Below are 144,179 nucleotides of genomic sequence, written 5' to 3'. Positions count from 1 at the left end.
CTCTGCCCCGGGCATGCGGTCCCAGGGACTTGCTGGGTTTCCCTTATTGGTCAGAGTTCATAGAGCTGGTCCACCCTCCGCAAGGGGAAATGAAAGGTATCTACCTCTCACCAGTGGTTGTCTTGCACCTGACATATAGGATGGTCAGCTCAACTAGCAGACTTGGAGCCAAAGGACCTGGGTGTGGTCATGGATAAAATAAACTCACTGTGGGGCTTGGGACACATGCTACCATAACACACCCACATGAGATACACACATGCGCACACACGCACACAAAACTACAAATATGATAATTCAGCTGAATTATATTGGTGGTTTCTTGATACCCAAATTCGAATGCCGGCTTCATTTTGGAGTAGCAACTTTACCACCTCCCTGCATCCCATCCACTTCAGTGTTGCACCAGGACACCCTCTCATACCTCAACTCCTGCCGGGCCAACAACAAATATTCATGACTCAAGTCCTACCTCTCAAGCTTTATTCATTACCTCCTAAATCTGGTAATCCCACCCTCATTTTCTTTCCCCCCAAAACCCACCACTTCCTGGAAACCTTCCAGATGTTTCTCACCCCTACAAACAATTGGTGCCAATTTGTCACACTGCCTAAGCTACATAATAGCCTGTTCTACAATTTTAACAACCAGGGCTTTGACTTGTAGCAAAAGCCTTCAAAGCTCCACTGCCTGTAATAGTTTGTAAGTAGCTGGAGATGGATTTTAATCAGTCTATTGTGCAACTATCTGAAGCAATAAGACATCTGACCAGTGAGTGACAGGGTAACTGAGACACTACAACAAAAAGTTTCACCAAAATACAACCTTCCAGCAAACAGAAAATGGGGTCTCTGCTTCCATCTGTGAGTATGGGTACAAATGCCAATGATTATCACACTAGCGGGGAACAGGGAGCCCCCAGCTGGCCACTAGGCTACAAATACTGCCCTTCTCTCATTAAAAAAAAAAAAAAAATTAGGGCCAGACACGGTGGTTCACTGTGGGATTACAGTGCCTGGAATCCGAACATTTTCAGAAGCCCAGGTAGCAGAATCACTTGAGCCAGGAGTTGAAGACCAGCCTGGTCAACAAAGCCAGACCCCATTTCCACAAAAAAAATTTAAAAATTAGCTAAGTGTAGGGGCACATGCCTGTAGTCCCAACTACTTGGGAGGCTGAGGTGGGAAGATCCCTTGAGACCAGGAGTTTGAGGCTGCAGTGAGCTATGATTATGCCACTGCGCTTCAACCTGGGTGACAGAGTGAGACCCTGTCTCTTAAAATAAAAAACAAACAAATTGGCCGGGCGCAGTGGCTCACGCCTGTAATCCCAGCACTTTGGGAGGCCAAGGCGGGTGGATCACCTGAGGTCAGGAGTTTGAGACCAGCCTGGCCAACACGGTGAAATCCCATCTCCAATAAAAATACAAAAATTAGCCAGGGATGGTGGCAGGCGCCTGTAATCTCAGCTACTCAGGAGGCTGAAACAGGAGAATCGCTTGAACCCAGGAGGCAGAGGTTGCAGTGAGCCAAGATCACGCCATTGAACTCCAGCCCGGGCCGACAACAGTGAGACTCCATCTCAAAAAGAAAAAAAAAAAATGTAATTAAATCCTGTAGCACCCACCTCTCTTTGCACACACTTGGGGGAGGGGCAAATCTGTGCAAAGAGTGGAAAACAGGCTAACAAGGAATCTCAGGTACAGAAATGGGACATAACCAGTCACAAACATTTGAGGAAAACCACAAGCGGAAAGAATAACCTTATATATTTTTCTTTCTTTTTTCTTTTCTTTTTTTTTTTTTTTAACAGAGTTTCACTCTTGTTGCCCAGGCTGAAGTGCAATGGCACTGTCTTGGCTCACCGCAACCTCCGCCTCTCAGGTTCAAGCAATTATCCTGCCTCAGCCTCCTGAGTAGCTGGGATTACAGGCATGCACCACCACACCCAGCTAATTTTGTATTTTTAGATGGGGTTTCTCCGTGTTGGTCATGCTGGTCTCGAACTCCCGACCTCAGGTGATCTGCCGGCCTCGGCCTCCCAAAGTGCTGGGATTACAGGTGTGAGCCACCACACCCGGCCTCATTTTTTTTCTAAAGGAGAACCTGCACTTGGAAAAAACAGTTTAAAAGAGTGAAAATCAGTGTAACTAAAATATGTATAGGGATAAGCAAGAATATCACAGCATGAAATGAGAGCAGGCAGTTATGAAAAGAAAGCCAGGCTGGGCCAGGTGGCTCACGCCTGTAATCCCAGCACTGTGGGAGGCTGAAGCAGGCCTCACCTGAGGTCAGGAGTTCGAGACCAGCCTGGCTAACACGGTGAAACCCTGTCTCTACTAAAAACACAAAAATTAGCCAGGTATGACGACGCGTGCCTGTAATCTCAGCTACTCTGGAGGTTGAGGCAGGAGAATCGCTTGAACCCAGGAGGTGGAGGTTGCAGTGAGCCAAGATCTCACCACTGCATTCCAGCCTGGGCAACAGAGCAAGACTCCATCTAAAAATAATAATAATAATAATAATAATAATTAACCAGAGATCTTGGACACACAAACAGCTACTGAAAGAAAAAGAAACCTTCAAGAGGTGGGCAAAACAGCAGAGCAGGCACTGCTGAAAAGCAAACCAGAGAGCTGGAATAAATACGAAGCCAAGGAATTCTCCCAGAAGGTAACTTAAGGGATAAAATGATCAAAGCTTTATGAAAGACAGACAAAGAATTATGGAGGACAGATTTAAACGCCGCAGCATAATCCACAGACATTCATCCCATTGATTTGGCTGTAGTCTTTCCTGCCATCTTCTTAGCCAAAATTAAAGCACCTTAGCGGCTCTGCTTTTTCCCAATTACAATCGGCTTCCGCCCCGTGGTGCTGGTTTGGGCTTGGGGGTCCTGGGTGGGGACCCCCGGGGTTGCCCCATGGTTCCCCTCTTAGCACTGTAACTTCCTGGGCGCCAAACAGGCTGCCCAGGCAGCCCGGAGGAGCAGCAGCTTCAACGCAACCCAGTCCCCAGCCCTGCGACTCCCCAGCCACTCTGGAACATGCTGCCTGTCGAGCAGTGGTCCGAGGTGACCTTCGGGGCGGTGAGAGAGTCCAGAGGTCAGAGGAGGAGAAGGAACCCGTCGGGCGGTGAGAAAGCTTTACCCCGCCCCCTGGAAGCCCACCGAGGGCACGCAGATGCCGGGCGCGGCGACTTCGTTTGCGTCTCTGCAACGCCCACCCTGCAGTGCCACGCCCCCGAGCGCGAAGCCTTCTGGGAGTTCTGATCCCGGACGACCGTAAGGTAGGGCCCTACAGACTGACTGGGGAGCCAGTTGGGGAAACTCGTGAACAGCAACTGCGGTGGCGGCTCCGCCTCCTTGGGGCTGGAGCTCCCCGACGGCCAATGAGGCGGGACACGTGGGCCTCCAAAACACCCTGAGGTGCCGGCCGGGCTGCTGGGCGCGCTCTTCTTGGCCCAGCCGGCCGTCGCCGCGCCCCTTCCTGGGTCCTCCCACATCTCTGGTTACAGCCTGTAAATGTAGCATTTGCGCCCTCACCCTGCACAGCCTTGATTTTCCAAAGATAGGCCTGGACTTTTGCAAACAGGGGGCTCTCCTCCTTCATGAGTCTTTCTGTAGCCTCATACCTACAGGCTATGTTAGAAATAACACCAGTGACTTGTAGGATCCTGGAGTAAACAGAAGCTGCTTTCGGAAATCTGGTACCCTGCTCGGTCCGCAGGTGCAAACTCAAAGACCTACTTCCAAGCTGCCGTCCATGTGCTGCCCAATGAAGCTGCACCACGTGAACGTCTGTGGAAGGCTCCCACCTTTTCTCCAGTCCTTCTCTCACTGAGTGCCCTATCAAAATGGAAGAATCCCTGAATGAACCCATTTCAAGTTTGAATTGTGGTAAAACATTGCAATCCCAAGTGTTGGTTGCCTACAGCTTCCTACTGATTTTGGCTGGTGTCTGAAAAGAAGGTACCCCCAAAATAAAATAAAAATAAAAACAAGGCCCAGAAATGTCTCCTGTGTTAGCCCAGTAAATAGTTGATTTTCTTTTCTTTCCTTTTTTTTTTAGAGACAGGGTCTTGCTATATTGCCCAGACTAGATTCAAACTCCTGGGCTCAAGTGATCCTCCTGCCTCAGCCTCCCAAGGAGCTGGGACTACAGGCAGGCACCATGGTGTACTCAAATTTTTTTTTTGAGAGGGAGTTTGCTCTGTCACCCAGGCTGGACTGTAGTGATGGGATCTTGGCTCACTGCAACTCCACCTCCCGGGTTCAAAGCGATTCTCCTGCCTCAGCCGCCCCAGTAGCTGGGACTACAGGCATGTTGCCAAAAAGAGTCAAACTCTGTAAAATATTTTAAGAGATTTATTCTCTTAAATATGAGACGGCCAAATATGAGTGGCCATGTCACGTGACATGTGCCCAAGGTGATCAGAGTACAGCTTGGTTTTATATATTTTAGGGAGGTATGAGACATCAATCAAATACATTTAAGAAATACATTGGTTTGGTTCAGAAAGGCGGGACAACTCAAAGCGGGGTGGCGGGGGTGGGGGTGCTTGCAGGCTATAGGTAAATTTAAACATTTTCTGGTTGACAATTGGTTGAATTTATCCTGGAATCAAGAGAAAGGAAATGTTCAGGTTAAGATAAAGGATTGTGGAGACCAGGTTTTATTGTGTAGAGGAAGTTCTCCGATAGCAGACTTCAGAGACAGCAGGTTGTAAAATGTTTCTTATCGGACCTCAAAGGGTGTCTGGCTCTTAGTTGATTATCTCCTGGATCTGGAAAGGAAGGAAGGAAAAAAAAAGGGCAGTGGTGGGGGAGGGTGGTGGCAGGCGCGGTGGCTCACGCCTGTATTCCCAGCATTTTGGAAGATTGAGGCAGGCAGGTCGCCTGAGGTCAGGAGTTCAAGACCAGCCTGGCCAACATGGCAAAACCATGTCTCTACTAAAAATACAAAAACTAGCCGGGTGAGTTGGTGCACACCTGTAGTCCCAGCTACTCAGGAGGCTGAGGCAGGAGGATTGCTTGAACCCAGGAGGCAGAGGTTGCAGTGAGTCGTGCCACTGCACTCTAGCCTGGCGACAGAGTGAGACCCTGTCTCAAAAAAACAAAAACAAAAAAGAACAATGAAGAAAAGGGGGAAAGAGGATTCTCTGTAGATGTGGATTTTTCCCACAAGGGATGGCTTTGCAGGCCCATTTCAAGATGTGGCAGAGAAACACGTTTTGGGGTAAAATATTTTGATTTTCTTCCTTGTTATGCCAGGGTCAGATTGGAAAGTAAGTCATGATATATAGGGTCAAATAAAACCCATGTGATGAGAATTTATGGTTTGTAGGCCATATCCCTTAGATAGGAATTTGGGCAAGATTAAAACAAAAAATCAGGGCTTAGTCCTCAGGTGTGTGCCACCACACCCAGCTAATTTTTTATTTTATTTTTTGTATTTTTAGTAGAGACAGGTTTTCACCAAGTTTGCCAGGCTGGTCTCGCACTCCTGACCTCAGGTCATCCTCCTGCCTCGGCCTCCCAAAGTGCTGGGATTATAGGCGTGAGCCACCAGGCTGGGACAGAATGAGTGTTCTGTTGAGCTGAGCAGAGGCGGTTGGCTTGGTAGACAGAAAAAGGCTGAGGAAAGTATTAGTAGAAGCTGAGAACAAAAAGCAGATTGGTCCTTTCAAAGTTATTTTCCTCCTACAGCTTTGAGAGAAGAAAAATAGCTCCAAGCATTCTGAGCTCTGTAAAGTACTCGGGACCAGAGAGACAGGAGTGTGAGACTTCAGTCATGCCTGCCTCCAGCCCTCCCCTGCCCCATACCTGGGGTCAATTGTTTAAGGTAATTTTGTTCCTGACTAGCTGCCTCACCCAGTGTCTTCCTGTTCCTGGAATTTGTGATACAAAGAATAATGTATAGCCAATCAATAGCTTATATTATTTTAATGTGAAATCTTGGTAAACAATTTAGGAGCTGCCTCTTCTTTTCCTTTAAAATCTCAAGGTAGTAAGTCCCTGCATTCCCAAGTACTTGGGAGGCGGAGGCAGGAGGATTGCTGGAGCCCAGGAATTGAAGGCTGTGGTGAGCCATGATTACACCACTGCACTCCAGCCTAGGTGACAGTGAGACCCCATCTCTAAACAAAACAAAATTTTAAAACCCTACTTGTAATTGTTGCTAGTCCCAGTGAATATTCACTGGGCAGATTGAATCTATGCTCTCGGGAAGCAATCTCAAGCTTGGCCCAAATAAACTATTTACATTAATTTTGCCTCAGCCTCTTCCTTTTAGGTAGACAGGTTAAAGCAGAGGGGGCTTCCTTATCATGTTGATACCGGTGGGCCAGAGGAGGTCTCCAAATACCAGTGGGACCTTGACCCTGGCCGGTGTCCAGGCTCTTGACACCCTCTCAATAAGGAATTCAAGGATGAATGAGGAGGCTGGGCGCGGTGGCTCATGCCTATAATCCCAGCACTTTGGGAGGCCAAGGCAGGCAGATCAAGAGATAGAGACCATCCTGGCCAACATGGTGAAAACCCATCTCTTCTAAAAATACAAAAATTAGCCGGGCATGGTGGCGCATGCCTGTAATCCCAGCTACTCGGGAGGCTGAGGCAGGAGAATCGCTTGAACCCAGGAGGCAGAGGTTGCAGTGAGCCGAGATCACCCCACTGCACACTAGCCTGGCAATAGAGCGAGACTCTGTCTCAAAAAAAAAAAAAAAAGAATGAGTGAGGAAATAGTGAAAACAGGGAGATTTATTGCAGAGTGAAAAGTATACACTCAAGAAAAGGGAATGTATGTGTACTCACTAGAGAGTCACACACAAGGGGGTTTGGGGGTGCTACCTTTATGGGTTTTTTTAATCAAGGGGCTGAATATTCATGAGAATTCCTGGAAAAAGGTGGAGTTTCTCGGAACTGTGGTGCCACTCATTTTTACACCAAATATGGATGTTCCCAGAACTGTCATGGCGCTGGGGGGTGTGTGTTTGGTATGTTAATGAGTGTATAATGAGGTCCCAGGTGAAACCTAGGTCACTCCAGTGCCATGTTGGGTCCAGTCAGTCTTAGCCAGCTTGGTCCACACCCTGGTTTTTTCAGGGTCTTATCAGCCCATAGCTTCTGTAGCTATTTACAGTTTCCTTTGGCTGCTCATGTGAAACTGCCGCCTAGAATATTCTATTCTCCTATGACCACCCTGTATTATTTCCGTCTCAATGCCCACTAAAACTGGCCTTTTAGTTATTGGTTAGGTTATTATCTCTGTCTCTCCTGATTTCTTGGAAGATCAGATAAACAACTTAGGTTTGGCTTGGTGGTGTGGAACTTCAGCATGAATGGCTCCATTTTAGTTTGGTCTGTTGAGCCAAGTGCAGGAGCTCAGTCTAAACCAATAGCCTCCCGTAAATTTTATCTAATAGACTGGGTTCAGTGGCTCGTGCCTGTAATCCCAGCATTTTGGGAGGTCTAGGCAGGAGGATCATTTGAAGCCAAGAGTTCAAGATCAGCCTGGGCAACAAAGCAAGAACCCCATATCTACAAGAAATAAAATAAATTAGCCAGGGCCAGGTGTGGTGGCTTATGCCTGTAATCCCAGCACTTTGGGAGGCCGAGGCGGGTGGATCACTCGAGGTCAGGAGTTCAAGACCAGCCTGGCCAACATGGTGAAACCCTGTCTCTACTAAAAATACAAAAATTAGCCGGGCGTGGTGGTGGGCACCTGTAATCCCAGCTACAGGGGAGGCTGAGGCAGGAGAATCGCTTGAACCTGGAAGGTGGAGGTTGCAGTGAGGCGAGATTGTGCCACTGTACTCCAGCCTGGGCGACAGAGTAAAACTCCATCTCATAAATAAATAAATAAGCCAGGTGCAGTGGTGTGTGCATGTAGTGCCAGCTACTCGGGAGGCTGAGGCAGAAGGATCACTTGAGTCCAGGAGTTCAAGGCTGCAGTGAGCTATGACCATGCCATGGCACTTGAGCCTGGGCAACAGAGGAAGACTCTGTCTCTAAAAAAAAAAAACAACAACAAATTATCTAACAGTAATAATGGTACTAACAGTAGTGAATTTAGGGCAAGCACACCACATGCCTCATGGCTCATCCTTTCTTGGGATTGTCACAGGACTCCAGCCTTGAACTGAGGCAGCCTCACTTCACAGGCCAGGGTTGTTACCTCTCAGCCCCCACAGACCTGGGATTTGTTTCAGCTCTGCAGGAGAGAACTGTGTGACCTTGGGCAAACTCTTCCCCTCCTGGTCTCCCTTATCTGTATCTGCACACAGCTATGATAAGTGGTGGTAAAAGTCGTTCTAGCTCTGAGTTTGTAGGATTATTGGATACCCACTGTGCATGAGGTGACTGCTTACACAAGGAGATGTTACATTAAGATATTGGACAGCCAGACGCGGTGGCTCACACCTGTAATCCCAGCACTTTGGGAGGCCAGGGCAGGTGGATGACAAGGTCAGGAGTTCAAGACCAGCCTGGCCAACATGGTGAAACCCTGTCTCTACTAAAATACAAAAATTAGCCGGGCGTGGTGGTGGGTGCCTGTAATCCCAGCTACTCAGGAGGCTGAGGCAGATAATTACTTGAACCCGGGAGGCGGAGGTTGCAGTGAGCCAAGATTGCACAACTGCACTTCAGCCTGGGCAACAGAGCGAGACTCCAACTCAAAAAAAAAAAAAAGGTATTGGACTAAGGTTGGTGTTCAAATGGACCCTATTTGGTAGTTACTCGACTGTGTGTAATATTTTAGTTGTTAAATGAGGTGGCATCTTTTCATCATTTGGCTTTTCTGCCTTTTACCCAGAGCAGGCACCAGATAATCAGCTTCTGGTGTTGCTTAGCAAAATGACAGCTCTTTCCTTAAAAAAAAAGGGTTTTTTTGCAAGAGAAAAGACAGATTTGTATTCATGTATGTATGGGAGTTCAGGGGAAAATGTGACTCTAGCTCTTTCATTTAAAGCTCGTTAGTTCTCTTGTAGCTGGAGACATGTTTTCTCTTCTGCTCTTCGGGTTGCGAGGCTTAGGGATTCTAAGACACTAAGCCTTGCCTTTGTAATCCTGTTTTATAAGGCTATTTTCTCCTTTGAAGATGAACTCTCAATCATTTAGATACTTAAAAGCCTAGACACAGCACAATTTATTCCTATAATGTACTGACCTCAAATACCAAGTAGGTATTGCAGCGCCTACCCAGGAAACAAACCTTGGCTTGTGCACAAATGACTTACACACATGAAAGTGCCAGGATAAACCCAGGGGTTTTCAGAGAAAATATCAGAATGAGGGAAAAGGCTAGAATATAGAATGTCAGATATACTTGGGTTCGAATCCAGCATTCTCCCTTCTTGGCTCTGTGACCTTGGACAAATTAATTAAACTCTCTGAGCCTCAGGTTCCCCAGCCATAAGATGATGTAACATCTGTGATCTGGGAGAGCCAAGTTGGCATCCCTTTATCAACTAAGACAAACCTTTAGGTTACAGAAACAAAAGTAACCAACGAATCAAGGGTTCAGGGCTCAGCTGGCATGGCAATTTCCTAAATTCCTGTGGCTACAAGAAAAACCACACGCTTGCTAAACTCCCTAACAGTAGGAATTATCAGGCAAATTGTCAGACACTTCCTAAGTCTGATGTACAACCCAGACCACTACAGCCCTGATTGGACAGAGACCTGGCCTTAGAAACACTTTCCTGATAAGTAACTGCCAACCTCAAGCCAGTTTCAGCAAATTGTAGAGACTGCACACACAAACTATCTCTGTGTCCTGTAGGTCACCTTTAATGTAAAGAGCCAAATTCCATCTCAGTTTAAAGCCAAAACCCTTCCCCAAAGTGAACATGGGATGGATATTACATATATGTGTAGCCATTGTGCATGCATTTTGGCTCCCCTCATAAATATGTATAGCTTTCCTCCAAAACCTGAATATATATGACTATTGTGTAATACAGACCCAGTGAGGCACAAAAACCATCCTGCCCTTTCCCTCTTTGGAGAGAAAGCACCTTTATTACATGCCAAAACTGTCTCTTCCTGGTTTGCAAACCGATATCACAAAGCTCTCCTTTCTACTGTTAAGCCATCCTGGTGGTCTTTTGGACCATACATCTCATAGATTAGTTTTAAAGACTAAGTGAGAAACAATACAATATGAAATACATTCAGTGTATCTGAATTGAGCGAAGTAGATGGCCCATATTTACTGCTAAGTTGCTGTTATGATTGTTATTTTCTTCCTCTTGTTGTCATCCACTTGTGTATTTTTCAAAGTACTTTCACTCATTCCATCACTTCTTTTTCTGTCACTCTTTTATCCTAGATTAAGACATGCTCAAACCATGACTAGCTTCAAAATGTATTTGTGTGTTAGACTGTTAGCCCTCTCTAATCTCTCTTTGATGTTTTGCTAATGCATCCTGTGCATGCTCTGTGCTTATTCTTACATTTCCCATCCACTCATTCTCTTCTGCTTCTTCTTCTTCTTTTTTTTTTTTTTTTTTTTTTTTTGAGACAGAGTTTCGCTCTTGTCACCCAGGCTGGAGTGCAGTGGCACGATCTCGGCTCACTGCAACCTCAGTCTCCCGGGTTCAGGTGATTCTTGTGACTCAGCCTCCCAAGTAGCTGAGATTACAGGTGCACACCATCATGCCTGGCTAATTTTTGTATTTTTAGTAGAGACAAGGTTTCACCATGTTGGCCAGGCTGGTCTCGAACTCCTGACCTCAGGTGATCCACCCACCTCAGCCTCCCAAAGTGCTGGGATTACAGGCATGAGCCACCACTCCTGGCTCACTCATTCTCTTCTGGACCTCACAGCTGATTGCTCCTGTCTTCATCACACCAAACCCATGACCGGTTCTAAGGCTCCTGTCAGTGGATATTTGTCAGGCTAAACTCTTAAAAACATGGGGTACATGTTCCCAGGACCTCCTGAGGGCTGTATCACAGGCAAAAATATATATATATATATATATTTTAAAAATAGAGTTTATTTTATGCGGATAAAAAACTCATCAGTGTCTGCCTGCAGCATCTTATCAGACTCCTGAGACTGGATTTCAGATCTTCCAAAATTTGGGAAGATTGCTTGACAGGCCAGCAGAGAGTAGGGCAGAGAGGAAAAACTTAGCAGTTGTTTTATGGCTTTCAGGGCTCAGTGACTTCATCTCAGGATACCAGCAGTAGCCTCTCCCTAGTCCTTCAACCCAGAGCTCTGACATGAATTCTGGATGAAGGTTATGGAGCAGGGGAGGAAGGGAGGAGATGAATATTTCTGGAAACAGTAGAGATTCTCAATGAGCAATCAAAGTAGCCTCCTATCAGAGGAGATGCACTGATAAGAACAAGACAGCCCTTTATGCCATTTTCTGGAGCAATTATGTTTACCGGGCACTCTGGCTTAGCCCGGAGAACAATGATTCTCCCCCAGGGATCCCCAGACCCCAGTTTGAGTATCAGTGTTCTTGCAGCTAGGCCAGAGGACCTTTCTGCAAGGGGCCTGTGAGGTCAAAGCTATTTTCATAGTATACCATGATATTCTTTGTCTTTTTAACTGTGCTAACGTTTGCACAGTTAAAAACAATAGTGGGTAAAATGGTAAAATTGATAAAATGGCAAAATAAATTAAATGATATGTAAATGGTGGGCTATATAGCAAGAATCAAGGCTGTGGCTTCAAACAGTACGAATAATCATAGTCTCTACTACCGTGTACTTACAGCCCCTTTAAAACAAAACAAAACAAAAAAAACCACACCAATTTGGCTTAAGCATGTTCTTGATGAGGCCAGGGGTGGTGGCTCACACCTGTAATCCCAGCACTTTGGGAGGCCGAGGTGGGCAGATCACCTGAGGTCAGGAGTTCGAGACCAGCCTGGACAACATGGAGAAAACACGTCTCTAATAAAAATACAAAAATTAGCCGGGCATGGTGGTGCATGCCTGTAATCCCAGCTACTATGGAGGCTGAGGCACTAGAATTGCTTGAACCCAGGAGGGGGAGATGGCAGTGAGCCAAGATTGCGCCACTGCACTCCAGCCTGGGCAACAAGAGTGAGGCTCTGTCTCAAATAAAAAATAAAAAAAAAAAGTCTTTGATGGAGCAATAAAAATGATTGATTTCATTAAATCTTAATCTTTGAGTACATATCTTTCTAATATTCTGTGTGACAAAATAGGAAGAATGCAGAAAGCACTTCTGCTGCAAATCCAAGTACAATGGTTATCTTAAAGAAAACAGTCATCTGGTTCAGCTGTGAGCTGAATCAGCAGGCTTTTTCACAAAATACTGCGTTAGTCTGTTTGTGTTTCTATAAAGGAATGCCTGAGGCTGGGTAAGTTATGAAGAAAAAAGGTTTATTTGGCTCAGTTCTGCGGGCTATACAAGAAACATGAGAACCAGTCAGTTATCTTTCAATTGTTCTGTCTCCCTGTCCTTGCCTGTATTAGGCCATTCTTGCATTACTATAAAGAAATACCTGAGACTGGGTAATTTATAAGAAAAGAGGTTCTTCCAGCTTTACAAGCGTGGCACCAGCATCTGCTTGGCTTCTGGGGAGGCCTCAGGGAGCTTTTACTCATGGTAGAAGGTGAAGCAGGAGAAGGCACTTAACGTGAGGAAAGCAGGAGCAAGAATGAGTGCAGCAAGAGGTGCCACAGACTTCACAAACCAGATCTCCCGAGACCTCACTCGCCAGTGTGAGAACAGCACCGAGACATGAGGGATCTGCCCCAGTGACCTAAATACCTTCCACCAGGTCCCACCTCCAACATGGGGATTACAGTTCAACATGAGATGTGGCGGGGATGTATATTCAAACTATATCACCACCTTACAAGGAAAGTAACTTTATTTTATTTAATTTTTTTTTTTTTGAGATGGAGTTTCGCTCTTTTGCCCAGGCTGGAGCGAAATGGCATGACCTCGGCTCACTGCAACCTCTGCCCCTTAGGTTCAACCGATTCTCCTGCCTCAGCCTCCCGAATAACAGGGATTATAGGTGCTGCCACCACACCTGGCTAATTTTGTATTTTTAGAAGAGATGGGGTTTTGCCATGTTGGCCAGGCTGGTCTCAAACTCCTGATCTCAGGTGTTCCACCCGACTTCACCTCCCAAAGTGTTAGGATTACAGGCACTAGCCACTGCACCTGGCCACAAGGAAAGTAACTTTAAAATGACCAATCTGCTTTTTGTTCTTTGTTTCTGATTTATTCAGCCCTTTCTGTTTATAAAGACAATCCCCTTTGCTCAACTCATTGGAATACTTATTCTATTTTATGGAATGAACTGTTGCCCAATTCTACAATCACAATAAAGCCAACTGAGATCTTTAACTAAATTCATTATGAGTTTGTCTTTTGACAATATGCAAAGAATTTTAAAAATATTTTTGGTTATTTCTTGTCTTCTGCTAGCTTTAGCATTTGTTTGCTCTTGGTTCTCTGGTTCTTTTAGTTGTGATGTTAAGGGGTCGATTTGATGTGGGCATTTAGTGCTATAAATTTCCCTCTTAACACAGCTTTAGCTGCATCCCAGGGATTCTGGTACATTGTCTCTTTGTTCTCATTGGTTTCAAAGAACTTCTTGATTTCTATCTTAATTTCATTATTTACCCAAGAATCATTCAGGAGCAGGTTGTTCAATTTCCATGTAGTTGTGTGGTTTTGAGTGAGTTTCTTAATCTTGAGTTCTAATTTGATTGTGCTGTGGTCTGAGAGACTGTTATGATTTCAGTTATTTTGCATTTGCTGAGGAGTGATTTACTTCCAATTATGTGATCAATTTTAGAGTAAGTGCCATATGGCACCAAGGAGAATGTATATTCTGTTGTTTTTGGGTGGAGAGTTCTGTAGATATCTATCAGGTCCACTTGATCCAGAGCTGAGTTCATGTCCTGAATACCTTTGTTAATTTTCTGTCTTGATGATCTATCTAATATTGATAGTTGGGTGTTAAAGTCTCCCAATATTATTGTGTGGGAGTCTAAGTCTCTTTGTAGGTCTCTAAGAACTTGTTTTATGAATCTGAGTGCTCCTGTATGAATTAGTAGATGGTCCTAAGCACAGTTGTAAAAGAGGTAAACTTGATCTTCAAATTCTCCACATCTTTTTGGAACCTTTTTGTCCTACTAGGATCCCTTTCCTGATGTCATCTCACCCTCACTCTCTAGATATTTAGTCCCCTATTGGCTGCACACTGTCCTTTTTAACCACTGCTGTGGTCTGAATGTATCCCGCAAATTCCTATATTAAAAATGTAATTCCCAATGCAACAATCTTAGGAATTGGAATGTTTAGGGAGGTCATGAGGGCTCTTCCCTCATTAATAGATTCATTCCATTATAAAAGGGCTTGATTGAAGGGAGTTTGAGCTCTTTTGGCCTTCAACCTTCCGCCATGTAAGGACATAGTGTTTAAGGTGCCATCTTGGGAGCAGAGATCTGATCTTCATCAGACAGCCAACCCTGGTGGCACTTTGATCTTGAACTTCCCAGCTGTATTAGTCCATTTTTACGCTACTGATAAAGGTATAACCTAGACTGGGCAATTTACAAAAGAAAGAGGTTTAAGGGACTTACAGTTCCCAGTGGCTGGGGAAGCCTCACAGTCATGGCAGAAGGCAAGGAGAAGCAAGTCACGTCTTACGTGGATGGCAGTAGACAAATAGAGACAGCTCGTGCAGGGGAACTCCTCTTTTTAAAACCATCAGATCTCATGAGACTTATTCACTATCATGAGAACAGCATGGGAAAGACTTGCCCCCATGATTCAGTTACCTCCTACAGGGTCCCTCCCACAACACATGGGAATTCAAGATGAGATCTGGGTGGGGGCACAGCCAAACCATATCACCAGCCTCCTGTTAGAAATAAATTTCTGTTCTTTATAAATTACCTAGTCTGTGATATTTTGTTATAGCAACACAAGTGGGCTAAGACAACTACTAAAATCTTCCCCTAAATAGATATCTATTTCTCTAGAAAACCAACAAAGCATGACATTAAGACTGCGGGGCCAGGTGTGGTGGCTCACTCCTGTAATTCCACCACTTTGGGAGGCTGAGGCAGGAGGATGGCTTGAGGCCAGGAGTTCAAGACAAGTCTGGTCAACATAGCAAGAGCTTGTCTCTAAAAAAGAAAAATTAAAAAAAAAATTAGTTAGATGTGGTGGTGTACACCTGTAGTTCCAGGTACTTGGGAAGCCAAGGCAAGGGTGAATTGAGCTCAGGAGGTCAAGGCTTTAGTTAGCCATGATTGAGCCATTGCACTCCAGCCTGGACAACAGAGCTAGATCCTGTCTTAAAAAAAAAAAAAGAAGAAGAAGAAGTGGGGATTTCAGGTACTTAGGAGACTAGAAGGAGAAAACAGGTAGCCTTATGACATCCATCCAAGGTCACACAGAGATTCATCTACTGGCCTGGATAAATTATTACTGTGTGGTGACCAAATATATCAGACAGGATCTATCAGGTAAATAGAAGCAACCTCAAATATTCAGGACAGAGGGATTTTAATTCACGGATTTTTTTTTTTTTTTTTTTTTTTGAGACAGAGTCTTGCTCTGTCACCCAGGCTGGAGTGCAGTGGTGCCATCTTGGTTCACTGCAACCTCCACCTCCCAGGCTCAAGTGCCCCTTCCACCTCAGCCTCTCAAGCAGCTGGGACCACAGGTGTGAGCCACTGTGCCCAGCTAATTTTTGTATTTTTTTGTAGAGACAGGGTTTTTCCATGTTGCCCAGGGTGGTCTCAAACTCCTGAGCTCAAGTGATTTGCCCACCTTGGCCTCCCAAAGTGCTGGGATTAGAAGTGTGAGCCACCACACCCAGCCAGGGGTACTTTTTTTACACTAGTGATGAAGGAATTGGGAAGCCAAACTGGATAGTGAGGTGAATCAGAGATCAGCCAGAGCAGGAAGGCAGCCAACATTAAGGACACAAGGAAAGAGGCAGCATTGCCAGGGCCTGGAAACAGGTGTTGGAGTGACACCCAAAATAGTCTCATTTTAAGGTTTTTGTAAAAAACAAAAACAAAAACAAATGACCCTGCTGTATTGACATACAGTTGACACACAACAAAGTGCACATATCTAAAGTATAAAACTTGATAAATGTTGATGTATGTGTACATCTGTGGAAACATTACCATATTCAAGACAGTGAACAAGTCTATCATCTCCAATGGTTTCCTCATAACCCTGTGTAATCCCTTTCCCCTACGCCACCAGTCCTTAAGCAACAATGATCTACTTTATACCACTGTCGATTCCTTGGTTTTGTTTTATATTTTATCTTATTTTATTTTATTTTATATTTAATTTTATTGAGATGGAATCTTGCTCTGTCACCCAGGCTGGAGTGCAGTGGCGCGATCTCGGCTCACTGCAACCTCCACCTCCGGGTTCAAGTGATTCTCCTTCCTCAGCCTCTCCTTCCTCAGCCTCCCGAGTAACTGGAATTACAGGTGCCCACCACCACACCCAGCTAATTTTTGTATTTTTAGTAGAGACAGGGTTTTGCCATGTTGGCCAGGCTGGTCTCAAACTCCTGACCTTCAGTGATCTGCCCACCTCGGCCTCCCAAAGTGCTAGGATTACAGACGTGAGCCACCACGCACAGCCAAATTATATATATATATATTCCTTCGTACCATAGGTATTCTACTTTTGTCTAGCTTCTTGCATTCAGAATAATTATTTTCAGATTCATCTATGTTGTTAGTATCAGTGGTCCCTTTTTATTGTTCCATAATACTATGGCTTTTGTGTGGCTATACCACAATTTGTTTATTCATTCACCTACTGTTGGTCATTTGAGTTGTTTCCAGTTTGGGGCTATTACAAATACTTTTCTGAACATCCGTGTACAAGTTTTTTTATAATTATATGCTTTCTTTTATCTTAGGGAAATATTTAGGCATGGAATGCCTGGATTATATGGTAGACGTATGTTTAACATTTTAAGAAATTGTCTAATGGTTTTCTAAAGGGGCTTTGTCACTTTACAGTCTCACAAGCAGAATAGGAGAGTCCCAGTTGCTCCAATATTTACCCGCAACTGGTATTGTCATCTGTTTCTTTTTTGAGACAGGATTTCGCTTTGTCATCCAGGCTGGAGTGCAGTGCTACAATCATAGTTCACTGTAACCTCAAACTCCTGGGCTCAGTGATGCTCGCACCTTGGCCTCCCAAAGTATTGGGATTACTTGTCATCTTTTTAAATCTCTGCCATCTAAAGAGTCTGCAGTGGCATCTTGTCGTGGCTTTAATTTGCATGTATGGAACAACCGATGACGTTGAACGTCTATTTGTGTGCCTCTTTGCCACCCATATATCTTTCTGGTGAATTGCCTGCCTAGATCTTTAGCCTAGTTTTAATTGTGCTGTTTGTTTTCTTATTGTCAAGTTTTGCGAGATATTTATTTATGATGGATACAAATCCTTTATCAGGTAGATGCTTTGCAAAACACTTCCCCAGCCTGTGGCTTGTCTTTCTGTTCTTTCAGCAGTGTCTTTTGTAGAGCAGAAGTTTTAATTTTGATGAAGTCCAAGTTTTCCTTTGATGTTATTATTTTATGGATTCCACTTTTGGTGTTGTACCTAAGAAATGCCTAACCCAACGTCACCAAGGGTTTTCTCCTTTGCTTCTTCTAGAAGTTTTATAGTTTTAGGATTTATTAGATCTAGAATCAATTTTGAGTTAATTTTTGTATATTGTGAAGTATTCAAATTCTTTTTTTATTCCTAATCAATATCCAGTTATTCCAGCAACATCTGTTGTAAAGGCCATCTTATCTCCGCTGCCTTGCCTTGTGCCCTTACCAAAAACCTATTGTCGATTTATGTGTGGATCTACTTCTTAAAATTATTTGTGGGCTGGTTGCAGTGGCTCATGCCTGTAATCCCAGCATTTTGGGAAGTTGAGGTCGGAGAATCGCTTGAGCCCAGGAGTTCAAGACTCTGTCTTCTTTTTTTAAGAAAAAAAAAAAAAAAATATATATATATATATATAATTTGTGTACAGACAGAGTCTTGCTATGTTGCCATGTTGTCTAGACTGCTCTCAAACTCCTGGCCTCAAGTGATCTCCTGCCTTGGCCTCCCAAAGTGCTGGGATTACAGGCATGAACCACTACACCTGGCCCAGATCTATTTCTGACATCTCTACTCTCTTTCATTGATCCATATGTCAATTTTTGTTTGTTTGTTTTATCATCTGATATGGTTTGGATCTGTGTCCCCACCCAAATCTCATGTCAAGTAGTAATCCCAATGTAGGGGGTGAGGCCTGGTGGGAGTGATTGGATCATAGGGGCGGATTTCCCTCTTGGTGCTGTTCTGGTAGTGAGTTCTTCTGAGATCTGGTTGTTGAAAAGTGTGTCACATCCCCCACATGTTCCTTCTCCAGCCCTGGTTCATGCCTGTAATCCCAGCACTTTGGGAGGCCAAGGCAGGAGGATCACTTGAGGCCGGGAGTTTGAGACCAGCCTGGACAACATAGCAAGATTCTGTCTCTACACAAATGATTTATATTTATTTATTTATTTATTTTTACTTAAAAAAAATAAGATGGGGTCTTGAACTCCTGGGCTCAAGCGCTTTTCCTACCTCAGCTTCCCAAAGTACTGGGATTACAGGCATGAGCCACCACAACCAGCCCACAAATACTTTTTAAAAAGAAGTAGATCCAGCTCCCCTTTTGCCTTCTGCCATGGTTGTTTCCTGAGGCCTCCCCAGAAGCCCAGCAGATGCCAGCATTGTGTTTCCTATACAGCCTGTGGAACCATGAGCCAAGTGAACCTCTTTTCTTTATAAATTACCCAGTCTTGGCCAGGCTTAGTGGCTCACACCCGCAATCCCAGCACTTCGGGAGGCCAAGGTGGGCAGATCACTTGAGGTCAGGAGTTCGAGACCAGCCTGGACAACATAGCAAGACTGTCTCTACAACAAATTAGCTGGGTGTGGTGACATGCACCTGTAATTCCAGTTACTCAGGAGGCTGAGGCAGGAGAATCACTTGAACCCAGGAGGTGGAGGTTGCAGTGAGCCAAGATTGCACCACTGCCCATCTCAAAAAAATAAAAAATAAAAAAATAAATTCCCCAGTCTTGATAGTATTTATAATATTTAACTTAATTACTATAGTTAAAGGAATTAACAACAGTTTTCATTTTATAGCAATGCGAGAATGAACTAATATATTATCCCAGATATATGTCTATCTTACTGCTAATATGAAGCTATTTGGTCTGTCATAGCCTTGTCTTGAAATCAGGTGGTGTCAGCCCTCCACCTTTGTCCTTTGGCAGAGTTGTTTGCCCACTCTATAAACTCTGCATTGCCACCCCACTTTTTAAATAGCTTCTCAATTTCCACAAAAAAAACTAGCTGGGATTTTGATTATAATTACTTTGAATAGATAGATCAACTTGGAGGAAACTGACATCTTAACAGTATTGAGTCTTCTAACCCATGAACAAGGTATACTTCACCATTTATTCATATCTTCTTTAATATAGCTCAGCAATGTTTTTAGTTACCAGCATACAGGTCTTTCACATCCTCAGATTAATCCTTAAGTATTTCATCATCTTTTAGAATTCTATTGTAAATTGCAGTTCTTAATTTCCATTTCTGATTGTTTGTTGCTGGTAAACAGAAATATAATTCATTTGAGTATGTTGATTTTGTGCTCTGCAAACTTGCTAAACTCACTTATTAGTTCTAATAGCTCTTTTGTAGAATCTATCACATTTTCTACATAGATATCATGACATCTATGAATAACAGTTTTAATTTCTTTCCAATCTGATGCTTTTTATTTCTTTTTCTTGGCTTGATTCCACTGGCAAGAACCTCTAGTGGAATACTGAATAGAATTGGTGAAAGCAGACATCCTTGTATTGTTCCTGATCTTAGGAGGAAAATATTCATTTTTCACCACTGAGTATAATGTTAGATGTAGTTTTTTGGATTTTCTATATCGGTTTGAGGAAATTCCCTTTTATTCCAAGTTTACTGAGACTATCAGGAATTGGTGTTGGATTTGGTCAAAAGTTTTTCTGCATGTATTGAGGTGATCACATAGGTTTTCTTTTCTTTTTTTTTTTTTTTCTTTCTCTCTCTCTCTCTCTTTGAGACAGGGTCTTTCTCTGTCACTCATGCTGGAATGCAGTGGCACAATCAGGGCTCGATGCAGCCTTAACCTCCCAGGCTCAAGTGATCCTCCCACCTCAGCCTCCCAAGTAGCTGGGACCACAGGCACGTGCCACCACACCTGGCTAATTTTATCTTTTGTAGAAACAAGGTCTCACTATGTTGCCCAGGATGATCTCAAACTCCTAGGCTTAAGCAGTCCTCCAGCCTTGGCTTCCCAAAGTTCTAGCATTACAGGCATGAACCACTGCACCCAACCAATTTTTAAATTTTTTATACTTTGTAGAGACAGAGTTGCTCTCGCTATGTTGCCCAGGCTGGTCTTGAACTCCTGGCCTCAAGCAATCCTCCCACCTTGGCCTCCCAAAGTGCTGAGATTATAGGAATGAGCCACCGTGCCTGCTTGGTTTACTTTACTTCATGAATCTTGGGTCTGATTTCTTAGATTTGTAGGTGCATAGTTTTAATCAAGTTTCGAAAACTTGTCTGTTCTTCCTCCAAATACATTTTTCAGTTGGCCTCCCTCCTTTGGAGACTCCTTTTATCTATATGCTAAGCAGCTCTAAGTTGTCCCACAGTTAACTAGGGCTCTTATCATCCTTTGTTATTCTTATTTTTCTCACAGTATGTCATTTGGTTTAGTGTCCACTGCTATGTCTTCAAATTCACTAACCTTTTTTCTGCAATGTTTAATCTGCCTTTAATTCCATCCAGTGTATTTGTCTTCTCATAATTTGTCATTTCTTCTCTAGAACTTTGATTTAGGTATTTTAAAAATACATCCCATATTTCTACTTTAACTTCTTGAACACATGAAATGCAATTTTGATAGCATCTAAACATAATTCTAAATGTAACAGATATAACGCTAACATCGGTGTCAGTTCTGGGACAGTTACGATTGATTACTCTCTCATTATGGGTTATATTTTTCTGCCTCTTCGCATGCCTGGAAATCTTTGGTTGGCTGCCAGACATTGTGACTTTATCATGCTGGGTGCTGGATATTTTTATATTCCTATAAATCTTCTTGGGCTTTGTTTTTTGAAAACAGTTGGATCTTCTCGTGTCTTGCTTTTAAGATTTGTTAGGTGGGTGTGGAGCAGTGCTCTGACAGAAGCTAATGACTCCCTACCACTGAGCTGAGACCTTTTTGAGCATGCTACTCAATGCCCTGTGAATTATGAGTTTTTCCAGTCAGCCTGGTGGGGACAGGCACTGTGTCCTTTGTCCTCTGTGTACACTGGGCACCTCTAATCTTTTCTGATAGTTCCGTCCTTGGCCTTGTGTAGATTCTCTCCACACTTGTGGATTAGCACTCCACTGAGTACTGAAGGAAACCCTCCACGGATCTTTGTGCAGCCCTTTCCTGTCTGGTGTTCTGACCTATGAACACTAACTGCTTCGGTCTCCCTAAACTCTTAGCTCTATTTCTTCAATGCAGGAAGTTGGCCAGATTTGGCCTCAGTTCTTCTTTCCTGCATCTTGGCCTGGAAGCTTTCTCAAGGCAGTAACCTGGGTCAGAGAGCTCATCTCTCTCTTTTTTTTTTTTTTGTCTCTCAGGGATCATTTTTCACCTTTGCTTAATGTAGAGTGTCTGGCCAGGCGCGGTGGCTCATGCCTGTAAATCCAGCACTTTGGGAGCCTGAGGTGGGCGGATCACCTGAGGTCAGGAGTCCGAGACCAGCCTGGCCAACATGGTGAAACCCCATCACTACTAAAAATACAAAAATTAGCCGGGCATGGTGGCACGCACCAGTAGTCCCAGCTACTCAGGACGCTGATGCAGGAGGCAGGAGAATTGCTTGAACTCAGGAGACGGAGGTTGCAGTGAGCCGAGATTGTACCACTGCGCTCCAGCCTGGGCGACAGAGTGAGACTCCATCGCCAAAAAAAAAAAAAAAAAAAAAAGTAGAGTGTCTTGAAAACTACATTTTCACAGATCTTCCCTGTTTTTTGGGTTGTTTCAGACTAGGCAATACCTCCAGTTCCTGTTATCTCATCTTGGCTTGAAGCAGAAACTAAGGGTTTTATTTATTTTATTTTATTTTATTTTATTTTAGACGGAGTCTCGCTCTGTCACCCAGGCTGAAGTGCAGTGGCATGATCTTGGCTCACTGAGACCTCCGCCTCCCAGGTTCAATTGATTCCCCTGCCTCAGCCTCTCCAGTAGCTGAGATTACAGGCACCTGCCACCACGCCCATCTATTTTTTCTGTTTTTACTAGAGACGGGTTTCACCAAATTGGCCAGGCTGGTCTCAAACTCCTGACCTCAGGTGATCCGCCCACCTCAGCCTCCCAAACTGCTGGGATTACAGGCATGGGCCACCACACCCAGCCCATTTTATTTCATTTTTGTAGAGACAAGGTCTCACTATGTTGCTCAGGCTGGTCTCAAACTTGTGGGCTCAAGCGATCCTCCAGCCTTGGCCTCCCAAAGTTCTGGGATCATAGGTGTGAGTCACCATGCCCAGCCACAATATTTTTCAAACCCTAAAATGAGACATTTGGGCTAAGATGTTTTGGCTTATTTATTTATAAAAAGGGACCTACTCAGACACAGGCTACTGTTGATATACATTTCATAACTGACTCTAATGAAAAATAAAGAGGAAAAGCATAATCGGAGTATACTCTTGATTGGGCATTGTGGCTCATGCCTGTAATTCTAGCACTTTGGGAGGCAGATGCTGGAGGATCACTTGAGCCCAGAAATTCGAGACCAGCCTGGGCAACACAGCGAGACCTAGTCTCTACAAAAGATTAAAAAATTATTCATTTGTGGTGGTGTACACCTGTAGTGCCAGCTACTCGGGAGGCTGAAGCAGGAGGATCACTTGAGCCCAAGAGTTTGAGACCAGCCTGGGCAACATAGTGAGACACTGCATTGCAGCCTGGGTGACAGAGTGAGACCCTGTCTCAAATAAAAAGAAAAAATCCAATCCCAATAAGTAATATAAAATATTGGGAATCCAGTCAAAATTAAGTTCTATACCTCCAAAAAGTCATAAAACTTTCATCAGATAACTCATAATATTTGCCACCATCAGCATCACAAGGAAGCCTCTGGCTGGCATTTAAGGTCTTCAGTCGGGCTTTTCCACCTCTTTCCAACCTTATGTCCCGTAGAAATCTTTACTTCAGCCAAGTGTTATTTAGCTATTGTTCGATTTCTCATTGTATAACCATTCACATTATTCTCTTGTCTTCATAATCTTTGTTCTCTCACCCCAGCCCCAATCCAGTCTTTTCTTTTCTTTTCTTTTTTTTTTTTGACAGAGTTTCACTCTTGTTGCCAAGGCTGGAGTGCAGTGGCGCTATCTCAGCTCACTGCAACCTCTGCCTCCCGGGTTCAAGCGATTCTCCTGCCTCAGCCTCCCCAGCAGCTGGGATTACAGGCAGGCGCCACCACACCTGGCTAATTTTGTATTTTTAGTAGGGAAAGGGTTTCTCCATGTTGGTCAGGCTGGTCTCGAACTCCTGACCTCAGGTGATCCATCCACCTCGGCCTCCCAGAGTGCTTGGATTACAGGCGTGAGCCACCGCACGCGGCTTCTATCCAGTCATTCTTACAACACTTTTACCTCTTGTTAGTCTTGTGAACTTTACAACTCTAAAAAATCTTTCTCTTATGTTTCTATTTCTTTTAAGCTTTATAGTACTCACTTTCTGTATCAATCATTTGACAATCCATGATCCAGCTATGTATTTTTCTTTTACTATCTGTGTATGTCTTCCCAAGAATATGTAAATTTTTGAGGTAAGGAATATGCCTTTTTAAAACAAATTTTTAGAGACAGAGTCTTGCTATGTTGTCCAGGCTGGTCTTGAACTCCTGAGCCAAGTGATCTGCCTGCCTCAGCCTCCCAAAGTGCTGGGATTACAGGTGTGAGCCACTGTGCCCAGCCTATAGCTAGCTTTATAGTAAGTCTTGAAGCAAGGTATTGTCAATCCTCCAAATTTGCTATTCTTCTTCAATATTGAATTGGCTCTACTAGGTCTTTTGACCCTTCACATACATTTTAACATCAGTTTGTTGATATCCACAAAGTAACTTGCTGGGACTTTGACTGAAGTTGCATTAAATCTATAGATCCAGGTGGGAAGAGCTGTCACCTTGATGATATTGAGTCTCCTTACCCATGAGCATGAAATATCTTTTCATTTATTTAGTTCTTCTTCGAGTTCTTTCATCTTTTCTTTTATTGTTTTCCTTATACAGATTGCAGAGGCCAAAGCAACTTCATTTGGATCCTCATCTGCCATTTTGGCTTCTGATTAACCCCTGTTCCAGGAAGCCGTCTAAGATTTCCAGTTTATCCATTGTTTTTTGTATAAGAGCTGGTACTTATCATAAAATTGTTATCATACATCGGCCGGGTGCGGTGGCTCATGCCTGTAATCCCAGCACTTTGGGGGGCCGAGGCAGGTGGATCACCTGAGGTCAGGAGTTCGAGACCAGCCTCAACATGGAGAGACCCCGTCTCTACTAAAAATACAAAATTAGCTGGGCATGGTGGTGCATGCCTGTAATCCCAGCTACTTGGGAGGCTGAGGCAGGAGAACTGCTTGAACCTGGGAGGTGGAGTTTCGGTGAGCCGAGATTGCACCATTGCACTCCAGCCTGGGCAACAAGAGCAAAACTCTGTCTCAAAAAAAAACCAAAAAAGCAAAAAAAAAATTGTTATCATATTTCAGCTATCCTTGATGTTATCATACTTCAATTGTCCTACACATCCCTTCTGAACCACCACTTCTCTTTGGTATGTAAGTGCTGGGTCTAAGGGATAAGGTTGCAGGGATCCACCATCTTGTCTCACTGCCACCCAAGACACAGTCATGGTTTCTGTTCAGAAGTCCCTATTAACTATTTCTTTCTAAGAAACATGTAACCACCCAAAGGGTTCATCTTGCCCACTGCCTAGACAGAGCCGATTCATCAAGACGGGGGAATTGGCCAGGCACGGTGGCTCACACCTGTAATCCTAGAACTTTGGGAGGTGCAGGCGGGCAGATTGCCTGAGCTCAGGAGTTCAAGACCAGCCTGGACAACATGGTGAAACCCCCTCTCTACTAAAATACAAAAAATCAGCCAGGTTTGGTGGTGTGTGCCTGTAGTCCCAACTACTCAGGAGGCTGAGGCATGAGAATTGCTTGAACCCGGGAGGCAGAGGTTGCGGTGAGCCAAGATCATGCCACTGCACTCCAGCCTGGGTGACAAAGCAAAACTCTGTCTCCAAAAAAAAGGCAGGGGAATTGCAGTAGAGAAAGAGTAATTCACACAGAGCTGGCTGTGTGGGAGACCAGAATTTTGTTATTTCTCAAATCAGTCTCCCCCAGCATTTGGGGAACAGAGTTTTTAAGGATGACTTGGTGGGTAGGGGGAGGCCAGTGAGCCAGGAGTGCTGATCAGTCGGAGATGAAATCGTAAGGACTCAAAGCTGTCTTCTTGCACTGAGTCAGTTCCTGAGTGGGAGGTCACAAGATCAGATGAGCCAGTTTATTGATCAGGGTGGTGCCAGCTGATCCATCAAGTACAGGGTCGGAAAAATATCCCAAGCACACTGATCTTAGGAGCAGTTTAGGGAGTGTCAGAAGCTTGTAGCCTCCAGCTGCATGACTCCTAAACCATAATTTATAATCTTGTGGCTAATATTACTCCTACAAAGGCAATCTAGTCCCCAGGCAAGAAGGAGGTCTTTGTTTAAACTGTAAACTATAAACTAAGTTTCTTTCAAAGTTAGTTCAGCCTACACCCAGGAATAAACAAGGACAGCTTGGAGGTTAGAAGCAAGATGGAGTCGGTTAACTTAGACGTCTTTCACTGTCTCAGTCATAATTTTGCAAAGGCAGTTTCAATCCGAGTTTGTCAGCCTCTTTCTTCAGCCTCTCAGCTTCCTTGGACTTTAGGGGTAGGTTTGCATAGTACCCCCCAAGAAACATAGATCTTGTACATATTTTGTTAGATTTATACCTAAGTATTGCATTTTTAGAGGAGCTAATATAAATGGTACTGTGTTTTTAATTTCAAATTCTACTTTTTCATTGCTGGCATATGAAAAAGTGATTGGCTTTTATATATTAATGTTGGATTCTGCAACCTTGCTGTAATTGTTTATTCGTTTCAGGAGGTTTTTTTGCTGTTGTCATTGAATATTTCAGATTTTCTACATAGACCATCATGTTATCTGCAAAGACAGTGTTAATTTTTCCTTCCCAATCAATATATTTTATTTCCTTTTTTTGTCTTATTGCCTTAGCTTGGACTTCCAGTATGATGTTGAAAAGGAGTGGCAAGAGAAGACATCCTTGACTTGTTATTGATCGTATCAGAAAACTTCTAGTTTCTCACTATTAATGGATGTTGGCTGTAGGTTTTATTAAGATTTTTTTTTTTTTTGAGATGGAGTTTTGCTCTTGTCGCTCAGACTGCAGTGCAGTGGCACTATCTCGGCTCACTGCAACCTCTGCCTCCTGGGTTCAAGCCATTCTCCTGCCTCAGCCTCCCAAGTAGCTGGGATTACAGGAGCCTGCCACCATGCCCAGCTAATTTTTTTGTATTTTTAGTAGAGACGGGGTTTCTTCATGTTGAGCAGGCTGGTCTCGAACTCCTGACCTCAGGTGATCTGCCCGCCTTGGCCTCCCAAAGTGCTGGGATTACAGGCATGAGCCACCGGGCCCAGTCGTAGATGTTCTTTATGAAGTTGAGGAAAGTTTTGCTCGATTCCTACCTTGCTAAGAGTGGTTTGTTGTTTTTTTAATTTTTATTTATTTATTTATTTTTTTGAGATGGAGTCTCGCTCTGTCTCTCCCAGGCTTTAGTGCAGTGGTGCGATCTCGGCTCACTGCAGCCTCTGACTCCTGGGTTCAAGCAATTCTGTTGTCTCAGCTTCCTGAGTAGCTGGGACTACAGGTGTGTGCCATCACACCTGGCTAATTTTGTATTTTTAGTAGAGAAGGGGTCTCACCATGTTGGCCAGGCTGGTCTCAAACTCCTGACCTCAGGTGGTCCACCAGCCTGGGCCTCCCAAAGTCCTGGGATTACAGATATGAGCCACCATGCCCAGCCCCATTTTTTTCTTTTTTATCATGAAAGGCTGTTGGATTTTGTCAAATGCTTTTTCTGTATCTATTGATATGATTACTGATGTTTCATATTTAACCTCATGTTGCAATAGGTTACATTAATTGATTTTTGGGTGTTAAATCAGTCTTGCATATCTGGGCTAAATCTGCTCAGTCATGGTGTATAATTCTTTATATACATTGTTAAATTCAATTTGCTAATATTTTGTTGAGTATTTTTGAATCTATGTTCACAGAGATATTGGTTTGTAGTTTCTCTTCTTGTAACACTTTTGTCTGGTTTTGGTATTAGGCTAATGCTGGCATCATAGAATGAGTTAGGTTCCCTCCACTGCTATCTTCTGGAAGAGAGAATTGGTATAATTTTCTTCATTAAATGTTTGGTAAAACTCACCAGTAAATCCATCTGGGCCTGGTGCTTTCTGTTTTGGAAGGTTATTAATTATTGATTCAATTTCTTTAATTAATAGATAATAGGCTTATTCAAATTGTTTCTCCTTATGTGAATTTTGATATAGTATTTATTTAAAGGAATTGGCTCATTTCATCTAGGTTATTAAATTTATGGGCATAGAGTTGTTCATAATATTCCTTTATTACGTTTTTAATGCCCATGGGATCATTGTGATGTCTCTTCTTACTTTTTTTTTTTTTTTTTTTTTTGAGACAGAGTCGCTCTCTGTTACCCAGGCTGGAGTGCAGTGGTGCGATCTCGGCTCACTGCAAGCTCCGCCAACCGGGTTCATGCCATTCTCCTGCCTCAGCCTCCCGATTAGCTGGGACTACAGGCGCTTGCCACCACACCTGGCTAATTTTTTGTATTTTTAGTAGAGATGGGGTTTCACCATGTTAGCCAGCATGGTCTCGATCTCCTGACCTTGTGATCGCCCGCCTTGGCTTCCCAAAGTGCTGGGATTACAGGCGTGAGCCACCATGCCCAGCCTTCTTTTTTGAGACAGAGTCTCCCTCTGTTGCCCAGGCTGGAGTGCAGTGGTGCCATCTTGGCTCACTGCAACCTCCGCCTCCCTGGTTCAAGCGATTCTCCTGCCTCAGCCTCCTGAGTAGCTGGGATTATAGGCATGCTTCACCATGCCCAGCCAATCTTTGTATTTTTAGTAGAGACGGGGTTTCACCATGCTAGCCAGGCTGGTCTTGAACTCCTGACCTCAAATGAATCACCTGCCTTGGCCTCCCGAATTGCTGGGATTACAGGCATGAGCCACTGTGCCCAGCTCCTTCTTACATTTCTGATATTAGTAATTTATGTCTTCTTTCTTTTTCTAGGTTAGCTTTTCTAGACACTTATTGATTTTACTGATCTTTTTAAAGAACCAGCTTTCGGTTTTGTTGATTTTTTTCTATTGATTTTCTGTTTCCAGTTTTATTGTCTTGGGCTCTAATTTTTATTCTTTCTTCTCTTCTCCTTTCTTTGGATTTAATTTGTTCTCCTTTTTCTGTTTTCCTAAAGTGGAAGCATAGACTATTGATTTAAAATCTTACTTATTTTCTAATATATACATTCAAACTATAAATTTCCTTCTAAGTACTGCTTTTGCTGAATCCCACAAATTTTGATAAGTTGTACTTTCATTTTCATTTAGTTCAAAGTATTTTTAAAATTTATCTTTTGATTTCTTCCTTGATCCATGTGTTACTCAAAAGTATGTTGTTTGATCTACAAGTACAATATTTTGAGATTTTCCAGATATCTTTTTATTATTGGTTTCTAGTTTAATTCCACTGTGGTCTAAGAGCAGATACTGTGTAATTTCTATTCTTTTAAATTTGTTGTGGTGTGTTTATGACCAAGTCTGTTTGCTATCTTGGTGAATGTTCATGTGAGCTTGGAAAGAGTGTGTGTTCTACAGTTGTTAGATGAAGTAGTCAATAGATATCAATAATATCAAGTTGATTGATGGTGCTATTGAATTCCACTATGTTCTGTTCCTACTCATTTTCTGCCTGCTAGATCTGTTCCCTCCCTCCCTCCCTCCCTCCCTCCCTCCCTCCCTCCCTCCCTCCCTCCCTCCCTCCCTCCCTCCCTCCCTTCCTCCCTTCCTCCCTTCCTCCCTTCCTTCCTTCCCTCCTTCCCTCCTTCTTTGAGACAGGGTCTTGCTCTGTTTCCCAGGCTGGAGTGCAGTGACATGAATCTCCTGGGCTCAAGTGATCTTCCCCACCTCAGCCTCCCAAGTAATTACAGGTATGCATCACCATGCCTGGCTAATTTTTTTATTTTTAGTAAAAGTCTTGCCATGTTGCCCAGGCTAGTCTCAAACTCCTGGGCTCGAGCTATTTCCAACCACAATAGTAGATTCATTTAGTTCTCCTTGCACTTCTGTCTGTTTTTGCCTTGTGCATTTTGATGCTTTGTTGTTAGGTGCATACACATTAAGGATTGTTATGTCTTCTTGAATAATTGACCCCTTTATTATTATGTAATACCCCTCTTTAGCTCTGATAACCTTCCTTGCTCTGAAGTCTGCTCTTTCAATATTAATATAGCTATTTTCACTTTCTTTTGATTAGTGTTATCATGGTATGTATCTCTCTAATTTTTACATTTAATGTATATGTGCCTTTATATTTAAAGTGGGTCTCTTGTGAACAACATCTAGTTGGGTCTTTTTTTGATCCACTCTAACAATCTCTTTTAATTGGTGTATTTAGATCATTGATGTTTAGAGTGATTATTGATATAATTGGTATCTACCATATTTGTTACTGTTTTCTATTCATTGCCTTTATTCTTTTTCCTATTTTTGTCTTCTACAGTTTTTCTGCTTTTTGTGATTTTAATGAAGTATTTCATATAATTCCATTTTCTCTTCTTTCTTAGTATATCTGTTATACTACTTTTTTAAAACTTACTTTTTCTTTAGTTGTTGTCCTACAGTTTGCAATATACATTTACAGCTAATACAAATCCACTTTCAAGCAGCATTATACCATTACACAGGCAGTGCAGGTACCTATAATAACAAAATAATCCTTATTCTTCCCTCCTATTTCTTAAATCATTATTGTAATTCATTTCACAGATACATAAGCATACATAAATATAAGCATACATAATTGAGTACATTGTGGTGTTATTATTTTGAACAAACAGTTATTGTTAGTTAAATTAACAATAAGAAAAATAACCAGGCCAGGCGCAGTGGCTCACGCCTGTAATCCCAGCACTTTGGGAGGCCAAGGTAGGTGAATCACCTGAGGTTAGGAATTTGAGACCAGCCTGGCCAACATGGTGAAACCCCATCTCTACTAAAAATACAAATATTAGCCAGGTGTGGTGGCTCATGCCTGTAATACCAGCTACTTGGGAGGCTGAGGCAGGAGAATCGCTTGAACCCGGGAGGTGGAGGTTGAAATTTGCTGAGATCATGCCACTGCACTCCAGCCTGGGGAACAGAGTGAGACTTGGCCTCAAAAAAAAAAAAAAAAAAAAAGATAAAAAAAAAATAACCAGCCTGGGCAACATTGCAAGACCTTGTTTCTACAAAAAATTTAAAAATTAGCTGAGATTAGTGTTGCATGCCTGTAGTCCCAGCTACTTGGGAGGCTGAGGCAGTAGGATTTTTTGAGTCCAGGAGGTCAGGGCTACAGTGATATATGACTGTGCCACTGCATTCCAGCCTAAGTAACAGATTGAGCCCCTGTCTCTAAAAAGAAAGAAAGAAAAAAAAAAAGAATGTTTTTATTTTACTTGCACCTTTTTTTTTTTTTTTTTTTTTTTTTGAGACAGAGTCTCACTCTTACCCAGGCTGGAGTGCACTGGTGCGATCTTGGCTCACTACCACCTCTGCCTCTGAGGTTCGAGCGATTCTCCTTCCTCAGCCTCCCAAGTGACTGGGATTACAGGCATGCACCACCATGCCCAGCTAATTTTTGTATTTTTAGTAGAGACGGGGTTTCACCATGTTGGTCAGTCTGGTTTTGAACTCCTGACCAAAGGTGATCCAGCTGCCTTGGCCTCCCAAAGTGCTGGGATTATGGGAATGAGCCACCATGCCCGGCCTACTTTCACTTTTTTCGAAAGATCTTCCTTTCTTTATGTAATCTGAGTTTCTGACCTATGTCATTTTCTTTTCCTTTAAAGAACTTCTTTTAGCATTTCTTCCAAGCGTGACTACTGGCAAGAAATTCTCTTAATTTTTGTTTATCCGAGAAGCTTTTTATCTCTCCTTCATTTGTGCAGGATAATTTTGCAGGATATAGAATTTCAGATTGGTGCCATTTTTTCTCTTTCAATAACACTTAAAAAAGTTTCACTTCACTTTCATCTTGCTTACATGATTTCTGAAGAGAAGTTGGGTGTCATTCTTACTTTTGGTCCTCTGTAAATAAGGTGTTTTTTCTGTCTGTCTTTTTTCAAACTCTTTTCTCTGTATTTGATTTCCTACAGTTTGAACATAATATGCCTACATGTAATTTTTTGGCATTTATCCTGCTTTGCATATTCTGAGCTTCCTGGATACGTGGTTTGGTGTCTGACATTATTAATATGGGGGGAAATACACAGTCATTATTCTAATAGTTTTTCTGTTCCTTCCTGTCTTTTCCTTCTGATATTCTCATTATGGGTATGTTAAACCTTTAGTAGTTGTCTTACAGTTCTTAGATATTCATTCCAGTTTTTTCCAATCTTTTTTCTCTTTGCTTTTCCATCTTGGAAGTTTCTATTAACATATCCTCAAGCTCAGAGGAGATTTTTTCCTCAGCCATGTCCAGTCTACTAATGAGTCCATGAAAGACATTCCTTCATTTCTGTTACAGTATTTTTATCTCTAGCATTTTTTTGATTTTTTCTTAGAATTTCCATCTCTCTGTTTACATTGCCCATTTGCTCTTTCATGCTACCTACTCTATCCATTACAGCCCTTAACATATATATATTATATATATATATGTTATATATTTTGTTTATTTATTTATTTATTTTGAGACAGAGTCTTGCTCTGTCACCCAGGCTGGAGTACAGTGGCATGATCTCGGTTCACTGCAACCTCCACCTCCTGGGTTCGTGCCATTCTCCTGCCTCAGCCCCCCGAGTAGTTGGGAGTACAGGGGCATGCCACCACACCCAGCTAATTTTTCTATTTTTAGTAGAGATGGGTTTTTGCCATGTCGGCCAGGCTGGTCTCAAACTCCTGACCTCAAGCTATCTGCCCATCTTGGCCTCCCAAAGTGCTGGGATTACAGGCGTGAGCCACCACGCCCAGCCCAGCCCTTAACAAATTAATAATAGTTATTTTAAATTCCCAGTCTGATAATTCCAACATTCCTGCCATATATATATGAGTCTGATTCTGATGCTTGCCCGGTCTCTTCAAACTGTATTTTTTTGGCTGAGCGTGGTGGCTCACCCCTGTAATCCCAGCACTTTGGGAGGCCGAGGTGGGCAGATCATGAGGTCAAGAAATCGAGACCATCCTGGCCAACATGGTGAAACCCCGTCTCTACTAAAAATACAAAAATTAGCTGGGCATGGTGGCACATGTCTGTAGTCCCAGCTACTCGGGAGGCTGAGGCAGGAGAATCGCTTGAACCCGGGAGGCAGAGGTTGCAGTGAGCCAAGATCGTGCCACTGCACTCCAGCCTCATGACAGAGTGAGACTTCATTAAAAAAAAAACAAAAACAGTAAACAAAAAGCAAACAACTTTTTCCCTTTTAGTATGTCTTATAATTTTTTCTTAACCTGCTGGACATGATATACTGGGTAAAAGGAACTGATATTCATAGGTCTTCAGCAATGTGCTGTTAAGGTGTCGGGGGAGAGAAGCTTTCCCTAGTGCTATGGTTACATCTCAGTCTTTTTGTCAGCCTATGACTCTGAACTGTGAACTTCACAAGTGTTTCTCAGTCCCACCCACCCCCCTTTAGGTGGGATCTGATGGTTAGAGTGGGTTGGAGTTGGGTATTTTCCTTCCTCCAGGCCAGTTAATTTCTCATAAAATAGTTTCTTCTAAGATCAGGCCTTGTTAAGAAGAATAGAATGCTCTGGTATATTTCAAAATGGTTCTTTCCCCTCCCTCTTCTACAAACACAAGGGGATTTTTCTCCAGGAGTCACTGTGTGAACCTGGGGGACTTCTAAGGTGAATACAAAAGTGTGGTGAGGGAGCCTGAAGTTTTTATTGCTCAGAGAATTGCTAGCAACTCAGCAATTCTTCAGTTACAGTTCAGGTTTTCCTACCCCAGAGCTGGTTCCTGGGGAGGTTTCTACTCCCATCAGTTGTGGGTCTCTATATCCACCTGTCTGTGTCTCCAATTCTGGGGGCAGGAATTTGCCCTATGACCTTACTTCTCTGACAAATGTAAGAAGAGTGTTAGATTTTTCAGTGTGTGGAGCTTTGTACTTGTTAGGACAGAGTGATGACTTCCAAGCTCCCTGTGTGCTGGCCATTATAAAGTTTTAAGTATTTGAGAGCAAAATAACTATTTTATTGTTGAATTGATATATTTTGCAATCTTCATTAATGCAGCATGATTCAACCACTCTACAACTTCAACCACCTACTGAAGTTTTAGATACACTTTTTCCTTATTTATCTCTGAAGTATTTATACTTCAGCTAAAATGATCATCTTGTGTACTTAAAATTCTTCTTTTTTGGATTATTTTCTTTTTATATTCAAAATTTAGATCCATAATCCTCAATCCCAAACTCCATTTTTTAAAAAAGACTACAGTGTTTGTAATTGATTAGATCACTAGATGCAGAGAGGGGATGAGGAGAGAGGGATAAAAATTATTCTTTCCAGAGCTACAAGTCTCTGACTGATGGAAGTAAAAAAAAATCTGAGGAAAACTCAGCATTATTGGAAGTTGCCCGTTTAAACAACTAAAGTCAGTCGGGCGCGGTGGCTCACACCTGTAATCCCAGCACTTTGAGAGGCCAAGGCGGGAGGATCACCTGAGGTCAGGAGTTCGAGACCAGCCTGGCCAACATGGTGAAACCCTGTCTCTACTAAAAATACAAAAATCAGCTGGGTGTGCTGGCGCATGTCTGTAATCCCAGCTACTTGGGAGACTGAGGCAGGAGAATCGCTTGAACCTGGGAGGCGGAGGTTGCAGTGAGCCCAGATCATGCCACTGCACTCCAGCCTGGGTGCCAGAGCGAGACTCCATCTCAAAAATAAATAAATAAATAAACAACTAAAGTCACAATCCCTGCCTTCTCAACAAAACAGATACCCTTGAAACTGAGAAAGCTTCTATTTAAATACTGGTGATAGGCAGTTCTAAAATTCAGGGTCAGGGCCGGGTGCAATGGCTCACGCTTGTAATCCCAGCACTTTGGGAGGCCGAGGCGGGCAGATCACCTCAGGTCAAGAGTTCGACACCAGCCTGGCCAACATGGCGAAACACCATCTCTACTAAAAATACAAAAATTACCCAGATGTGGTGGCGGGCACCTGTAATCCCAGCTACTTGGGAGGCTGAGGCAGGAGAATCACTTGAACCCCGGGGGGTGGAGGCTGCAGTGAGCCGAGATGGTGCCACTGCACTCCAGCCTGGGCGACAGAGTGAGACTCCATCTCAAAAAAACAATGAGTAAAATTAAAAAATTAAAAATTGAATGCAAATTCTTAATGATCACAAGAGAAACGTAAATTAATTTGTTAACCTATGATAAATTATATTCCAAATACAATTGAACTAAATTTATCTCTGTGCTAAAGGTACCAGGTATAACTTGCTTATTTTAAGTAGGCGTTTCTGCCACTAAAATTGCTGTGTTACAGCTATTAATAACACAACAGCAGTGCTGGTTGGAGGTTGCTGATGTGCAGGTCCTCTGAACTGCTGTTTGCCTTTGGTGCCCCTACCTGCCTCTCAGTGTACTTCCATTTCCTTGTTGCTTTCATTATTTCCTTCCTTCATAACGCTCCCATGCCTCCTAGAGAAAACCTGATTGGATAAAACTTATTGATAATAGCATAAGACTATTTGCGTCTTGAAAAGGATTAAAATAGTGTGACACAAAGGAATAAAGTGCTAAAGGTGTAAGTTGAGATAGGAAAAAGTCTGAAGTCACTTCACATATGCTAACCACAACTCTGTAAAATGGAGGAAAAATCCATTTTACTTTCATTTTTTTTAAAGGAAGCAAGTGTAAATTAATATTACTTTCGTTTTTATTTGAACAATTCATAGTCTGGAAAATAAGAAGACTGAAGGGAAATTTTTTAGGTGACTAAATATTTGGAACAGATTACTGTGTGAAACATGGTTTGTTGGGGGACAGGGAAGGTCAAGACTTATTTTGCTAAGCAGGTGCCTTTGTAAAAAATCATTTCTAAATTTGCTATTAAAATTTTTTAATTACATAAAAATACATAAATAAGTTATTTCTTTTAAATGAAAGAACATTACAGACAAAGCTAAAGTCCCCTTTAAGCATTACTTTCTCCCAACCCTAGTCCTTTCCTAATTGCCCAGAAATAGCCATTATTAGCTATTGTTATGAGCTTGGCATGTATCTGTTTGTTTGTTGTAGAAATGGGGTTTAGCTATGTTGCCTAGGCTGAATGCAGTGGCTATTCACAGGTGCCATCATAGTGCACTGCAGCCTTGAACTCCTGGCCTCAAGTGATCTTCTCGACTCAGCCTCCCCAGTATCTGGGACCACAGGCTTGTGCCATCAGTGCCTGGCTATTTATTTAAAGTAGCTTTATTGGGGTATAATTGCCATAGAATCAACTGCACATATGTCAAGTGCACAACTTGATCAGTTTTGACATACATATAGGCCCATGAAACTATCATCATGAGCAAAAGAATGAACATGTCCATTAGCCCCCAAAGTTTACTCATCTGCCTTTGTAATCCATCCTTCCCACCCCACCCTCAATCCTGGGCACCCATTAATCAGCTTTCTGTTATTATAAATTAGTTTGTGTTGCAATAGATTTATTGTCAGTGGAGTCATACAATACGCATGCTTTTGTTTTTTTCTGGCCTCTTTCACTCAGCATAACTATTTTGAGATTCATTTGTGTTGTTATGTGTATCAATAGTTTGTTCCTTTTATTGGTAAGTAGTATTCCATTCTAAAGATACAGCATTCATTTTTATTTTATTTTATTATTTTTATTTACTTTTTTATTATTATCATACTTTAAGTTCTAGGGTACATGTGCACAACGTGCAGGCTTGTTACATATAAGCTTGTGCTATTTTAGTGTTTACTTTAGCGTTTATCATATACATCTTTAACATGTCAGAGTGTATTTTTAAGTGATATTACAACAATTCATGCATAAAAATCCTTAGCTTCCATATCTCCCTTCTAGGCTTTTGAACAATTGTTGTCATTAGTTTTATCTCTACATATATCATAAGCCCTAAATACATTGTTACTATTTTGATTTAAAATATATTTTTTAAGCTGGGCATGGTGGCTCATACCTGTAATCCCAGACATATTTTTCTGTCAATTTTTTAAAAAAATAGCTCCACTGCCTCCTGCCTTACATGGTTTCTGATGAAAAATCTGCTGTCATCCTTGTTTTTATGCCTCTGTAATATGTCTTTTTTTTTTTTTCTTCCTGTGGTTGCTTTTTGTTTTTTTTTCAGAGTTGGATGGGATCTTATGTTGCTCAGGCTGGCCTGAAACTCTTGGGCTCAAGCCATCCTACAGTCACAGCCTCCAGAGTAACTGGGACTACAGGCACATGCCACCGTACCTGGCTTAGTCTGTTAAAATTTTATCTTATCCATGGCTTTGAGCAATATGATTATGTTGGGTTTTGGTGATTTTTTTTTCATATGTCTTGTGCTTGGTGTTCATTGAGCTTCTGGTCTGTGAGTTTAAGGTTTTCCTCAAATTTAAAAAATTTTTGGCCATTATTTCTTCAAACATTTTTGTCCTTCCTCTTTACATTTCTGGGATTCCAATTACATGTATATTTAGAGATTTGAAGTTACTCCTAGTCCTTTTCATTTTCTAAAGTTACTTTTTCCCTTCAATTTCTATGTCTCCAAGTCACTAATATTTTCTTCTGCAATATCTTATCTGCCATTAATTCCATCCAGAGTATCTTTACTCTCAGGTATTATAGTTTTAATTTCTAAAAGTTGTAGTTTGGACCTTTTTATGTTTTGTGTGTCTCTACTTAGCTTGTTGAACCCATGGAATACAGTTACAATAAAAGTTTTAATGTCCTTCTTACTAACTGTATCATCTGTGTCCATTCTGGGTCTGTTTCAATTGACCAGTTTTTCTCCTTATTGTAAGCTATGTTTTTCTGCTTCCTCCAAGTCTGGTAATCATTGTATTCCAGATGTTATGAATTCACTTCATTGGATACTGGATATTTTTGTATTCCTATACCTCTTCTTGAGCTTTGTCCTGGGTGCAGTTAAGTTGGTTGGAAAGAATTTGAAACTTCCAGGTCTCACTTTTAAGGTTTGTTAGGTGGAACTGGGGCAGGGTATGCTCAGTCTGGACTAATTATTCTCCACTATTCAGGCAAGACCCTTTTGTGTACTCTACCAAATGCTCGTGAATTATAAGGTTGTTTTCCAGTCTGGTTGGCAGGAACAGGCACTATTACTAGCCCTGAGTGAGCACCAGGCACAGTTCCCTCTAAAGTTCCCGCATGGTTCTTTCCCCAGCCTTGGATAATTTCCAGGATGCATGCGCTGATCAATAAGTGTTCTGCTGGGTCCTCAAGGGGGACATTCTATAGATCTCTTAGGATCTCTCTGGGAAGTCTTTACCCTACAGTATTCGGTCCTGAGACTTCTAGATGTTTTGATTTCCTCAGACTCTCAGTTCTAGCTCCTCAAACCAGGGAGTCCAGCAGTCTCTGTCTGAGTGTCCTTTCTCTGCACTGCAACTTAGAAGTCTCTCAAGGAAGGCCGGGCGCAGTGGCTCACACCTGTAATTTCAGCACTTTAGGAGGCCAAGATGGACATATCACCTGAGGTCAGGAGTTTGAGACCAGCCTGGCCAACATAGAGAAACCCTGTCTCCACTAAAAATATAAAAATTAGCCAGGCATGGTGGTGCATGCCTGTAGTCCCAGCTACTCGAGAGGCTGAGGCGAGAGAATCACTTGAACCTAGGAGGTGGAGGTTGCAGTGAGCCAAAATTACACCACTGCACTACAGCCTGGGCAAGACTCCGTCTCAAAAAAAAAAAAAAAAAAAAAAAATCTCTCAAGGCAGTAAGCTGAGTGCAATCATAGGAATCCCCTTGTTTGTATTCCAGCTCCCAGAGAGCACCATCCTTCTTCACCTGGTGTGCTGTGTCTTAAAACCTGTTGTTTTATATATTTTGTCTGGGTTTTTTGTTGTATTGTTTCAGGCAGAAGGGAAAATCTTGTTCCTGTTACTCTATCTTGGTTGCAAGACAAAGTTGACATGTATCCATTTACAAAGGAATTACATGTAGTTATAGAAAATATACAGACTGGATTTTATTTCTACCTCTGATATTAATCTGCAACTTATTTGGTCATTTAAAAATGTTTTGGCTGAGAATAGTGGCTCATACCTGTAATCCCAGAACTCTGGGAGGCTGAGGTGGGAGGGTCATTTGGGGTCAAAAGCTGGAGACCAGCCTGGGCAACGTAGTGATACCATATCTGTACAAAAAGTTTAAGAACTAGCCAGGCAGTGGCACATGTTTGTGGTCCCAGCTACTCAGGAGGCTGAGATGGGAGGATCACTTGAGCCCCAGTAGGTCGAGGCTGCAGTGATCTTTGATTGTGCCACTGCACTCTAGCCTGGGTGACAGAGTAACACCTTGTCTCAAAAAAATAAAATAAAATAAAATAATATTTTTGAGTTTATATCGTGTAACTTCTGTAAAATATTCTATTACATGAATGTGTTGTATCATATTTACCCATACCCCATTGATGAATGCTTAGGTTATTTCCAATCTTTGTTATTACAAACAATGCTGCAACCAGTGTTCTTATGCATGTCTCCTTGTACCCACATGTAAGAGTTTGCTTAGGGAAAATACATCAGTCAAATTCCTCTACAGTGTAATCATATCAATTTATATTCCTACAATGTATGAGGGTCTATGTCTCTGCAATCTTGCCAATATTTGATATGAACAAGCTTTAAAAATTTGCCGATCGGTTAACTCATTAGTATTTTAATTTGCATTTATCTTATTTTTAGTGGGTTAAGTACCTTTTTCAATTTTTTTGTTTTTAAAAGATGGGGTCTTGCTCTGGAGTGCAGTAGTGCAATCATAGGTCACTGCAGTCTCAAACTCTTGAGCTCAAGGGATCTGCCCACCTCAGCCTCCCAATTAGCCTGACTACAGGTGCATGCCACCATACTTGGCTAATTTTTAAATTTTTTTGTAGAGACAGGATCTTGTGTATTGCCTAGGCTGGTCTCAAACTCCTGGGCTCAAGTGATCCTCCCACCTCAGCCTCCTGAGTAGCTAGATTACAGGTCTGTGCCACTGCATCTGGCTAATTATTATTATTATTATTTTTTGTAGAGACAGGGTCTCACTATGCTGCCAAGGCTGGGCTAATCTCAAACTCCTGGCCTCAAGCAATTCCTGGACCTTCCAAAGCTCCTGGCCCATTTTCAGACAATAATTTTATTGCCTATTTTTATTTCTTCTAGAAATTTTCTGTTTAGTCTTTGTTTACACTTATATTGAATTATTTTTATTATATTTTAACTTACTTGAAAAAATGCTTTAAAATTTGGATACTCACCTTTGTTATATAGCAAAGATTAATAATTAATATAAATTAATTTATCCAAGTCTATTCCCTGCTTTAGAACTTCTCTTGTCTTGCTGCAGATAATTTAAATTTGTATCTGGTTGGGTTTATCAGATTTTTATTCTATGCCTTTTGATTTTTTTTTTTTTTTTTTTTTTTTTTTTTGCCTTAAGAAAGCTCTTCCTGGCCAGGCGCAGTAGCTCACGCCTGTAATCCCAGCACTTTGGGAGGCCGAGGTGGGCAGATCACAAGGTCAGGAGATCAAGACCATCCTGGCCAACACGGTGAAACCCCGTCTGTACCAAGAATCCAAAAAAATTAGCCAGGCGTGGTGGTGGGTGCCTGTAGTCCCAGCTACTCGGGAGGCTGAGGCAGGAGAATGGCATGAAGCCGGGAGGTGGAGCTTGCAGTGAGCCGAGATTGCACCACTGCACTCCAGCCTGGGCGACAGAGCGAGACTCCATCTCAAAAAAAAAAAAAAAAAAAAAAAAAATGCTCTTCCAGGCTGGGCATAGTGGCTCACGCCTGTAATCCCAGCACTTTGGGAGGCTGAGGTGGGCAGATCATCTGAGGTAAAGGGTTCCAGACCAGCCTGGCCAACATGCTGAAACCCCGTCTCTACTAAAAATACAAAAATTAGTTGGGTGTGGTGACAGGTGCCTGTAATCCCAGCTACTTGGGAGGCTGAGGCAGGAGAATTACTTGAGCCCAGGAGACGGAGGTTTCAGTGAGCTGAGATTGTGCCATTGCACTCCAGCTTGGGCGACAAGAGCGAAACTCCATCTCAAAAAAAAAAGAAAGCTCTTCCTTTTACCAAATTGTTAAGAGATTCTCTTGTATTCTCTCTTAATAATTTGAAAGTTAATGTTTTACAATTAGATCTTTAATCTATCCAAAGCTTACTTTTGTGTATAGGGTGAGACAGAAATATAAATTGCATTGTGTATGTGTGTGTGTGTGTGTGTGTGTGTATCCTCCCAACACCATTTGAACTGTCTTTTGACCATTTAAATGTGTCTATCATTTATCATATTCCAAACACATACATGAGTCTGTGTCTTACATTTTTGCTCTGTTCCATTAATCTTTTTTTCACTTTTCTTGTACCAATATTCAGTGTTTTAACTACTGTTGTTTTATCATATCTTGCTATATTGTAAGACAAATCCTTGTTATTCTTTCTCAAAGTGATCTTGAATTTACTCTCCCATATGAATTTTGCAATCAGTTTTATGTTCCAAGAAAGTCTTGTTAATTTGGTTGAGTTAGCATTGAATCTGTAGATTAATTAAGGAATCATGACTATCTTTACAATATTGAGACATTTTATCCATTAACATGGTATAGCTTGCTATTTAGTCAGATTTCTTTTTATGTTTTTCACTAAAGCTGTGTAGTATTTGCAATAATGCTCTCACACAGTTTTATTGAATTTATTTCTAGTTACTTTATAGTTTTACTTGTTGATTTAAATGGGACCTTCCCCCGCACCCAGTTGGGTATTGTTGTCATATAAGAAAGCTCTTGGTGTTTGATAACTCCCCACCAAGCTATATTCACTTATTAGTTCTAATAGTTTCTCAGGTGACTCACTTGGATCCAAGTCCACCTTCTTGTCTTAGCTCAGAATAAGTTCTAAATGACAATTTGTTAAATGAATTTTTAAAGTGATTGATCATTTTGTAGATTCCTGAGTTACCAGCCTGAGCCTGTGTTCTCCATTCTGGGAGTAGAAAGCTACTGAACGCTAGCTATGGTCACTGATAACACTAGATTGTTTTTCCATTTGTCCTTTTCTTGCAACAGCAATAACCAAAGCAAACATCCCTCAAAAAAACTTCTCTAGCTGAATTTCATTACTTGGGTTTCAGGTTTTAATATATGAAGTTCATCTTTTGGAACAGATTTTATCTCAAAATCTGAAGCAAGAAATAAATTGCTATGTATGAAGGCATTCACTAAAAAAGCAGCTGGAAATGGTGCTGGGTGTGGGAGCACCCATGATCAAGGCACCAGGAACACCTGCAAGGTTGTGAGTGAGGATCCCGAGGCTGCAGGAGGATATGTAGAATAAAAGTGCCCTCTGCACAGCCACACTTTTTCACCCCATGCTGTCCCTCCTCTCTGCTCTCCACCTACCACTCCCCACCCAGGGCATTCTAAGTGTGTTTAGCAATACACCATACTAAGAATCACCCACACTTTGCCATTCTGTTTGTGGGAAACCAAACATTGCTCATGCTTCTAGTGAGTAAACAATTCAAAGTAAACTACAAGTAGACAAGAGAGATTTAATCTCCTGTGTGAGGAAGGGTATTGCATAAGTGAAGAGAGGAACTTAAGATTCATGCTTAAATACACGCACTGGAATGCTGTGCCTCTGACAAACAGAAATCAAATCAGCACAAAGGTAATATTTTACTTAAGCTTCTGTCCCTCTGTTGACATTTTGGAATAAAACTTTCCAGATAACTTTATGTATGTATGCAAAATCTACAAGGCAATTGACTCCTGTATAATAATGAATGCTTAAGAAGGTAACAAGACTAGGCATGGTGGCCCACACATGTAATCCCAGTACTTTAGAGGCCAAGGCAGGTGGATCCCCTGAGCCCAGGAGTTCGAGACCTGCCTAGGTAATGTAGTGAGACTCCTGTCTCTACAAAAAATAAAAATAAAAAAATTGGCCAGGCGTGGTGGGGTACATCTGTAGTCCCAGACACTCAAGAGGCTGAGGTGGCGGGACTGCTTGAACCTCAGGACGACGACGCTGCAGTGAGCTGTGATCATGCCACTACACTTTGCACTCCAGCCTCAGAGACAGAGCAAGACCCTGTCTCAAAAACAAGAAGGTAGCAAAAGAAGATTTAATATTTTCTGATAGGAATGGAAAACCAAACATCATGTGTTCTCACTGATGTGTAGGAGCTAAGCTATGAGGACGCAAAGGCATAAGAATGATACAGTGAACTTTGGGGACTTGAGGGAAGAGTGGGAGGGGGCAAGGGATAAAAGACTACCAATATGGTGCACTGTATTCTCCTCGGGTGATGGGTGCACCAAAATCTCACAAACCACCACTAAAGAACTTACTCATGGCCGGGCGTGGTGGCTCATGCCTGTAATCCCAGCACTTTGGGAGGCCGAGGCGGGCGGATCACGAGGTCAGGAGATCAAGACCATCCTGGCTAACACGGTGAAACCCCATCTCTACTAAAAATACAAAAAATTAGCTGGGCGTGGCGGCGGGCGCCTGTAATCCCAGCTACAGGAGGCTGAGGCAGGAGAATGGCGTGAACCTGGTAGGCGGAGCTTGCAGTGAGCTGAGATCCAGCCACTGCACTCCAGCCTGGGGGACAGAGCAAGACTCCGTCTCAAAAAAAAAAAAAGAACTTACTCATTAACCAAATACCACCTGTACCCCAATAACGTATGGAAAAAAAATTCTGATATGTTTCTCCTGCATTTGGATGAGGATGTAAATTCAACTCTAATAAATTACAGTGTATCAAAAGGATTAAAGGGTCTCTCCCTGCATTCTCTCCTAGCTCTGTTCCATCCTACACACAGCTGCTGGATTAATCTTCCAAAACACCAATTTTCTCATGCCACTTTTCAAAAACTAGCTTCCTGGCTTCCTGTTGTCTAAAAACTAGTTTCAGATGCTTTTGTCTGGCATTCAAGAAGGTCAGTAGTCTAGAGCCTCCTAAATGTTTCACTCCTGCTCCTTCCTTCTACCACATACCACCTGTGTGCTCTTGGGTTAGTTGTTATTATTATTATTATTTTTTGAGATGGAGTCTCACTCTGTCGCCAGGCTGGAGTACAATGGTGTGATCTCAACTCACTGCAACCTCCCCCTCCTGGGTTTAAGTGATTCTCCCACCTCAGCCTCCTAAGTAGCTGAGAGTACAGGTGCCTGCCACCACGCCCAGCTTGGGCTAATTATTTTAAGACCAGTCCCCCTGTCCCTGTAAAGATCCCACGCACCTCCTCCACTCAGTGGCTCACTGTAGCAATGCCCTGAAAGGCTGTAATTGAGTCATATTCCAGCCCCTGAACTCAGGAGTCAGGGGCGATGTCGCCACCACCTAATTGCTTGGATTGAGGATGGGAACAGTGATTCTCAAGAAGAAAACTTGGACACTATTACCAGAAGTTAGTACAACTGCCTTAAAGCACTCTGGGCAAAATTTAACAACTGTCTGTTCCAAAAATGCAGAGACATGGAAACTTAGTAACTCTTGTTGGGGCATCTTCCATCACATATGATTCACTAAGGGTATATCAAGCAAATTCAACTGTAGGAACTGGCACATTCTGAGGCATAGGGTCTCTTATGTTCCTAAATTTATATTTTACCATCGTGGTTCTAGCCACTTTTCTGTAGATCAGTCCCACTTGAGCAGCCCAGTTTGCTGGGTTTTATCTGTATGGAATGTACATATCCTTTGAAGTAAGATGCATGTGGTTCAATAATGTAACTTTTTAGATTGCAGAAATTTCACTGTAACACTTACCTCAAATGGCATAAAATAAGCAAAAACATGCATTCTATGATGAATCAAACAAAATATATTTTGAGTTGTTGTTTCCCCCATTTAAAACAGCACATTTCTGATCATTGTCATCTGTTTGTGAAAAGACATGAGACCAACAGTCCTTTCCACACTTACGGCTGCAGCCTTGTGCCCATGAGTTAAAGCCTCGGAATTTGCCTGAAACTTTCCCTGTCAATCTGAGATGGTCATGACCAAGCCACTTTGCTTCCATACATCTTCAGTGCCTCCTTCCACACACACATCTTTCCTGGTTTAAACTTTCATTTCTCCAGTTCTATAGCAAAACAGTATTTGCAAATCTCTTTTGACCACAAACTCCTAACAGTCAGGGACTTCTCATTTGGATTTCCCCAGGGCTTGGAATTTTGTTTCGTTCATGGGGAGGGGGTGAGATTTTTTAAATTGCATTAATGAATGAAACCAATCAATCCATTGCTCCATGCTGTGTACAAACACTGTAATAAATATTGGTTGACTTCTTATAACTAAGGCAATAGGAGCTTCTCTCAAAAAACTAAATTCCAAGGAAAGAATGAAGGTAGGAAAGTAGCTGGTTTATTTGCACCTACTATATGACAGGCCTTAGTTTAGGTTGGTTTGTTTGCTTGCCTGGAGACAGGGTCTCATTCTGTCACCCAGTGGTGTGGTCTGATCATAGCTCCCTGAGGTCTGTAACTCCTTGGCTCAAGTGACCCTCGTGCTTCACCCTCCGAGAGTAGCAGGGACTACAGGCATGTACCACCATGCTCAGCTAATTTTTTTTTTTTTTTTTTTGGCAGAGTCTTGCTCCATCACCCAGGCTGGAGTGCAGTGGCACAATCTCAGCTCACTGCAGCTCTGCCTCCCAGGTTTAAGCGATTCTCCTGCCTCAGCCTCCCAAGTAGTTGGGTGCCTGCCACCACACCTGGCTAATTTTTGTATTTGTATTTGTATTTATTTATTTATTTATTTATTTATTTATTTATTTATTTATTTTGAGATGGAGTCTCACTCTGTCACCCAGGCTGGAGTGCAGTGGCATGATCTCAGCTCACTGATCCTCCACCTCCTGGATTCAAGTGATTCTCCTGCCTCAGCCTCCCAAGTAGCTGGGATTACAGGTGCCTGTCACCACGCCCAGCTAATTTTTGTATTTAAAGTAGAGACGGGGTTTCACCATGTTGGGCAGTCTGATCTCGAACTTCTGACTTCAAGCGATCCACCCACCTTGGCCTCCCAAAGTGCTAGGATCCAGCTAATATTTAAATTATTTTGTAGAGACTGGGTCTCAAAATGTTGCATAGGCTGGTCTTGAACTCCTTGCCTCAAGCAATCCTGCCACCTTGGCCTCCGAAAGTGCTGAAATTGCATGTGTGAGCCACCATGCCCAGCCAGTATTTTCACATAAACATTATTTCAGTGAATTCTCACAATCCTGCAGACACTTGCAGACTCAGTTTTGGTTTCTTACTTAATGTAACACAACCTTAGAGTGACAGGTCCATCAGCGAAATCCAGCATATTTGACTCCATGATTACCAAATGCACTATCTCCATTTATTGGAAAAGGAAAATTGGAGGTCACTCAAAGAGCAGTGAAGTTATGGAAATATGAAATTTTTCACATGACTCTGAGATCGAGTGTTTGGGTACTATCGGGAAATGTTAAAAATGTCCATTTTCTTTTCTTTCTTTCTTTCTTTTTTTTTTTTGAGACAGAGTCTCACTCTGTCGCCCAGGCTGGAGTGCCGTGGTGCAATCTCAGCTCACTGCAACCTCCACCTCCTGGGTTCAAGCGATTCTTTTGCCTCAGCTTCCTGAGTGGCTGGGAGTACAGGCATATGCCACCAATCCAGCTAAGTTTTTTGTATTTTTAGTAGCGGCAGGGTTTCATCACATTGGCCAGGCTGGCCTCGAACTCCTGACCTCAAATAATCCACCTGCCTTGGGCTCCCAAAGTGCTGGGGTTACAGGTGTGAGCCACTGCACCCAGCCCAAAAATGTCTATTTTCAATAGTGGTTTAAAACACTCTTGGACAGCAAAAGAAATAAAAGTTGAAGGACATTGTGACAGCAAATTGATTGTATGGGAACTCTGGTGAATGCGAATCATTTTTAAATTACTTTTTTTGTAAAGTGCAAAACAACAATAGCACCCATTTGCGTCATACTTTATAGTTCGCAAAGCACATGGGAAAAATAAAGGTAATGATGGGGATCGTTGCAATTCATAGGAAAGGAGGCACGAGGAAATGAAAATGAAAGGGAGTAATAACTACGTAACTAGTCAATCTTCCTTAAAAAAAAAACACCCCTTAAAATATACCACCATCTTCTCTTTGATATAATGCAGAATGGGAATGATAAAAACATGAATTACATTTCAGAGTTTCAAAAAGCAAACCAGCTTTAGAGCAATGCTTGAGGTTGGGCTGCTAACAAGCTCACTCAACTAGTGTTTCCTGACGGCCAACGTCAGAATAATTCCATCTCCATGAGAAGTACAGAAAGAACCACAAACCAAACCTCCAAATTGATTCTAAGATAAAATACCCTTAAAAAAAATTTCCCTTCCTATCAGAAGGCAGACCAAGAGGAAGTTTATCCTCCCACCTACAAATTCCCCAGAGAGCTTTCATCTAGAAGGTTTGACTCTGGCCAGACAACCAGCGAGCATCTTCTCGCAATCTGTTGCTTCTTCCATGGCAAACTCCAGAGAATTAAGAAGCCAGACTCAACATCGCCATGGGCCTCAGGACGACTAAACAGATGGGGAGAGGCACTAAAGCTCCTGGTCACCAAGAGGGTATGTAGGCATTTGCTGTCTTCCTGGATTTCTCAGAGCTGAGTTTTTAGCCAGAGGTTGCTTATTTACGATAATTCTTGGATATATTATACACTAAATACTATTATTATCTTTTTCGACCCGACTTTTATCTTTCTGTTCTTATGTGTGAAGGCAGAGAAAGATTATTTAGAGCTCTTCAAAGATTCCTATTTAATTTAAAATGCCTGTCGCCTTCCTATAATAGACTTATGATGGATGATAGCTTTAGTTAAAATGTAGCAATCTTAAATATATTCTTCATAACCAATTCCAATGTGTTCTCACTTAAGTAATGGGTATAAAACCCCACTTAAACGTAATATTTTAAATATTTGAAGCCATCTTTTCTGAGAGAACCCGAAGCTGTTTTTTCTAGAGAAGCTGTTCTGCAGCACTCACCCTGGAGGTCATGTAGTAACTAATGCCAAAGAAAAATCAAAATAGAAAGTACCAGCGTGTGCCATCATGCAGCGGCAGAGCCTGCTTAAAGATCAGGAAATTTGTCTAAATATCAGATCGCCGGCGGGCATCTCAGCCCAGGCCTGTGTAAGGGGAGTTCTGGTGTCTCAGCTGAGGGCGTGAGTAGGGAGCCAGGAAAGCGACCCGCGACTGCAGCCGTTTCTTAAGGCCAGTCCTTCGCTCGCAGTCTGTCCCGGGCGGCAGTCGTGTCAGCCCCCCGCTAGGACCCGCCCAGGGGGACGTGGGTACCGGGCAGGACGCGCGCTCTGGGCGCTGGGGACGCCCGGGACACTCGGGGCCCCGCCTTGCGTCCCAGCCCCGGGTCGCGGCACCCCGGCTCCCGCCCCGCGCCTCTGGAGGGAGGTACCGAGGGACGCGCAGCGAAGGGGCTTTGCTAATTGCCAAAGCAGGAAGTGAGCTCGTGGAAGAAGCGAAGGAGGAGAAGAAGAAGGGAGGGGAAGGCGGAGGAGGGCAGGGGCGCGCAGAGCCACGGTTTGCTCCAGGCGCGTCGGAACCGCAGGACTTTTCATCCCCGTGGTCCCACGGTCCTCCCGCGCCCCGGAGGCCTGCCAGCCCCGCTCGGACGCTCGTTTGCCCCTAACCCGCCCCCATGGCTTCACCGGACGACCCTCTGCGCGCAGGTAAAGGGACACAGCGCCGCGCCCGCTCCTGGAGCGGGCACCGCGGGGCGGGAGCTCGGGAGGCGCTCGCAGCAGCCGCAGGGCTATCGAGGCCGGGCCTCGGCGACCCCCGAGGGAGGCCCGGGAACCACCCCCGACCCAGGCGCCAGACCCGGAGTCGCACGAGGCTCCCAGTCCAGCCCCGCGAGCGGCTGCTGACCGCCCCTCCCGCGCTCGCCAGGGCCCCTGCCCCGCGTCACCCACCGCGCGCCTTCCCCCTGCCCATGCCGCAGCCCCCGTGGCTTTTGTTCTGGACTCGGGATGCCAGGTTGAGACACGTCCTGCAAACCTCTGGCAGAAATGGGCGCAAGGGGGTGGATTTCGTTTTCGCCTCCCGGGCTTTTTCTTTCTCTCCGCTCACATGCCTTCTCATTACTCCTCTTCCTCTCTCCCATTGCACTTTGATGAAATGGTTTTGTCTGTCTAAACATTGGCCCTCGGAGCTATTTCATCAGGTAGTATCCGCAGAATCGAGAGGCGGATCCCACCTGTGGGATCCCATCTGTGATTAGAATGGCCTCTAGTTCTGTCTTTATTTTAAAATATTGTGTGTTGGTACCCGAGGTCGGAGTGGAGATTTTTCTCTATTCTCTCACGTGAATCTAAAATCCGTCCCAGACCTCGCTTTCCTGGAGTTCTCTCTCTCCGCTGTCCTATAACCTAGACGGTGACCTCCGTGGGTGTTTCTTGAACACACGAATGAATGATCTATCCCTCAGAGTACACTGGGGCTTTACTTGGTTTTGTTGAGTTTGGAAACACTGAAGAGAGTTACACAGAACCTGATATAACCGTTTAGATAAACGCGTTTCCTATTTCATTTCTTGAGCTTGGGCAGGGGCCGAGTTTGAATGTTCCATCCTTAAATTGTGGCTTCAGCAGTCAAAAGGAGACAGTGTGTCTGCAGGTGGTCAGAAGACTACACCCAACAACTAAGTTGGCATTGTGATGGCTGGGTTTGGGGGCGTTTCTTGGAAACTTCAAAGAAAGATCTACCTTTTTTTTTTAAGTGGGGATTGGTAAACATTTTATCAATTGGATGCGGAAAATAAATACATTGTCTAGATATTCTTCCCCATCCCCATACCTATTGTTTGAAAAAACAGAAGGGGAAACAAAGGGAGAAACCCTCCTACTGCCCCATCCCACTCCACTCCTACCCTAGCATCCACCTCCTTTTCTGAGAACTGAATTGACAAGGTGCCAAGGGGTGTTTTAGGCTGGATTTTACTACTAGTGGCCTCAGATCTCATTAAATGATGATTGCAGGGGTGGGGGGTGGGGGAATTCAAAAAGATCTTGAGAGAGATACACTGCATGGAGATAAAATGTAAAATCTACTTGGGCTCCCCTAAATCGACAGTACCAGGCAAGATGGGGGCTGGGAAACAGCTCAGCAGTGACCACAGTGTATAAAAAGCTCAGTGGCTGGGTGCAGTGGCTCAGGCCTGTAATGCCAGGACTTTGGGAGGCTGAGGCAAGAGGATTGCTTCAGGCCAGGAGTTTGAGATCAGCCTTGGCAACATAGTGAGACCCTGACTCTACAAAAAATAGAAAAATTAGCCAAATGTGGCAGTGCATACCTATAGTCCCAGCTACTCGGGAGGCTGAGGCAGGAGGATTGCTTGAGTCCAGGAGGTCGAGGCTGCAGTAAGCCACTGCACTCCAGCCTGGGTGACAGAGCAAAAACCTGTATCTCAAAATAAATAAATAAATAAATAAAAAGCTACAGGTTCCAGATTTCCCAAGATGGTGTTCTTAGTCTGCCCAGCCCAGCCAGAATGGATGTGCACAACCTGGAACAAATGGGCAACATGGAACAAAGGGATTTCGAAATCCCAGAACATGTGGAGGAGTGAGAGGACAGAGGATACGATGATAAGAGGGCGTCATGTGGAAAGAATCTGTCCCTTTGACTTCAAGAGGTAGAACCCAAACCTGTCGGTGAAAACTTTAGAGAGAGATGGATTTGGGCTTCCTACAAAGAGAAAGGAGGCCTCCTAAGGGTGAGGGCTCCCCACCAGTTGGCAGAGGATGCTGAAGAACATACTTGACCATCTGAAAGACGATCCAAATGTCCATTCCCGCTCTGGGACTCTATTCTGTCTATAAAATGAGCGCTCCTCCATTTAAACACAGGCGCACACACACACCCCAATTTCCCCTTCCTAACATATTGTTTCGTTTCTGCAACCCACAGGAGACACCCCCTTACTTCTATTTCTGTAATGAAACCATAGATGGTGCCCATATCTTGAGCTCGCTTTACCCCAGACCAAGTGACCATACTCTCTCGCCTGATTTCCCACACTCTTCTTCCGTCTGGTGTTCTCACACCATTCCAACGTAGGTTTTCACACCCACTCTTGCCTTCTGGTAACCTATTCTGCAAAAGGTTGCCAGGGCCATCTTTTATTTTATTTTTATTATTATTATTTTTCAAGATGGAGTCTCACTCTGTCACCCAGGCTGGAGTGCAGTGGCGTGATCCCCACTCACTGCAACCTCCGCCTCCAGGGTTCAAGAGATTCTCCTGTCTCAGCCTCCCAAGTAACTGGTATTACAGGTGCACACTACCACACCTGGCTAATTTTTTGTATTTTTAGGCTGGTCTCGAACTCCTGACCTCAAGTGATCCACCCACCTCGGCCTCCCAGAGTGCTGGGATTACTGGTGTGAACCACTGTGCCCAGCCAGTCGTCTTTTAAAAACAAATCGGATTCTGCCATTTGTCTGTGCTGGCTTTGAATCCGGTGCTGGCTTTCCAACACAGATCCTCAGTCCTTGAGGCTTACACACTCTGTGCAATCAATCCCTACCTATTCCTTCACTTGCCTCACCTGACACCTAGCTTGACCCCTGCTCTCTGCACGCAGCCGTGCTGCCTCCTTTCATTTCCTTGAAGCCTCTTGCACCCTCATGCCTCCTGGCCTTTGCAAACTTTGTTCCTGCGGCCTGGAAGGCCCCCTGCATTCCAGCCCTCACCCCATCCTCCACCCACCTGTTTCCTTCTACTTAACCTCCAGATTTCAGCTCATAGGTCACCGGGATCCAGCCCGATGTTATACATGCTCAGCAAACCCTGTACCTTTCCTTTCTGGCACCTGTCACAATTTCTAGCTGTGATTATTTGGCCACCATGCCTATTTCCAGTAGGAAATAAACTCGTGGACAGAGGTCATGTCCGTGTGGTAGCTCTCCCTAACACTCAGCATAGTACTCCGCACATAGTAAGCCCTGGGCAAATACCGCCTCAGTGAATGAAGGAAGGTTATAAAATTTAACCACAGGCCCTTTAAAGAGTTGGGGGGAAAAAAAGCTCTTCCCATATTGGCATTTTAGGAACTTACTCATCGAGTTAGCCGTATTAACTAAGTTTTCTTTGTAAAGTTAAAGTAAGATGTTTGTATACCCACGTGCATATAACAAAAGTATGTATATGATTATAGTATATTATGAGTTAATTGTATTTATTTATTTATTAATTTTTTTGAGACAGAGTCTCACTCTGTTGCCCAGGCTGGAGTGCAATGATGCGATCTTGGCTCACTGTGACCTCCACCTCCTGGGTTCAAGCAATTCTCCTGCCTTAGCCTCCCAAGTAACTCGGATTACAGGGGTGTGCCACCACACCTGGCTAATTTTTGTATTTCTTTTTTAGTAGAGACGGGGTTTCACCATGTTGGCCAGGCTGGCCTGGAACCCCTGACCTCAAGTGACCTGACTGCTTCAGCTTCCCAAAGTGCTGGGATTACAGGCGTGAGCCACCACGCCCTGGCCACACCCTGGCCATGAGTTAATTTTAAGTGACTTTTTACATTGAGAAAATTCACAAGACTGTCACAGTCACATGGAAGGAAAACAATGATGGTGGTTATAGTGTAGCTATCACCCTGTGTCTCTCCCACTGAGAAACAGTCTCACAATGGAGGAGCCAGATTTGTCTGTCAAATGTTTGTAAAATCTGTTTGTTCATGATTGTTCATACAGATAGATTTTACAGACAGAAACAAACAACCGGGCTTTGAAGGTCTGGGTCAAAGGTGGCACAATTCCTTGCTTCGTTACAGTAAGGCAAGTGCCGATGGCCACAGAGCATTGCAAAAGAGCACATTCTCCCTTTGTTCTGAGACTCCACACCGCAGGGCTGTTTCCTGGGGGAACCCTGGGCCTGGGCCACCAACTCAGGACAGCCCCAGTGGTGGCATTCACCTCCCACTGCCCCTCCTGTGGGCTTCAATGGGTCCAAGGTGGCAACCTACCCTCCTGTGGCATTGGGGGCAGTACCCAGGACTAAAGGATAAACCACTTCCTGGAGCACTCATATGTGCAAAGCTGGACCAGCCAATTCTTTCTGCAGATACACCAAAGAGAGGGATGGCAATCTGTGGTTTTCCCTTCTCTGCTCCTTCTGCCCTTTCTCTTTCTCCTCCACGTGGGTTTTCCCAATGCTCACTTCATTTCTCTTCCTTTCTTACAACGCCTCTGCTTTGTGAGTTTCCTTCTCTCTACCCAAGCATTTTCCCTGAGCTTTATCTCTTTGTTTGCTGTCTTCCCTCATCCTCCCCTGCCCTCTTCAGTTTGATCCCCCATCAGTAGCCTGGCTGACACACTTAATGCTCGGCTGCCCTCCAGAGAAGTTGCTGTAGGGATGTACTTCTGTGATCCTTGCACCTTTCCCAGCTTGTTCAGCCCCTGCTGCGGGGTCTGAGGTTGACAGAGTAGCCGAGGTCAGGGTGGGGTGCTGAAAAGACAGAGGAAGCTCAATGCAACAGTGTCAGCACCACCACGCAGCAGCACCCCTGCAGCTCTGAGAGCTTCTGGAATCCTGAATATGTCTCAGGACTCCAGAAAAACTTCCTTTTGTTTTTTCTGTCTCGCTCTGCACTCAGGCTGGAGTGCAGTGACACGATCTTGGCTCATTGCAACTTCCATCTCCTGGGCTCAAGCAATCCTCCCACCTCAGCCTCCTGAGTAGCTGGGGCCACAGGCTTGTACCACCACACCCGGCTATTTTTTTTTTTTTTTTTTTTGTATTTTTAGTAGAGATGGGGTCTCGCCATATTGCCCAAGTAATCTCCTGAGCTCAAGCAATCTGCCCTCCTTGGCCTCCCAAAGTGCTGGGATTATAGGAGTGAGCCACCACACCCCACCTCCAAGCCTTTTTTATATCCAATAATGACAATAGCAGTCAAAAGAAAAGTTATGGGCCGGGAGTGGTGGCTCACGCCTATAATCCCCAGCACTTTAGGAGGCCGAGGGAGGTGGATCACCTGAGGTCAGGAGTTCAAGAACCAGGCTGGCCAACATGGCGAAACCCCATGTCTAATAAAAATACAAAAATTAGCTGGGCACCTGTGATCTCAGCTATATGGGAGGCTGAGGTGGGAGAATCACTTGAACCCAGAAGGCAGAGGTTGCAGTGAGCTGAGATCACACTGCTGCACTACAGCCTGGGTGACAGAACAAGACTGTCTCAAATAAAAAAAAAAAAAGCTATGGTACAAAACAACACACAAATAACAAATGAGAAAGAAATTAATCCTGCAATCACACATTCAAATAATTGCCTGTAATTCTTCACTAGAAAGCACAGTGACTGCACTTTTCTGGCTCAGGATGCTTGGGAAGGCCAGGAAGTCCTGACATACTTCCTTGTTTTCTCTGAAAGGACATCTTTAGAGATGTTTGAACTTCCTTTGAGAAACCGTCTAGGAAGCATTCACCGCGATCTGATGTCAGAATGCGGCAGTGCAGTCCTCGGCCGCCCCACCAGTGTCTGTTTCGGGTTATGTGCTGAGGATTCTTTCTGGAGAGGCTGTTGCATACAGTACGTGTTTCCCAGCATTCCTGAAGAGGCTCTGATTTGGTAGATGATGGGATTTGAGTCTTTGAGTTGAAGAAGAGTAGATGAGATTTAGGATTTAGAGTGGATGCTGGAATGATTAACGCTTTTGGGGATGTCGGGAGGAGGCAAATAGATTCTGCATGTGGAAAGGATGGGCAGGGGGCAGAGTGTGAACTGTTACGGGTTGAATTGTGCCCCTCTAAAAAGATATGTTGAAGTTGGAATTCCTAGTACCTCAGAATGTAACTTTCTTCGGAAACAGAGTCTTTCCAGAGGTAACCAATTCAAAATGAAATCATCAGAGTGGGCTCTAAACCAATATGATTGGTGCCCATATAAAAAGGGGAAATGGGACACACAGACACTCACCTTCTCAAGAGAGTCTGTCGGGTGGTCAGTGTATGAACCACTTCTATTTTATTTTGAGACCAAGTTTCGCTCTTGTTGCCCAGGCTGGAGTGCAGTGGTGCTGTCTCGGCTCACCGCAACCTCCGCCTCCCGGGTTCAAGCGATTCTCCTGCTTCAGCTTCCTGAGTAGCTGAGATTACAGGCATCCATCACCGTGCCCAGTTAATTTTTTTATTTTTAATAGAGACGGGGTTTTCCCATATTGGTCAGGCTGGTCTCAAACTCCTGACCTCAGGTGATCTGCCCGCCTCGGCCTCCCAAAATACTGGGATTACAGATGTGAGCCACTGTGCCCAGCCCACTTCTATTTTAAATTTTATTTTATTGGCCAGGCGTGGTGGCTTGTGCCTGTAATCCCAGCACTTTGGGAAGCCAAGGTGGGTTCAGGAGTTTGAAACCAGCCTGGGTAACATAGTGAGACCCCCATCTCTACAAAAATAAAAATAAATTAGCCAGATGTGACAGCACATGTCTTTAGTCCTAGCTACTCAAGAGGAGGTGGAAGGATTGCTTGAGCCCAGGAGGTGGAGGCTGCAGTGAGCTGTGATTAAGCCACTGCACTTCAGCCTGGGTGAGAGAGTGAAACCCTGTCTCAAAATTTTTATTTTATTTTTTATTATTTTAAATAAGTAGAAATGAGGTCTCACTATGTTGCCCAGGCTGTTCTCAAACATCCTGAACTCAAGCAATCCTCCCACCTTGGCTTCCCAAAGTGCTGGGACTACAGATGTCAGCCACCACACCTGGCCATGAGGCACTTCTAGAACCTGATTATACTGGAAAACAGGCAGATTATGAAGCCAGAAAGTCCCAGATACAAGTTCTGGCTTTTCCACTTACCTCTTACCCTGTGATCTTGGGTACTCAATGTGTGAAAAAGGGGATGCCTAATGCCTTCCTCAGGGTTACTGGAAGGCTTAGCTGAGACTGTGTGTAAGCCCTGCCATGCAGAGCAGACGCTAGGGAAGCTTTCAAACTTTTCAAACTTGTCTTTTCTTTTCTTTTTTTTTGAGACAGAGTCTTGCTCTGTTTACCAGGCTGGAGTGCAGTGTTGAGATCTTGGCTCACCGAAATCTCCGCCTCCTGGGTTCAAGTGATTCTCCTGCCTCAGTGTCCCCAGTAGCTGGGATTACAAGCATGTGCCACCACGCCTGGCTAATTTTTGTATTTTTAGTAGAGATGGGGTTTCACCATGTTGGCCAGGCTGGTCTCGAACTTCTGACTTCAAGTGATCCACCCGCCTTGGCCTCCCAAAGTGCTGGGATTACGGGCGTTAGCCACCTTTTCGAACTTTTCAAAGTGAGAGCTTTGAAAGCTTTTTTCTTTTCTTTTTTCTTTTTTTGAGAAGGAGTCTCGCTCTGTCACCCAGGCTGGAGTGCAGTGGCGCGATCTCGACTCACTGCAACCTCCGCCTTCCGGGCTCACACCATTCTCCTGCCTCAGCCTCCTGAGTAGCTGGGACTACAGGCGCCCGCCACCATGCCCGGCTAATTTTTTGTATTTTTAGTAGAGACGGGGTTTCACCATGTGAGCCAGGATGGTCTCGATCTCCTGACCTCGTGATCCGCCTGCCTCGGCCTCCCAAAGTGCTGGGATTACAGGCGTGAGCCACCGCGCCCAGCCTAGAGCTTTGAAAGTTTAATTGTGAACTTTCAGCTTGGAGGTGCTCTTTGACCCATATGGATACTACTACTCACCACTCATGGACTTTTAAAGCAGGAAGGGGATGCAGAGGTGCTCTGTTCACCTCCTGAGATTTAAGTTAGGGATTTAGGACCCACAGAAAGAAAATGAGGGTGCAGCCCGCCCTGCCTGCTCTCACCCGCAGCCTCTGTGAGCCAGGCCAGGTGCCCTCGCCAGCCCTGATGCATCAGTTCACCAGGTTTCTCTCATGCCTTTTGAGGAACTTTCCAGAATATGCTTGAGGGAGTTACACCTCATTCTCACTGCCGGCAGAGATATCCCCAGCAGTCAGTTACCAGCTAATTTGAGGTGATCTGAGCCTTGTGCAGAGTCACCGACCTGGGGGAGCCCAGGCAGCTTTGGCAGAAAAGCACAGCCTGGCATAAGATGGCAGCCATGAGCAGAGGACAGATCCCGCACCGGCCCTGGCGAAACCACTGGCCTCGTCTCCGCTGGGCTCACGTGGCCCCGCTTCTCCTCTGCTCCTCTGCCCGTCCTATCAGATATCAGAGCCTTGCCTGAAGGCTCAGCCTGCTGTTAGGCGGGGGCTGGGAAAAACAAACATTTTAAAGCTTCTAGATAAACGATTTGATTTTACACTTAATAGTATTGTAAACATGCAACTCCAAGGCCCTAAGAAAGACCTTAGGGCAGCTTTCCACTTCTGAATCAGTCTCAAATAACCAGGATCTGCTCTCCGCCAAATAACTTCCCTGGTACACACTCACATCTGGACCTGTGAGAACAAAAGGAGTCTGCCAGGATCTAAAATAAAGGCCAGGGAGAAGGTGCAGTTTCAGATACAGTGCATGGGCGCCACCGTGGGCCTGGGTCAATGAGTGTATTTGGCAGTAACATGTATGTAAGAACTTAATCCACAGCTTGATATAAGGCAAAGGCTGATAAAGTCAGAACCGCAATCAGAAAAATCATAAAAGACCTGACTAGCCTGGGCAATATAGCGAGACCCCGTCTCTACAAAAAACAGAAACAAAATCCCCCATACATTAGCTGGGCATGGTGACGCATGCCTGTGGTCCCAGCTACTTGGGAGGCTGAGGTGGGAGGATCGCTTGTGCTTGGGAGGTTGAGGCTGCAGTAAGCGGTGATCACATCGCAGCACTCCAGCCTGGGTGACACTGTGAGACGCCGTCTCAAAAAAAAGTCTGGTGCGGTGGCTCACACCTGTAATCCCAGCACTTTGGGAGGCTGAGGTGGGTGGATCATCTGAAGTCAGGAGTTTGAGACCATCCTGGTCCAACATGGGGAAACCCCATCTCTACTAAAAATGCAAAAACAAATCGGGCATAGTGGTGGGCACCTGTAATCCCAGCTACTCAGGAGGCTGAGGCAGGAGAATCGCTTGAACTCAGGAGGCGGAGATTGGAGTGAGCCGAGATCACGCCACTGCACTCCAGCCTGGGCGACAGAGTGAGACTCCATCTCAAAAAAAAATTAAGTAATTAATTTTTTAAAAAAGACCTGAAAATGCCTCTAATACCTGTTCTAAAAGTAGTGCCTTTCCCAGTTCCCCTCTCACTTCATTGTTGTGCTTCAGAAAACAAAAAAACCTAAATTCTCTGTGTCTTTCTCATCTTAAGTTCCATTTATTCTGAGATGTCAGACCGAAGCAAGAGACTTTGTGCCTATAAGCCTGTGATGTCTTCTGTCTCTATCTTTTTGGCCTCATAACCCTCCAACACAAGCCCTGGGATCTCACAGAACTCGGTCAGAGTCTGAGGGGTGTTGATTGAAATTCACCCACCCAGGTGGTTCCCAAATCCAGAATAATGGTAGTAAGCTGAGTGTGGGATCCGGAGACCTGGGACTCCTCATGGCGCAGAGGAAGAGCCCGAGGCTTAGAAAGCTTACATGACTTCTCCAAGGTCACACCTCTAGGCTTGTCCAAGGCCACAGCTCTAGACTTGTTTAAGGCCAGACTGCTAGCTCTTAGTGATGTGCCACTGAGGACCGGTCCTTCCTTGCTTTTAACTGTCCTGTGTGTGTCCTCAATGATGCTTTTTTTGTGGCTCTGCCTTTCCCAGTGATCTACTGCATTTTCCTCTCCTTCCTTCCTTTCTTTCTTTCTTTCTTTCTTTCTTTCTTTCTTTCTTTCTTTCTTTCTTTCCTTTTTTTTTCTGCTCATTCTAATTTTCCTGTAGGAAATAGGATTAACTTGTCCTGGACACAGCGGGCATTGTTTGCAGAGGATGGTGTCAGAGCATTTAAAAGCCCCCAGCCTCACCCCACCCCTGGCTCCACACTCCAAACCCATTTATCTGAAATTTCACTGTGTTGATGCTATTAACAAGCCACACTCCTGGCAGGGTGGCATTTTTAAGCCGTATCCTCCAGGTACCCTGTAGTGAAGACGAAATATGTGAGACTAGGCTGTGATAGGAGGAGGGAGAAGGGACTTCGGGCTATTTTGTGGTGGCTTCTACCACCCCCTCCCCAGCTAGGAACCAGCGTGTGAGAAGGATGGGAAGGAAAAACTGGAAAACCGAATGCACGTGTGTCCGGCTGTAAGGACTCATCTGAAGCATCGTCATATGTCACTTAACAACAGGGATACACTGTGAGACATGCATCACTACATGGTTTCGTAGTTGGTGAGCGTCACAGAGTTCACTTACACAAACCTAGATGGTGTAACCTACAACACTCCTGGGCTGTTTGGTACAGCCCATTGCTCCAGGGCTACACACCTGCACAGCATGGGACCACCCTGAATACAGCAGGCGGCTGTAACACAGTGCTATTTGTGTGTCTAAACATATCTCAACATGGAAAAGGTATGGTGAGAAGATGGTGGTCTAATCTTTATGGGACCACCATCATATACATGGTCTGTCCTGTGACTGTACATTAATGTGTCATGTTCTCTCTCTTCTCTATGGCTGTGCTATTCCCTCTGCCTAGAATGCTTTTCCCTCGCTACCGTGTCAACGCATCCTTCCAGACTCAGCCCTCAGGCCCTCTGCAGGCATTAGGTCCTGACTGAAGTCTGTGCCTTTTTCTGTATTTCCCCTTTAAATTCCTTCAATGCATCAAGTGATAAAGTATCAGAAACAAAATATTGAGAAATCAAGATTATTTTTGATAAAAAACTATGTTTTTTTTATTAGTCCATATAAACAACATTCAGAAGATTAAGAAAAATGAGTTGCAGCAAAATAGGAAATCAGGAAAGAAGTAGATTCAGAATGGAGTCATTCCTGCCGAAGGTAGTGTCAAATTCAGTAGGCAAGAGAGTCATTAACGTGATGCCTGCATAGTCTGTGGTTGTTTGTAACTCTGGGTATTTGAAGATATTTATAGGTAACCTGTTCCAAAATATGGTGGGGTTTTTTATGTAGTTACTTTTTATATTTTTAATCAATTTATTTATTTTTTTGAGATGGAGTTTTGCTCTGTCACCCAGGCTGGAGGGTAGTGGTGTGATCTCAGCTCACTGCAACCTCCACCTCCCAGGTTCAAGCAATTCTTCTGCCTCAGCCTCCCGAGTAGCTGGGACTACAGGTGTGCACCACTATGCGAGGCTAATTTTTGTATTTTTAGTAGAGATGGGGTTTCCCTATGTTGGACCAGGCTGATCTTGAACTCCTGACCTCAGGTGATCCGCCCGGCTTGGCCTCCCAAAGTGCTGGGATTACAGGCGTGAGCCACTGCGTCTGGCCTATAGTTTCTTTTTATTAATCTCTTTCTTGATGCAATCTGAATCTGTTCCTCTTTATTTTGTCTCAACTAATAATTGGAAGTAAGACTTTCAGGCCGGGCGCGGTGTCTCATGCCTGTAATCCCAGTGCTTTGGGAGGCTGAGGTGGGAGGATCGCTTGAGGCCGGAAGCTCAAGGTTGTAGTGAGCTATGATTGTGCCACTGAGTGTACTCCAGCCTGGGCTACAGAGCAAACCCTATTTCTTTTTTCTTTCTTTCTTTCTTTTTTTGAGATGGAGTCTCACTCTGTCTCCCAGGCTGGAGTGCAGTGGCACTGTGTTGGCTCACTGCAACCTCCGACTCCTGGGCTCAAGCGATTCTCCTGCCTCAGCCTCCTGGGTAGCTGGGATTACAGGCGCCCACCTAATTTTTATTTTTATTTTATTTTATTTTTTAGTAGAGACAGGGTTTTACCATGTTGACCAGGCTGGTCTCGAACTCCTGACCTCAAGTGATCCACCCGCCTTGGCCTTCCAAAGTGCTGGGATTACAGCATGAGCTACCTCACCCAGCCAATCCTATTTCTTAAAAAAAAAAAAAAAAAGAAGTAAGGTTTTCTTCAGCCTAAGTAAAATTACTTGCCTCTGTATAGAGACAGTTATCAAAGGACTCATTTGTGGTTTTAAATGAAAGCAAACCCGCTCTATTTGTTTGTTTTTGTTCTTTTTACAGATCATATGGCAAAGGAACCAGTGGAAGACACAGACCCTAGCACTTTATCCTTTAACATGGTAGGTGACAAATTTTACACTAATGGTGATAATTATTGTTTTGCTTTTTTCTCTGTTATTTCTTTACGTTTTTATTACTCAGTATTTACATGTGCATCAGAAACCCCAAAGTAAGATTTTTCTAAGAAAAACTGCTTTATCTTGGTATTCTATGTGATAATAATAAACTTTGGGTTTCTCCAGGCTAAAAATGGCGTTAGATTCTTTTCTTCTTTTGCTCGTGTTGGAGGTGATAGTACATTATGTGAGGGCTTTGTCCACTTCCCTGGTTTTTTTAATTTCATTTTTTATTTTTATTTTTTTTTAGACGGAGTCTCGCACTCTCACCCAGGCTGGAGTGCAGTGGCGCGATCTCAGCTCACTGCAATCTCTGCCTCCCAGGTTCAAGCGATTCTCCTGCCTCAGCCTCCCAAGTAGCTGGGACCACAGGCATGCGCCACCATGCCTGGCTAATTTTTTTTTTTTTTTTGGTAGAGTGGGGGTTTCACCATGTTGGCCAGGCTGGTCTTGAACTCCTAACCTCAGGTGATCTGCCACCCTCGGCCTCCCAAAGTGCTGGGATTACAGATGTGAGCCACCGTGCCTGGCCTACTTGCCTGTTTTTAATACTACTGGTCTGGTAATGGAGCAGCCTGGATGCCAGATGGACACACGCTATTGGATTTACCTCAGTTACAGCGTTTAATTCTAGCAGCTGCCTTCTGAGCCTCATCCTCTCCCCACCCTCCCGTAACCATTCTGAGGCTATTGCTTTAAGGGTATCCAAAGATTTCACATATATTGGTTTTTTAAAATTCATTTTATGGTTTTATTATTATTATCATTTTAATTTCAGATTCCATGGGTACATACGCAGCTTTGTTACGTGGATGTATAGCATAATGGTTAGGTTTGGGCTTCTCATAAATCCATCACCCACATAGTGAACGCTGTACCTAATAGGTAATTTTTCAACCCTGAGCCCTCCTCCCAACCTCCCCCCTTTTGGAGTCCCTAGTGTCTGTTATTTCCATCTTTATGTCCGTGTGTACCCATTCTTTAGCTCCCACTTATAAGTGAGAACATGCAGTATTTGATTTTCTGTTTCTGAGTTATTTCACTTGGGATGATGGCTTCCAGCTGCATCCATGTTGCTGCAAAGGAGAGAATTTTGTTCTTTTTTATGGCTGCCATCATTATTTTTCAACCTCCCAAGATCCTCCCAACCATCCCTTGAGATGGTGGGGCACGTACCCCCATCCTACAGATGCAGAAAGGACAGTTAATGGAAGTGTGCCGCCACCTAGACCGGAGCCCTGTGCTCCTGCCCAGCACTGCTTCTTGCTGAGGGCCAAAGCGGTGCTCTCTGTCAGGCAGTATGTGTGATGGGCATATTGTGTAGGACACATTCCTTCTGTTCCAGATCCTCAGAGGATGGGATCTACCAACTCATGAAAAGTTTTGGTTAACTAATTTAGTTACAGCGACACAAAATACACTTCATATAATTCAACTAAATGTCTTTAAATCTTAGGTGTCTTGCGGACCTGAGGTGTTTGTTTTCCTGTCCTTTAATTACCCCTGGCTTGGTAAATTGTAGACAGCGTAGGGGGTCAAGCTTTGATACCCACTGGAAATTCCTATGAAAAATTCTCAGTCTCTTCACTCTGATTAAAATGGAACGAAGAACAACCCTGTGGCCATGGCTTATACGTCTCTGGAGTAGCTTGTTACTAAAGCCTTTGGTTTCTATAAAGTGTTATTCAGTTTGCCTTCTTTCCCTTCCCACTGCCCCCACCTGTGACTCTCCAGTTCTCCCTGGTATCCTGCTTACTTCCTGATACCAGGTTTTCTTTCCCTCCCTTGGAGCCATGTCCTTATGCTCACCTTGGGGCTCGGCTACCTCTAATTACTTCTCCATGCTGGGGGCAAAGTGATCTTTCCAAAGTGTCCCTCTTACTAGTTTCTTAGGGCTGTCGCAACAAAATACCACAGACTGGGCAGCTTTCACAATAGAAATGTATTTGCTCCTGGTTCTGGAGGCTGGAAGCTTGAAATCAAGGTGTCCTCAGGGCCATTCTCCCTCTGAGACCCGTAGGGAAGAATCTTTCCTTGTCTCTTCTAGCTTGTAGTGGTTGCCAGCCATCGTGGAAGCTCCTCAGCTTATAGAGGCATCACTCCGTTCTCTCACTCGTTAGCACATGACCATCTTCTCCCAGGGTGTTTGTGTCTTGTCTCTCCTTCTCCTTCTCATTCTTCTTTCTTCTTCTTCTTCCTTTTCTTCCTCTTCTTCTTCTTCTTTTTTTTTTTGAGATGGGGTTTCACTCTTGTCGCCCAGGCTGGAGTGCAATGTGCAATGGCGTGATCTCGGCTCACTGCAACCTCTGCCTCCCAGGTTCAAGTGATTCTCCTGCCTCAGCCTCCCAAGTAGCTGGGATTACAGGTGCCCACCAACAGGCCTGGCTAATTTTTTTGTATTTTTAGTAGAGACGGGGTTTCACCATGTTAGTCAGGCTGGTCTCGCACTCCTGATCTCAGGTGATCCGCCTGCCTTGGCCTCCCAAAGTGCTGGGATTACAGGCGTGAGCCACCGTGCCTGGCCCTCGTCTCTTCTTTTAAAGATACCAATCATATTGGGTCAAGGGCCTACCCTCCTCATAACTTAACTAATTACCTCTACAACTACCCTATTTCCAAATAAAGTCATATTCTGAGGGACTGGGGGTTAGGACTTCAACACATCTGGTTTGGGAGACAGAATTCAACCCACAGTATTCCCGCTGGGTACAGGATTTAGTATATACCCCTTGACATGGGAGATGAGGTCCTCCATGGCCTTACCTCAGCATCCACTGCTCACCTGCTGACCCAGCCCTGTGTAGCTATGTGGTGCTTCTTAATACGCCATGCCTCTCACCCTCCCAGGGTAGCAATAATGCTGTTCCCTCTGGCAAGGAAAATCTCCCTGCATCTTTACCTAATGAACTCCTGTGCTTCTTCCCATCTCAATTCAAGTGTTCCCCTGATCTACGAAGCCTTACTTGCCTTGGGACCTTCAGGTGCTCCCTTCTCCGTAGCCCAATCCCTATTTGCCATCTCAGAGAATTGTCATTGCCTGCTTGTCTGACTTCTTGCAAGACTGTGTTGACCATCTTCCCTCAGGCAAAGTCAGTGCAAGGCAGGTAGCAAGTTTCCCGAGAACCTAGAAGGGCATCCCACCTAAATCCCTTTGCTTATCTTTCTTGGTCTTACTTAGAAACTGGGTCCATCATTTCTCATCTAATCCCGCCTTCCTCTGTCCACCTCCAACAGACTCTCTGTTTCAGTTCTATACCCTCCGCTCTTCCAGCCACCTGTTCCCTGCTCCTGCCATGCCTGCCACCTGCAACTACTTTGCTGCTTCTTCTGAGTTCATCCAATTCTCAGCCATTCTCTAGGGCTAGCTCCAGCATCGTCTTTCTAGGAGCCCTGCACTTGCTCTGGCTTCTGTGTTCTTCCATGCAGACTTTCAGTGGATGTTTACTTAAAACTATGTTACAATCTGGGAATGCACAGATTGTAATTCCATCTCTGGGAAAACTCAGTCTATCTGAGGAAATAGACAAGTACTGTTTATTTTTATTTATTTATTTATTTTGAGACCAACTCTTGCTCTGTTGCTCAGGCTGGAGTGCGATGGCACGATCTCAGCTCACTGCAACCTCCGCCTCCCGGGGCAATTCTCGTAACTCAGCCTCCTGAGCAGCTGGGATTACAGGCACGGGCCACCATGCCCAGCTAATTTTTGTATTTTTAGTAGAGATGGGGTTTCACCATGTTGGCCAGGCTGGTCTCGAACTTCTGATCTCAGGTGATCTGCCTGCCTCAGCCTCCCAAAGTGCTGGGATTACAGGCGTGAGCCACCGCACCCAGCCTCTTTTTGAAACAGAGTGATAAATGTTCTAGTACAGGTTTGTGTTCCATGGTCTTGGGAGTAGAATGATGAGAACTAATTTGATCTGGGGTAGAACTGTAGGACTATTCTGTGTGATTAATTTTTATTTACTAATTTATTTTTGTTGGGAGAGGTTGGAGGCTTCTAGAAGTTTTAAAACTTTACTGCCCAGCTCCAAAGAAACTCCCAGGAAAGGCATTTAAAACAAAACCCTCGATTCTCCATTTCTTTCTTTCTCTCCTCTCTCAGAGGAAGACATGGGTGGAGAGCTACAGGAAATTGTTGAGGTGTAATTTTGTTCAGGCTGAAGGACAGGGCTGAGTGGAGTTGGGAGCCGAGCAGGGGTTAGGGGACAGGGTTGGGAAATTAGGCTCCTTTTCATTCCTCTCATGGACGTTTTCAGAAATGGCTACATTGTTTAGTCTGAAATAAGTTTCTGGAACTTTAGATATCGGCATGTAAGTATGAATAAATGAAAAGAAATATATGTGATTGTGAGAACATTTGCTATTTTGAATTCCTGTAACAGTATTACTCTCAACTGATGCATTGAGGAACTGTGCTGAATTCTGCATAATTACTGATTTTTAGATCTTTGTGCAGTCAGTAGGGAAGGGATCTTTTGAATCATCCTGTCTCAGTCGACCCAGGCCAGAGCTCTGCAATAGTGAGTACTGCCCAGAACACATGCTTATTGACCCCAGTGACTATTGCAGAAACGGTGAGAAGAAATGCATCTGTCCTCATAATTCATGACAACAAATGCTCCTCAATTGTAAACTGCAGGAGGCTAGCACTGCAGAAAAGAGAGGAAGTGTAGTTTCGTGGTCCAAGCTGTGGAAATTTGGAAGGCTTATTCTGTTTCATGTTCCAGCATTAACCTCTTGTCAACCTTGATTTCATTCCTGTCGACTGAGAATAAACACAATCAATGGATAAGGCCAGTTGATAAGTTTGAGGTTAAACATTTTCAAGTTTTTAATTGAAGTCATAACTTTCCCAAGACAAAGCTTTCTTTTCACTTTGATCTTACATGGCATTTAAAAATAACTCTCCTCTTTTATTGGTTTCTACAGTCAGACAAATATCCCATTCAAGATACGGAACTCCCTAAAGGTATGTACAGTTAAAATAACTACTTGAATGTGTGATTATTTTAATATTGTGAACAAAGCACTAGTCGACCTAATTTTTCATTATTTAAAATTGTAAAGCAGAAACATGCCCATAGATTAGCTCGTGACTTGTGACATAATTGTCTCAGAAATTAATTTTTTTCTTTTTTTAAATAGTATCTTTTAACCTTGCAAAAGAAATGAATTTTCTTATTAAAAACTGTAAATTATTCCATAACAAATTATGCGTTAAATTCCTGTGGTGTTTTTAACAGGCATAAAATGAAGACAGCTGGGACTTTGGTTTGCAAAGGGAGAGAAATCTAACACTAATTTGTTTAAAAAGCGGGAACTGGCCAGGCGCGGTGGCTCGCACCTGTAATCCCTGCACTTTGGGAGGCCGAGGCAGGTGGATAGCCTGAGGTGTGGTGTGGGCGTGGTGGCAGGCACCTGTAATCCCAGCTACTAAGGAGGCTGAGGCAGGAGAATCGCTTGAACCTGGGAGGCAGAGGTTGCAGTGAGCCAAGATCGCACCACTGCACTCCAGCCTGGGCAACAAACTCCATCTCAAAAAAAAAAAAAAAAAGTGGGAACTTGCTGACTTTGGGGTCTTTGGGCCCTGCTGCATCCAAGCATCTAAGTGAGGCTGTCAGGCTGAGTCCATCTCATGGCTCTGTCTTCTTCCATGTTGGCTCCATTCTTGGGCAGGATTTCCCCCCGTGGAGGGAAAGATGATTACTAGCGCCTCCTGCTTTAGATGGCGTTCTCAAGGTGGTGGAGGAAGAGGGAGCCTTTCCACCAGCACGGATAGCACAATTTTAGAGATGATTGTGATTGTGGCAGTTCAGGTCATGTGGCCATCCTTAAATCAGCTATTGTCATCAGGAGGATGGAGGGCATTGGCCAGGTCTGAGCCTTGAGATCGGGTCGGGGAGGAGGGTCATGGAGTGGATTTTGCCCAAACCACTGTTCTGTGGCTAGACAAAGGGGTGAGGGATGCTTGTTAGGCCCAAAAGCAAACTAAAAAAGCTACCTTTGATAACCCATACACTTATGCTTTAGGCATGGTGCAGACCATAGGGGTGGCTAGACCCTAGCCTTCCATAACCTCTCCTGCTGGGTGGTCAGCAGGGCTATGTTCCTTTTTTTTAATTATTATTTTTTGAGACAGAGTTTCACTCTTGTTGCCCAAGCTGGAGTGCAATGGCTCAATCTTGGCTCACTGCAACCTCTGCCTCCCGGGTTCAAGCGATTCTCCTCCCTCAGCCTTCCAAGTAGCTGGGATTACAGGTGCCTGCCACCGCACCCGGCTAATTTTGTATTTTTAGTAGAGACGGGGTTTCACCATGTTGGTCAGGCTGGTCTTGAACTCCTGACCTCAGATGATCCACCTGCCTTGCCCTCCCAAAGAGCTGGGATTACAGGCATGAGCCACCCACTGCACCTGGGCCCTGTGTTCCTTTATGGAGGCCAAGTTGCAGGTTGTCACAGTGGGGCCTCTACCTTGTAGTCTGCTGACAATCCAGAGATGAGGGGTGGGATGGGGTGGAGTGGGGGACAATCAGATCTGACTAGTTTCAGAGATGGCAGGGGCACCTGGCATCCTGGTCACCATGGAGGGGTAGGCCTGCCCAGCACGCACTAACGTGAGTCTCCCCAGCAGTTCTCATGGTAGTGGATAATCGTAGAGAGATCCCCAGGGCCAACCTGTCCAGAGTTTGGCCAAAGCTCCCCTCCTCTTCTCCCCCTACTATCCCAGACCCTTCTCCCTGCTCCCTGAAATGACACCATTAGAGTGTCCTTTCTTTTCTGTCCAAAAAGGCTGTGAGTGGCCTCAGCAAGTGGCTTCAGGTCTCAGGGTCTCTGTTTCCTCCTCAGCACAGCGGGGAGGACAAGGTTACCGTCCACCTCCCAGGGTGCTGGTGAGAATTCAATGAAATAAATCGAGAATGGTGCCTGGCACTTGTGAACACCAGACAGGGGTGCAGGGAAATCCAGCCGAAGAAGTATGAAAAATCAAGCTTAAAATCAAGCCTTCAGTCAGAATGGCAAAGTGAAACTGTCTTAGAAAAAGACGGAGCTGTAATGGCCCTAGCATTGAATGTCGTGGTGCCATCAGGCTCAATATCTTTTTTTGTCACTCTTAAGTGTGATTTCCTGTTTTGAAAGAAAAAGATTGTTGCTTAGCAACCTGATACTACAGTAATTGTATTATCAGATTTCTCCTAGAATTTGAGTTCTACAAAAATCTTAATGAATTTATAAGTAACGTGAATGCGAAAACCATACCCTAGGTCTTCTCTTTGTCCTTATTCATGCTGAATAGTATTTTTTTCTTAGATCAAGGAACAGATTGGAGTGAACATTATTATTAAGTGCATAATTTCCTATCTCCAAATGAATACATCATTTTATATGTAAATGAACCAAGTCTAGAAGTTTAAAAACTTACTCCTACATTTGCCCTCAACAATATAACAACTTGATGTCTGCTAGCATTTTTCTTTGATGTCACTAGTGGGACCGATACTATCATTAGACATTGTGGTAATTTTCTCATTAAAGTTGTTTATGGCTGGGTGCCATGGCTCACACTTGACTCCAGGAGTTCAAGACCAGCCTGGGCAACATGGCGAAACCCCGTCTCTACAAAAATATATAAAAAATTAGCTGGGCGTGGTGACATGTGCCTGTAATCCCAGCTACCAGGGAAGCTGGGGTGGGAGGATCACCTGAGCCTGGGAGGTTGAGGCTGCAGTGAGGCATGAACTTCCTGGGCTACACCCCAGCCTGGGTAACAGAATGAGACCCTGTCTCAAAAATAAATAAATAAATAAATAAAAGTTGTTTTCAGGGAAAGAAAAATCCACGTGAATTAACGAAGAGACTGATTTATAGACTTAAAAGCAATTGTAATTTAATTCTGTAAAGGAAAGACTAGGACACCAACGTTTAAGTGAGTTTTAAGGAGGCCAGCTTTATTTACTAGAAGCATCATTTGTAATTAGCGTTAACGGTTTCACAAAATCTCTTACATACTGCTAACATATTCCTACTTCATTCACAGAGAGTATAAACCTTTAACAGTGGCCAGAATAGATTGGTTTTGAATAATGTGGTTTTAATAATCAGCTGTGGAAATCTAGTGTAATTTCATTTGTCAGCATCTGTTTTTGAGGTGAAATGTGTTGATATAAATTATATCTGTTTTCTCATTGGGCATAAATGCAGAACTTCCACCTCAAGCAGCCACCCCCCTGATTTTACAGTTTTTGGGGGTTCATTTGGTTTGGGGCTCTTTTCTGATGGCTGTTCTGTGAGTCTGCGGGTACTAAGAACTGGTGAGATTGAGGTTTATTTTCCATCCCGTGATTCCCAGTATCTCGCAGAAGCTGCTGCTTGATTGTTCTGAAGAAAATGTGACTGTTCACATTTTCGAGAGAAAAATGTGTTTGGAAAAGGAATTTTGATTTTTGAGCCACTATTTGTAATGGAAGAAAATTACACTTAAATACACGAATCTAACAAGATTTTATCATCTTCATTTTCTCTCGTGTCCCTGCTCTTTTCTTTGATTGTTCAAAAAAATGTTATAGTGTATTTAGAAGTTAAAGAGAAGTAAGGTAGACTTTTTTTTCTCTCTTTCTTTTTTTCTTTTTTTTTTTGAGACGGATTCTCGCTCTGTCGCCCAGGCTGGAGTGCAGTGGTGCGATCTCGGCTCACTGCAAGCTCTGCCTCCCAAGTTCACGCCATTCTCCTGCCTCAGCCTCCCGAATAGCTGGGACTATAGGCGCCCACCACCACGCCCAGCTAATTTTTTGTATTTTTAGTAAAGACGGGGTTTCACCGTGTTAGCCAGGATGGTCTCGATCTCCTGACTTCATGATCCACCTGCCTCGGCCTCCCAAAGTGCTGGGATTACAGGCGTGAGCCACCGCGCCCGGCCTCTTTTCTTTTTTTCTGAGTCTTGCTCTGTCACCCAGGCTAGAGTGCAGTGGCATGATCTCGACTCACTGCAACCTTTGCCTCCCAGGCTCAAGCAATTCTCTCACTTCAGCCTCCTGAGTAGCTGGGACTACAGGCGCCCACCACCACACCCAGCTAATTTTTGTATTTTTAGTAGAAATGGGGTTTCACCATGTTGGCCAGGCTGGTCTCGAACTCCTGACCTCAAGCGATCCATCCACCTCGGCCTCCTAAAGTGTTGGGATTACAGGCGTGAGCCACCGCACTCAGCCAAAGTAAGGTAGACTAATGCTACCCTTAAGAAGTCTGAGGAACTTGAACTTAAATATAGATGCTGTTTGGGGGTGCCTTTTAGAACAACGTGTTAATTAAATGTAGAAGTAGTTCAGTTTGAACACGTGAAGAGGAAACAAACAAGTACTAGGAAATCACTAAATAATTCAAAAGTAGAAAGGTCTGTCCTAAAACTAGGAAGCCAATATGTTGTATTTGATATGATTTCCTACCTCACGGATCGATAATGATGCCATGTGAAGAGTTGTCCCTGTTCTCACGGGAAACTCCTCATCCTCCCACCTGTGTGGTTTGCTCTGTGTTCTCATCCTGCTTGTTCAATAAATACACTCCCCGCCCCCGCTCCCCAAGCCTTGACAGAGACCCTCTTGGGAATCTTCTGTTACAGTAAACTAAAAACCAACCTGCCCTCCCCTCCCAGTCATGGCAAGAATACAATGGTAACAACTCTCCAAAACATTTTTTAATCTTTTGTGCATAAGAGGATAGAGGGGAGGGAGAGGACTATGACCATGGGAGCATTTGGAAAGCCACCTGAGAAAAGTCGCTGTTAAATTCAAGTTCTTTGCCAGTGTTTCAAGAGGCCGAGGCAGGAGGACCACTTGAGACTAGGAGTTTCAGACCAGCCTGAGCAACATAGTGAGACTCCTATCTCTCCAAAAAAAAAAAAAAAAAGTTAATTAGCTGAGTGTAGTGGTGCACACCTGTAGTCCCAGCTACGTGGGAGGCTTAGGCTGGAGGATCGTTTGAGCCTGGGAGTTCGAGGCTGCAGTGAGCTATAGCTATAATTGCACCACTGCACTACAGCTTGGGCAACAGTGAGCCCCCATCTCAACAAAAACAAAACTAAAACAAAACAAAAAACTCAACTTCTCGTATTGGGAAAAAAGCACTTTAAAGAAATCTGGGTTAATAATTTTGACATTGTGGGGATGACTGTGATTGAAATCACACGCCTATTACGTTGGGCTGTGACGAATGACACTTCAGTGTGCATCAGAATGTGGGGATGCTTGTCAACAACGCAGACTTCTGGGCCCCTGGAGATTCCAACTAAGGCGGTCTGGGGGAGAGCTCAGCACTCTGACTGACAGGCAGGAGAGCTGAGAGCGAGGCAAGCCTGGGTCAGATGGCGACCGCTCTAGCTGTAAAAAGATAACATACACAGCCTCAGGCAAAGACCACACTTTTAGCTTGGGTTTCCCAGATAATACTATTATGAAAAGAAAGTCTTTTATTCCAGTCAGAATTGTGTGTGAGACAATGAATATACATGGTCCCTTATTTGAACCAATCTAGCAGCTCAGCGCATAATAGGTGAATGAATGCTAATGCATGGACGGTGACTCACGCCTGTAATCCCAGCACTTTGGGTGGCCAAGGCGGGTGGATTACTTGAGGCCAGGAGTTCCAGACCAGCCTGGTCAACATGGCGATACCCCGTCTCTACTAAAAATACAAAAATAAAATTAGTCAGGTGTGGTGGTGGCACGCACCTGTAATCCCAGATACTGGAGTGGCTGAGGCACGAGAATCGCTTGAACCTGGGAGGCAGAGATTGCAGAGAGCTGAGATCATGCCACTGCACTCCACCCTGGACAACAAAGTGAGACTTTGTTTCAAAATAAATAAATACATAAAATAAAAAGACTGCTAATGAAGGTAAAAATCAAATGGCTTAATCAATCAATCCCTCACTTCATCCTGACTTTTCAACCCTGAGTTAAATGGTTCTGTATTTAAGGCTAAATAACTTTAAACATTTACGTGGTGCTAAAATTTCTGTTATAATATATTTCTGCCAACCTTAAAGTTTAGAGTATGGCCTTGAATTCTGTGACTAAAGATTAGAATCTGATGGAACAAAATCAGTTTTTAAGCTATTTTGTACCATCTTCACCACAGGTGGGAAAACTGTGAAGTTAACACAACTTTGGAATGGAAGTTGCTTCCTAGCAATTCATATGGAAAGATGTTAAATGTTTAACATGAATTTCAAGTTCCTTTGCTTTTCACTGGCAACCTGAACTTGAACAAGAGAACCAAAATGGTTTAGGTTTGACCTTTAGGAGGGTGAGCTGTTGGGACAAGTATAATCCCACTCTCTACTGTCTGAAAGGCTTAGTAAAATGACAGACGAATGAACACACTGGAATTTGATATCACGTTGTTAATCAGGGGAGAATTTTTTTTTTGAGATGGAGTCTAGCTCTGTCACCTAGGCTGGAGTACAGTGGCACGGTCTTGGCTCACTGCACTCCTGAGTTCAAGCAATTCTCCTGCCTCAGCCTCCTGAGTAGCTGAGATTACAGGCACCCGCCACCACACCAAGTTAATTTTTGTATTTTTAGTAGAGATGTGGTTTCACCATGTTGGCCAGGCTGGTCTCGAAGTCCTGACCTCAGGTGATCCACCTGCCTCGGCCTCCCAAAGTGCTGGGATTACAGGTGTGAGCCACCGTGCCCTGCCAGGGGAGAATGTGTTTTGATTGTCTCCTCTTCACCCTGTTGGTGAGGGAGGGATTCCATCTTAGGGTTACAGGGATGGCCAAACACATGACACTCAACACTTAACAGATGAGATCGACAGGAATTTATGAGTCATGTATACTCAGTCCAGGAGGGGAGGACACTGCGTGTCATGCAGGGCCACATGGGGGTTGCACTTAGGAGCAGAGCAAACAACAAGGGGCTGTCAGACAGGCTTTATGGTATTAAGCAAGTGGGGTGCCTCCTGGTTGTCAGGATGTGATTGGCTTGTTTGAGTTAAGTCCATGGAATCAGGGGAAATGAAGCCCATTACAAAAAGAGAACAAGGACTGTGCGTGGTCCCCTTGGTAAGGGGCGTTGTTTGGCTAGGGGACTTTGGCCATGGGAGCAGAGTGGGAAGGAGACTTGTGGTTAGGCCATTCAAGACCTTCCCAGTTCTTTTTTTTTTTTTTTTTTTTGAGACAGAGTCTCACTCTGTCGCCCAGGCTGGGGTGCAGTGGCTCAATCTCGGCTCACTGCAACCTCTGCCTCCCAAGTTCAAGCCATTCTCCTGCCGCAGCCTCCTGTGTAGTTGGGATTACAGATGCCCGCCACCACGCCTGGCTAAGTTTTGTATTTTTAGTAAAGATGGGGTTTCACCATGTTAACCTAACCTCTAACTGGTCTCTAACTCCTGACCTCAGGTGATCCACCCACATTGGCCTCCCAAAGTGCTGGAATTACAGGTGTGAGCCCTTCCCAGTTCTACCAATGTCAAGGCAGCACATAAATTGAGTCTCAATGTTAGGTCTTATACAACAGTTCACCCCTAGATGCCATGGCATAAATTTAAACCTTGATGATGGCTGAGACTTCTAGGGAATAGAAATGCCCCACTAAGAAGCAAGGAAGGCACTTGACCAGGAGGGAGAGGGCCACATGGTGAGATGGTCATCAAAAACAGGAACTTTAGAGGTGTCCCCCTGATGGCCAGTAAAGGCAGTTGAGGAACCCGTGTGGCATTGGTGTAGGGAGTACATGTCCCCAGAGGTTGTGGATTTAGATTCATTAAGGCCTGTGGCAATAGTGACACCCAGTAACTTACATAGGAGTTTCTTGAAGATTTCATTATGCCTCTCAATCGAACCTGCTGCCTGATACGAGAGGGGAGGTGGAAGTTTCATTGAATGGCTTAAGAGCCTGGCATTGTATGTTCTTAGAAGAGAAATGAGTGTCTTGCTCACTGTCAGTAATAAGTGGGACTCCAAAGGAGACTGGAAATGTTCTGCTGAAGCCTTGTATGGTGGCCTTGCTGTACATAGAGACATCTGTTTCTTTATTTATAGTTTGGGTGTATTTGAGGCAAGAGATTCTGAGAGTTCTTTACCACAAAGGGTGCAACTCTTAGGCAATGGTCCAAAAATTTATAAAAACTGTGCAGATGGGGCGATTTGTTGGCCAGGACATCCAGCAATAAGATGACTGCCTGAAGTTTGGCCAGTTTTGCTAATCTTGGGTCCTTCCTTTATCAGGGATATCCTGGTTAAGGGATGGAAAGCAGCAACTGTCTGCTGAGCTTCATCGTGTATGATGGGGGTGATGTCATCTGTAAAGTCTACAAATTCCCATTGCTCTTCACTCAGTTGCTTTGAAGGGGCTCCCCAGATAACCTAGGAGTCTGCAAGAGGGGTGACTTTTTCCAGCACTATGGGCTCTGGTGAGGGATGGGGGAAGCCACCCCTTCCTGCAGATGGAATATTCCAGAGTGCCCGGGTTTAGCTCCATCCTGTATCAAGGAGGCCTTGGTAACCATGCAGAGCTTCCAGGATTTTGCTTCCATGACCCAAGGCATAATGGACAGCGCAGTATGGAGGGTCACAGCTAGTGTTTAATGACAGCCTCTATTTCCAAGAGAGCCCAGTATGCAGCTAGCAGTTGCTGCTCTAATAATGTATAGAACAGGGCCTGGGAGGGCAGTTTCTTGCATCAAAAGCCTATGGACAACTTTCAGCTATCGTGGGTGGTCCAGAGACTTCAGGAGGAATGAGAGGAGGTTGCTGAAGCTCCAGAAATCTCTGGGGGTCCTAATGGGACTGCCTGTTGTAGACTTTTATTGGAGGGGCCCAAATTTACATTGAGCTGACTTGCAAGTACTGGCATCAATGAGATTAAATTTGTAAATGAGAAATATGTTGCCACCAGAACCCAAAAAAGAGCTAAAAATATACTAGACTTGTATTCACATTGTGGGTGCAGAGAGGGTCAATAGCTATTTATTGACAGTGTTTGGGTGGGAGCAGCCCTTAGTTTACCAAGTAATTTTTAGGAATTTCACCAAGGTGGCAGGGCCTTGCGCTATGTGTGGGGCAGTGGCCCATCTCTTTCCGTGAGCATTGTTGTGAGTACTGTATTCTGTGGCCTGCATGAAAATGTCAAGTGAGAATGTCCTCAGAGGAGGATCTCATCCATGTAATGTCATCACACTCATGAGACTGAGAAAGTAGGATGCAGTTAGATCTTGCCTGCAAAGCCTGTGTGTGATGACCAGGCTCTTGAAATGCCCCATGGGTGCCTTGTAAAGATGTATCATGTCTGTTTGCAGATGAAGGCAAACTTTGATTGAGAGACTATTGAGATAGTCACTGAACAGAACATATTAGGCAAATCTGTAATAGCAAAATATTTTCTAGTCACTAATTGGATGGAGTCAGTGTTTTCCAATCATATTAGGCATGGGGTATGGAAGCCTTAAGGGATGAGACCACAGCAGTAAAAGTGTAGTAATCTGGCTAGATGCGGTGGCTCACACCTGTAATCCCAGCACTTTGCGAGGCCGAGGTGGGCAGATCACTTGAGGTCAGGAGCTCAAAACCAGCCTGGACAACATGGTGAAACCCTGTCTCTACTAAAAATACAAAAATTAGCCGGGCGTGGTGGTGGGCACCTGTAATCCTAGCTTCTTGGGAATCTGGGGTAGGAGAATCACTCAAACCTGGGAAATGGAGGTTGCAGTGAGCTGAGATCGCACCACTGCACTCCAGCCTGGGTGACAGAACAAGACTCCGTCTCGAAAAATAAATAAATAAAATAAAATTGTAGTAATCCACTGTGAAGCATCTTTTTTTTTGGAACAGGACGTTGCTCTGTCACTCAGGGCTGGGGTGCGGTGGTGTGATCAGGGAGCCAAGTGATCCTCCCACCTCAGCCTCCCAAATAGCTGGGACGATAGGCATGTGACACCATGCCCAGCTAATTTTTAAACTTTTTGTAGAAATAGGGTCTTACTGTGTTGCCTGGGCTGATTTTGAACTCTGGGCCCTCAAGCAACCCTCCCATCTTGGCCTCCCAAAGTGCTGGGATTACAGGTGTGAGCCACCACACCCAACCTGTCTTCTCCTTTGTGTCCAGGTTTCTTTTTATCTCTCTTTCATTCCCTTTTTATGGTCACTGGATATATTTTTGGCAGGGGCAGTCTTCTCTACTCTGCTCATATTGATAAATTTCTTCCCCCAGAGAACCTCAAATCAGTATCATCAGGGGTGGGGCCTTCCCTGTGGCAGTGGTTGCTCTCATATAGTTTAAAAACTGTGGGCTTGTGTCAGGGTGAATTAACCCTTTTACTGTGCCCCGGGGCTACCAGGAGGTTTCCCTACAACTCTGAGGATCAGGATCTTTGCTGCAACAGGGGCATAAGCTGCAGCGTGGTCCAGCCCAATGGAAGAGTGCTGGCCTGTAACCCAGAGGTGGAGGGACTCTGCTACAACTTTGTCTTTTCTGCCATGAGGGTTTTCCTTAATTAATTAACTGATTTGTTTATGGATTTTTTCCTGTCTTGTACAAATGCCCTCAGAATATTTTGGATTTCTAGCCACATAAAGTTGTGGCTTGCAGTTTTTGTCTCCATATGTCCCAAGGGACCTTCTGGGAGGTTATGAGCAAAGTGTTGGGAGCCAGGTGGCCCCCGTCGCAGGCAGCCACCTCTTCCTCCAGGGAATGCCAGTCGGTCTCCCTGGGGATGGGGTCCTCATCCAGCCAGGTGGTTTTGTCTGTGGCCCAAGTGGGGACATTAAACCCACTATGGCAAGATGAGCTCTTTGGCGTGTTGGAAGCAGCAGCGCTAAGCACAGCTGGGTGCGCTCGCCAGGGGCTCTGTGCCGAGAGAGCAGTTGAGTACCAAATGCTTTTTCCCGTTTTCTTTCTTCATTAGCACCTGGGCCACAGACTGCCATAGCTGTGTACCTCGATGCCCCTGGGGGTCAGGAGAACACATGGGCAGCAGCAAGGGAAGCAGCAGCTGAGGGGATGGGCAGGGTCACTGCCCTTGCCTTAGCAGCAACCAGGGCACCAGGGAAACTCCCCTGGAGAACTCCCTGGTCTCTCTCCTTCCTTTCTGCAAACCTCTGTCTGCAAAGGACCACCCCCATGGCTGACCTGGGGATGCACTTCACAAACAGTGTCTGTACAGCTGCCCCAAGTGGCCAGTGATGGTCACCAAGCTAGTTGTATTGCTAAGAGAGCTTGCACCTGTCCCTTGATAAGTGGGACTTAAGCAGCAACCGGTTAGGGGGATGTGCTACCACCGTCTTTACAGATGGGAGCCTCAAGAGACCACCTGCCAAACACAGGCCCAAACTGACAGCTCTGGGGTCCAGTCAGTTCACAACAGTTTTCATCTTGGGATGAGATAGCAAACAATCAACAAAGACAACACAGCATTGCATAGGCCAGAGTGCAAATCTTCCAGTAATTGTCAATTCTATCCCAGGCAGCCTGCGTGGTATTAGTGAAGTTGGTTAGCCAAGAGCAGTTAATGAAATCTGACCAAATGTCCTTGATTGTGGTTGGGTCATCCTGTTCATTATGCCAGTTGTTTCTTTTCTTTTATTTTTCTTGTCTTTTTTTTTTTATTTTTTTATTTTTGGAGACAGGGTCTCACTCTGTCCCCCAGGCTGGAGTGCAGTGGCATGATCGATCAGAGCTCACTGCAGCCTTGAACTCCTGGGCTCAAGTGATCCTCCTCTCTCAGCCTTCCAAGTAGCTGGGACTACAGGCACACACCACCATACCTGGCTAATTTTTAAGTTTTTTGAGACTGGGTCTCACTGGGTTGCCCAGGCTGCTCTTAAACTCCTGCCTCAAGTGCTCCTCCTGCCTCAGCCTCCTGAATAGCTGTCATTACAGGCGTGAGCCACCACTCCTGGCTATCATGCCAGTTGTTTTGATCACCTTCTCCTCACCCCTGCTCTAGGATTATGGGGATGGACAAACACACACATCCAACACTGGAGAGACAAGATCAGCAGCAGTTTATGAGTCACATATATGCACAGCCCAGGGGAGGAGGACACTGCCCATCACACAGAGCCACGCAGGGGGACACAGATGTTGTACTTGAGAGCAGAGCAAAAAACCATGGGCTGTGTGAGACAAACATTGTGGCATCAAAAGGGTGGGCTGCCTTCTGGTTCCCATGTGAGTTCGTGATCAGCCTGTTTGAATAATTCCACATGTTGGTAGGAAACTGAAACCCACTACCCAAAAATAAGCAGGGGGCAGTCACAGTGGCTCACACTAGTAATCCCAACACTTTGGGAGGCCAAGGCAGGAGAATCACTTGAGGCCAGGAGTTCAAAACCAGCATGGACAACACAGTGAGGCCCTATATCTTACTTAGCTTGGTGTGGTGGCACATGCCTATCTTCCCAGATACTTGGGAGGCTGAGGTGGGAGGATCACATGAGCCTAGGAGTTCCAAGTTACTGTGAGATGCACTCCAGCCTGGATGACAGAGTGAGACCCTCTGTCTCTTATTTTTATTTTTTTGAGACGGAGTTTTGCTCTTGTTCTCCAGGCTGGAGTGCAATGGCGTGGTCTCAGCTCACTGCAAACTTTGTCTCCTGAGTTCAAGTGATTCTCCTGCCTCAGCCTCCAGAGTAGCTAGGATTACAGGCATGCGCTACCACTCTTGGCTAATTTTGTATTTTTAGTAGAGACGGGGGTTTCTCCATGTTGGTCAGGCTGGTCCCAAGCTCCCAACCTCAGGTGATCCGCCTGCCCCTGTCTCTTATTTAAAAAATAAAATAAAAAATAAGCAGGAATTGTGCCTAATCTCTTGATAAGGAGCATTGTTTAGCTGGGGGATCTTATCCTTAAGAGCAGAGTTTGGAGAGGAATTTGTAGTCCAGCCCTTCTGATTTTACCAGATGCCAAGGCAGCATGTGACACTGAACCTTAATTTTAGGTCTTACACCACGGAGTGTGTGCTTTTTAAAATCACACTTTGTTTCTTTCTTTCTTTTTTTTTTTCCTAGCTGAAGAATGTGATACAATTACTTTGAACTGCCCACGAAATTCAGATATGAAAAATCAGGTAAGAATAATTTCAACTATATTTTACCCTTAGGTACATGATAATCCACCTAAAATTTTTTGAGAGTTATAGAGTTTTACAAATAAAAAATGAAAAACAGGATTTCTAGATCATAAACAGGGTTTGCAAATGGTCCCTAAGCATCCCAGTAAGGTAGCATATCTTTATAACTTTTTTACTTCTAATAAATATTGTAGCTTTCATTCATTCTTTGAAATACTCTTCTACATGCCAACAACAGAAAATCAATGCTGGTGAGTTAGAAAGGGGAGTTGTTTTCTTTCTAATGCAGTTGGCACTCTGTGGATGAGCAAATTCTTTAAGGCACAACAAAACTAGATACTCTAATATAATACTTGTAATGCTTTATAAAACTTTAATTTTTTTAGATATCAGATGTCAAACTTTAACATATTATTTCTATTATCTTTTTCCAAAAAGGAAATATGTTTATTGTGTTATGATTATAAAAGAATTCATATTTTTTAATTGTAAATTTTTTTGTTTATTTTATTTTATTTTATTTTTTTAGTATTTATTGATCATTCTTGGGTGTTTCACAGAGAGGGGGATTTGGCAGGGTCATAGGACAATAGTGGAGGGAAGGTCAGCAGATAAACATGTGAACAAAGGTCTCTGGTTTTCCTAGGCAGAGGGCCCTGCCGCCTTCAGCAGTGTTTGTGTCCCTGGGTACTTGAGATTAGGGAGTGGTGATGACTCTTAACGAGCATGCTGCCTTCAAGCATGTGTTTAACAAAGCACATCTTGCACCGCCCTTAATCCAATTAACCCTGAGTGGACACAGCACATGTTTCAGAGAGCACGGGGTTGGGGGCAAAGTTATAGATTAACAGCATCCCAAGGCAGAAGAATTTTTCTTAGTACAGAACAAAATGGAGTCTCCTATGTCTGCTTCTTTCCACAAAGACACAGTAACAATCTGATCTCTCTTTCTTTTCCCCACACTTCACCCCTTTCTATTCGACAAAACCGCCATCGTCATCATGGCCTGTTCTCAATGAGCTGTTGGGTACACCTCCCAGACGGGGTGGCGGCCGGGCAGAGGGGCTCCTCACTTCTCAGACGGGGCGGCCAGTCAGAGACACTCCTCAGTTCCCAGAAGGGGTTGCTGCTGGGTAGAGGCGCTCCTCATTTCCTAGACAGGATGGCGGCCGGGAAGAGGCGCTCCTCACTTCCCAGACTGGGCTGCCGGGCAGAGGGGCTCCTCACATCCCAGACGATGGGTGGCCGGGCAGAGATGCTCCTCACTTCCCAGACGGGGTGGCGGCCGGGCAGAGGCTGCAATCTGGGCACTTTGGGAGGCCAAGGCAGGTGGCTGGGAGGTGGAGGTTGTAGCGAGCCGAGATCACGCCACTGCACTCCAGCCTGGGCAACATTGAGCACTGAGTGAGCGAGACTCCGTCTGCAATCCCGGCGCCTCGAGAGGCCGAGGCTGGCAGATCACTCGCGGTCAGGAGCTGGAGACACGCCCGGCCAACACGGCGAAACCCCATCTCCACCAAAAAATACAAAAGCCAGTCAGGGGTTGCGACGCGCGCCTGCAATCCCAGGCACTCGGCAGGCTGAGGCAGGAGAATCAGGCAGGGAGGTTGCAGTGAGCCGAGATGGCGTCGGTACAGTCCAGCCTCCGCTCGGCATCAGAGGGAGACCGTGCAAAGGGGAGAGGCGGCAGTACAGTCCAGCCTCGGCTCGGCATCAGAGGTAGACTGTGCAGAGGGTGAGGGAGCGGGAGCGGGAGAGGGAGAGGGAGAGGGAGAGATTTTTTTTTTTTTTTGAGGCAGTCTCACTCTGGAGTGCAGTGGTGCGATCTCGGCTCACTGTAACCTCTGCCTCCTGGGTTCAAGAGATTCTCGTGCCTCAGCCTCCTGAGTAGCTGAGATCACAGGTGTGCGCCACCATGCCCGGCTACTTTATTTATTTATTTTTTTAGACGGAGTCTCGCTCTGTCACCCAGGCTGGAGTGCAGTGGTGCGATCTCGGCTCACTGCAAGCTCCACCTCCCAGGTTCATGCCATTCTCCTGCCTCAGTCTCCCGAGTAGCTGGGACTACAGGCGCCCGCCACCATGACCCGCTAATTTTTTTTTTTTAATTTTTAGTAGAGATGGGGTTTTGCCATGTTGGCCAGGCTAGTCTCGAACTCTTGGCCTCAAGTGATCTGTCCACCTAGGCCTCCCAAAGTGCTGGTATTACAGGCTTGAGCCACTGCACCTGGCCAGAATGTTCATTATTTTAAAGTTCAAGTTGTGCAAAAAAGTACACACAGAAAGTTAAGAATTGCCTGTCATTCCACTGTTCCACCTTTGGATATACATCTTTCTGGGGACTTCCTTGGTCAGTTACTTCTTGTACTGTCCAAGCCACCTCTGTTCTCTCTCCCAAAGCTCGTTAGCAGAGTTGCTTAACTATATTTACAGCATTCAGTATCTCAAAGGCATGTCTTGCCTCAAATAGGCTGATTCAGTTCTGCTCCTTCTATATATAACATCAAGTTAATTTGTAACAAGTTTTGCCTAGTCTTGCTTTAAAACATCACTATGTAATAAAGTCTTTAATAGTAACATTGTTGCCTAGTCAAATCACCTCTGTAATAAAGAGAAGTTACACAATAGTTGATAAAATAAGCAGTTTAAATTAAAACACATAACTGTCTTGAAAATGGTCAGTGGTGCTACTTTTAACTTTGTTTTGGGGAATTTTCAACCATTAATTGTGAATATCAGACTTCACTCTTTACTCCTGATACTCAACATTTTCCTTGAAATTACAATCTAATAATGGGCTTCTGTGCTTACTGAATTTAAACTAGTTTAGTAAACTGAAAGTATAAATTTGTTCTTCTCATAATCCTAATTTTTAAACAAAATTTTGCTCCTCAAATTTTTTTGGTAACATGTAGACTTCCTTGAAGATAAAAGAATGCTAAGTTTTTCATGTAGTTTACTTTTAGGGATTTTCCAAAACCACTTAAGATGAGGTACAGAATATATGTTAGCACACTGTTCAGCATTTTTCCTAATTTCAGTGTTATAATTTTGGCTATATCAAGTAAATACTATCCTAAAAGGTGAAAATATATTTATCAACTAAAAAAATAGGGGAAATACCTCTTTGAGATTTTTAAAGTTCTATTTTAAAACAAAATGTCTTCTTCTCCTATAAAAAGTAGTACTATAAGCAGCTGGCTGCTTCCATTGACTATTTCTTTGTATAATCTATAGGATTTGTTTTAACTGCTAGATACTCAGAAGGATTCTTTGAAATGAACTTGGCAGTTAGAACAAAGAAAATTCACCAGGGAGAAACGTTTAAAAGAAGAAAACAACACGCACTCCATTCTATAGTTCAGACATTAAAAGCAAGCTGGAGGCCGAGCTCGGTGGCTCACGCCTATAATCCCAACACTTTGTGGGGCTGAGGCAGGTGGATCACGAGGTCAGGAGTTTAAGACCAGCCTGGCCAAGATGGTGAAACCCCATCTCTACTAAAACTACAATAATTAGCAGGGTGCAGTGGCAGGCGCCTGTAATCCCAACTACTTGGGAGGCTGAGGCAGGAGAATTGCTTGAACCAGCAGGTGGAGGTTGCAGTGAGCTGAGATTGTGCCACTGCACTCCAGCCTAGGTGACAGAGTGAGACTCTGTCTTAAAATAAATAAATAAATAAAATAAAATAAAAGCAAGCTGGAAGTATGTTCTTTAGAATAATTATTATCTGCCTTTTTAGTGATTTTTATAATTTAAGAACTAAAATCTGCTTCTACTAAGGATTAATTTGAGCTTCCTTTTTCGAGTGATGCCAAGGAAAAACATCATAGTGTCCTAGTGTCAAAAATTAAAGTCTAAGCCAGGCATGCCTGTGGTCCCAGCTACTCAGGAGGCTGAGGTGGGAGGATCGCTTGAGAACTGGAGTTTGAGGCTAGTCTGGCAACATAGCAAGACCTGTCTCTTAAACAAAACAAAACATTAAGGTCTGACATTTCAAGTGCAATTTCAGAAAGAACCCTTTACGTTTAGTTATTTAAAATCAATACCCCATCTACTAGAACTATTCAACTTCTACAGCTTATTACAACTGGTATTTATTGAGGATATACTCTAAGACCAATCTGAACTGGGTATTCTTGGACATAAAAAATACAGGAGGAGGAGGTGGAAGATAAGACCCCAGGCAGACCTTATAGACTTGTTGGAGAGGCAGTGCACACAGTTTGATTCTCGGATGTGTGTAAGGCTCAGATGTGTAAACAATTTCCATGATACTTTAAGGAAAACATTTCCTAGGACCTTTATCAATCAATAAAGTTTTAATTACTTTAACGACATGCACAAGCATATGGCAAATGAAGGTAAAGCAAAAATTTGTTCCAGCTGGGTACGGAGGCTCACACCTGTAATCCCAGCACTTTGGGAGGCCAAGGTCGGCAAAACCTGAACTCTACAAAAAATACAAAAATTAACCACACCTGTGGTCCCATGGTCCCAGCTGCTCAGGAGGCTGAGGTGAGAGGATCGCTTAAACCTGGGAAGCAGAGGTTGCAGGGAATGGAAATCGTGCCACTGCACTCCAGCCTGGGAGACAGAGCCAGACCCTGCCACCAAAAAAAAAAAAAAAATTAGGTTCCAGTTTGTAGCCAAGAATCCATGCCAAGAGGAGTCTAAGGTAATACAATAAAAATAAGAAAAATAATAAATATTAGGATACTAAGTTGGAGTTAGAAGTTATGAAAATAATGACATTGTCTTCTATGTTGTTTATTTGGATTACAAAACAAGTTTTTTTAGTTTTAGAAACTACATTAAGAAACTACAGACCAACTCGGTGGCTCATGCCTGTAATCCCAGCACTTTGGGAGGCCGAAGTGGGCAGATCACCTGAGATCAGGAATTCTAGACCAGCCTGGCTAACACGGTGAAACCCCGTCCCTACCAAAAATACAAAAATTAGCTGGGCATGGTGGTGGGTGCCTGTAATCCCAGCTATCTGGGAGGCTAAGGCAGGAGAATTGCTTGAACTCAGGAGGGGAAGGTTCCAGTGAGCCGAGATCGTGCTCGGCTTGAGCCTGGGAGGCTGTGGCTGCAGTGAGCTGTGACTGTGCTACTGCACTCCAGCATGAATGACAGAGCAAGACTCTCTCTCAAAAAAAATAAAAAAGAAAGAAACTACAATACCATTAAGTTATTGGCTCATTTACTTGCGACAAATGTATCCCACTAATGTAAGATGTTCATAATAAGAGAAACTGCGGATAGGATATATATATAGGAATTCTTTACACTGTCTTCTCAAATTTTCTGTAAATCTAAAATGATTCTAAAATAAAAGCGTTACTTTAAAAAGCATACTAAATAAAATTTAGATTCTAGATCAATGAAAGGCGCATCGCCCATTCCACCACTCGAATACAATTATTTTTGTCACTTCGTTGTATTCCTTTGTACATTTTTGTATGCATAATTACAAAAACTGCAAATAAGCCTGGGCGCGGTGGCTCATGCCTGTAATCCCAGCACTTTGCGGGGCCGAGGCGGGTGGACCACCTGAGGTTAGGAGTTTGAGATCAGCCTGGCCGACATGGGGAAACAGAAACCCTGTCTCTACTAAAAATACAAGCGATTATCCTGCCTCAGCCCCAGAGTAGCTGGGATAACAGGCACCCACCACCACACCCAGATAATTTTTGTACTTTTAGTAGAGACGGGGTTTCACCATGTTGGCCAGGCTGGTCTCAAACTCCTGACCTCAGGTGATCCACCCACCTCAGTCTCCCAAAGTGTTGGGATTACAGGCGTGAGTCACCGCATCCAGCCTAACTCATATAGTTTTCAAAATGACCTTATGCAGGATGTACCATTATTATGCTCACTTTACACATCGAGATCCAGAGTGGTTAAAAAATAAAATAAAATAAATATAAAACTTAGCCGGGCGTGGTGGTGGGTGCCTGTTATCCCAGCTACTCTGGAGGCTGAGGCAGGATAATTGCTTGAACCCAGGAGGCGGAGGTTGTGGTAAGCCGATATCACACCACTGCACTCCAGCCTAGGCAACAGAGTGAGACTCCGTCTCAAAAATCAAAAACAAACCAAAAACAAACAAACAAAAAAAAAAAACCCTGCAAATAATTTGATATTGTTCTATATCCTGCTTTTGTTGTTTAATAATTCAGAAACATTTTATCCAGTTTGCTCCATGGTTTTGCCATCCTGTTGCTCCATGATCATGATGATGTCACGGTCAATGGCAGCATGGTATGCCCATCTGACACAGAAATAGATTCTAGGATGTGAGTCTGAGGGCCAGAGCCAGAGCCCTCCCAGTAGATAGAATGGTATAGCCCAAGCTTGTCCAACCCATGGCCTGCAGGCCTTATGTGGCCCAGGACAGCTTAGAACACAGCCCAACACAAATCTGTAAATGTTCTTAAAACACTATGAATTTTTTTGCAATTTTTTTTTTTTTTTGAGATGGAATCTTGCTCTGTCTCCCAGGTTGGAGTGCGGTGGTGTGATCTCAGCTCACTGCAACTTCTGCCACCTGGGTTCAAGCAATTTTCCTGGCTCGGCCTCCCTGGTAGCTGGGATTATAGGTGCACGCCACCACACCCAGCTAAACTTTTTGGATTTTTAGTAGAGACAGGGTTTTGCCATGTTGGCCAGGCTGATCTTGAACTCCTGACCTCAAGTGATCCACCTGCCTCAGCCTCCCAAAGTGTTAGGATTATAGGCGTGAGCCACTGTGCCTGGCCTTTTTGCGATTTTTTAAAAGCTCTTCAGCTATGATTAGCATTAGTATATTTTACATGTGGCCCAAGACAATTCTTCTTCTTCCAATGTGGCTCAGGGAAGCCCAAATATTGGACACCCCTGGTATAGACAGAGGATCTGAGGGGAGATTCTGTGACAGAGTGAACTTGGCCTGAGAGATCTTAGGTGATGAGGCTGGAAGGTAAGTTGAGACCAGGGCCCCAGAGCCTTGAATGCCGGAGAGGGGTGGGTGGTGGAAGGTATTGGGGATTTTCAGTGATTTTCTCATGACCTTATCTGGGATCCTAAGGGGACTTGAAAGAAGATGAGACAGGCTTAAAAGCCTGTGCCTGGGAGATGGATGCTATTGACAAGATCAATAGAGAATTCAGGAAGAAGACCATCAGATGTGTGTGTGTTGTTAGGATTGAGTTTTCTTTGTTGGTTGGTTCAGAAAGAGGAGATAAAGGTGTGTGGAGTTTGGGGTATGTGAGATTTGTTGTGCCAGTGAGACTGCTTGTGTAGATGACACAGCACTAGGTACTGTGCTTAGGATTCATGCATTGGGAGGTTATAGTTGAAGCCCTAGGCATGGATGAGACTGTCAAGGAAAATCGTCCTTATAGGAAAGCGGAGAGGTTAACCAAGATGAAACCTTGAGGAACACTTACTCTTGGAGGTCAGAGGAAGAAAGGAGCTCAGAGGTAACTAGAGGAATAGCCAGAGAAGAAAACCATCTGTGGTCAAGGCAACGATCCTTTCCTTCATAGCACTGATCCTAGTTCATAGTCACATGTTTGCTGACTATTTCATTGTCTTCACCCATTGATTAGGCTATGCCCCTTGAGGGCAGGGACTCCTGTGTCTTTTTGCTCATAATTGTATCTTCAATGCCTACTACATAGTAGGTCCCAATAACTGTGTATTGAATAAAGAAAGGGAAAAGCCAGGGGAGGGCATCGCTTCACGTGTCGAGGAAGGAATGGTCACCATCCTCAGGAGGCACAGCGTGGTCAAGAGGGAGACCTACCAAGACGTCATTGGATTTACTTGCAAGAGTTAAGAAGTGAGTATGAGAGTGTTTATGCAGTTCTACCCAGAAATTCATTAAGGTAGCAAAGAAAAATATTAAAATGTTATTTGAAGGTATTGGAAAGTACAGAAAAGGCTTCCTTTTTACTTTTCAGGATGAGAGACTTCAGGATTTTAGAAAGAAAAAGGATCAGCAGGAGTGGAGGATTAAAAATAATAGAGGGAAGGGGGGTAATACATGGGATGTTTTCCTATAGAAGGTAGAGGGGATTCATTTTCTTAGCAAATATTTATTGATAACATATGTTTGGTAGAAAACACACAGCACTAGATTTTCCTCAAGGAATCTGTAAGCTGGCAAGGAACTCAAGATATATGCACACATAATTTTGATAAATAAGAGTCGTCAAAGGCATAGAGAGATGAATTTGCATTTTAAAAGTAAAAACCTCAGCCAGGCATGGTGACTCAGGCCTGTAATCCCAGCACCTTGGGAGGCCGAGGCAGGAGAATTGCTTGAGACCAGGAGTTCAAGACCATCCTGGGCAATAAAGTGAGACCCCATCTCTATTAAAAAAAAAAATGTCTTTCTTTCCTTTTTTTTTTTAGATGGAGTCTCACTCTGTCGCCCAGGCTGGAGTGCAGTGGTGTGATCTCAGCTCACTGCAACTTCCACCTCCTGGGTTCAAGCGATTTACCTACCTCAGCCCCCGAGTAGCTCAGACTACAGGCGTGCACCACTGCACCTGGCTAATTTTTGCATTTTTAGTAGAGACCACCATAGGTCTCACCATATCGGCCAGACTGGTCTCTAACTCCTGGCCTCAGGTGATCTGCTCTCCTCGGCCTCCCAAAGTGCTGAGATTACAGGCGTGAGCCACTGCACCCAGCCAAAACTTTCTTTTTAATTAGCTAGGTGTGGTGGTGCACACTTGTAGTCCCAGCTGCTTGGGAGGCTGAGGCAGGAGAATCACTTGAGCCTGGGAGGTTGAGGCTGCAGTGAGCCGTGATTGTGCTACTGCACTCCAGCATGGGTGACAGAGCAAGATCTTGTCAAAAAAAAAAAAAAAAAGTAAGAACCTTAACTCTTTTTCAGAGGCAGGACTCAAAGAAGGTTGGATGGGGAAAGATAGAAATATACTTTTTAGATGCAAAGTCAAGAAGTTGAGTTAGTTGATGTGAAACTGGTGTTGTGCCTTGAATCATGGCATTTGGTTGGGACAGGAGGGAGGAAATGGAGCAGAGTTATTAGGGGGCTAAAGAGTTTGCTCTGTTCATACAGCAGGGAGGCAGAGACCTGCGTGAAATAGGCAATGCTATGACAGTATTTGATAAATGTGAAATAGATTGCCAGATGGTAGATGGTGAAACATCCATTCATCCCTCCATCTTTCAAGTATTTCAGTGCCAAGAATGTATTACCAGCACTCCCTTAGGGTCTCCGGATACAGTGGTGAATACCTAGAGCTTACAGTCAAGTTTGGCATTGAAAATCTCCTACTGGGAAGGGTGAGTGGAAGTGTTTGTGGATGCTCCAATCACAGAAGCGCCGTAGGCAAGTACACTAAGAAAATCCCCCTTAGAGAAGCTCAGCACATATCCCTAAAGGCAAAAGATAGAGAGGACACCTGATCGACAGGTAAGCTTAGTTGAACAGAGAAATACTTGTTTTTCCCACCCCTGGGGCATACCTGTTAAATGTCCCCTGCATCTCATGTTTCCTGTAAACACTACTTTGGGAAGAGTTGTTCAAATGGAAGTCTTGAATGCCAGGATGGAAGAGTGTGAACTTGATGTCCCACACCCTGGAAAGTTCCCGAAAGAGTCTGATGGTGGAATGATGGGGTAAAAAGGCAGAGTTCTAGAAAGGTCATCCTAGCAGGGGATGGTCTAGGGGTTAGATAGGAAGAAAGACTGAGGCCAGGAGAGCCTGAGGGCTATTGCAGTCACCTAGGGATGTAATCCCAAGGGCCTGGATTTGGGTTGTGGCAGGGAGAAGGAAGAGGGGAGACTGCAGTTCTAAAATGTTGGTGTTAGTGTATTAGGGCTGCCATAACAAAGTGCCACAAATGAAGTGACTTAAACTTACCATCATCTCATAGCTCTGGAGGCTACAACAAATCTGAACTCAAGGTGTCGGCAGGGTTGGTTCCTTCTTTTTTTTTTTTTTTTTTTTTTGAGACTTGCTCTGTCACCCAGGCCAGAGTGCAATGGCGTGATCTCAGCCCACTGCGACCTTTGCCTCCTGGGTTCAAGTGATTCTCCCGCCTCAGCCTTCTGAGCAGCTGGGATCACAGGCACCCACCATCATGCCCAGCTAATTTTTGTATTTTTGTAGAGACGGGGTTTCACCCTGTTGGCTAGGCTGGTCTTGAACTCCTGACCTCAGGTGATCCGCCCACCTTGCGCCCTGCCCAGGGTCAGTTCCTTCTGAGGGCTGTGAGGGAAGGACCTGCTCCAGGCCTCTCTTCATGGCTTGTAGCTGGCTGGCTTCTCCCTGTGTTTCTTCACATAGTTTTCCCTCTTTGTTTGTCTGTCTGTGTCCAAATTTCCCCTTTCCATAAGGAAGCCAGTCATATTGAGTTAGGGCCCACCCCAATGACCTCATTTTAACTTGATTACTTCTGTAAGGACCCCATTTCAAAACACAGTCACATTCTAAGGTACTGAGGGTTAGGATGCCAACATGGGAATTGTGTGGAGACACAGGTCAATCCACAACACAAAGCAAAACAAGAACCTTACAATAATAATAACAGCGCATTTTGAGGGAGAGATGAAGATGATTTGGTGTCTGGCAGACGCTGGGACAGAAGTGGAGGGAAGGGCTGAAGGTCCACTTCAGAGAACCCCGGTGGTGACCAGGGCTGTGGTGGGTGCCACTGTTGCAAATGGAAAAACCACTTGTTTGGGCAGTGGGAAAACCAAGTAGAGAGTCTGATCAACAAAAACTGAAGACCCCATGTCATTTTATCCTCCGAGGGCTGATTGTCTAGTTGGTGGATTACCTAATGCTATCATTTTCCCACTCCCTGCAAATCATCCGTAGTTGATTCTTTTATTATTATTTTTAATACGCTTTACATTTTTGGAGAATTTTTAGGTTCACAGCCAAATTGAGCAAAACGTGCACAAATTTCCCATTCACTCCCTGCCCCCACTCATGCACAGCTCCACCCCCATTGTCAGCATCCTGCATCGTAACGGTGCGTTTGTTATGATTGATGAACCTATGCTGACACACCATTATCATCCAAAGTTCAAATTGGTTTAAATTAGGGTTCACCCTTGGTGTCGTACATTCTATAGGTTTGGACAAACGTCTGATGACATGTATCCACCATTCTAGTATCTTACAGAGGAGTTTCACTGCCCTAAAAATCCTCTGAGCTCCACCCATTCATCTCTCCCTCACCACTAACTTCTGACCAACAACTGACCTTTTTACTGTCTCCATACTTTTGCCTTTTGCAGAATGTCACATAGTTGGAATCATATGCTATGTAACCTTTTCAGATTGGCTTCTTTCCCTTAGTAATATGAATTTAAGTTTTCTTGCTGTCTTTTCACTGCTTGATAGTTCATTTCTGTTTAGTGCTTAATAATATTCCACCGTCTGTATGTACCACAGTCTATTTATCTATTCACCTACTGAAGGATGTCTTGGTTGCTTCCAAGTTTTGGCAATTGTAAACAAAGCTGCTGTAAACATTCATGTGCAGATTTTTGTGTGGCCATAAGTTTTCAGCCCCTTTGGATAAATCCAAGAAGCATGATTGCTGGCTCATACAGCAAGAGGCTGTTTAGGTTTCTAAGATGCCACCAAACTGTCTTCCAAAGTGGCTGTACCATTTTGCATTCCCACCCAGCAATGGATGAGAGTTCCTATTGCTCCACATCCTTGTCAGCATTTGGTATTGTCAGTGTTCTGGATTTTAGCTATTGTAATAGGTATGTAGTGGTATCTTATTGTTGTTTTAATTTGTATTTCTTTGATGATAGGCGATGTGGAGCGTCATTTTATAGCTTATTTGCCATTTGTGTATCTTCTGTGATGAGGTGTTTGTTAAGGGCTTTGGCTCATTTTAAAATCAGGTTATGTTCTTATTGTTGAGTTTAAAGAAGTTTTATATATTTTAGATAACAGTCCTTTATCTGATATGTCCCTTGCAAATATTTTCTTCCAGTCTGTGTCTTTTCATTCTTTTGACAGTGTCTTTCACAGAGTAGAAAGCTTTAATTTTAATGAAGTCCAGTTTATCAAGTATTTCTTTCTTGGATTGTGCCTTTGGTACTATATCTAAAAAGTCATTGTCATGCCCAAGGTTAACTAGATTGTCTCCTATGCTATCTTCTAAAATTTTTATAATTTTCTATTTACTTCTAGGTCTGTGACCCATTTTGAGTTAATTTTTGTGAGAGTTTAAAGAGTTTAAATTTTGTGAGAGCTTAAGGTGTGTGTCTAGACTAATTTTTTTTTTTGTTATTCCAGTACCGTTTGTTGAAAAAACTATCTTTCCACTATTATATTGCCTTTGCTCCTCTGTTAAAAATCAATAGACTATATTTATGTGGTCCTATTTCTAGGTTCTCTATTCTGTTTCATTCATCTATTTTGCTTTTATTTGTCTCTTGTTTGCCAATACCACACTGTTTTGATTACTGTAGCTTTCCAGTAAGTCTTAAAGTTGGGTAGTATCAGTCTTTCAACTTTGTTCTTTTCCTTCACTGTTGTGTTGGCTATTCTGGGTCTTTTTGTCCCTCCATGTAAATTTTAGAATCAGTTTGTTGACATTCACAAAATAACTTGCTGGGATTATGATTGGGATTGCATTTAATCTATAGATCAATTTGGAAGAACTGATACCTTGACAACATTGAGCCCTCCTATTTATGATCATGGAATATCTCTCCATTTACAGGGCATGCCTCTTTTTATTGTGTGTTATGTTATTGTATTTTGCAGATATTGCATTTTTTTTTTTTACAAATTGAAGGTTTGTGGCAACCTTGTGTCAAGCGACTCTTGCTGCCATTTTTCTAACAGCATGTGTTCACTTTGTGTCTCTGTGTCACAATTTGGTAATTCTCACAATATTTTGGTATTTGCTATGAAGATCTATGACTCGCGATCTTGATGTTACTATTGTAATTGTTTTGGGGCACCATGAACTACACCCATATAAGACAGTGAACTTAACTGATAAATGTGCGTGTTCTGACTGCTCCAATGACTGGCCATTCCTCTGTCTCCCTCTTCTTGGGCCTTCCTATTCCCTGAGACACAACAGTATTGAAACTAGGCCAATTGATAACCCTACAATGAGCTCTAAGTGAGGAAGAGTTGCATGTTTCTCACTTCAAATCAAAAGCTAGAAATAATTAAGTTTAGAGAGGAAGGCATATCAAAAGCCAAGATAGGCTGAAAGCTAGGTCTCTCATGCTAAACAGCCAAGTTATGAATGCAAAAGAGAAGTTTTTGAAGGAAATTAAAAGGGCTACTCCAGTGAACAAACAAATGATAAGAAAGCCATTATTCTTATCTTATACTTATCTTATTGCTGATATGGAGAATGTTTTAGTGGTCTAGATAAAAGATCAAACTACCCACAACATTCCCATAAGCCAAAGACTAATCCAGAGTAAGGCCCTAACCCTCTTTATTTATATATATTATATATATATATATAATATATATAAATAATATCATATATAAATATATAAATGTATATAAATATAAAATATATAAATATAAATATATATTTATATATAATATATGTATTATATATATTATATATATGAGATATATATAGAAGAAAGTCCTAGATGGCATCTTCTTCCAGGAAAGAAGTAAAAGTAAAGAAATATTATATATTATAAATATGTAAATATATATTTTATAATATGTAATATAATATTTATATATTTTATATATATATATTTTGAGATGGAGTCTCACTCTATTGACCAGGCTGGAGTGCAATGGTGCGATCTCCGCTCACTGCAACCTCCACCTCCTGGGTTCAAGCGATTCTCCTGGCTCAGCCTCCTGAGCAGCTAGGATTACAGGCACCCCTCCCGCCCACCACACGTGGCTAATTTTTGTATTTTTAGTAGAGACAGGGTTTCACCATATTGGCCAGGCTGGTCTTGAACTCCTGACCTCAAGTAATCCACCTGTCTCGGCCTCCCAAGTTGTTGGGAATACAGATGTGAGTCACCGCACCCGGCCTCCTAACCCTCTTTAATTCTATAAAGGCTGAGAGAATTGAGGAAGCTGCAGAAGAAAAGTTTGAAGCTAGCATAGGTTGGTTCATGAGCTTAAGGAAAGAAGTCATCTCCGTAACATAAAAGTGTGAGATAAAGCAGTAAGTGCTGATAGAGAAGCTGCAGCAAGTAATCCAGAAGATGTAGCTACCATCATTGATGAAACTGATGAAGGTAGCTATACTAAACAACAGATTTCCAGTGTAGACGAAACAACCTTTCACTGGAAGAAGACGCCATCTAGGACTTTCTTTCTTTTTTTTTTTTTTTTTGAAACCGTGTCTCATTCTGTCACCCAGACTGGAGTGCAAGGGCACCATCTCAGCTCACTGCAACCTCCACCTCCGGGGTTCAAGTGATTTTCATGCCTCCACCTCCCAAGTAGCTGTGATTACAGGCATGCACCACCTTGCCCAGCTATTTTTTGTATTTTTAGTAGAGACAGGGTCTCACCATGTTGGCCAGACTGGTCTCAAACTCCTAACCTCAAGTGATCCTCCCGCCTTGGCCTCCCAAAGTGCTGGGATTACAGGTGTGAGCCACTGTGCCTGGCCATGAGCCACCAAGCCTGGCCATCTAGGACTTTCCTAGCTAGAGAGGAGAAGTCAATTCCTGGATTCAAACTTTACAGGACAGGCTAACTCTCTTGTTAAGGGTTAATGCAACTGATGACTTTAAGTTGAAGCTAATGATCATTGACCATTCCGAAAATCATAGTGCCCTTGGAATAAGGCTAAATTTACTCTGTCTGTGCTGTGCTCTATAAATAAAACACCAGGCTTGGATAACAGCACATCTATTTATAGCATGGTTTACTGAATATTTTAAGCCCACTGTTAAGACCTATTGCTCAATAAAAAAGATTCCTTTCAACACATTACTGTTCATTGACAATGTTCCTGGTCACCCAAGAGCTTTGATGGAGATGTACAAGGAAATTAATGTTGTTTTCATGCCTGCTAACACAATATCCATAGTGCAGCTGCTATGGTTTGAATGTTTGTCCTCCCCAAAACTCATGTTGAAATTTAATCCCCAAGGTAGTAGTTGGGAGACGTGGAGCCTTTAAGAGGTGATTGGTTCGTGAAGGCTCTGCCATCATGAATGGATTAATCTGTTCATGGATTAATGGGCTTATGGATTAATGAGTTATCGTGAGAAAGGAACTGAAGGCTTCCTAAGAAGGAGAAGTTACCATATTAGCATGCTCAGTTCCTTTGCCATGAGATACCCTGCACTGCCTCAGTAGAGTCCCCACCGGCAAGAAGGCCCTCACCAGATGCAGCCCCTCAACCTGGGACTTCTTTGCCCCCAGAACTGTAAGAAATAAATTCCTTTTCTTTATAAGTTGCCACGTTTCAGATATTCCGTTATAAGCAACAGAAAATGGACTAATACAGCACCCCATGGACCAAGAAATAATTTTGACTTTCAAGTCTAATTTAAGAAATACATTTGGTAAGACTAAAAATAGTGATTCCTCTGATGGTTCTGTGAAAAGTAAGTTGAAAACCTTCTGGAAAGGATTCACCATTCTAGATGCTATTAAGAACATTCATGATTCATGAGAGGAGATCAAAATATCAACATTTACGGGAGTTTGGAAGAAGTTGATTCCAACGCTCATGGATGACGTTGAGGGATTCAAGATTTCAGTGGGGGAAGTAACTGCAGATATAGTAGAAATAGCAAGAGAATTAAAATTAGAAGTGGTGCCTGAAGATGGGGCTGGATTTCTGCAGTGTGATGATAAAACTTGAATGGATCAATAGTTGCTTCTTATGGATGAGCAAAGAAAGTAGTTTCTTGTGATGGAATCCGCTCCTGGCAAAAATGCTGTGAACGTTGTTGAAAAGACAACAAAGAGTTTAGAATAGTACATAAATTTAGAATAGTACATAAACTTAGTGCATAAATAATGCACGAAGCAGGGGCAGGGCTTGAGAGAATTGACTTCAATTTGGAAAGAGTAACTACTGTAGGTTAGATGCTCTCAAACAGCATCATACGCTCCGGAGAAATCTTTGGTGAAATGAAGAGTCCATTGATGTGGCAAACCTTATTCTTGTATTTTTAAAGAAATTGCCACTTCCACCCTAATCTTCAGCAACCACCACCCTGAGCAGTCAGCAGCCATCAACATCAAGGCAAGACCCTCCATCAGCAGAAAGACTACAACTTGCTGAAGGCTCAGGTGATCATTAGCATTTTTTAGCAATAAAATATTTTTAAGACCTACTTTTTTAGACATAATACTATTTCTAGACTACAGTATAGTGTAAATATAACTTTTTCATGCACTGGGAAACCAAAAATTTATGTGACCTGCTTTATTGCTATATTTGTTTTATTAACTATGTTTTATTATTATTATTATTTTATTTTATGTTTAATTAAATCATATTAACTAATATAGTTTACAAAATGACCCTATGCAGGAGGTACCATTATTAGGCCCACTTTACACATCGAGATCCAGAGAGGTTAAATAATTTAAGGTCATACAGAACTGAGTACTGATTCTCCTGTCTTGACTCTCCCATCTTTTTTTTGAAATGGAGTTTCACTTTTGTTGCCCAGGGTGGAGTGCAGTGGCACAATTTCGGCTCACTGCAACCTCCGCCTGCAGGGTTCAAGCGATTCTCCTGCCTCAGCCTTCCGAGTAGCTGGGATTACAGGCATGCGCCACCACGCCTGGCTAATTTTTGTATTTTTAGTAGAGACGGGGTTTCGCCCTGTTGGTCAGAGGCTGGTCTTGAACTCCTGACCTCAGGTGATCCGCCCAACTCGGTCTCCCAAAGTGCTGGGATTATAGGCGTGAGCCACCGCGCCTGACCAACTCTACAATGTTGATTCTATCACCATGGTCACTGCACAATTACCTGATATGGGCAGTGCACTCTAAGCTGAATTTTTGCACCTGCCCCCAGCAGCCAACCCCACCTCTTCAGTCTGAAACTGAACCCACAATAATTTTGAGATATGCCTGTAGTTTTTATTTCTTTCATCAGAGTTTTTATAGTTTTCCTCACATATATCATATATGTATTTTGTTAGATTTCAACCCAAGTCTTTCATCTTGGAGGGAGTTAATATATTATAAATGGTATTGTGTTTTAGATGCCAGGATCTACTTCTTCATTGCTGATATATAGGAAAGAAATTGACTTATTTGTATTAATCTTGTATCCTGCCACTCTGCCATAATCATTTACTTTTTTGATGACTGTTTCAGATTTTCTACATAGACAGTCACATCATCTAAGCAAAGACAGTTTTATTTATTCTCCACTGTAACGTTTATTTACTTTTCTTGTGTTATTGCATTAGTTGGGACATCATAAATTCTTTTTTTTTTTTTTTTTTTGAGACAGAGTCTTGCTCTGTCGCCCAGGCTGGAGTGCAGTGGTGCAATCTCAGCTCACTGCAACCTCCGCCTCCCAGGTTCAAGTGATTCTTCTGCCTCAGCCTCCCGAGTAGCTGGGATTACAGGCATGTGCCACCATGCCCGGCTGATTTTTGCATTTTTAGTAGAGATGGGGTTTCACTCTGTTGGCCAGGCTGGTCTTGAACATCTGACCTTAGGTGATCTGCCTGTCTTGGACTCCCAAAGTGCTGGGATTACAGGCGTGAGCCACTGCACCCAGCCCATAATCAATTCTTTATTGACCGTCCTCTACATCTAAGGATGAGCTAGGCAGGAAGGAGGAGCACACTACAGCAGGGATCTTTGCCACTGGCCAATGTCACAGGAGGTAGAAATGGAGGAAGACGAAGATTAAATTGGTGACTAATAAACTTTTCAATATAGTTGTAAGTCACATGACAGTCCTTCATAAATGTGCATGCCCATGTTTGATGCCTCCAAGAGTCTTGGGAGGTGAGATATTACCTCCACTTCATAGATGAAGAAATGCAGAAGAGTTAGACCATCTGTTCATGTTCCAGAAGAACGAAGGTGGGAGCCCAGGTTTTCTGTCTTCAGGCTCCCCGCTTGCCTGCCTTTGTGCCTTTCCTGTTTCTCAGCAGTTCCACCCCTGTTGGAACCAATCACTGTGAGCACCCATACACAAAGAATGCTTTCAGGATTGGCAGGTCTAAGTATCGCAGTGTCAATTGTTGGAGAGTGAGAAGTCGTGATTCATTATTGATGTCTGCAGCGCATGGCACTTATACTTTGAAAGACATAGAAATGCTTTATATGAAAAATGCAAGCTCCATTTTACTCTAAGAGAAGAACGGGCCATCTTCCTGCTGCCATTTTTTAAACAAAGACACAGAGGTCTTGAGTCCCTAAGGACCTTCTCCTTCTCCCCTCTGTTACCCAGACCTCCGGTACAGCCCTTGGCCTGGCTATGATTGCTTATGCCCAGTCTGCCTGTAGTTCAGTATTTTTCAAACTTTAGACAATAACATAGATTAGAAAGTCATAAGGAGGCCGAGGCAGGTGGATCACAAGGTCAGGAGTTCGAGACCAGCCTGACCAACATGGTGAAACCCCGTCTCTACTAAAAATAAAAAAAATTTAGCCGGGGATGGTGGCGCACACCTGTAATCCTAGCTACTCAGGAGGCTGAGGCAGAAGAATCACTTGAACGCAGGAGGTGGAGGTTGCAGTGAGCCGAGATCGCACCACTGCACTCTAGCCTGGGTGACAGAGCAACACTCCATCTCAAGAAAAAAAGAGAAAGTCATAAAAGCTTCTTAAGTCTTGACCAGCATTTCTACCAATGAAATGAGTAGTATACAATACAAAAAATTAGAAAATGTGTCAAAATGCTGTGCATGAAATAGAATTATTTTTGTAAATTTTTGGTTTTGAGTATATATTTTTTAAAAACACGTATATTTATGCAAAATAGTGTTACATGTTTCATTTCTGTAGGTTGTGGTCAAAAAGTTGAAAGAGCCCTGCACTAGACTGTGAGTTGCTTAAGGACAGAGAGGCTGTCCTGGTCCTGTTTGGTCCCCAATGTCATGCATGAAGTGTGCACGCACTGTAACGCATGTGAATATTTAGTGTCCACATTTGATCAGGTTGTCCCGGGTACTGCTCAGAGTGCTGAGATGTGGTGGTAAACAAAAGACAAGACCTCTGTCATCAGGAGCTGACAGCCATTGGGCGAGGAGGGGGCATAGCAGGGCAGGGCAGGTCACCAGTGCTGGCACCAGAGCACCTATAGCGAAATCTCTGTGACCCTGGGCAGTGCCTCTTCTTTTCTTTTCTTTTCTTCTCTTTTCTTTTCTTTCTTCCTTCCTTCCTCTCTCTCTCTCTTTCTCTCTCTCTCTCTCTTTCCTTCCTTCCTTCCTCCCTCCCTCTTTCTTTCTTTCTTTCTTTCTTTCTTTCTTTCTTTCTTTCGAGATGGAGTCTCACTCTGTCACCCAGGCTTGAGTGCAGTGGTGCAATCTCGGCTCACTGCAACCTCCTCCTCCGGGTTCAAGCGATTCTCCTGCCTCAGCATCCCCAGTAGCTGAGATTACAGGCACGTGCCACCACGCCTGGCTAATTTTGTGTTATTAGTAGAGACAGGGTTTTGCCATATTGGCCAGGCTGGTCTCGAACTCCTGACCTCAGGTGATCCTCCTACCTTAGCCTCCCAAAGTACTGGGATTACAGGCATGAGCCACCATGCCTGGCCTTCATTTCCCTGTCTGTAAAATACTAGGCAATAGTAATGATAAGGCACACAGTAGTACCTTCCTCTTAGGGTGGTTGTGATGATGAAATGAGTTAATATTTTTTAAGCTTTAAAAATATTATCAAGCACGTCATTAATGCCTTATGGGTGTGTAACAAATAAGACTAACCATGAACAGATTTGTACAATATTGTGTAATATAGATAGTTTCTAATGGTAATGGATGCTGTGGAGAAAAATAAAGCAGGGGAGAATGGGGAGTGTCATTTTAATAGGGAAAAAGACACAAACTGTGCAGTGTTCAAGGTGCCTCAGGAGGAGGAGGCTGCAGTGAGTTCTGATTGCCCCACTGTTCTCCAGCCTGGGCGACAGAGCAAGATCCTATCTCAAAAAGAAAAACAAAACCAAAAACAGTAGATGTGGAGAGTCCCCAGCAATCAAACGTTAGCTTGTGCTAACTCAAGTCCAAGCGACCTTGCCTCTTCTGCCACACAGGCGGTGGCTTGAGCAGCGTGGTTTGCAGAGGATATACAAGGCCAAGCTCCCCGCTCCAGAAACTTGCGGTGGAGCTGAGCTAGCAAGACACTTGCACGGGGAACAAATGCAGCTCAGGACCCTGCAGGGCTCATCCAGGCACATGCATCCCAGCGCTGTGCTCTGGAGAGATTTCCAGGACTCTCTCCTGTAGTGGGTTAGTCCTGTAACTTGGGAGGGTGGAAGGTGGGGAGGCCTTAGCTAGACCACATAGCTGTCATTAAGAACAGAGGCAGGCAGGGTGGGGAAAGGAAGTAGGGCCGTGTTGCAGGAGCTCTTAGCTTCAAGAGCTGCAAAAGCAGATCTTCTCAATCTTTCCTCTCTCCCTCCCCAGCCCCCCAGCTAACATTGTCTGGGAGGAAGTAGTTTTTAGAAGTCTTATGGGAGCAGGGCATGGTGGCATGCACCTGTAATCTCAGCTACTCAGGAGGCAGAGGCGGGAGGATTGCTTGAGCCCAGGTGGTTGAGACTAGCCTAGGCAACTTGGTAACATAGTGAGACCCGCCTCAAAATAAAAAAAAATAAAAGTAAAAGCCTTATAGGTGATTCTGACGTACCCCAAACCCATACCCAATAGGAAATCATTGAACAGGAGGGCTAACTGGCTATGGGTTAAATTCATCTGTTCCACAGCAGGATGGATATATGAATAATTTTAGTGTGGGTTAACACAAATCTACGGTAGTAGTGATTGTGAGATTAGTCACACATGTACCTCTTACCCTTCATTTGCATGTCCTCCTGCCATCCTACCCTTCTTAGCTGTTTTTGGATAATCCCTGAGCCTGCTGCATCACTTTGCACATAGAAAGTGCTTCAAACATCAGCCCTGTGAAGCGGGAGGGGTCAGCAAGCTTCAAGTGGCCACCCTATGAGTAGCACATTAGGCAGTGATGAGAATCCCTAAGGATAGATTTGAAAAAAACATGGAAAGTGCCTATTAGTTAGTGGCCCAAAGAAAACAGATTTAAATTTTGTTACTAACAGTATTAGTACCCATCTATGATCTGTTTAAACCAATGGTTCTGGTCCTCGACTGCACATTGGAATTACTTGGAGAACTTTTTTTTTTCTTCTTTTTTTTTTTGAGACAGTTTCACTCTTGTTGCCCAAGCTGGAGTGCAAAGGCGCAATCTCGGCTCCCTGCAACCTCCGCCTCCCAGGTTCAAGTGATTCTCCTGCCTCAGCCTCCTGAGTAGCTGGGATTACACCTGCGTGCCACCATGCCCGGCTAATTTTGTACTTTTAGTAGAGATGGGGTTTCTCCATATTGGTCAGGCTGGTCTCAAACTTCTGACCTCAGGTGATCCGCCCGCCTTGGGCTCCCAAAGTGCTGGGATTACAGGCACGAGCTACCGTGCCTGGCCGAGATTCTAATACCATGTTTTTACTGTGCCTCTTCTGTGTTTAGATATGTATTTACCATTGTGTTGCAGTTGCCTACAGTATTCAAGTCAGTAACATGCTGCACAGGTTTGTAGCCCAGGAGCAATAGGCTTTACCACCCAGCCTAGGTGTGTGGTGGGCTACACCATCCAGGTTTGTGTAAGGGCACTCTAAGATGTTCACACAACGAAATCACCTAAGGACACATTTCTCAGACCATATCCCCATTGTTAAGGGACACATGACTGTAATTGATTTCTTTGATATCTAACACGTCTCTCAAAAATTTAAGTTCTGCATTATGTTATACAGAGTAAATGGGGAACTATCTTAGTTAATGATTGATGCTAAAGTAGCCACCCGATACATAGTGACTAGTTTTATATCTTGTTTCCTCATCAAGGAAACAGAAATCTATTTCCAAGGATGCAGAGTTTGTATCTTTTTCTTTTTCTTTTCTTTTTTGAGACAGAGTCTCGCTCTGTTGCCCAGGCTGGAGTGCAGTGGCGTGATCTTGGCTCACTGCAATCTCCATCTCCCGGGTTCAAGCAATTCTCCTGCCTCAGCCTCCTGAGTAGCTGGGACTACAGGCGTATGCCACCACACCTGGCTAACTTTTTGTAGTTTTTTTAGTAGAGACAGGGTTTCACCCTGTTAGCCAAGATGGTCTCGATCTCCTGACCTTGTGATCTGCCCGCCTTGGCCTCCCAAAGTACTGGGATTACAGGCGTGAGCTACCGCGCCCGGCCCAGAGTTTGTATCTTCAGTGGGACACGCCCCTTTGTCTTTGACCCCTCACGCACCGCCTGCACCTTCCTTTTAGAGAGCTGGATTCCTCCTTCCTCCTAGCCCCCATGCACACTCTGTCATTCAGAGACCAGGGCCCCATCTATTGTGCTTTATTTCCTAGGCTTGGTGTCATCCAGAACTAGAGCAGGGGGATGACTCGGCTTTGCTAATCTTGACAATTTAGAAAGAGCCTGGGGCCTAGCTGCCCAGTTTGACAACTTGGCATCTTAAAGCCGAAGGGAACCTTAGAAATCACGTTGTTCAGCCTCCTTGCTTTACAGATGAGGGAACCTGGGACAGTGGATGAGTAGCAGAGTTGGCCCCGGGGCCTGGCCCAGCACCCCTGCCAGATGCCCAGCATGTCTGAGTTGGTAGCAGTTGTTACCACCTGCTGCTGGGCCTCTTGCCTTGCCTAAATCTAGGGAGATTTAGACTTTTCCACAGTTCTGAATGATACTCATCTGGCAGAATGGTGCAGATAAAAGCTACTGGAACAAAACTGGGAGATGGAAGGGTTGTTCCTTTCCTTAAATTGGATGGAAAGGCCAGATGTGGTGGCTCACACCTGTAATCCCAGCACTTTGGGAGGCCAAGGCGGGCAGATCATGAGGTCAGGAGTTCGAGAGCAGCTTGGCCAATATGGTGAAACCCCATCTCTACTAAGAATACAAAAATTAGCTGGGCGTGGTGGCGGGTGCCTGTAGTCCCAGCTACTTGGGAGGCTGAAGCAGAAGAATCGCTTAAACCCGTGAGGCAGAGGTTGCAGTGAGCCGAGATTGTGCCACTGTACTCCAGCCTGGGTGACAGAGCAAGGCTCTGTCTTAAAAAAAAAAAAAATAGTGGATGGAGAGGCAGTGGGCAGAATCCCATCCAACAACTTCATTGGCTTGGCAGGGCAACCAGCTCACCAGACTCTCTGCAGACCCGAAGTCATTACATACAGTATGATAACAGGGACTGGACCCGACCAGCATTTGCTGGAGATGATATCTGGTGTCAGCCCGACAGGCCCCTACCTGCTTCTCTTGATATGCAGGAATCCTTTCAAGCTCCAACAAGATCTGTTTAATAGACTGGAGAGTCCTTTAGTTCCTTCCTCTAAGGGAAAATCAGATCGTTCTGGTTTGCTTGGTAACTCCTTACTTCATCCCTGATGGGAAGTTTATAGAATGAGGAACCAGGGCTATTACATGAAACTATAAAACTGCCTAGAGCACATACTTGGTATTTTTAACATTGATGAGAGGGACTCACTTCATTCAGCCTTGCAGCTATTGCATTCCAGTCCAAACCAACGGCAGGTTCTCAAAACAAGCGGTGAAAGGGTTCCCGTTGCAGAGCTGTCTGGACATTTAAAGAAGGGAGAGGAAATCTCAAGGGGTCGGTTGCACTGGAATAGAAATCGCCTGTTCTTTTTTTTTTGAGACGGAGTCTCGCTCTGTCACCCAGGCTGGAGAGCAGTTGCGCAATCTTTGCTCACTGCAACCTCTGCCTCCCGGGTTCATGCCATTCTCCTGCCTCAGCCTCCTGAATAGCTGGGACTACAGGCGCCCGCCACCACGTCTGGCTAATTTTTTGTATTTTTAGTAGAGATGGAGTTTCACCATTTTAGCCAGGATGGTCTCGATCTGCTGACCTTGTAATCCACCCGCCTCGGCCTCCCAAAGTACAGGGATTATAGGCGTGAGCCACCGCGCCCAGCTGCCTGTTCCTTTTTTAAGAGTCTCACTCTGTCGCCCAGGCTGGCGTGCAGTGGCGCGATCTCTGCTTACTGCAATCTCTGTCTCCTGAGTTCAAATCAAGCGAGAAATCACTTGTTCTCTTCTGTGAATGGAAGCATCGCGGATCTCTCTTGGCCTCACACTCCTCCATCTCCCTGTTTCCTCTGTTCTTCATTTACCTACCTTCCCAGCAGTCTGTAGAGCTGGCCGCTCACTCACCTCTAGTAAGGGGATCGAGGGTCCCGTGTTAGAATAACTCACTGACCGCTAGAGAGTTAAAAATAAGTGAGTAATGCCAGGAGAACTTGGCTGGTGCCTTAAAAGCCATAGAACTTCTCTTTCCATCTTTAGATAACTGTAGACAATTTTGTCCAAAACAGATAATGATCTGATTCTACCTCCCATTGGTATTTCCCTTCCTCGGCCTGTGACATCTCACTTTCTCTAGACTGAACTTCTTTATCCCAGACTGTGACCTTGCCATGACCTTCCTCCTGCGTGTGCCTCTGCCACCACAGGAATGGCCACGCCTCAGATCATGTCACCGCTGGGAACAAACCCTCTACCTGCGACTCTGAAGTTCCCTCTCTGACCCTCTTTTCTTTCTTCCCCTCCCCCCTCCCCCTCACTCCCTCTGCACCTGTGTTTCGCTGTCACACTCCCAACTCATCCCTGTAGAGCTGGTGAAGAGATGCTGATGTAGTTCTTGACCTTGAACCCCAGCCCTGCAGCCCTCCTGCGGCCTCACTGACCCAGCCTCATGCCCTGGTCAAGCATTTTGGTGATGCTCTTGGTGATTTTTAATGGAACCTGCCTTGCCAAGCCCCGGGCTTAGGTGAACCAGGACCACCTGCATTCTATGTTTTTGATTGCTGGAAAAAAATCATGAAATGTCAACTGTCGTTCTCATTTTTCCCACTGCCAGTTCCTGCTACCCAACCTCCGCCATCATTTCAAGGCCTTGAGTACTTTTTTTCTATAGTGAAGTCTCCCAAAAATGATATTTTTTAAAAAAAGAAAAACCATAGTACTCTGATTTGATGTGGTCTGTTAATACCTATGGGCTTTGACTTGTTTCTACTTTTAGACCTGGACAAAATAAAATATCTGTGGTAAAACATATTCAAGTTTACCGGGCACGGGGGCTCACGCCTGTAATCCCAGCACTTTGGGAGGCTGGGGCAGGGAGATCACTTGAGCCCAGGAGTTTGAGACCAGCCTGGGCAACAGGGTGAAACAACATCTCTACAAAAATACAAAAAATACCTGGGCATTGTGGTGCATGCCTGTAGTCGCAGCTACTCGGGAGACTGAGGTGGGAGGATGGCTTGAGCTCTGGAGGCGGAGGTCATAGTGAGCCAAGATCGTGCCACTGAACTCCAGCCTGGGCAACGGAGGCAGACTCTCTCTAAAAAACATAAAATAAAAAAAGGCCAGGCGCAGTGGCTCACACCTGTAATCCCAGCACTTTGGGAGGCTGAGGGGGGCGGACGAAGAGGTCAGGAGATAGAGACCATCCTGGCCAACATGGTGAAACCCTGCCTCTACTAAAAATACAAAAATTAGCCGGGTGTAGTGGTGCATGCCTGTAATCTCAACTACTCAGGAGGCTGAGGCAGGAAAATCACTTGAACCCAGGAGGCGGAGGCTGCAGTGAGCCAAGATCGCACCACTGCACTCCAGCCTGGGTGACAGAGCAAGACTCTGTCCCCCACCAAAAAAAAAAAAAAAAAAAAATCAGGCCAAAGGGCAAAAATGCTTGCTTTTTAGCACTTAGTAGTTATTTCCCCAAGAAGAGCGGGAGGGAAGTTTATTAATAATGAAACTGGACAGTTCTTTATCAGCTCTAATTGTTTGACTCAATGGCTTCTCTTCTCATTACCATGCAGTGCTCTGCTGGCTGCAATGCCTTTGAACTTCACAAGAAGGTTAGAATTTCACTGAGACATTCGGATGGTGTGGGTGTCAGGGTGCAGCTCTCACACATAGTTGAGAGTGTAAATTGATACAACTTTATGGAAAATTAATTGGCAATACCCATTCACACTCCTGTCTAGCAATCTCACTTTAAGGACTTGATCCTACAGAACTCATTACATGGTGCAAGGTTCACAGTGTGGCATTCAAAATAGAGAAGAGCTGCGAGTAACTCCCGTGCCCGTTGGCAGGAACTGGTTGAATAAATTATGGTGCACCGACGCTGTGGGGTATCATTAAACCATTAAAAAGAAGAGAGAGTCCTGGCCTTAAAAAACTTATCTGATGTATTGTTAAACAGATAAAGCAAGTTGTAGATCAATATGATTTGGGGCTAAAAAAAATTTCTATATAGGTGTGAACATGGCCATGACTAAGGAATCAGGAAGGAAGTACCTAGATTGTAACCAGTAACATGTGGGGAGTGAGATGGGATTGAGAGACGTAATAATAGATTGAGAGAAAAAGATTTTCCCATCTCTTTTTGATTTTTTAAGAAAACAGCATGATTTTCAGTAATTTTTACTTTTGTGTGTTTTTGGTATTTTTTCTTTTTCTTTTTTTTTTTTTTGAGACAGAGTTTCACTCTTGTTGCCCAGGCTGGAGTGCGATGGCCCAGTCCCAGCTCACTGCAACCTTCACTTCCCAGGTTCAAGAGATTCTCCTGTCTCAGCCTCCCGAGTAGCTGGGATTACAGGCCCCTGCCATTACGCCCAGCTACTTTTTGTATTTTTAGTAGAGATGGGTTTCACCGTGTTGGTTAGGCTGGTCTTGAACTCCTGAGCTCAGGCGATCCGCCTGCTTCAGCCTCCCAAAATGCTGGGATTACAGCCGTGAGCCACCGCCCCCAGCCGGTATTTTTTCAAATCAAAGAAAAAATAATAGAGTAAATCATCCAAAACTTTAGATGGTATTTAGACTCAGTAAACTTTTCATATATGACAGATGAAGCCAAATGGTCTTTCTGTGCAGTCAGCTAGCACACAATTGTGCACCCGAGGAAAATTAGAGACTGAACTGGGGTGTCTGTGGATGCATTTCCTCAGCATTCAGCCTTCCTTTTGCCTGTGTTCTAGCATTACTTCTGTCCTACAGCCTGGGATTTGTGAATGAAATAGACAGGTGCAAAAACTCCCTGCCTGTCTGTAATATCCATAGCCCCGTGCTCTACTTGTATTTGCATGTACAAACCATAATCTCCTGTAAAATACTCTGTGACATTTCTGAATAATAATAAACTCTACATCCTACACAAAGGGAAAACCCCTGTATCTTTCATCTTTGAAACCATAGCAAAGGTATGAAATTACACCTGAGCATGCCTGGCCTCAAAGTCCCGGAACTGTTATGTCTTTGACCCCCACTTCAACTCAACTCCAGAAGAAGCAGGTCTTCCTTGTAATTGGATAGAAAACTCATTGTAGAGAAGAAAGATCTACAGGTCAAGAAACCCACAGGTTTGCTGTAATCCGAGCAAAGCACTGTAGCATTTATTTTATATTTTCACTCTTCCTTATTTAGCTCTTTTTTTTTTTTTTTGAGATGGAGTTTCATTCTTGTCACCCAGGCTGGAGCAATGGTGCCATCTTGGCTCACTGCAACCTCTGCCTCCCAGGTTCAAGTGATTCTCCTGCCTCAGCCTCCTGAGTAGCTGGGGTTACAGGCTCCCACCGCCACACCCAGCCAATTTTTTGTATTTTTAGTAGAGACGGGGTTTCACCATGTTAGCCAGACTGGTCTCAAACTCCTGGCCTTAGGTGATCCACCCGCCTCAGCCTCCCAAAGTGCTGGGATTACAGGCGCACCGGCCTTAGCTCTTTTATCCTTAATGAAATGCTCCTCATTCCCTGAGGTCTCACTTGAATTCTTGCCCACCTCCGGGCTGCCTTCCTCTTCTGTCTGTGCTTTGTAACACATGGTTCCTTGTGATGTCAATATTTATGCATATGTCCTCATTCCATTACTGGATTATAATCTTGAAGCAACAGATTTTTGTCTCTATATCCCAGAGCCTAGAATGGATTCTTACACTGGGCAGTAAGTACTCAATAAATGTATCCCAAATCAAATAAATACATTTCTTCTTTTTCTTTTCTTTTTTTTTTTTTTGAGACAGGGTCCCACTCTGTCACCCAGGCTGGAATGTAATGACATGATCTCAGCTTACTACAGCCTCAATCTCCTGGGCTTAAGCAATCCTCCCACCTCAGCCTCCCACGTAGCTAGGACTACAGGCGCTCAGCACAACACCTCATTTTTGTATATTTTTTGTAGAGATGGGGGGATCTCACTACGTTGCCCCGGCTGGTTTTGAACTTCTGGGCTCAGACAATCCACCCACCTTGGCCTCCCAAACTGTTGAGATTACAGGAATGAGCCACCATTCCCTGGCCAAATACATTTCTAAAAGCCAGTTTCTGGAGTATACTATCAAATAATAGATATATGTCCACATTTTTATATGGACTTATACTGTAAGAAAAAGTAAAAATAAGTGTGAAGTTATTACAGTAATAGTAATTATTTTGCAGAAAAAGAACTGAGTTTAAACAGGCTTTTTAGAAAAACCCAACAGGAGATTCACAGTCTGGTACTAACGTTTAGACATGGATCATCAGTAAATGTGTTCCAAAGAGTTACACAGATACCAGCTTTGTCTTGGGAATTCTTACCCCTGAAAATTGATTGACTATCACTGACTGTGTGACATGAGAAAGTTTTGTGGGTTTTTTTTTTTGTATTTTTTTGAGACGTAGTCTTGCTCTGTCACCCAAGCTGGAGTCCACTGGTGCGATCTTGGCTCACTACAACCTCTGCCGCCTGGTTCAAGTGATTCTCCTGACTCAGCCTCCAGAATAGCTGCGATTACAGGCACCTGCCACCATGCCCGGCTAATTTTTGTATTTTTAGTAAAGACGGGGTTTCACCGTGTTGGCCAGGATGGTCTTGAACTCCTGACCTCAGGTGATCTGCCCACCTCAGCCTCCCAAAGTGCTGGGATTACAGGCATGAGCCACCGTGCCCAGCCTGAAAAAGTTTTGAACGGTCTAAATCCATATGCTGTGAATCCTATTACCATCACACACTTAGGCATTTAAAATCATATTTTCAAGGCCAGGTACTGAAATATTTTCTGCAAGCAGAGACATCAAACTTTAGCATTGTTATTCTTGTAGTAGTTTCATAGTTTGAGGTCTTAGATTTAAGTCTTCCATTGATTTTGATTTGATTTTTGTATATGGAGAGAGATAGGGGTCTAGTTTCATTCTTTTGCATATGGATATCCAGTTTTCCCAGCACCATTTATTGAAGAGACTCTCTTTTTCCCCAGTGTATGCTCTTGGCACCTTCGTCAAAAATGAGTTCCCTGTAGGTGTGTGGGTTTGCTTCTGGTTCTCTATTCTGTCCCATTGGTCTAAGTGTTTGGTTTTATGCTACTACCATGCAGGTTGGTATAGCTCTGCAGTATAACTTGAAAGCAGGTAATGTGATTCCAAAGAAGCTAGTTAAGTAATTGAGCTGAACTGGAACCTCAGGTATAGAAGTCATAAGCGTGGGGAGCGTTTCTTCTCAGGTTCTCTGCCTATAATTTTAGTTTGCCACACCAGATGAACAGTGACAACTTGGTCTTGGTGTTTGTGGTGGTTTCCAACCAAACTTTGGTCATAACAGGTGAACCAGCCTGGGGCATGCTTTCCTATTCGGTTATCCTCCCCATAGTTTGCAAAGTAGCAAAGATGAACTCTTCATGAGTTGGCTAAGCATAGACATTTCAAGACCAAACTAAACGTCCTGAAGAGCATGTTTCACAGAAAACTAGCCCTTAAGGGACCAGTGGGGGCTGTCAGAGAACAAGGTTTCAACGTACTGAGTTTTAAAGATCTAATTGGCTTTTAATAACGATTCATGAACCAGGCACCATAGTCTACAAAATAGACAGGGTTTCTGCTGGGCACTGCAGGACAGTTGGTTTTTGGAAGGTGGCTTGAGCAGGAACAAGGAAAAAGCACCGTGCCAAGAGTGGATTGGTTAACATCAGGGGACTTCGGGTGACTTTCCTTCTATGGGTTAAAGCAAAGGGGACTTCCCTAGCATGTCAGCTCAGGTTGACTGGGCCCCTTTGGATTGGTTGCTGTGAATCTCCTAGGTTTTTTTGTTTTGGTTTGGTTTGGGTCTTTTGGGGAAAACGGGCCAGTTTGGAGATTCAGCTATTATTTCTCTCTCCTGATATCAGAAGATCAGATCTTATGAGTACACAGCTGAGGTTTTGGGTTGGTGATGTGGAACCTTGGTGTGAGTGACTCCATTTTGGGTTGGTCTATTGGGGTCTCGGTGCAGGAGCTCAGTCGAAATCAATGGCCTCTCCTCATTTTTATTTGACTTCTCCATCAATCTGTCCATGTCTCCCGTCACATCAGTCCATTCCCCCATGGGCTGCACATTCAGCTCGGAGCTGAGAGCTTTTCCCAGGGTGTGCCCTGGGGTTTCTGCTGCTTGCGGCCTGATATTAAATCTCAGGTGTAAATCTTCAGAGGCAACTGTTCCTTAGTACCCAGAGCTTTCAGCTCCCTGAGCAGAAATGGGACTTGACTGTCAGTTTATAAACTAACCAAGGTGTGAAATTCATGCAACTTAGCCGACTTTCTGTTCAAAGAATTCTTGGCAGCAGTTAATACATTTTGCCCAAATATAAGATAATTCCCTTGTACTCACAATGAGAAGGTTTTACAAAATGGGGGTTTTCTTTAGTTTACTTGAATATAAAACATAGGTGTTCCACTCTGCAGTACCTTAACAGTTCTTAAGGAGATGTTTGAAACAACCCATGTCCAGGCCTCACACCACGCCAATTAAATAAATGAGAAGTTCTTCCCAGCCAGTGTTAAGAAAAATTAACATCAAGTTTTAGGAAGGTAGACAGACTATGCAAATGCATACCTATGTGATTTAAGTTATTACATTAATTTACACACACATATTTAAAATCATAGATTAATCTAATTTAGAGATGCTGCATTTTTTCCTTCTCTCCTGTTTCATAAATGTTATTCACATGGCATTTCTCTGCTATCCTCGGAATAGTTTTTGTATCGTGTCACTCTGGCACGGGGCTCTACAAAACATGTCGAGTGTGTTGCCTTCCCTACTGCCCACATCGTTTGAGAGAACACATTTTAAACATTTTTTTATTGTGGTAAAATACACATAACATAAAAGTTATGATTTTCACCTTTTTTAACTCTGTCATCCAGGCTGGAGTGCAGTGGCGAGATCTCGGTTCACTGCAACCTCCACCTCCTAGGTCCAAGTGATTCTCCTGCCTCAGCCTTCCGAGTAGCTGGGATTACAGGTGCACACCACCACGCCCGGCTAATTTTGTATTTTTAGTAGAGGCGGGGTTTCACCATGTTAGCCAGGTTGGTCTCGAACTCCCGACCTCAGGTGATCAGCCCGCCTCGCCTCCCCAGTGCTGGGATTACAGGCGTGCGCCACCGCGCCGGGCCCATTTTAACCACTTTTAAGTGCACAGTTCAGTGGCATTAAGTATATTCGCGGTGTTGTGCAACCGTCACCACCATTCACCTCCAGAACTTCTCTGTCTTCCCAAACTGAAATTCTGTACCCATTGAACGGTAACTCCCCATTCCCTATTTCTGCTTCCTAGGCCCTGACATGGAGGCTGGGCCAACGGATATCTCACCTCCCTTCAGGCTTCTCCAGATTTGCCCCCGTTTTTCTCCCTCTTTGTCCCATCTCCAAAGAAATGGTGTCTTTTCATCGTCAAGGTCCATCCCTTGCTCCTTGAATACACTCCAGGCCCAGTGGAACAGGCATCCTGTGGGGTGCACGGACAGGGTGCCTGGGGAACACCCAGGGCACAGAATCCAGACCGGGGGTTTGGAGAAGGTGTCCTAGCAGAAGTGATGTCTAAGCTGAGGCCCTACAGATAAGAGAAAGTAAGCAGATGAAAGGGCTGGGGAGGGTGGCATTTCAGGCCTACACAACCACACGCGTGTTCTTCAGCCATCTCCATGGCCTCACTGCTCACCTGGTATCAGCCGGCCACCACCCTGCTAGAACGGCTTTCAAAATCACTGCTCGTCTACTCCTCACCAAATCTTGTCTTCACTTGGTGCTCAGAGACCATCACCTTTCTGCAAGTATTTTTTTTTTTTTTTTTTTTGGAGATGGAGTCTCGCTCTGTCACCCGGGCTGGAGTGCAGTGGTTCAATGATAGCTCACTGCAACCTTGAACTCCTGGGCTCAAGATACTCTTGCCACAGCCTCCCAAAGTGCTGAGATTACAGGCACAAGCCACCATGCGTGGTCCTTGCTGCAACTTTTTTTTTTTTTTTTTTTTTTGAGACAGAATCTTGCTCTGTCGCTCAGGCTGGAGTGCAGTGGTGTGATCTCGGCTCAATGCAACCTCCGCCTCCCGGGTTCAGGTGATTCTCCTGCCTCACCCTCCTGAGTAGCTAGGAACACAGGCGCTCACCACCACATCCAGCTAATTTTTGTGTTTTTAGTAGAGCCGGGGTTTTGCCATGTTGGCCAGGCTTCTCTCAAACTCCTGACCTCGGGCGATTGGCCCGCCTCGGCCTCCCAAAATGCTGGAATTACAGGCATGAGCCACCATGCCTGGCCATTTGCTGTGACTTTTGACACTGCTCCCCCTGCTTTTCTTCCCCTCTCTGACCTCCTTTCTCTGCTGTCCTTTCGTTCCTTCCTCTGCCACTGAAGTGTCCTTCTCAGGTCCTTCTCAAGGTTGTGACCTTACAGCTGTCTCTTCACTTCCAGTCATTTCTTTCATAATCACTTTGACATCCTTATTTTCATCTCCTGCCCTGGCCTCTCCCAGGGACCAGGACCATGCATTCAGCTCCTGGGGGCATCTCAAGCTTGTTGTGTGTGAGCCTGCCCTTGTTGTCTTCTCTGTCACCTCTTCACAGCTTGCTCTGCATTTCACCTCCTTTCCTGTTTTCCCCAGTGATCGCATCTCTACAGCGGCTCTCACTTCATCCCCTTCTCTCCTAGAGGAGTGATGCGGAGTCTCATTAATCCTTGCTTATGTCATTCTTCCCCCTTCTCTGTCCATCACCTCCACATGTCCTGTTCTCCCATGCGTCCTACACTGTAGCCAGGTGGGTATTTCCTGTGCTGGTCTTAGACACCCCCTGAGGATACCCTGCTTCAGGCGAGAGCCCCTCAGTGACTCCCTGTTGTCCAGAATGACGTCTAGCTCCTTGGACAGGCCCCAGTGTATTCACCTGTCTCATCTCCTTCTTTTCGTTTTGTTTGTTTTTCTTAACTTCCAGCCTGATTTCTGAATCATCTCCCTCTTGCCCCTCCCATTGCCTTTGCTTAAGACTAAATGCTCCTTCCTCCCAAGTCCCCACTGCCCGGATTTCAGCAGGGTCCATCTCAAACATGTCTGTCTCCAAGAAACTGCCTCTGATTTTTTTCATAAGAAGACACCTGTCCTCTCTGACTTCATCTGTACCCCTCTCTTGGAAGTCACTATCTTGTGCCTTGCATTTTCGTTGTTTAAGTGGTCTCCATTTCCCAGCATATCTTCAGGTCAAGGGTTCAGGTCCTTTTATCTTTGTCTATGCATTGCAATATGGGGGTTTTTACATATTAGCTGCTCAATAAATCGGTGTTGAATAAAGGCATGTGTATGCTTTCATTAAGACTACGAAACCCACAAAAATCAGTGGTTTTCCTATTTCACCCTTAGAAAACAAACCCACAACATAGCACAACCTGATAATCAGAGCTAAGAACAAAGATCATGCATATTAATCTAAATTCTATCTTTATCAACTTTCACAAGTAATTCGTATTTCCCTGTCTGCATCACGGGGATGATTCTGGCCAGACATTGACCTTGGTAAAATTTCCTCCAGATTATGAGAAATCAAGTCAAATATGCCAAGTAACATAGTTTCTACTTAGAGTCAGGTTCATGTTTTAGCAGGAACCTCAAATACCACAAAATCTGTCAAGTTCTAACATTTGTATCTCTCGACAGTACCTGAAGTTCCTGTTTCTGTTTCCTCAGCCCAGGTTTCCAATTCAGTGAGCAGAACGGTGACTGTGTTGGTAAAAGAGCCCACATACCTGCCCGATCCTGCAGGAGTGTTGCAGATGCAAACAGGCGGGTCTCCACATGACCTGCGGAGTAATGACTAGTGTCCCTAAAGTCGTGGGGCTTCTGGGGTTAGCCTTGAAAAAAACTAAAGGTTGCATAGAGAGAGATTTCTATCCGTTCAGAGACTCACTATAATTCTCTCTTTCTGTCTCTGTCCTTCATCTGTTTCTCTCTTTCTCTCTCACTCTCTCTCTCTCTCTGATACACACACACACACACACTCACACACTCCTAAGGGAAATGTGAGAAGAAGGTAAAACTTCAACTAAATGAAAAGAAATTGTATGAATTATGGTAAGCAGGTTGGTTTTTAGTTCCGGTAAAGATAGAAATATTTAGATTACTTAGGAGAAAAGTCTAGCTGGTAACACATGGGAATGTGCCTGTGTGAAAACAAAACAAAACAAAAAATCTAGGCTTGTGGTTAGGTGAAGGTATGTACACTGCTGAGACATGGCGATGGGTGAGCTTGGGATGAGGAGAAGGCTTCTCTGAGAAGATTAAGAGAGAAAGATTGTTTAAAAATGTTTAAAACACGCTGGGCACTGTGGCTCACACCTGTAATCCCAACACTTTGGGAGGCCAAGGTGGGCGGATCATGAGGTCAGGAGTTCGAGACCATCCCGGCCAACATGGTGAAACCCTGTCTCTGCTAAAAATACAAAAATTAGCCAGGCGTGGTGGCGGGTGGCTGTAGTCCCAGCTACTTGGGAGGCTGAGGCAGGAGAATGGCGTGAACCCAGGAGGCGGAGATGCAGTGAGCCGAGATTGTGCCACTGCACTCCAGCCTGGGCGACAGAGCAAGACTCCGTCTCAAAAAAAACAAAAAAACAAAAAAAAAACACACATTGACACCAGGACGGAGTTAGCACATCTTTACAGGTGAGACTCTCAGACCCGAGAAAATAGAGGCACTTTAGAGCTGAGCTAATCCCACAGCCACCTCAACACACAAACGGGGAATCTGAGACCCGCATTGGCACCGTGCCTGAGGTTCTAAAGCCCAGGGCTTCTGACTCGCCTCTTGTGCTTCTTCAGTACTGTGGGTGGGGGTGGGGTGGGGAGTGACATTAGCTGATGAGAAAGATTTTGGTTTTAGAAAGATGGAGTTAACATAAACGAAGGTGTACTGGGACTGGTCTCCTCTGCCGACTTCATGGGAAGCACACGCACGCACACACACATACACATACACACACCTGTCCAAGATCAGAAAAAATCCCTCACATCCCTGTAGCATGGTCCTGATTGTAAAAATGGAGCCCTAATCAGAAGGGCAGAAACATGACTGCCTCTCAAGAGATTTGGACGCCACTTTTTCATAGTTGGTTTTAGCTGCTTTGCGATATATACTGAAATAAATAGAAAAGGGAAAGAATTGTAACCTGGATTGACAGACAACAAGCCCTGACAGACAAAAAGCAGATAAGAAATAAAATAAGGAAGATAACCCATAATGTAAAATGAAAATAGCACATTGTTGCATGCATTGATACCCTTTTTTTTTTTCTTTGAGATCTTGCACTGTCTTTCAGGCTGAAGTACAGTGGCTCAATCATAGCTCACTGCAGCCTCCAGCTTCTGGGCTCAAGCAATCTTCCCATCTCAGCCACCCAAGTAGCTGGGGCTGCAGGCACGAACTATGGTGCCCAGCTGATAATTTTTAAAAATAGGGACATTAGTGCATTTAGCAAATTTGAGTGTCTGCTGTGTATCAAGCACTGTTCTGGGCACTGGGACAGCACAGGGAGCAAATAAACAAAAGCCCCTGCACGCAAGGTGCCCATATTCTAGAGGGAGATGCTGAGTTCGCCTCCCATTAAAATGCCATTCTCAAGATCCAGTCCCTCCACCCACCCCAGCCCCCAGGGTTTTGGTGGAAATTTAACTAAGTTGGAAGATTGATAATATCTCCATTCACATTTGGATATGATTTTAATGAAGGTTGCTTTTTGGTTTTTAGGGAGAAGAAAATGGCTTTCCAGATAGCACTGGAGATCCTCTTCCAGGTAAATGATTGATTCTAAAGCTATCTGGGCTAATAGCTAGTGTGGCTGAATAAAAGATAATTTGAGGCCAGGGTCGGTGACTCATGCCTGTAATTCCAGCACTTGGGAGGCCGAGGTGGGCGGATCACCTGAGGTCAGGAGTTCAAGACCAGCCTGGCCAACATGGTAAAACCCCGTCTCTACCAAAAATACAAAAATTAGCTGGTTGTGGTGGGCGCCTGTAATCCCAGCTACTCGGAGGCTGAGGCAGGAGAATCGCTTGAACCCGGGAGGCGGAGGTTGCAGTGAGCCAAGATCACACCACTGCACTCCAGCCTGGACAACAGAGCGAAACTCCATCTCAAAAAATTAAATTAAATAAAATAAATAATTTGAGACTATGTTTATCATTAACTTTAAAATCTGTACTGCAGAATAGAGCAACTTTCTACCTGCGGTGCACTGCAGGGAAAGCCGTATCTTACAAGACTTCACAAAAGCCTTCAAAGAGTATTTTCTCTGCACTAACCTTCCTTTGCATGTGAGGGGCACGGCAGGGTTCTGAATGGGGCAGGTTTAGGATCGGGCCAGTCGGGACTGAGTGGATTCTTCTTCCCTCTGAGTTCTAAGAGCCATAGCATTGGTGGAGAACATGCTGTTTGTTGCTTGGTGGAAGGGACCTGAGGCCAGCTGGGTCATCTCTCTGTGTGTGCCTTGGCCACTTAGGTAGCCAAAGGAGCCCTCTTGACATTAGGTCCCGCTCCTTTTCTGCTTTTAGTGTGTTTAAGCAAAGAAACATTAAAGTTCATTTCTCCCCGCTCCCCTTTTTTAATCATAAGACAGACATGTTTGCAATGTTTAAATTTCTCATTAATTAATCAGAAGGGATAGGGAGTGAGGGAGTAAGCATTAAAATAAGCTAGCAAATGGCCAGGTGTGGTGGCTCACACCTGTAATCCCAGGACTTTGGGAGGCCAAGGTGGGCAGATCACTTGAGGCCAGGAGTTCAAGACCAGCATGGCCAACATGGCGAAACGCCATCTCTACTAAAAATACAAAAATTAGCCAGGCGTGGTGATGGGCACCTATAATCTGAGCTACTCGGCAGGCTGAGGCAGAGAATTGCTTGAACCCGGGAGGCAAAGATTGCAGTGAGCTGAGACTGCACCACTGCATTCCAGCCTGGGTGACAGAGCAAGACTCTATCTCAAAAAAAATGCTAGCAAAATAATAATAATAATAAAAAAAATACCTCACCAACATTTTCTACATCTTGTAAAGCATACATTGACTGACTGAAGTCACCAGAGTTTTGTTTCTTTCTTTCTTAAGCAGGGTGGGGAACCCGTAGAGCCCTCAGGGGCAGCTATCATCAGCCTAGGTAACCAAGCTGAAAAACCAGAAGGTGCAGTGCGTACTCAACTTTTTCCCCTTAGAAACACGATATTAGAAAATACACCAATACCAACATGTGAGCAACAGTTCTCTCTGGAAGGTGCAGTTCTGGGTGATTTTTTTTCATTCCATAGATTTTTTTTTTTCTTGAGACGGAGTTTCGCATTCTTGTTGCCTAGGCTGGAGTGCAATGGTGCGCCACCACGCCCGGCTAATTTTTGTATTTTTAGTAGAGATGGGGTTTCACCATGTTGGCCAGGCTGGTCTTGAACTCCTGACCTCAGGTGATCCACCTGCTTCGGCCTCCTAAAGTGCTGGGATGACAGGTGTCTCACTATGTTGCCCAAGCTTTTCTCGAACCCCTGAGCTCAAGCCTCCTCCCACCTCAGCCACCCAAAGTGCTGGGATTACAGGCATGAGCCACCACGCCTGGTGAGTTTTTATTTTCTTTCCACTATCCTATATTTCTAAAATTTCTAACATGAGCTGGTATCAGAACTGCCCCTCCGCATTTAATCTGTGTATACAAATGTATATATAACAAATGATCACATGTTGGTAAGTATACCGTGCTGCATGGTGAAATAACCAAGGAAACTTCTAAAAGGTTAACTGTGGTTGGCCTGGGTAATGGGAACATTAATTTTTTCCATATGCTCATCTGAATTTTCAGATTTGCTATGACAAGCGCATATTTATTTTCTAATTTTAAAAATCTATACTTAAACTCTTTAAAGACTAACACCCTACACACTAATGTGGCACGTTAGCTAAAATAAAAATAAATACAGAAATTTGTTTAGAAATATTTGTAAACCCTTCAAGGACTCTTCTGAATGATAGTCATTATTAATTGGTAGGTTAATTTTAATCAGGCTTCTGGTCATCTTCAAACATTTTTTACTTGTGTCAAAATGAACCACCAGAGTGTGGGTTTTTTTGTTATTTTTTTTGTTTTTTTGAGACAGAGTTTCACTCTTGTTGCCCAGGCTGGAGTGCAATGGCGAGATCTCGGCTCACTGCAACCTCTGCCTCCTGGGTTCAAGCAGTTCTCCTGCCTCAGCCTCCTGAGTAGCTGGGATTACAGGCGCCCACGACCACACCCAGCTAATTTTTGTATTTTTAGTAGAGATGGGTTTTGCCATGTTGGCCAGGTTGGTCTTGAACTCCTCACCTCAGACGATCCACCCACCTCAGCCTCCCAAAGTGCTGGGACTACAGATGCACACCACCACACCCGGTTAATTTTTGTATTTTTAGTAAGGACGGGGGTTCCCCATGTTGGCCAGGCTGGTCTCAAACTCCTGACCTCAAGTGATTCACCTGCCTTGGCCTCCCAAAGTGCTGGCATTACAGGCCTCCGCCACCGCACCCAGCCCAACCTGGGTCCTTTTGTATGTGAGAGTTTGCTTGTTTTTTTCACGTGCTTTCTCTACTCCAGTTTTATTCTATGACAAAATTGAGGCCCAACATGATTTACTTGCCTGGATCCACCCAACCTGTCAGTTACTTCCCAGTGCTGCTGCCAACTTAATGTCTCCTTAAAAGGATGCTTTAGAGAAAACGAAATCATGTTGTTTTTCCCCTTTGGTTAAGAGATCAAACGCCCACCAAAAGCCCTTGGGTCAGTTTCTTAGTAGATAAAAATAATTCTTCGTCACTTTCTGAAAGCGGCTAACATATAACCCTTATGATGAATAATGTGGTGTGTGTGTGTGTGTGTGCGCGCCCCAAATTCCAATGAGTTATCAAAGCCAGAAACTTATATTTTAAATATGTTTATTTCCCAACCACACTGGAAACCACACACAGAAAAAAAAAAAGCATGATTATACCCCCTTAATAACCGTTACTGCAGAAGGATGTGACTCTCCTTCAACACTTGTTGGTATTTTACAGCCTCCAAATCTGACCATGTATAACCACCTGGGATAGAGTTAGTTTATTTCAGAACCATAATACTTAGCTATCTCGGAAGTTGCCAATATAAAATGTTTACTCTCTAATGGTTTTGAACTAACTCAAGACCTGGTTATCCCGGGGAGCATCCTTACAAATGATCTGAGAGCTAACAGTCCTCTTGCAGCAGTGGAGGGAAACACTCCCGTGGCAATCACTCTCCAAAAGCCAGAGTGTGCAAGATAAAAGGGCACCTTCCCTGCAGGGAGGCACATTAAGTCAGTCTGTGATCTGCTGCCAACATCCTGACTGGAGCCGTTTCTACGCCTAACTAATCATGACGTTTGTGAATTGTGAAGCTTGTTGCAATTCACAATTAACTGTTAATTGACCCATATTTTATAACCCGCCAGCCATGAACTTACAAGTTAGATACAGACACTACCAGACATTCACTATTTTTTTTACAATTGTTTTAAATGACATTAATGAGCATGCTTGATTCCTGAACTCTTCTTTACAGTATAATTTTAAAATATTTGAGTGAGAAACGATGGAGAGGAGGGAGGTGGGGGAAGAAATGCCCCATGGAAAACCCACTCATCAGGTTGAGAGTGTGGAGAAGCCCTGTGTATCTGAGAACTCTTAATCATCCACAGACATGGTATCTCTCAAAGAGAAGTGGGTGTAATTCCAAAATCTAATTTTGGCAGGCGCTCCTAACTAAATACTTAATCTGGAGATGTCTTCAAGGCAGGCGGAGGTTTTCAGTCCTGGCTGCACATTAGAAGTCCCAGGGGAGCTTTAAAAAATTCCCACGTCCTCCCTGCATCCCAGACTAATTAATCGGGATCTCCGAGGGTGGGACCACACATCAGGGTTTTGTAAATTTCCCTGGGGGTTTGGTGGGGTTGGGGGTGGGCGCGTCCATCCTATGGCCAAGGTTGAGAACCACTGCTTTTTAAAAGACTGTTTGCTTGTTTTTGAGATGGGGTCTCGCTCTGTCACCCAGGCTGGAGTGCAGTGGTGCAATCTCAGCTCACTGCAACCTCTGCCTCCTGGGCTCAAGCGATTCTCCTGAAAAAGGCTGTTGGTTATTAATGCTTCCCCACAGCTATTCTATTCACTGTTGCATGCTTCTTACCGTGTGCTAGGATGGGAGCTTTAAAGGATTACCTCATTTAATCCTCACAACCACCTTGTGAGAGAGGTGTCATTATCCCTGTTTGGAGAGTGAGACAGGGGCTTAGCAAGCTCAGTAACCTGTCCAAGTCGCACATCTGCACGGGGTTAGCTGCCGCTAAAGCTCATGCCGTTCATCTCCATGGTACACGGTGTCCTCTCCATAGCAATCTTGCGGCTGCCTTGTTAACACCAAAAAAACTTGCGTCAGCTGGTTTGACAATTTCTAGATAAAGAGCTCTTTTTGGGCTGCTAAGAAGCCTAATTTTTCATTTGATTTTCTTCTTGAACTGTGTCACACTCCTCATTCATTTGATATATTCATCAAATACTTACTGAGCACCTGCTGTGTGCCTGGTGTGCAGCAGTGACACCAGACATCCAAAGTCCTTTTCCTCTTAGAGTTTATTCTAGCTGGGAGAGACAGATAATAAACACAAAATCAGTAAGTCATTTTATATGGTGGTAGGTGCCTTGAGGAAGATGAGCCAGGTTAATGGGATTAAGCCTGGTAGGGGGAGGGTGCCACTTTAGCTCGGAAAGGGTAGCGAGACCCAAACAATGCAAAGGACCCGGCCTGTGGAGATCTAAGACAGGAGGATGCCAGGGACAGGAAGTTGCTGGGGCAAAGGCCCTGAGGCTGGACTGAGCTCAGTGTTCTAGGACGGGCGTGGGCAGTGAGGAGCAGCAGAGGAGGTGAGCTGGGAGATAGCCTGGGGACTCTTTCTTCTGCCTCCTTCAAAAAATAAAACTAGCCAGGTGTGGTGGCTCACACCTGTAATCCCAACAATTTGGGAAGCTGATGTAGGTGGATTGCTTGAGTCCAGGAGTTCGAGACCAGCCTGGGCAACATAGTGAGACCCCCTCCCCCATTTCTACCAAAAAATCAAAAAATTAGCTGGGCCTGGTGGTGTGTGCCTGTGGTCCCAGCTACTCAGGAGGCTGAGGTGGGAGCGTTGTTTGAACCCGGGAGGTGGAGGCTGCAGTGAGGCGTGATTGTGCCACTGTACTCTAGCCTGGGTGACAGAGTGAGACTCTGTCTCTAAATAAATAAGTAAATCTAGAACCTAACATTTTGGAGTGCAGTGGCACCATCAGGGCTCACTGCAGCCTCAATCTCCTGAGCTAATCGAGCCTCCCCTTCAGCCTCCTGAGTAGCTGGGACTATAGGCGTGCACCACCACACCTGACTAATCAAAACCTAACATCTTTAAAGAACATTGGCATAAGACTTGGCAAAAATGGCATCTTGTCCCTCATCTCATTTAGTCCAAGTGATACAGGAAATGCTGCCACCTCCATTTTATAGATGAGGAGTCTGACGTTCCTAGAGGTTCAATGCCCTGAGACGTCAAGCCTTGAGGAAGTTGGAGCACTGGGATTCGAAGAGCACCATCCAATACAGACCCAGAATCAGGATGATTTGGGATTATGCTTGTCAAGGACTCAGGGCAGGGCTACCATACATTAGGCACAAGAATTTTGATAGTGATAATTACTGTGTTCATTGTCACTTCATCATGACAGTTACCGTGATGATAAGAAACCTGGCCCTTCTTCACCTGACAAAGGCTTTCTTCGTTTGAGCCACTGCTCAAACTAGACTGACCAAGAATAAATCCTCGGGGCTTTGGCCTTTAAAATAGGAAGTCATCATAAATGACTTGACGTGGTGTGTTTCATTCTTGCTTTGCACCAGTGGAAAATATACAGGTCAAGCATCAAAACATGGCAAATGGGGACCCCAATTATTAGAGAATCTAAGTTAATTTTTATGTATAATTAATTATTCAACAACCCTCTCCTCTCCAAACCAATAATTAATCCATCTTTTGTATTTTCAGACCAATTCTGTAGTATTTTCCATCAATATCTATTTACTGCTAGCAGATATCAGCTACATTCTTTCTCCTTTAATAGAAGTTCCCTCTTTAGGTATTAAGATTCATTAAACAACAATAACAAATCTACCTTGCCTCCCAGGGACGATGCACAGTTCTCATTCATTTGTTCATTTAGCAGATAATTTTTGAATTTCCACTGTACAGCAGCCCTGTGCTTGTGGTTGGCCTGTTATTTGAGAAGCATCAAATAATAATCTCATTTTTTGGCTGGGTGTGATAGCTCATGCCTGTAATCCCAGCACTTTGGGAGGCTGAGGCGGGTGGATCACTTGAGGTTGGGCGTTCAAGACCAGCCTGGCTAACATGGTGAAACCTCGTCTCTATTAAAAATACAAAAATTAGCCAGGTGTGATGGCAGACACCTGTAATCCCAGCTACTCGGGAGGGTGAGGCAGGAGAATCGCTTGAACCTGGGAGGCAGAGGTTGCAGTGAGCCGAGATCGCCCCATTGTACTCCAGCCTGGGCAACAAGAGCGAGACTCCGTCTCAAAAAACAAAACAAAACAAGACAAAAAAAAACCCAACAAATAAAATAAATAATCCCATTTTTCTCCATTTCTGATAAAGATTTCTTTGGTCTGAAGTCTTTCTCTCCCCTCTCCAAGGCATTACCCAGTTTAACCTTTCATGTATAATATATATGATAGTTATTTAAAGTATAGCAGGACAAAATGTATTTGATAGGAAAAAACCTTGTTTGCTCTGTGTTAAGTCCTCCAGAGAGCTAATTAGAGTTTGTGATTCTAAAAGGCAACTATAGATTCACTTATATTAGCAGTTCATGTAGATTCCAGTTAAGGAAATGGTTTGTCACTTGTGTTATTGAAAACACACACAGGGAGAGCACTGTGGCCATGCTGGTAATCCCAGCGTTTTGGGAGGCTGAGGTGGGCAGATCACGGGGTCAGGAGTTTGAGATCAGCCTGGCCAACATGGTGAAAACCCGTCTGTACTATAAATACAAAAAATTAGCTGGGAGTAGTGGCAGGTGCCTGTAATCTCAGCTACTCGGGAGGCTGAGGTAGGAGAATCGCTTGAACCCAGGAGGCGGAGGTTGCAGTGAGTCGAGATCGCACCATTGCACTCCAGCTTGGGCAACAAGGGCAAGACTCCGTCTCAAAAAAAAGAAAGAAAACACACACACACAAAAACTTTAGTAGATCTTTCGGCATATTATTTTTTAAAATAAACTGATAATGGTTGATATGATTGTTCAAAGAAATAAGAGCTTTTCATAAACTCAGTTTAAAGAAACTTTACAGGCCGGGCGCGGTGGCTCATGCCCGTAATCCCAGCACTTTGGGAGGCCAAGGCGGGTGGATCACCTGAGGTCAAGAGTTCGAGACCAGCCTGGCCAACATGGTAAAACGCCTGTCTCTATTAAAAAATGCAAAAATTAGCCAGGTGTGTTGGCTGGCGCCTGTAATCTCGGCAACTCAGGAAGCCTGAAGCAGGAGAATCGCTGGAACCTGGTAGGCGGAGGTTGCAGTGAGACAAAATCGTGCCATTGCACTCCAGCCCCAGCTGACAACAGCGAGACTCCATCTCAAATAAATAAATACATAAATAAATAAATAAATAAATAAATAAAGGAGCTTTACAGAAACCTTCTGATGTTTTTTTCCTCTTGACGATAACATTGCCAACACTGAATCTTACAAAGATAAGACAAGAAAGGGACCTTCAGACACCATTACATATAATTCTGGACTTAGTGGTTTAAATCCTTTTTTTTCTATGACATTAAAAAAATGTATATTTTAGGCCAGGCACAGGGCTCACACCTGTAATCCCAGCACTTCGGGAGGCCGAGGCAGGTGGATTGCTTCAGCCCAGGAGTTCAAGAGCAGCCTGGGGAACATAGTGAGACCCCTGTCCCTACAGATTTTTTTTTTTTTTTTTTGAGATGGAGTTTTGCTCATGTTGCGTAGGCTAGAGTGCACTGGCACGATCTTGGTTCACTGCAACCTCTGCCTCCTGGGTTCAAGCAATTCTCCTGCCTCAGCCTCCCAAGTAGCTGGGATTACAGGCATGTGCCACCACACCCGGCTAATTTTGTATTTTTAGCAGAGACTGGGTTTCTCCATGTTGGTCAGGCTGGTCTTGAACTCCCAACCTCAGGTGATCTGCCTCCCTCAGCCTCCCAAAGTACTGGGATTACAGGCGTGAGCCACCTTGCCCAGCCTACAAAAAGTTCTAAAAAATTAAAAAATTAGTTGGGCATGGAGGTGCATGCCAGCTACTCGGGAGGCTGAGGCAGGAGGATTGCTTGAGCCCATGAAGTGGAGGCTGCAGTGAGCCATAATTGCAGCACTGCACTCCAGCCTGGGCCATAGAGCAAGACCCTGTCTCAAAAATATATATAGTATCCAAATAAACACAATAATTATAGAAAATTGAAAAGTGCCCATAAGCAAAAAAAAAAAATTAATCACCTGCGTTCTCATCACCCAGAATTAACCATTGTTAATATTTTTGTTATAGATCCTTCCAAACTTTTCTCCATGCTTGTGATTGTATTTATTATACATGATTTACAGGGATATAAACGACTGTATTATTAGTCATTATAAGAACTGGATTATGGCCGGGCACGGTGGCTCACACCTGTAATCTCAGTACTCTGGGAGGCCGAAGTGAGCAGATCATGAGGTCAGGAAATCGAGACCATCCTGGCTAACACAGTGAAACCCCGTCTCTACTAAAAATACAAAAAATTACCTGGGCGTGGTGGCAGGCGCCTGTAGTCCCAGCTACTCGGGAGGCTCAGGCAGGAGCAGAGATACCTATCTGTTCTCAGGATTTTAAGGTGTTGCGCGGAAATAAGAAAACCGTACAGTGTCTCACTACAAAGCGGGGTCAGGAGATGCAAACAAAATGATGTGGGGGTTCCAAGTGAGGTGGAATTCCAGACAAGGGCCGGGAAGACTTCGTGGAAAGGGGGAATCTGAGGTGGGTTTTCTAGGATGGGTAAAGTTCATTAGAGGAAGAGAAGTGCAACAGAGGAAGTTCGGTGAGAGGGAGAGGGAAGGCGTTCTGATCATGAAGGAAACACTGGAAAAGGCATGGAGATAGAAAAAGATAAGGCCCGATTTTTTAACCTACCACTTAAAAAAAAATCCTTGAAAAGAGATTTTTAAAACGAATACTTGGTGCTGACAAAGGTGAAATGACCGGGCGCGGTGGCTCACACCTATAATCTCAGCACATTGGGAGGCCGAGGCGGGCAGATCACTTGAGCTCAGGAGTTTGAGACCAGCGTGGCCAACATGGCAAAACTCCATCTCTACTAAAAATATAAAAATTAGACGGGTGTGATGGTGGGTGCCTGTAGTCCCAACTACTCAGGAGGCTGAGGCAGGAGAATTGCTTGAACCCGAGAGGCGGAGGTTGCTGTGAGCTGAGATTGTGCCACTGCACTCCAGCCTGGATAACAGGATGAGACTGTCTCAAAAAAAGAAAGAAAAGGAAAGAAAAAAAATCCGTACTGTAAACTGGTAAAGGCTTTCTTTCTGGAGAGCAATTTGGGGCACATGCACCAGTAGCCTTAGAAGGCTCATGCTTTTGACCTAATTATCCTATTAGTGGTGAGATGATTAAAGATGTGGCCCCAATTTATGTGAAAGGTATGCATCACATCTTCACTCATAATCAGGAGAATTGGGGAAAACCCTAGCTGTTAATAGTTAATCCAAAATCCATATATATATATGTGTGTGTGTGTGTGTGTATGGATTTATATATATATAAATGGATATATATCTATATCTGGATGGATATATAAATGATATATATATGTGTGTGTGTGTATATATATATGTGTATATATGTATATATATATGATGGAATACTATTTAGCCATAAAAAGGAATGAATTAATGGCATTCGCAGTAACCTGGATGGACTTGGAGACCATTATTATTTTATTTTATTTATTTATTTATTTTTGAGACGGAGTCTCGCTCTGTCACCCAGGCTGGAGTGCAGTGGCTCGAGCTCAGCTCACTGCAAGCTCCGCCTCCCGAGTTGACGCCATTCTCCTGCCTCAGCCTCCTGAGTAGCTGGGACTGCAGGCACCCGCCATCACGCCCAGATAACTTTTTGTATTTTTAGTAGAGACTGGGTTTCACCGTGTTAGCCGGGATGGTCTCCATCTGCTGACCTCATGATCCACCCGCCTCGGCCTCCCAAAGTGCTGGGATTACAGGCGTGAGCCACCGTGCCCAGCGAGACTGTTATTCTAAGTGAAGTAACTCAGGAATGGAAAACCAAACATCATATGTTCTCACTCATAAGTGGGAGTTATGCTGTGAGGACGCAAAGGCATAAGAATGATACGATAGACTTTGGGGACTCAGGGAAAAGGTGGGAAGGGGGTGAAGGATAAAAGATACAAATTGGGTGCAGTGTATACTGCTTGGGTGATGGGTGCACCAAAATCTCATAAATCACCACTAATGAACTTACTCATGTAACCAAATACCACCTGTTCCTCAATAAACTATGGAAATTAAAAAAGAAAAAAGAAAAAGTACCCTGGAAAAAAAATTTCTCCCTGGCCAGTCACGGTGGCTCATACCTGTAATCCCAGCAATTCGGGAGGCTGAGGCAGGAGGATCACTTGAGCCCAGTAGTTCAAAACCAGCCAGTGCAACATAGTGGGACCCTGTCTCAGATAAAATCTAAAAATTAGCCAGGTGTGTTGGTGCATGTCTGTGGTCCCAGCTACTCAGGAGGCTGAGGTGAGAGTATTGCTTGAGCCTAGGAGGTTAAGGTGGCAGTGAGCCGTGATTGCGCCACTGCCATCCAACCTGGGCAACAAAGCGAGACCCTGTCTCAAAAAAAGAAAAAAAAACTCTCTGTTCGCCTTTTAAGAATACCTGGGCTTCTCTGTGTACACTTAAGCTTCATTGGAGTCCTTAGACTTTTTTTTTGCTGTATCTGTCCAGTTACCAAGTCCCAGCCTTCTACTCCATGCTCCCCATGCACTCTTCCTATTTTATTTTTCATGACTGCCTCAGTATAACTTGTGCTCAACCAAACTGGACTACTCAATTCCCTGCATTTTCTTTTTTAAAGTTTAATTAAAAAAAAAAAAGAAAACTGGCTGGGCACAGTGGCTTCTGCCCACAATCTCGGTGCTTTGGGAAACTGAGGCAGGAGGATTGCTTAAGGCCAGGAGTTCAAGACCAGCCTGGGCAACATAGCAAGACCTCCATCTCCACAAAAAAATTTAAAAATTGACTGAGTGTGATGGTGTGCACCTGTAGTCCCAGCTGCTTGGGAGGCTGAGGCAGGAGAATTGCTTGAGCCCAGGAGTTCCAGGTTATGATGAGCTATGACTGTGCCACCGCACTCCAGCCAGGGTAACAGAGTGGGACTGTCTCAAAAAACAAAACAAAATCCCTAATATAATCTCAGTGTGCCTTTTAAGTATGCCATATATATATATATATATATATCACATTTTCTTTATCCACTCATTGATTTTCATGTAGTTCTAATCGTAGAATTCATACATTCTTTCTATCTTGCATCTTTCACATAACATCACAAACATTTTCTAGGTTGCCATATTGTCTCATAGTTACTTAAATAATATTCCATCAAGTAGTACAATCATTTATTTCACTAGTCCTCTAACTGTAGACATTTTGGTTGTTTTTGAAACTTAATAATGTAAATAACACCGTGATAACAATGTTTATGTAAATTCATATTTTGGATTATCTCCTTAGGGTGGATTCCCAGAAGTCACATTAGTAGGTCAAAGAGTATGAGCCTATTTTCAAGGCTCTTGTTTTATTACCTTTTAATTTCCACTTGCCTCAGTATTGCGGGTTTGCTCCCTTATGATCACCAGAGTTACTCCGTCGGTCCAAATTCTTTACCTTCCGAAACTGGGAAGGCCATGACTCAATGTTATATATACAGTAAAGGCTACTATAACCTTCCCCAGAATTTTCCAAGCCAGTGGTCTCTAAAGTGACCTTTGGCTGTTAAAATCTGAATTCAGAGGGTTCATGAGACTCAGTGTTGTTGTAGAATTTAAGCTCCTTAATTTGCCACGTTGTTTAGACACCACTTAATACTTTATTGCAAATGACTTGTCAACGCCTCTCACCTACAAATTTCATCCTCCTACAAATATACCTCCTGCTAATCAAATGAGGCTACAGTTGAGTCTTTAAGTTTCAGTAGAAAGATGGCCCTTCCTCTGGGGTGGGCGCATGCTCTTCATGCTGAAGCTCAGCTGAAAAGCCTCCTGTTGAGTTTTCTGCCTCTTTCCCTCCCACTGCACACACCCCAGGGTGTTGGCGCCACTTCAAAGGGAGCCTGTGGATGAAGAAAACACAGGTAAAGGCAGAGGGCTGATAAGGGGGCCATAAATTTAAAAAGTAAGATTCCTGGCACTATCAACTCTCACTTGTTTTCAAATATGCATATGGAGTGGATATTCCAGTTTTCATGTCTGTGTTGTTGTTTTTGAAAAAAGACCTTTCAAAGAACTGTGCATTTTTTACACGCTGACAGGCTGTGTTTGGTGTTAAACTGTCAGGGCTGACTGGTCACTTGGAAAGGGCAAGGGCTGAGGTGCATGCAAGTGTCGGCTGATTACTCACAGACACAGCAGCCCCTTGTACCCCGGAGAGACTTCTGTTTGCTGGAGCCCTTATTCTGGCCGGCAGTGTCACAAATGCACACTGTAAGACATAGACAGTCTTGGAAAGAAAGGGAAACTGGCTTTAAAGATTCTTACTCCTTCTAGAAAAGCAATTCATCTTTGGCTATAAAGAATAACACAGCCAGGTGCGGTGGCTCATGCTTGTAATCCCAGCACTTTGGGAGGTCAAGGTGGGCAGATCACTTGAGTCTAGGAGTTCAAGACCAGCCTGGGAAACATGGTGAAACCCCACCTCTACCAAAAAAAAAAAAAAAAGAAAAAAAGATTAGCCAGGTTTGGTGGTACGTGCCTGTAGTCCCAGGTACTCGGGAAGCTGAGGTGGGAGGATCGCTTGAGCCTGGAGGGCGGACGTTGCAGTGAGCCGAGATCATGCCACTGCACTCCAGCCTGGGCAACAGAGTGACACCCTGTATCAAAAAAAAAAAAAAAAAAAACAGTAACACATTATTAGAGATGAGCATTCTGAGGCCAGGTACGGTGGCTCATGCCTATAATCGCAGCACTTTGGGAGGCCAAGGCGGGTGGATCACAAGGTCAGGAGATCGAGACCATCCTGGCTAACACGGTGAAACCCCGTCTTTACTAAAACCACAAAAAATTAGCCGGGTGCAGTGGCGGGTGCCTGTAGTCCCAGCTACTCAGGAGGCTGAGGCAGGAGAATGGCGTGAACCCGGGAGGTGGAGCTTGCAGTGAGCCGAGATAGTGCCACTGCGCTCCAGCCTGGGCGAAAGAGCGAGACTCCATCTCAAAAAAAAAAAAAGAAAAAAAAAAGAAATGAGCATTCTGAAATAGTCTTCCATATGATGCTTTGACAATTCAGCAGGAAAATAAAGGATGTAAGAAATGAATGCATATGTTAGGCCTCTTGTTGACCTGTGGACTAAATTGTTTCTCCCTGCAGAGATCAGCAAGGACAACTCCTGCAAAGAAAACTGTACTTGTTCCTCCTGCTTGCTCCGGGCCCCCACCATAAGTGACTTGCTCAATGATCAGGACTTACTAGACGTGATCAGGATAAAGCTGGATCCGTGTCACCCAACGGTGAAAAACTGGAGGAATTTTGCAAGCAAATGGGGGATGTCCTATGACGAATTGTGCTTTCTGGAGCAGAGGCCACAGAGCCCCACCTTGGAGTTCTTGCTCCGGAACAGTCAGAGGACGGTGGGCCAGCTGATGGAGCTCTGCAGGCTCTACCACAGGGCCGACGTGGAGAAGGTTCTGCGCAGGTGGGTGGACGAGGAGTGGCCCAAGCGGGAGCGTGGAGACCCCTCCAGGCACTTCTAGAGCTCCTCTTCTTCCTTCATTGGCCTCTCCGGACGTTGAAACAACCACAGGTCAAGAAGGAATGTGAATCTGTTGTTTTATAAGAGTTTAGGACAAGGACGCGGAACAGTGGACACTGGTTTTCCCCAAAGCTGGCAGTTTTGTGGAGGGGTAGCTTGTTTCGGTGGTGGATCTCTGTTTATTTTTGCACATCTGTTATAATTTAATATTCAAATCTGGAATTAAGAAAACATATTTTCTAGTATCCTCTAAGGGCCAAAGTCCTACAATCGGAATGGATTCATGCCACGTTGAAGATAAAATTATCGTCTCTCTGAAATACGGTAAAGATTTAAATAGGTCCTGAGACTGTTGATAGCCCAGACATACCCACAGCATTATATGTAACATCTCTCCTGATCAGTGCCATTCCCACGGTTTCAAAGAAAACAGCTACAAGGAACGCTCACCTGAGTGTCTGCAGCACCCTCCACTTCTCTCCTAGGCAATGAGACCCAGTGGCTAGAAATTCACCATGTCTATTCTCAAGATCCATGCCAGGGAGATCTTTGACTCTCGTGGGAATCCCACTGTTGAGGTTGATCTCTTCACCTCAGAAGGTCTCTTCAGAGCTGCTGTGCCCAGTGGTGCTTCAACTGGTATCTATGAGGTCCTAGAGCTCCAGGACAATGATAAGACTCGCTATATGGGGAAGGGTGTCTCAAAGCCTGTTGAGCCCATCAATAAAACTATTGCACCTGTCCTGGTTAGCAAGAAACTGAACGTCACAGAACAAGAGAAGATTGACAAACTTATGATAGAGATGGATGAAACAGAAAATAAATCTAAATTTGGTGCAAACGCCATTCTGGGAGTGTCCCTCGCTGCCTGCAAAGCTAGTGCTGTTGAGAAGGGGGTTCCCCTGTACCACCACATCGCCGACTTGTCTGGCAACTCCAAAGTCATCTTGCCAGTCCCGGTGTTCAATGTCATCAATGGCAGTTCTCATGCTGTCACCAAGCTGGCCATGCAGGAGTTCATGGTCCTCCCAGTCGGTGCAGCAAACTTCAGGGAAGCCATGCCCATTGGAGCGGAGGTTTACCACAGCCTGAAGAATGTCATCAAGGAGAAATATGGGAAAGATGCCACCGGTGTGGGGGATGGAGGCGCGTTTGCTCCCAGCATCCTGGAGAATAAAGAAGGCCTGGAGCTGCTGAAGACTGCGATTGGGAAAGCTGGCTACACTGATAAGGTGATCGTCGGCATGGACGTAGCGGCCTCCAAGTTCTTCAGGTCTGGAAAGTATGACCTGGAATTCAAGTTTCTCAACGACCCCACCAGGTACATCTCACCTGACTTGTCTGGCTGACCTGTACAAGTCCTTCATCAAAAACTACCCAGTGGTGTCTACTGAAGATCCCTTTGACCAGGATGACTGGGGAGCTTGGCAGAAGTTCACGGCCAGTGCAGGAATCCAGGTAGTGGGGGATGATCTCAGAGTGACCAACCCAAAGAGGACAGCCTCGGCCGTGAATGAGAAGAAGTGCAACTGCCTCCTGCTCAAAGTGAACCAGATTCGCTCCGTGACTGAGTCCCTTCAGGCATGCAAGCTGGCCCAGGCCAATGGTTGGTGTGTCATGGTGCCTCATCATTCTGGGGAGACTGAAAATACCTTCATCACTGACCTGGTGGTGGGGCTGTGACCTGGGCAGCTCAAGACTGGTGCCCCTTGCTGATCTGAGCGCTTGGCCAAGTACAACCAGCTCCTCAGAATTGAAGAGGAGCTGGGCAGCAAGGCTAAGTTTGCCGGCAGGAACTTCAGAAACCCCCCAGCCAAGTAAGCTGTGGGCAGGCAAGCCCTTCAGTCACCTGGTGGCTAATTAGACCCCTCCCCTCGTGTCAGCTCGGGCAGCTCAAGACCCCTGACCAACATTTGTAGGGGCCGCTGCTAGTTAGCTACCCTTGCCCACCGCCGTGGAGTTCGCACCTCTTCCTTAGAACTTCTACAGAAGCAGGTTGCAGTGAGCCGAGATTGCGCCACTGCACACCAGTCTGGAGACAGAGTGAGAGTCCGTCCCAAAAAAAAAAAAAAAAAAAAGAACTTCTACAGAAGCCAAGCTCCCTGGAGCCCTGTTGGCAGCTCTAGCCTTGCAGTCATGTAATTGGCCCAAATCACCGGAGCCACGTGACCCTCCAGTGTCATCTCCGGGGTGGCCACAGGCAAGATCCCCAGTGATTTTGTGCTCAAAATAAAAAGCCTCATTGACCCATGAGAAAAAAGAAAACAGCAATGAGAAGTGACCCTGTCTTGTTGGTTTATTACTTTTTTTGTTATAAAGTACTTTGGTGAATTAACAGGATGCTAGTATTACATGGTGATACTCTTCAGAACACCTGCCCCATCTTTTTTATGCAAGTATGTTTACAATCAGTGGACTATCAGTAATGTCATTTGCTCAAATATTTTTTAAAGACCTACAGAAACTGATGTTTATTGGGAAAACAGGAAGTAGTGAGGTAATCAAGGCCATGGGAATAGTGTTTGACAAAGAGAGTACTCCAAATCCCTTTTGGTTACCCAGGACTTTAAAAAAGAGAGTACTCCATCACACCTGCAATCCCAGCACTTTGGGAGGCCGAGGCGGGTGGATCACGAGGTCAGGAGATCGAGACCATCATAGCTAACATGGTGAAACCCCGTCTCTACTAAAAATACAAAACATTAGCCGGGTGTGGTGGCGGGCACCTGTAGTCCCATCTACTCGGGAGGCTGAGGCAGGAGAATGGCGTGAACTCGGGAGGCAGAGCTTGCAGTGAGCCGAGATAGCACCACTGCACTCCAGCCTGGGCGACAGAGCAAGACTGTGTCTCAAAAAAAAAAAAAAAAAAAAAAAAAAGAGTGCTCCAAATCTCCTTTGGTTACCCGGGACTTTAAAAAATTTAATGTGATAGTTGGGCCGGGTGTGGTTGCTCACGCCTGTAATCCTAGCACTTTTGGAAGCTGAGGCGGGTGGATCATTTGAGGTCAGGAGTTTGAGACCAGCCTGGCCAACATGGCGAAACCCCGTCTCTACTAAAAATACAAAAATTAGCCAGGCATGGTGGTGGGCGCCTGTAATCCCAGCTCCTCGGGAAATTGAGGCACTAGAATTGCTTGAACCCAGGAGGTGGAGGTTGCAGTGAGCCGAGATTGTGCCACTGCACTCCAGCCTAGGCAACAGAGCGAGGCTCCATCTCAAAAAAAAAAAATAATAATAATAATAATAATAACTTAATGTAATATTTACTTTTTCATCCTTTATATAAGGCTGAGTGCTTCACCCCTGAGATGAAGCTCAGTTAAGAAATAAATGAAAATCCCGTAACCTATTGGTGAAAGGTAACCACCCCCAGCTCCTACTAGCCCAACTTAAAATAGGACCCCATCACACTACACAGCAGTTTAGCCAAGAAAAGGGGGTCTTTATGTGGACACTGGGAGGGAAGGGATTCCTTCAAATCCAAACTTTACAGGATTTTAAACAAATGAAACATTTGGTTCAAAGAATAGCTGATGTTTTTATTTGATGATTTTGGAGAAAGGAAAGTGTGGGGCATAATGGGGTTTGTTATTGAAGATCAGATTTTCTAGGTAATTTGGGCGGAGAAAGACAAAAGGCAAAGCCTCGCTTTGACTGACAATTCCATGAAAGTGCTATTTGGTTTTGGTTATGGGCTTAGAAAATTAAGACACTTAGTTCAATTTGGAAGGATTCTGTATAAGTCCCTGATTAAAATAAGCAAAAATGATGAATAACACTGATTCAGTGCAACCGAAAGATTAGGATTAACTCAAAAGAAAGTTATTTTCTAAACCACCGTGATTTTTTCCACTGAGACAATTACAGCGGTTTTCATTAGGTTGCTGACACATAAAGTCAGCCTCACCATCAGTTGCAAACTCTAAACTAGCAAAATCTATTATAGAGACATACTTATCACTTCTGATTTAGTGCTAATCTCACCCAGCTCATCTTCTCTTGTCAGATTTATGAGATAAATGTCAGATTTATCACCAGATATATTGAAAGTAACAGCCAGTAATAAAATGTGAGATTTTAAAAAATAGATTCTTTGGCAAATTGGTGTTCAGTGAGGCAATTATTAAACATTTTTGTCAGCCAGGTTCCAGGCACTGTACAGAAGCTGTTAGGAGTTCTCACCATCTACGAATTTGATTTGATGTATTGTATTCTCATTAAGCTATGTGCGACACATTGTCATTTATTAGCCCAGAATTTAAAAAGCTGTGGTTGTTTAGTGTTGGTGGTAGCAGACCCCAGCAGTCTGATGGTCTGCACTCCTTCCATCCTGCCACCCCCTGGGGATGCAAAGACTGGATCTCAGGGTGACAAATCTTCTTGCGCACGACCGCCTGGCCAAGTGCCTCCAGAAAGCCCCTTCCTTCCCCCATTTCCACCCAGGCCCACTTGTCACCTCAGCCTAACACCAGCCTGCACAGTCTACGGCCACCATCCAGGCAGTGGGAGAGGGAAAGGGGAGGAGGGTGGAAGGGAAAACCCCTTTCTATACCTCTCCCCAGCCTGCTCTTTCCTCCTCCCACCTCTGAGCCTCCGCCTCCCCCAGACAGAGACAGAAAAGATGGAAGAACAGGTGGGACCTCCACCCCCACCCCAAGCCTTCATCCCGGTGTAGGGGGATGGGAAGATTTCTCTCATTTCAAGAGACTCCTCCACCTCAGACTGACAAAAGGCAGAGGCCTGGCAAGAAGAAAGGGCACCCTGGGGAAGAAGGGCATTGAAATAGCACCTGCGGCCGGGCGCGGTGGCTCACGCCTGTAATCCCAACACTTTGGGAGGCCGAGGCGGGTGGATCACGGGGTCAGGAGTTCAAGACCAGCCTGGCCAAGATGGTGAAACCCCGTCTCTACTAAAAATACAAAAATTAGCCAGGCGTGGTAGCGGGTGCCTGTAGTCCCAGCTACTCCGGAGGCTGAGACAGGGAACTGCTTGAACTGGGAAGGCGGAGGTTGCAGTGAGCCAAGATCGTGCCACTGCACTCCAGCCTGGGCAACAGAGTGAGACTCCATCTCAAAAAACCAAAACAGAAATAGCACCCGCCCCCACCCCCTGCCCGCCCTCCTTCCCGCCCCCGTCCTTTCCTAGACTTCACTCAAGTCCTCTGCTCAGAGGAAGCCCTGCTCTACTGAAAGCCACAAGGCCATTCTCGGTGGCCTGGGACAGCAGCCCAAGACGTGGGCTTCTAACTGCCTCCGAAGGGGCCACAGCAGCAAACATAAATAAAAATAGTAAAATGTTCTTAAATTCTAAATTTAAAATTTGGAAAATTTAGTGAGCACAGCTTCTAGGGGGCATGTTTCCAAAATTCCAACCACAAAAGTGCAGTCTCAAAACTGACTGTAAACCGAACATACCATCTTATCTCAGACACAGCTATTGTTCACAAGTGTCAGTGGAACTTTCCTTCCTTGAGATGGATCAAAAATGTCAAGCAAGATGACATTTGCTGATTTGCAGGCTTCAGGCAGATAAGATACGGGCAGAGTTGAGTGTGCGCCTTTACCCTTAAATTCAGGAATAACAGGAATAGCAGGAAAAACGTAGGACCACAGTGTACGTCCCACTTGTCTTTCATTTTGATATCATTATTTCCAGAGTCCTGATTGCTAGTCATGTCTAACACTGGATTTATTATCATCTCATTGCTAGCATGGCTAGGAAAGCTTTGAACATCCTTATAATTCTGTTTTAATTCCTATTATAATTGCATGGGGAAGTTCCAGGGTGGAAAAATTTCCTTTTCTTTTTTTTTTTTAATAGGAGAGTTGGCTGGGCACGGTGGCTCATGCCTGTGATCCCAGCACTTTGGGAGGCCAAGGCGGGTGGATCACCTGAGGTCAGGAGTTCGAGACCAACCTGGCCAACATAGTGAAAACCTATCTCTACTAAAAATACAAAGTTAGCTGGGTATGGTGGTGCACACCTATAGTCCCAGCTACTGGGGAGGCTGAGACAGGAGAATCACTTGAATACGGGAGGCAGCAGTGAGCCAAGATCATGCCACTGCACTCCAACCTGGGAGAGACAGAGTGCCATCTCAACAAAAAACAAAAAAAAGAGTTGATATAAATTTTCTGTTATAATTTGTACTGTTTCTTGCACATGTTGACAGCTGTAATGACTGGAGTTTATTTTATGAAAATTTTTGATGAGTAGGAGCATACCATTAACAGAGAGAAATTTAATCAAAAGATTTTTAAAGTTCCTTCAGAGTCCAGACTTTGACTAAGTGTAGTATGATTTATATCTATGTTGCATACAAAAATATCAAACAGTAATTCCCAACTGAAATATCAATCGATTGATATCAATCAATTGTGTAACAATGCAAAATCATTTTATTTAAAGTTAATTTATAGCAAATGAGTACTGTAATAGCATAAGCATGCCGATACTTTACAAAGGAGAGAGTGGAAAGGTAGGATATTATAACTAATTGATCAAATCATTGTTAAAATTTAAGTTTATTAATACTTTTACTTCTGTCCGTAGGGATCCATGTTAAATTGGTTATATTATAAACTTAACTGCTAATGATGAGGTCCTCTTGCTATTAGAAATCTATTTTTTATTTTTCTTTATTATTTTTTGAGGCAGGGTCTTGCTCTGTTGCCCAGGCTGGAGTGCAGTGGTGAAATTATAGCTCACTGCAGCCTCAACCTCCTGGGCTCAAGGAATCCTCCTGCCTCAGCCTCCCAAGTAATGGAAACTGCAGTCGTATACAAGCACACCCAGCAATTTTTTTTTTTTTTTTTTTTGGTAGAGATGGGGTTTAGCTATGCTGTCCAAGCTGATCTCAAACTCCTGGCCTCAAGTGATCCTCCCACCTTAGCCTCCCAAAGTGCTGGGATTACAGGCGGGAGCCACCATTCCCAGCCTAGAATGAAATATCTTTAGCTAAATTACAGGGCTGGATGTGGTGGCTCATGCCTGTAATCCCAGCACTTTGGGAGACTGAGGGTGGGAGGGTCACTTGAGATCAGGAGTTTGAGACCACCCTGGGCAACCAGTGAGAATTCTGTCTCTATTTTAAAAAGAGAAAAATCTAGGGTATATTCTCTTAAACAAAACTTTCATCTACAATGGTAGTTGATGAGGTCCTATGTAATATGCATTTCCTTGGTTGCAATAGCAAATTACTACACACAGAGAAAGGAAAGCCACACTCCCCGACACATCTACACACAGGAGGACTCACACAGGAGGGAGACTCAAAGAAGGCACGTGACTTTTACATTGTTAGGGCTTACATGGTGCTGGGATTTCCCACCAGTACTCAAAAGATCAATTGTATGAACAAGTCATCTATTTTTATGGCACTAAATTATTATTATTCAACAACATGGAAAATATGTGGTAGCCGACCTGGATTTTCCTTAAGAGTTATTTTTATGTGGTACTGCCCCCTGCTGGAATATAACATCTATACACATCCTTTCTGGCTGGGCTGACATCCTAAAACCAGCCCAGGACCAGCCTTTTATTAATATTAATTCTTGGCCAGGCGCGGTGGCTCGCCTGCAATCCCAGTACTTTGGGAGGCCAGGGCGGGCAGATCACGAGGTCAGGAGTTCAAGACCAGCCTGGCCAACATGGTGAAACTCCGGCTCTACTAAAAATACAAAACTTAGCTGGGCATAGTGGCACATTCCTGTAATCCCAGTTACTCGAGAGGCTGAGGCAGGAGAATTGCCTGAACCGGGACCCGGGAGGTGGAGGTTGCAGTGAGCCGAAATCGTGCCACTGCACTCCAGCCTGGGCTACAGAGCGAGACTCCGTCTCAAAAATAAATAAATAAAAATAAAAATTAAAAAATAATTATTGGTTGTATGCTAAAAGCCTTGCAAGTAGCCCCACTGGAAGATAGGAAGAGTGAGGCTGTTTTACAAATGAGCACATATAAGCAGAACGAGGCCGCCATAATTGAAATGAGGGTCCCCGTCCCGTGGATGTGTTCATCGCTACTTCACCCTGTCATTCGGATCCAATGTGTGACCAGCCAGCTCCAATAACAGTTCCATACTCTGGGAATTATTTTTAACACTCGGCAGGATGCTTTCTTCCTGTAGTTTTAGGCTTAGCCCTTTGTGGACTTTTGGTCTCTTTCCCTTTCAATTTAGCATCCAAGGAAGCAGTTGTGACCAAAGGTAGCTGTCATGTTAAAGGACGAAGTTCATAGTTACAGCAAATATTGACCCAGAGCACTATCCTTGCCCCTTCCTCTATAATATGCAATGCAAAAATATGTGCTTTTAAGTACAATATTAATAAGTAAGGTCTAGGAGATTTTCTTCCCCCTTCCTTTCTCTTTTAGATGAGTAAATGTTTTATCTAGTTTTGAGGAGACTACCCTTCTTATCACATCTCTTTCCACTTCTGCTCTCCTTGTTTTATAATTTTCCTCTCCTTTGGGTCCGTGTCATTATTTCGTGGCACTTGTTTTCGAGCCATGCACTCATTTATCAAATCAGATTTCCTGCGTATGCCGACGGCCTTCCTCTCCCTGCCACGGGCTTCCTTTTTCCCTGACTATGCAGAAGCAATTTGTTCGCTTGTGTTCCTTTTTTTTTTTTTTTTTTTTTTTTGAGACAGAGTCTCGCTCTGTCACCCAGGCTGGAGTGCAGTGGCGACATCTCGGCTCACTGCAACCTCCGCCTGTCAGGTTCAAGCAATTCTCATGCGTCAGCCTCCAGAGTAGCTGGGATTACAGGTGTTTGCCACCAAGGCTGGCTAATTTTTAGTAGAGACGGGGTTTCACCATGTTGGCCAGGCTTGTCTCGAACTCCCAACATCAGGTGATCCACCCATCTCGGCCTTCCAAAATGCTGGGATTATAGGCATGAACCACTGCATCTGGCCTTGTCTTTCATCCTTAATGACACTTTAGTCCTAATAATGCTAAAACCATTTTCTACTCTTTGAATTGAAACACAGCTTATCTACATGAACCCAAGGCAGTAGCAACATTCACCTCCATTTCTTCTCTGATCTCTACCTTCTGAACCCTGTGGACTTGGTTGTAAATGGATGAGGGCAAGTCTTGCTTCCTTCCCCTGTGTTTACAGAGGATCGTGGCTGAGATGCTGGGCCACACTCTGGGCCTGCTGGCACCCCTGGGCCGGTGGCTGCTGCCCCTCGGGGTGCTCACCACCTAGACCAGAAGAACCAAGGTGAGGGAGAGCCTGTTTTCTTTCTTCCTGTGGCTGCGGGGGCTGTGAGGCATGGGCCTAGTGGCTGTGTTTAGCTGGGGATGCCTCCTAGAAATCAGCTCCACCGTTGAGGAGATCAAAGCAATGCACAGTGCCACTTGAAATGAAACGATTGAGCTTATCAGCGCTTTTGCAAATGTACAAGAGGGTAGCTTCCCCGGACATCCTGAACTGAGCCATGCTCTTCTATTTTGTGTAACAGCCCAGTGACCCCTGAATCTTCCCCTGAGGCAGGTCCCCGAAGCTTCATGGAGGATGTTCCTCAGCTGACGAAGGTGAGGCTCTTGAGCTCCTAAATCTTTGTGATACTGTTTATACATCTTTGTGCTGTACTTTTTAAGCTGACTTCATGTTATCACCTGTGTGATTTTATGTTTTGCTTCTAAATAAGTACAGATTATTTTAAACTCTAATAATGGGTGCTACACAATTAAAGATTATGTCAATCACTGTCTCTGATGAGTTATTTTATGTAGATTTCAACACAATCATTGATTCATGTGTACTCTTGGTCAGTCATCAGTCATCTGAGTACCTAGTGGGTTTCTAAAATGGGTCCTGGATGCTGGGGATGCAAAGATAAGCAACACATTTCTATCCTCAACAGCCTGTAGATGAGGGAGAATCACTGCGGACAATCAGGGAAGTTACCAGAGAGAGCAGTGCACATGTGGTCTAGAAACGGGTGGAACAAAGTTGAGAATGACTGAACTAGGAGGAAAGACAGGTCACTGACAATCCAAGGCACAGTGACTCACACTCTAATCTCAGCACTTTGGGAGGCCAAGGCAGGAAGATCCATTGAGCTCAGGAGATAAAGACCAGCCTGGCCGACCTATGGAGACCCTTCTCTACCAAAAAAAACCCAAAACATTAGCCTGGCATGGTGGGGTGTGCCTGTGGCACCAGCTATTCAGGAGGCTGAAGTGGGAGGATCGCTTGAGCCCAGGAGGTCAAGACTGCAGTGAACCATGATCACACCATTGCACTCCAGCCTAGGGAAGAGAGCAAGAAAGACCCTGTCTCAAAAACAGAAAAAAATCCAGTAAAATGTTTCAGATGTTGTTAAAGGTGATTTCACTGTTACTTTTCACCTCTCCTCATTTTACATCTCTGACCTATGCTTGTCCTCTGACTTGCCAGACATTCCTAGCTATGGACTTGATGTCTCGACATGGAGGCTCACAGGCACCCCAAACTCAGCCTGCCCTAAGCTGAACCCATGATCTTTCCTTCCAAACTTGTTTCTCACCAGAGTTCCCATCTTACCATCCACCTAGTTGTTCAAGTCATCTTTAAGACCTCCCTCTCCTTCACTGTCTATTCTACCTCCCTAATATCTCTTAAATCCTTCCGTCCTCTCCCACCTCACAGCCACCATCCTAACCTAAGCAGCCACCCTTTCTCACCCTATAATGACCTCCTGGCTGTTCTCTATAGAGTTGGTGAATCCTTTCGTCTTCAGCCTGAACCCTCTTTCGAGGGATTCTTATATACATACATAGATATACACAAATATATGTACACATGTACATATGTACACGTGCGTGTGTGTACACATGTACGTGTGTGTGCACATGTACGCGTGTGTGCACATGTACGCGTGTGTGCACATGTACGCGTGTGTATGTACACATGTACGTGTGTGTATGTACACATGTACGTGTGTGTATGTACACATGTCTATGTACCCGTGTACATATGTGTATGTGTGTGCATGTGTACGTGTGTGTATGTATGTACACCTGTACATATGTGTGTATATATGTACACGTGTACGCGTGTGTATATATGTCCATATATATATAATATATATATATATACTGGCTGGAGTGCAGTGGGAAAGTTTTGGCTCACCACAAACTCCACCTCCCAGGTTCAAGTGATTCTCCCGCCTCAGCCTCCTGAGTAGCTGGGATTACAGGCGTGCACCACCATGCCCGGCTAATTTTTGTATTTTTAGTAGAGACGGGGTTTCACCATGTTGGCCAGGCTGGTCTTGAACTCCTGACCTCAGGTGATCCACCCACGTCAGCCTCCCAAAGTGCTGGGATTACAGGCGTGAGCCACCATGCCTGGCTGGATTCCTATCTTGAAGACGAAGCCCCAGACCATCGACACGGCCTGCAAGGCCCTGCATGACGCCTCCTGCCCCAACACCTCGTGTCATCTTGCTCTCCTCTCCCGCAGCTCCTGAGGCTTTAGCCACCCTGGAATTCCAAGTCCCCATGGTCATTTTTTTTTCCTGCTCAAGATATCACCATGTGCTGTCCCCTCTGCCCTTGTCTACACTCACGTGTCCTTCTCCCGCCCCGGCCACACTCATGGGGCACACTGTCCTTCCCTGGCTAATCCTCCCACACTCGATACCACTTTGGGATATTGCACCCGATCCTCAGCCGCAGTTGTCTTCCTATGACCCACTCCCACAGCTCTCGCCACAATGGTAATTGTTTGATTCCTACTTGTTGTCCCTGTGAGGCTGCAAACCCCAGAGGACAGGGGCCCTGGGTTCTCCTTCGCCTCTGGATCATCAGCACTAACTGAATACCTGGCCTAGAAGAGATGCTAACGATGCTGAATGAATAAATAAGTGGAAAGACTCTCAGTAAAGCAAAACCTTTCTTTACCATTTTATGGCCGTCGAGGAGGAAAACACATTATCAGTGGAAAACGCAAAATGAGGGGATTTGCTTAGCAAACCATGAATTCCTCTGGCACCCTGGCAGCCTTGGTTTCTTTTGATGAGATCCACCCCCTTCCATCCATCTTCTGGGCTTAAGACATCAAAGCAAAACATGCTGTGGAATTCGATACTGGTGCAGGTTGCACAACATTGTGACTGAACTAAAAGCCACTGGATGGTACAACTGAAAAAGGTGAAATGGTGAATTGCGCGTTACATGAATTATGACCTAACTGGGGAAAAAAAGGCTTAAAAAGAGACAAAGCTTCCCCCACGATGGAAAGGAAGGTCTAATAGAAACAGCAGCTCTCAAACCTTGGCAGGATAATGAAACCCCGTTTCTATTTTTAAAAATTAGCTGGGTACAGTGGCACGTGCCTGTAGTCCCAGCTACTCGGGAGGCTGAGGCTGGAAGATCACTTGAGCCCAGGAGTTCAAGGCTGCAGTAAACTATAATCACACTACTGCACTCCAGCCTGGGTGACAGAGAAAGACCCTGTCTCAAAAAAGGAAGGAAAGAAGGAAGGAAGAAAGGAAGGAAGGAAGGAGGGAGGGAGGAAGGAAGGAAGGAGGGAGGGAGGGAGGGAGGGAAGGAGGGAAGGAAGGAAGGAAGGAGGGAGGGAGGGGGGAGGGAGGGGGGAGGGAGGGAGGGAAGGAAGGAAGGAAGGAAGGAAATAGCAGCTCTGAGCTTAGAAAAAGGAAGGAAGGAAGAAAATAGCAGCTCTGAGCTTAGAAATAGGAGTCTATTTCTAAGTGGGAGATGGGGAGAAGGAGGGAACTGGGGAGGTGAGGAAGAAGCAGGTATTGTAACCAGTGAGGACTGTGCTGTTGTGAGCCCAGCTAGGCAACTGGCAATTCCATTCTGTTAGTGACAGCTACAATAACCCAAAGCCCTCTGGAGCCCTGCTTTCCTCTGCTCTCTTCGCGGCTTGACTAGGAGCTGAAGATCCTGCACCTCTTAGAGCATCTGGGGCGCTGGGTCCCACTGCAAATCCCACCCTCCACCCACCCTGCCTCCCTCCACCCTCCACCCTCCATCCACCCCGCCTCCACCCTCCTCCACCTGCTGCCTCGAGGCCCCTCCCACTCCCGCGATGGACAAAACACTGCAGAGGCTGAAGTCACTGGGGCTGTAGCTGTTGGATTTGTACATGTCATAGAAAATCATCATATGTTTTGTGTGGACTCCATGCATAACAACAAAAGAGAACCAACCAGACCCCATAGACAGAAGGGAGTGTGAATTGGAGACAAAATTTAAATTATAATGAGTTGCCTTCTATTCAGATTTCTCCCATTTTTAACAAAAAGGAGCCCAAATTCCTAAATTTTATGGTTGTCTGCAGCAACTTATCATCTTTCTCCTTTCCTTCACAGCCAAGGTTTTTGAAAGAGCTATCTGAGGCCGGGCATGGTGACTCACGCCTGCATGGAAGCTGAGGCGGGTGGATCACCTGAGGTCAGGAGTTCCAGACCACCCTGGCCAACATGGCGAAATCCTGTCTCTACTAAAAATACAAAAATTAGCTGGGCGTGGTGGCATGTGCCTGTAATCCCAGCTACTCAGGAGGCTGAGGCAGGAGAATCACTTGAACCCAGGAGACAAAGTTTGCAGTGAGCTGAGACCACGCCATTGCACTCCAGCCTGGAGAACAGAGTGAGACTCCATCTAAAAAAAAAAAAAAAGTAGCTGTCTGTTCTTTCTTCTCGAACTCTTTTTCCCATTGGAGTCTGTGACCTGCTGCCGTCTGCCTCAAGTGAGAGAGACTAGCAGATCTGGTGAATTACCTTCTAATTCCCGCACCCTGCCCATACCAGCTTCAATCTGTATGTAGAAGCTTAGCTTGCTCCATGCATGGCCTCCAGCATCCACTGGTCACAAAATAACACAAAATAGCATGACAGAGAATGGTCACATGCAGCTGAGGAGCTGCTGAGACTGAACCCAAGCCAGGGCTACTGCTGGGTGGAACTGGACATGCCCAGCCCATGGGAAAGTCTTCCCACAGAAGTCATATTTGCAGGGGCCTCCCAGGAGACAGCACATTCTGAGCAAAGGAGTGAGGCAGAGATAACTATTCAGGAACCAAGAGACTCGCTGGAAAGAAGCAGAGATTTTCAGCCCAGCATAGTGGATGTTTCTTGAATCTTCCTCTGTGGATGCCCCAAACCTTGAGATCCTTCCAACAAATAGCACACTACTAACAAACTGTGACTCAAAGAGGAGGGAACCATGGTCCCCTGCTCTGTCACAAATCACTGTGAAGCTTTGGCACCCTGACTGCTCAGGTGGCCACCAACACAGAAGGACCACGAATGGCTGAGTCAGGAAGTCACAGCCGTGTGGCTGGAAGAGGCTCTGCCTTGCTCTGGGAGAAATGCCTATCCCCAAGGAAGCCTTAGTATCCATGGGAGAGAAACACTGTAGCAATGGCCCCCAGGACTCTCGGGAAGCCACTTCTGGTGGGAGGGGACTCAAAGGGTGCTGGGGGACCTGTGTCTGCATCTGGAAGTGAGGAGCCAGGAAAATTTTCTTTCAGTTTCTTTCTTTTTTCTTTTTCTTTTTTTTTTTTTTGAGACAGGGCCTTGCTCTGTCGCTCAGGCTGAAACATAGTGGTGCGATCTCGGCTCACTGCAACCT

The 144,179-nt window shown here is 44.5% G+C and overlaps 1 protein-coding gene and 1 pseudogene across 2 annotated transcripts; both read left to right on the top strand.

Moving 5' to 3' along the window:
* The first annotated feature begins 46,811 nt into the window (after window positions 1-46,811).
* On the top strand, window positions 46,812-131,837 carry EDARADD (EDAR associated via death domain). 2 transcript variants are annotated; one of them, XM_034949463.3, is made up of 6 exons: window positions 46,812-47,311; window positions 60,801-60,859; window positions 65,849-65,888; window positions 78,927-78,985; window positions 115,211-115,256; window positions 129,202-131,809. In XM_034949463.3, exons 1-6 carry the CDS (start codon window positions 47,251-47,253, stop codon window positions 129,582-129,584), a joined length of 648 nt encoding a protein of 215 aa, XP_034805354.2. In that variant the 5' UTR covers window positions 46,812-47,250; the 3' UTR covers window positions 129,585-131,809. The 2 variants fall into 2 exon arrangements, with proteins under 2 accessions (XP_034805354.2, XP_003824558.1); XM_003824510.5 differs by lacking the exon at window positions 46,812-47,311 and adding an exon at window positions 48,122-48,432 and having other exon boundaries at window positions 129,202-131,837.
* LOC129392949 (alpha-enolase-like) lies at window positions 129,963-132,960 on the top strand (annotated as a pseudogene).
* Window positions 132,961-144,179: the final 11,219 nt, after the last annotated feature.

This window comes from Pan paniscus, chromosome 1, assembly GCF_029289425.2.
Source record: "Pan paniscus chromosome 1, NHGRI_mPanPan1-v2.0_pri, whole genome shotgun sequence".
NCBI lineage: Eukaryota > Metazoa > Chordata > Mammalia > Primates > Hominidae > Pan > Pan paniscus.
Note: the sequence above shows the minus strand (reverse complement) of the source record. Positions and strands in the feature narration are given on the sequence as shown.

What these genes read in the sequence shown, in the direction of transcription:
- EDARADD (XM_034949463.3), top strand. Translation starts at nt 47,251, where the DNA reads ATGGGCCTCAGGACGACTAAACAGATGGGGAGAGGCACTAAAGCTCCT. An exon ending in GCACTTTATCCTTTAACATG is followed by an intron (nt 60,860 to 65,848) that starts GTAGGTGACAAA and finishes TGGTTTCTACAG; the next exon opens with TCAGACAAATATCCCATTCA. An exon ending in ATTCAGATATGAAAAATCAG is followed by an intron (nt 78,986 to 115,210) that starts GTAAGAATAATT and finishes TTTGGTTTTTAG; the next exon opens with GGAGAAGAAAATGGCTTTCC.